The sequence below is a fragment of the Urocampus carinirostris genome, chromosome 13, assembly GCF_059441175.1.
Source record: "Urocampus carinirostris isolate Australia breed hairy pipefish chromosome 13, RoL_Ucar_1.0, whole genome shotgun sequence".
Lineage (NCBI taxonomy): Eukaryota > Metazoa > Chordata > Actinopteri > Syngnathiformes > Syngnathidae > Urocampus > Urocampus carinirostris.
Genome location: NC_142361.1, coordinates 22,312,532 through 22,456,710, shown reverse-complemented (window position 1 = coordinate 22,456,710; position 144,179 = coordinate 22,312,532). Strand labels below are relative to the sequence as shown.

Here is a 144,179-nt window from a genome sequence, read left to right as displayed (position 1 = left end):
AAACAAACTTTTTCCCGTTGTGTTCGCATCCAACAACATTTACAGAAATTATGGGTCAGTTTAGATGCACATATTTTGTTGTGTGTCATCAGTAGTGAAATGTAGGCAGTGCGTGAGGAGGGGAATGACAAAAACAGTAGGGGGGAAACTTGAGCACCAAATTTATGGTAATTTAGTAATTTAGTCCTCAGGAGGTAGAGCGCTCGTCTTGAGATCAAGGGATCCCAGTTCGAATCCCAGCTCCTCCGTGTTACATGTCGAAGTGTCCTTGGGTAAGACATTGAACCCCTACTACCCCCAATAAGCAGGTTAGCGCCTTACATGGCTGCAAGGCCACTATTGGGAAATGTGGAGCACATTGTAAAGCGCTTTGGGAAGTCATTGACTTGAAATGCGCTATATAAAATGCAGATCATTTCATTTCATTTCATTTCAATTTTGGTCATTTTATTTTGTATTTGTTTATTTTTTTGCAAAAAAAAAAAAAAACGTGCCTGAAGGAAATAAAAATCTTTAAGAATACCAATAAAAGGAGATTTTTTTTTTTTTAAACTTTTTATGTCTCACACACAATTTGACAGAGGCTTGGCTCACCCATCATACAGCAACACGGACAAAAAATATATACAATTCACATTCCCATAAATAACAGAAGAAACAACAAAAATGATAATAAAAGAAATGAAAGGTGAGTGTTTAGACATCAAGCAAAATTTGTGTGATAAGCTTCTATCTTTTCTCGGATGGTTTCAGTTGAAGTCGTGCCGTGGTATTTTTCATAATGTATATTTGCTTTAATTTGTCTCTCCATTGTTTAATGTCAGGATGTTGTGGTTTCAGCCAGGGAACTGTGATCATTTTTTGTTGCTACCAGAAGCATAACCCTTAGTACAGATTTATGTTGGCCAGTCAATAATTCTTCTGGCAAAATTCCTAATACATAGGTCACTGGGTCCAACCCAGCTCCCAACCAATAATTGTATCTCTGTCTGACTACTTCTCCAGAAATTTAATATCACAGGGCATTTCCAGAAAATATGCATGAAATCTCGGACCCTCCCACAGTTACGCCAACATAATTTGGAAGTTTTCTTATATTTTAAAGTGATAGAGGGTGTGTAGAAGGAACACAATTTTACTTTCCATTCAAACTCCCTCCATGTCGGACTGCTGGTTATTTTGTGTCCCTATTTCAAAGTTTTCTCCCAGTTGTCGTCTTTTATCACTACACCAGCTTCTTGTTCCCATTTTTCCTTAACCTCCATCTCATCATGACTGAGATCCATTTGCAGAGCTTTATACAATTTTGAGATAACCCCATTTATTAATTGTCCTTTTGAGTATGATATCAATAATTCCTCAACTTTAGTTGGCTCCTTACATATTTTCCCCCATTCATCATGTTTCTGAAGGTAATGCCTTAGTTGCAAATATTTATAAAAATCATTTCTAGGCAGGTCAAATTCTTGTTGAAGTTGTTCAAAAGATTTCAATACCTGTCCTTCTAACACTTTGGCAATCAACACCAATCCTTTTGGGGCCAAATCCTACATCCATAACCCCAGGTTTAAAATCTAAATAGGAAGATACTGAAACAGAAATAATAGTCTGGGTAATATGTTCATTCTAATTGTTTCTATGCTTCCGATAGGGCTTAATGGCAAAATTTCCCATCTTTCCAAATCCTTCCTTATTTCTTTAATCAACTTTCCATAATTTGCATCAAACAGCTGTGTAGAATGTGGTGTTATAGTCACCCCCAAATATTTAAATCCTTTATTTGTCCATTTTAAATCATATTTTTTCTATCACCTCTGTTGGATATTTTCCTGATATAATCATTGCTACTGATTTGCTCTCATTAGTCAAATACCCAGGTACTTGTCCATATAGTTTAAGGTTCTCCAACAGTGGTGACTCTTTCAGCATTACTAACAAGACATCTGCAAACAGTGATATTTTATGCTCTTCTCCTCCCTCATCTAATATTCCCCTAATTTGCTCATTTTTTCTTATTGATTCTGCGAGTGGTTCTATGCTTACTGCAAACAAGAGCGGACTTAAACAGTCCCCTTGCCGGACTCCTCTTTTAAGATCAAAGAAGTCTGAACAGTGACCATTGACTAAGCCTAGATTTAGGATTTTTAGAGATTATTTTCACCCACTCTACAAATTTTTGAGGGAAGCCAAAAGCTATAAGTGTTTGATGTAAAAAGCTCCATTTCACCCAATTGAAAGCTTTTTGGGCAACCAAACTTAGTAACATCAAGGGTTGGGCTCTATATTTTATGCTCGAAATTATGTTTAATATCCTCCTAATATTGTTTGCACCCTGTCTTCCCGGAATAAACCCTGTTTGATCTGTTTTAATTAATCCCGCTATGAATTTCTGCATTCTTTTTGCCATGATGCTTGTAAGAATTTTTAAATCATTACACAGTAAACTAACTGGTTTATAGCTTTCACACAGCATTGGATCTTTTCCTTCTTTATGCAGTACTGTGATGATGGCTTCTGACCACGATTTGGGGAGATCTCCTTTTGCTAGCGCATAGATAAATAATTTATTTAGTCTAATCTCATCTACAAATCATCTACCGAAGAAGCTTAAATCGAACACAAAACAATAATAAGAAAATAAAACTAAAACAGAAACTAGAAGTTGAGAACTTAATCTGGCACCATTTGGGTAGACAACAACATTGGCTTGATTGTTACGTAACTATTTTGATTGAGTTCCCCATTTAACGTCACACCAATACCTAGCAACCACGAGATGTTCTGCGAAGTTCTGCTTCGATGAAGATGACGGCCCAGTCTTTAGGTCCTTGGCTGTACAGCGATGAGGAATCCTGGTAGGCTCGAGAGCCGGTTGGGTTGAGGACCACAGGATGCAGACTGTTGAAAGAGAGGATGCCTGCTGGTGGCTTGAGGCTTCTCTGAGGTTGCTGGCTTTGTCCAACTGGTTTGGCTGCTAGCTTGATCAAGCTTGGCTGTCGACCTGGCAAGGCTCGCCAGCTGCCTGTTGAGCTGACATCTGGCCTGGACCGGCCAGGTTCTTGCCCCAGCTTTTTCTGTCAGGACATGCCGTGCTACCTGGCCAAATTCAGACTACCATTGCGAGGTGAGACGTGTACCAGCTTTCGGTTCCAGTCTCCTGGGAGGGGCAGACGGTCTGTGGTGAAGAGGTCACGAAAACCTTTGATGCGCAAATGAAGCCAACGCACACGTCCCCAACCTCACATTCCAGCAGTAACAGTCAGATAACATTTCTACGTGATTGACTTCAAACACAGTATTTACTAAGTTTTGACATTGTTTGATCATTTTCTGACGTTGCAAAACGAGATTCTGACCAAACGTTGAATACTCTCCAGGAGTGTCTCAAATGTTAGTTTTGCAAGCCCCAAAGATCGCACAGGCTAAGAAATTAGCTTTTACAGAGTCCCCTGCCCACTGCCCGATGATTGCTGGGATGGGCTCCAGCACCCCCGCGACCCTACTGAGGATAAGCTGGCTTGTGTACTAACAGACATTTTCAACACCTCGCTAGACCAAGCCAAAGTACCATCATGCTTCAAATTTGCCAACATCATCCCAGTGCCAAAGAAACCCCAGATCTTATCACTCAACGATTACCGGCCCGTTGCACTGACTCCTATCATAATGAAGTGCTTTGAGAGACTGGTTAAAGAGCACATCACCTCCAGTCTCCCCTCCTCATTCGACCCCTTTCAGTTTGCCTACAGGACAAACCGCTCCACCAGGGATGCCATCTCCTCTGCGCTTCACCTGAGCCTGACACATCTAGAGGAGAAGAACACCCATGTGCGGATGCTGTTCCTGGACTTCAGTTCAGCATTCAACACCATCATCCCACAACATCTGGTGGACAAAATGAGACTCCTGGGTTTCAACACCCCCCTGCGGAACTGGCTGCTGGACTTCCTCTGTGACAGACCCCAATCAGTGCGGATAGGTCAGAACAGTTCAGATGTCATCTACCTCAGCACGGGCTCCCCCCAAGGCTGCGTCCTAAGCCCCTTGCTGTTCACCTTGATGACACACGACTGCGTCCCTAGGTCCGCCACAAACCACATCGTGAAGTATGCTGACGACACAACAGTGGTGGGCCTCATCGGGGATGACAACGACCTGGCCTACAGAGAGGAGGTGGAGCAGTTGGTGGGCTGGTGCAGGGACAACAGCCTGGTCCTGAATGTCGACAAAACTAAAGAGATCATTGTCGACTTTAGGAAAAACCAGCCCAACCATGCCCCACTTTGCATCAACAACAAGGCTGTGGAGGTTGTCAGCAGTATCAAGTTCCTAGGGGTGCACATTACAAACAAACTCACCTGGTCCGTAAACACTGCATCACTGGTTAAGAGGGCACAGCAGCGCCTGTACTTCCTGCGGAGGATGAGGAGAGCCCACCTGCCCCCACCCTCCCTCATTACATTCTACAGGGGCACCATAGAGAGTATCCTGACCAGCTGTATCTCTGTGTGGTGTGGAGGCTGCAGCGCTACCGACTGGGGTAGTGTGAGGAGGGTAACGAGGACAGCAGAGAAAATAATCGGGACCACACTTCCCTCCATTCAGGACATTGGCCAGAAGCACTGCCTATCCCATGCTAAAAACATTACCGGGGACCCCTCTCACCCCCATCATGGACTGTTCACTCTGCTAGCCTCTGGGAAGAGGTACTGCAGTGTGCGGTGCAGGACCACCAGGCTCCGCAATAGTCTAGTCCCCCTGGCCATTAGACTGTTAAATGGTCAATCTAACATATAGTTAACTTAAATCTAAACGGCTGCTAATCTGACTTTTGCACTACTGGCAGTTTTTTTTATAGCTTGCCACTCCTTGCACATTGCTCTCTGCACTATTGTAATTACAGCGTTATTGTTACAGTGTTAATGTTACTGTGTACCTGACTTGTTAACCTGACTGCCCATTTTGCGCATCTGGTTAGCTACTCTTTTTGCACTATCGGCACTATGGTAAAATACTATACGTAGCCAAAATACAATACAACATTATTTATATCTGTACATTCAAGGAAACTGTGGGGGTCAGATGCATCGACATTTCGTTCTGTATACACGTGTACTAGAATGACAATAAAGTAGATCTGAATCTGAATCTGAATCTGAATCTGATAAGCGGTGCAGCTGATGAGATGAGATGAGATTTTATTATGTGGCCATTTTAAAACAGTTTTAGGAGGTCAACTTTAGATAGATAGATAGATAGATAGATAGATACTTTATTCAATGTGGTTACATACGGTAATTGGAACTAGACAATTACTTTCAAAGCAATGCACTATTTTTAGGTGTCAGTAATCTGGGGGTTAACACAAATACTTTTTAAAGGAAGTAACAGGTAACTAATGAATAACTTTTTTTGAGTAATGCGCTTAACACGAGCTGTGATTCTCTCTCTTTTCACGTGATTTTCACGCTTGGCTGAGCTGTAGCATATGCAAGCGAGCAAGCGCTGATGATAATGGTGGATGTACGGTGTTATGTGTTGACTTGATTTCACAGTTAGAAGCTGAAGTGACGGCAAGAAGGGGGGTTGAAGTGTTGCAGTCTCGCGGCTCAGCGGGTGAGAATTGGGCCTGCGAGCTGATTGCGTGGATGCGGAATGATTGGGTTTTAAGTGTCGCTGGGGTCGGTTAAAAACCGACTTGGCACGGTCAGGCGGGTTTAGGTTAACCTTGTGCCGCCGGGGCCAGGAGGTACATACAGGATATGGATGCTGGTTACATGTGTTACGGGGGAGTGAGAATGCTAGCGGCAGCTGTAGATTGGAAATAAATGTCGATCATAGGCAAAGAAAAAGTGAAAATGAAACAGTTTTTTTTTCCAGAAGAGGGCTAGCGAGGTCATGTTACTCATTCTAGAAAACAGAGGAAATAAGACATTTGCGTTGCCTCTCATAGTTTGAATAGTAACCATGCTAAAGGTTAGAATTACATGTTCTAAAATGTTTAGTTTTACAGACAACTCCATCTGTGGTCATTAAACAAACGACAAGAACGGTCTTCACAGTATATAGTAAGCCTTGCTATATTGTTGTCTACTTATCACGGTTTTGCAACTTGGCGTATTTTCATCGTGAATTGTGTTCGGCAATCTTATTCGCACAGTCGCCCCACGAACAGTACTTTGAAAAAAAATAAAATTGTAATCAAACCTTAGGGAAGCGTCACCAAATAGTTGTTTCCCTCGTTGTGCCTTTTGCGTTTATTAATATATTTTAGGAAGACATTATATTTTCTCATTCATTCATTTCTGGCAGCATGAGTAAAACTAACCTGATAATGATTTAAAATCGAATGCCTTTTTGGATGTCATTTGCATCACTAGTGGTCAAGTGTCAGCAGTCACACCACCGCGACCCGGGTCCAACGTTTTTCGAATGATCACTCATTGCACAAATACCAAGCGTGTCACAAAGATGACATATTCGTCCAAACGTATTTTGCCAAAAGTATTTTTCCGATTCTCACATCTGCGATTAGGTTTTTTTTTTTCACCTCCGTTTATTGTTTGCCAGTCTTTGTTTTCAAAGCCTGAGAAATTTAAGCAAAGAAAAGAAATTTGTCTGCTGCTGGTAGCTGCATTCACTTTAAATGTGTCGAAATCTTAAAACTTAAAGCGAAGCAGAGACATTTATCTGCTTGGCTGCTGAATTAATTTTAAGTGTGTTTGTTGAAATTATATATTTTTTTTCTCGTTTGTTCACCTCATTTTTGCACTTTTCAATTCTGCAGTTTATTACTAAAAAGTTGAGCCAAAGACCTTACCTCACCTTACCTGTGGATTGTTCCACAGAATGTTTTAACTTAACTGGCTGAAATCCTAGACTCTTGCGGTGTTTTGATAAAAGGAACAGATTGTTAGGTTAATAGTGATTTCTATATTATTTCTTGACCTGATTCCTTTACGATTAAATGATCTTTATTAAGGTGTACAGTATATGTAATATTAAGCTGATTTGATCATAGTAACATATAATGCAGAGGGGAAATAAATTGATGTGATTATTTCTGTGACAATTGTCTCCCGAAAGTCCTAATTGTTGAAAGCTCTAATAAATACAGTAGTATATTGTAAAACCACGTGCAGTTCTCATCCACTATATTTGTGGTATATAAGACTTATAAGTGTTATTGGGAGCACTTTCAAATTTGGGTTTTTCGGGTGCGACCCACAGTCCGGAAGATACAGTAGTTTTTCTTTTATGGGTAATTATAAATTCTTTTTTTTGTTTTGTTTTTAGTTCCGGCCGTATTAAAATGATACCAGGTATAGAGTTTTAGCCGGTTCTTCTAGATAACTAGCGTTCTAGATCAGTGCAATGAAGCTACACTCCTACTTCCCTCCTCGCCATTGGGGACAGACGGCATTTGTTGTATACGTCTGCTGAGTGGGGAGATGGAAATGGAGCCATCAATTAGGTTTTAAAAAATGACTCTGTGCATATTGCCCAGCAGCTGTTAAATCGGTCAACCTTAGCAACACGTCTCCCCCCTTCTGTGTCGAGTTGCACCATGGCAAACTGCAAAGAAAGTCGAATATGGCCCCAAGCTGAAGTTTGTTTTATTCAGAAAGCAGAAACAGAAGAACAGAGGATGGAGGAGGGTCAGCGGGACCCCAGGAGGGACTCAGGGTCATGAAATGGGTCTGCTACAAATGGAGGTTCGTCGTTTCCTCAGGCAAAGGTTGACCACTGTTTCACAACGAGTGTGCTGTAATACATTGTCAAGTCAAGTGTGTGTCTCAGAAAATTGTCCAAAAATACCTCCCAAACTGTTATTTTTTACCTTGTCAAAATGAGATGAGATTAAAATAAGGGTAATAATGTCATTTATCTTTCTTTATCTTACATTTTAAATTTGGGGCGCACAACATTTTATTAATAATTGAAATGTTAAAAATAGGTGAATTATTAAATTTTAAATTGTATGCATGGGAACTGCGTATTTTAATGATGGCATGCAAGCGATGACAGAGGGGGACGAACAAGTAACGAAACCATCTACATAGGTAGACTCAAAGAGCAATTGAAACCAATTTTCACCAGTGTCTGCTATAACTGAAACTACCCAAACATTTAAGGGATCCATGTTTAAATGAGGATAGCATGCAAAGAACGATAGAAGGGGGAAAAATAAGTAACTTAACCTTCTGCCTAAGAAGACTCAAAGAGCAATTGACAACTTTTCACCAGGATCTGCTTTAACCAAAACCACCCAACAGCTGTAGGATTCAATCTTTAAATGAGAATAGTATGCGAACAATGACAGAACGGGGGATGGGTGCAACATATGACTTAAATTTCTGTCTAAGGAGACTCAAAGAACTATCGGCACAACTCCTCACCAATTTCTCACCAATTTCTGCTCCAACTCAAAATTACCAAAAGGCTACAGGGTTTCATATATTATTGAGAATAACATGCAAACAATGAGGGCAGCACGGTGACGCAGTGAGCGGCACAGTTCTGAGGTTGTGGGAACCTCCTGCGTGGGTTCAAATCCAGCTACCGGCCTTACTGTGCGGAGTTTGTATGTTCTCCCCGTGCTTGCGTGGGTTTCCTCCGGGCACTCCGGTTTCCTCCCAAATTCCATTGACATTTCAGGTGAATTGGCCAGTCCAAATTGTCCCTAGGTGTGACTGAGCGAGTCAGTTGTCTGTCCCCCCGTGTGCCCTGCGATTGGCTGGCAACCAGCTCTGCGATGGGCTCCAGCCCCCCCGCGACCCTAATAAGGATCAGCGGTACAGCTGATGAGATGAGATTCAAACAATGAAGGAAGGGTATAAATAAGTAAATGTAATTATTTTGATTCAATGTATTTTAATAATTTAAATATTTAAAAAGTTTGAGAAACTCTGAGCTACACTTCTAGCACAAAATGTCTTCATGTATAATGTAATACCTCGTTTATTGCGATTTATGGGGACCGGAACCCCCCCATGATATTAAAAAAATCCCCCAAAGAGTTGACTGGGGATAATGGATTGTGTACAAAACAGCACAGTTTGTTTTAGGTGGGCCAAAATGGCACACTTCAGCAGCCTGAAATGAAAATAGTGAAGAATTTTGCTAGCACCTAAACCCGGCAAAAGTTGACCGTTGGTAACGAATCTTTGCCATAATTGTGCATTTTATTTCAGGCGGGCCAGAACAGTACATCTACCGTTATACGTGTCGTCTGCCAGATCCTGTTCGTAGCAATATGGAATTGGGGATATGGATCACGGCTGCACGAGTGCAGTTAACTTTACGGCTAAATAACAGCAAAAATAGCTGCCAGGCCAGACAAAATTTTGCTCTGCCGGCCTTAGTGCAGCAATATATGATCTGGGATAACCGATCACATCAATGAGTGAAATTCCCTTTTTTTGTGGACAGAACCGCAAAAAAAAAGAAAGATAGCAGGCCTGACAAAATGCGCTCGGCTGGCCCCTGCTCACAGCAATATGTGATCAGGGATAATGGATTGCGGAATATTTTCCAACTGGGGCCGCAAAGTTCAAAGTAGAAAGGGATTATATACGTATGTGCTGTGTATAATTGCACTCTATGTGTCTGATATACCATATCCAGAACTGAAACGTGATTATCGTTTTGCTTTTTTTGATTCCGAACCTGCATCCAAATGTATGCAAATCCAAATAACCCTGCACACTGAAAATAAAAATTATTGAAGCCTGGTTTTTACATTCCAGTCAGTGTGTAGTTTTACATATGCACAAGTGGTTGTGAATAAAAGATGAGGGGGGAAGAGTTTTTTTTTTTAAATTTTTATAATCGAATCAGATAATACGTACGCGTCACAGTCAATGTTATAACAAAGCAAATTGTTATTGTGACTCGTCGTGATAAAGGAAAGTCGTTTTGATGACACGTACCTTTATTCTCAGAATTCATTTTCACCGCAATTAATTCTGATGCGTTCAGTAGCAATGGGAAAAGCGATTAAAAGCAAAAAAATGTTTTATTGTCTTTATAATTGAGTTTTTATTCCCAGTACAGAGGACCGCGAGTACCATATGGCAGCTGACATTCATGTAAGCTTTCAGATATTAAATACATATCCCTTCTATTGCGCTTTTTAAAGGTGAGGCATACGGATTTCCTCTTGTGACTGAATTGTTTTTTTCCCCGATATTTAATTATATATCTATACATCAGTCACCAATCCCAAAGCTGCTAAAACCTCCTACTGGGAAGAGTTTCTTAATTAAAGCTTTATGTACGTATTTGATTCGTCCGCGAAGAGGTGAAGTCTCAGACGTAGCAATCTTATATAAAGCGCTTTGAACCCCGAGGTGTTTGTAATGTGAAAATTCAGCTGCACTGTTTGTCTAAATTAAAAGCTTACGCGGTATGAAAAAGAATGTAAACCTTTTGGAATTACATTGAAAAAAAAAATCATTAAGTATCCTATGCCCAATACTTAATGTAAAACCTTTAATGTTTTGTTGCTTTTAGTTAAAGCAGACATGTTTTATGTGTGTCATTTTGACGAAGATCAGATCACATGTGGTTACTTATTCCTCCCCCTTCTGTCATTGTTTGCATGCTATCCTGATTAAAATATGCAAACTTATAAATGTTTGAGGGTTTTTTGTCAAAACTTCCGCCATTTATTTTATCCCTTGGATTTTAACATGGATCAGATTACATTTGATGGGGATTTTGTACAGGAACGTGAGGAATTCCAATAGGTTCACATACTTTATTAGACCACTGTAATGAGAGTTTGCAAAAAAAAAAAGTATACCTAATGCATGCATGTGTTTATAAGTGAGCATTTGATAGCTCGTCTCAATTTACGTTCCATTACAGGACGTAAGGAGGACTTGTTGACCGGACTCACTCTTAATAAGACTCTCAAATGAGTGATGTAGGTTGGTCCCCCAGAGACGGTGTTGTGCATTAAAGCTGATAATAAATATGAAATTCTTTCTCATTAAACAATATCGCATATAGCTAGCAGCCTTCCTCCTAGTCACATACCTTTCCCCCCCTGCAGGGAACAACTTAGGTCATTACAGTCTGCTGTCAAAACCTGTGACCGCTCCGTGTTGGAGCTCCCGGATTAAAGGCTCTGAAAACAAGAACAAGGGGGAAGTCAGCTGAAAACTGACACAGAGAGCAAGGCCTTAAATAGTTTCTCTCTTTTTTTTTTCCTTTGCCACAGTTGACCGCATGCTGGGCTTCGCTGATTCTTTGCAGGGAGCTGCACTAATGTGAAGGATATGGAACAAAAAAAAGAAAAATGTACATATTTCTTTTAGTCTTTAGTCCACTGAAAAAGCAATTACATTCACTAAAAAAACAGAAAAGAAAAAAACCTTCATTGAAAACTCGTTTTGCTCTTTTTAAGGATTATTTTTCTAATGTATATATTTAAACTCGTTTTTTATTACCTTAAAAATAATAAATTATAAGTAATGCCAATAATTATGATATGTCAAATGTAAATATACTATATTGGTTTGACTAAAATGATCATGTAACTTTGCCCCTAAAAACATTTTAAATGTTTTTTTTTCTTGTAATTTTTTGACAAGCGTACAAATTTCAAACTTTATGGTGTTTGTACGTATGACGAGGTACATCTCTGAAATGCCTGATGTGCTATTGGTAGACGTCGTATAAAAATCTGGTCTGCTATTGATTTGCGTCACGGCATCATGAGGACGACGGCATGCTATTAAACTAATGCCTTGCTCTCGGTTTGTTTAAAATCTTGTGTGCTTCAAAAAAAACTACGGGTTGGTACTGAGGTTGACCGATTATCAAGAGGAATGATGGTCGGCACTGATATCGGTATTTTAATTTTTTCAACAGGCCTATTATTTCGTCTTAGATAAAGCCAAAGCCTTTCTCTCACCTCTCCTGCTGTTTGTCTCACATTCTACCTACCTTGCGCCTTGATTGGATAAGCAACTGGGGCAGAGCCAATAAGCCGGAAGAATAACATAAAAGCAAAAATAAAGAGCAGCAGATTTGATGACTCCTGAGTCTCAACATGCCTACGAATCAAGACTTAAAAAGTCCTTGATAGAAAAGCGTGTTTGTGGTTAAGAGATAGCGTAAAAAGTGTAGTAAACTTGTTTGAGGGAAGCATGTTCAGGTGGAGACTGATGTATTGTTTTTTATAATAACATTACTTTGTTGGAAGTGGATGCTGAATGATTAGTGGTTTTCATAACAATAAATTTGTTGGTCTGGCTCTAAAACAGGAGCGCCTACACTTTTCATCTAGCAACTCTGTTGAAATGTCAATGCACCTTTTGATTTAAGTTAGATTATACCATGTTGGTTGCATTGACATCGTTTAGTTATTCATTCATCGTAAACGCTTTTATGTACCTGTATACGAGTTGCTGCTAAACCTTATTTCATTTCCTTTTTGGTTTAAGCGAAAGATTAGTCATGTTAGCCGTGTCAAAATTCTAATTTATTTACTGTAAAAGGTTTCAGAGAGCTAACTAAATCTGTATTTGAATTTACAGAAAATATTTTTTTGTCTTACTTCATTATTTGGCTTTTACAGCAAACAAATATCTGCTCTAAATATTGGTTATTGGGCTTCTTTTAATACTAGTAATCGGTATCAGTATCAGCCCTGAAAAAAACATATCGGTAGATCTTTGGTTAGTATGATACATTCATGTATTTTTTGTTCTTTATCTATTAGCCAAGGGTCCCAAGACTTGGAATGAAGCAAAAAAACATAACCATGGAAACAAAGCTATAGATTGTTTCCATTGCCAAGGAATACAGCCCTTAGCAGTCAACTACTGACGGTCTACTGCACCTCTTATAGGGTTTGGGGTTTTGGTTTTTGCTTTGATGTTTTGATTGGCTTTTTTTCTGTATTCCGAATAGTTTTAAAAATGACATTCTTTCTCAAAAAGTACAGCAAAAAAGAAATCCGTAAAAATGATTTGTCCTTCGAGTCTTTAACAGTAGAGGATTGATGGTGTCCCAGCATCCACATGAAGGTCATGAGCGAGCCCCATGTTATGGCTGAGGTCACCCGCACCCTTGTTCTTCATCAAGCTCCTGAATGGTTCCCCTGATTATCTCATAGTTTCACTGGACATTCTCTTGTCTCGGCTTTAAAAAGGTCCCCATTACTTCCAGCTCGCCAAACTTGTCAAAACCAATTAGCTGTCCTATTATTCCCTCAACTGATTTCAGCGGCACCCTCCACCCTTTCGCATTCCCCCCCTCACCTCACAAATCCTTGACCCTGCGCTTTTCTCAATCAAAACTCCCAACGCGACCTGGGCAACCCCTAAACTCCACACCATCCCCGTCATGTGGATTTTCCTCCCCCCCTCTTTTTGCGCCCTATTTTTCCACCCAGTACACGTAGTTCTTTCTTTGAGGGTTAACATTGGGGAATCCGCTTCTCACATATACGAACACATTTTTTTCAGAGCTTGCAAATATTGAAAATCATATTTCAGTATGGAAAGAATTTTCAGACCAAAAAAAATGTTCCACACGCAGCCCAGTGGATGATTTTCTGAGTATGTCAAAAAAGGGATTCTCTAGGGTCATTTTTTAAAAGTTATGATTTTTTAAAATACCATAAATTCCAGACAATAGAGCGCACCTGATTATAAGCCGCACCCACTGCATTCTAAGAGGAAAACTGATTTTGTACTTACACAAGCCGCACCTGTATATAAGCCGCATGCGCCCACATTAAAAAAAAATGTAACACAAACACAAAATTAACCCAGACCCGACTTTAAGTCCCGCGATTGAAATCGAATGCCCTTCATTACAGTAGACAGTCCAAAAATCACAGCCGGCAAAATGAACGGAAAATTATACCGGTACTTAAGGTTTGATGCAGACCTGCAGAGTCCGGGTCCCGTTGAAAGTAATCCAAGGAAAAAAGTGTGTATTTCCAAAGGTAAGGGTGGGAATAATATATATCCACTATTGTCCGCCGTATCCACAAACACTCACCTTTACCGGTCCACACTTCCCGTCAGCCCTCGTTTTTTCGCCCCTTCTTTTTTATTCGCCCGTGCAAAACATATGAGAATAACTGTCTGAAATAAATACATTACAAAATATACAGTTGCAAATACATATTATACATGGTTACACATATTTACAAAGAAAGACGGTACACCGAGAGTTTTCAAAGCTTTAATAATAATATAACTTTCATCCTAAATGATGCCTGACAGGGCAGTTAATGGTAGCAACACGCTCGCAACACAATAAACGGGTCTGTCAAAAAAACATACCGTACTTGTAAAAATCACGGTAAACCGTCCTCATCTTCCTCCTTAGAACTGAAGCCATCAAACTCGTCTTCCTCTGTGTCAGGAAGAAACTTTGTCATATAGACGTCGTCCCACGCTCTCGCAGCCGGACTCGCGCTGTCACTATCGCTGGAACTTTCATCCACTCCTGATTCTGTGCCCTCCTTTCCGTCACGCAGCAGACCGGCTTTTCGGAAACCGTTGGTGATGGTGGATTTTTTGATGCTGTCCCACGCTGTCAGGATCCACTGGCAGACTTGCGAAAAAGTTGCCTTTCGCATGCGGCCAGTTTTAGTGAAAGATTTATCGCCGTTAGTCAAGCCAAGAAGTTGCAGTCTTCCTCGGCGCATATATTCCACCGGTCTAAATCTTACCTTTTGTACTCGAGCGCCGCTGGCGGCCGTTAGAAAAATTACATAAATTGGCCCTATCACTGAATAAGCCGCAAGGTTGAAAGTTCGGGGAAAAAGTAGCAGCTTATAGTCCGTAATTTACGGTAAATGTAAACATGTTGCTCCGTCTGGCCACTAGAGGGAAGTAATAAACATAATCACAGCTTTAGTGGGCCCAGCTTAGTAGTTTGATTTAAGGTAGTCAAAGGCTGCATTAACAAATTGATAAAGTGATTGTTTAAAACGTTGGCAAATAATTACATCATCGATGCGTCATGTTGCGTGATTCATACCAGCACATTTAATCAATGCAAAACAGATCATTGGAACTCGTTGTGAAGTTGTAAGGTTGTAGTACCACTTTGGCCCAGCAGAGGACGCCTTGGGGACGTTTTTTTGAAACGTTAGTTTACACTACTTTGAAATCCTTTATATTAAATATTGACGGTTTCATGACAATTTTATTTGTAATGATGCAAACACTTTAAATTTACTAATTTTCAATAAAACAAAGTGCTTCAGAAAGAGAAAAAAACAATGATGAGAACAGAAAGTCTGGATCCGGCCCAGAGCCAGACTACCTTTGACATCGCTGGCCTAGGTGCCATTTCCCTACGTATGTTATTAATAACATTTCTTTGTACCATCTTTCTTTGTAAATATATGCTGTTTCAACGTGGGCACAAGCAGCTAATAGTTGCGTGCAGGATATATTTATGTACAAGATATTTTTTCCCTTGGAAATGTATTGGATGCGGGTTGTAGTCAGGTGCGGCTTTTGGACCAGAAAAGACAGTACTGACAAAAACTCTAGGCTTGAACCTAACTGCAAAATGTGCATCTAGTAATTTTCTACAAGATGGCGTCATAACCTACAGAAAATTATACGTATTTCCTAGCTCTGCTTTTCTAGGAATGAAAGCAGTGAGTCACCAGCAAAAGAAAGATAAAATAGAAAGCAACCAGGCTGGAAAATAAGCGCCAGCATCACTTTGAACATCGTATACCGCAAAAGCGCCGCCCTTTTTAGCCCGTCAGCAGTGACAACACAGAAGATCTTCATTAGTGGAGAATGCTCAATTATATGGCTTGATATCGCTCTCCAAAAATTCATTATACTACTTACAGGCCACGGCTGACTGAGCCTGCCCTGGCCCAGAAAGAGTTAACGATGCCATTTGTTTTTGGCTCACAAGTTCACTTTCCTCTGTTAGTCTCGCTATTTATTCTGCACACTCAATAGCAATGATGAGAGAGCACTGGCAAAGATTATTTTTTTTAAAAAGCGCTCGAATTAAGTGACACGGCTGTATTAAACAGTGAAGGAATTAATCAAGATCGTGACCTCAGAAAAATTCAAAGATCGTTAGGTCGTTTCTGGGCCTTTTTCTTGTTCCTGCTGTCTTTGACCTGGATTATCGCAGGTTTACGCTAACACGACCGCTGGTTGCGTTAACAAATTGCATCGCTTTGGTGGCTAAATTTGCCTTTACTGCCAGCATCACTTTGGCAGACAATGCGAATGAAAATGGCAGTACTTGTTTTTTTGGTTTGCTTGCAAGCTGCTAATGCTAATTAATGCCCAATGTCATGCAAACTAATAAAAAATGGCCCTACTTCATTTAAAACCTGTTCAGAAAATGAACGTTTCTTAGGGTCAGAAATGTACCAATTAGTGTAAAAGAAATATAATATATATTTTTAATATAGATATTTTTGGGAAGAATTGTGATTAAATCAATGTGCATTAGCAACTCGCATTCCTATGTTGGCTAGCTTGGCTTTAGCCTCCAAGCAGATATATGGAATGGCATTACCAGCCAATGCTAGTGTCCAAAATGCTATCTACTAATGCTAATATTGTTGTATTAATGCTTAATGTTTAACAAATTGCCTTCTTAAAATCAAACTCTCTTCATAAAGTATATATTTCCTAAAATGTTACATGATGTTCTTTTCTTACAGATAAATTAAGCGGCATTAACAAATGGCGCCACTTGGTTGGCTAGCTTTGCTTAAGCAATAATGTTGATTCATTAGCTAATGTTACTGTCAAGTACTTATTTTAACCACCAATTCTAATATATTTGCATTCATGGCTAGCTTTGTTTCAGTTGCTAGCATCAGTTACCCATATAATGCTAATTATCAGTGAGAAAACGTGTCACAAATGCCAACTACTAATGCTTCGAACTTTGCATAAATCGCATGACTTGGATGGCTAGCTTTGCTTACGGTGATAGCTTCACATATGGAGACATTGCGAATGATTTTATCGGCAAATGTTAGTGTCACGAATGCCAACAAGAAATACTTGCTGACAACATCTTTGCATTCTTGGAAATCTTGGCTCTAGCCAGTAGCTTCCCTTAAGTAGATATTGCTAATAATTAGCAAGTGCCATAAATCTTAACTACTAATGTCTTAGCATTAATTTCTGAAGGTTATGCAAATTTTATAAAGATTGCCCTTTTAAATTAAACCATCTTCCTATAATAATTTACTCAAATGTTAGATATTTGTTTTGTTTTGGTAAAACAGAAAATAAAAATGGTAAAATACATTTTGGAAAAAATAATGATAAAAATCGCACTGCATTTACAAATCGCTTTGTTGGCTAGCTTCACTTTAGCTACCAAGGAGTCAATGCTAGCTAATTCATCTGTGTCACTAATGCCAACTAGTCATGTTAGGACCCAATTCCAATATGGTTGAATTAATAGGTAGTTTTGCTTTAGACGCTAGCATCACTTAAGCAGAAAATGATAATTATCAAAGAGTTCAAGTGTCGCAAAAAATAATTACTAATGCTAATGTCACAATTTGAATAAAACCCCATTCCGAAAGTAAATACATTTTGTAAAATATTCGATTTTGTTCTTTTTGTTTTAGTCAAGCATGATAAAAGGAAATGGACAGAAATTTGCTAATTAGTCACAAAAAATATTTTTAAAATTGTGATAAAATCAAGATTGTGATCCCCTTTTAAAAGAATGGCGATTCGGCGTTTTCTGTGCGCAACCTAAAAAAAATGGCCCAACATAGAGGGGCAGACTGCGAGGCAGATCAAATGAGCGAAGAGGAGGTAATTCCGGAAAGAGCTCATCAAAAGCGCGCTTTCTGTGTAATCCCGATCCTGTGGGGAAATGGCAAAAAATAGACAGCCGTTACTTTGGCGATAACTGAAAGTGCTGCAAACACCGTCATCTCCTGAGAGGGAAAATGTGAAGGAGGTGGAAAGCTCACAGAAGCCGAGGTGAAGTGCTGCTGCTTCAAAATAATGTTTACTTTTGCACTTGATACCCAAATGAGTTGCTCTCATATCGCAAATGTGTTTTCTTTGTGGGCATGCAAATCACCTGTGTTACTCTCAACACCTTTCTGACTTTAAATCCATCTCTGAAAGGGAGGAGAAAAATTGTTGTTTTCCTACCCGAGAACTTTGACCGGTAACAGGTTCAATGTTCCGGAATTGATTTTTTACGGGAAATACAGTAGACCCCCAGGATACGGCAGCCCCATCTCACAACATTTTGACTTTGCGGTATGAGAAAAGATTTTGGGGGTCCCTTGTGTGACAGTGTGTGACAGTTCTGCAATCAGATTTGGTTTCCTCTTTTTCTCCTTATTGCTTGTCGCCAACTTTTTTGGCCACTTACTTCCTGACCAACTTCCACCCCACACCTGGTGTTACTTGCCCTGATTACCCTCCAATCACACCTCTCCATATTTCACCTTTAAATAATTTGTTCCCTCGGCTCAGTGCTAGTTCATTGCCCATCTTGTCACGTCTTCTTGTTATCCCAGTGTAATGAAACCTAGCTTGCCAGTCTTGATTACGAATACCGCCTGCTAAGTTCTTGCACTGGCACCGCCTGCTGGAACACCCACCCCTTGCCTGCCCCTTGGCCCATGACTGCTGACTCTGGTGTTGTAGATACCGTTGCCTCAATACCAAAATCCCTCATATAAAATGCGGGTCTGTTATCAGTTTGCACCAAGGAAGCATGAATAGGTCGAAATGCTATTGGCTTAACTACCTCCCACAATGCCTTTCTCTCTTATAGAAAAAGCATATTTGCCATAAATTTGATTAGTGAACTACGTAAGAGTCTTAGTATTTGATAGCCCTGACTATGTACGTTTTTTTTCCTCCAATATTGTATTTGCACAGGGGTTGCGTTCCACAAAGAACCCATGATGGGTGAAATCGGTGAAGTACAATCCATTATTTCTTTAGAGTATATAATGGTATTATACACTGAAACTGAAGGACAACCCATTTTACAGGCTCCAGCATTTTTTTGGTCATCATTGACAAATAACTACTGTATTGTCAAATAACAATAAGCAGGAAGACCGTATAAAAAAACCACAATGCAGAACACGATGCAAATCCGTGAAGTAGCAAAACCATGAAAGGTAAAACGAATTATAGGGAGGAATTATTGTATTAGATGGATTTAACTACTGGTACGTTTTTTTTATTTGCATTATTTTCAAACTCTGTTGCCTTACGCATCCATATTATAACTATATTTTCAAGTGGCTTTTCTTTTGTTTTACTTGGTCTGAAACATCTATCATTGTTTAAAACTGTATTGACCATAGTTGGACACTTATGACAAAAACTTTAAAGATGTCTTGAATTTATATAAACATCATTTCTTTGAAACATCTGAAAACACAGCATTTTACAACAATAGTGCAAAAAAGGTGTTGCTAAGGACTACTAAATGATGCTAGCAACAGTTTTGTCTATACAAATTAAAACAAACATACATTTACACCCATTGAAATATTGAGAAAATGAAATCATTACCTGATCTAGCTTTAAATACATCCAGAAATGGTACTGATAAGTCTTATTTGCTGCAATAGTTGTGAAATATTCCTTCCTGTCCTGTGTTTCCCACTTCTTTCTAAGCTCTTTATCCAAACCTACGCAGTATGAGAAAAGTTAGTACAACTACATACAACAATCAGAGCGGTAGCTTCAGGGCAATTTAGTAAAATAGGAAATACTTCTTTGTTTAGAAACTGCTTTCACTACGGGAACTCACTGTTTTATGCGCATACTAGATTTTATTTTGCTGATGGAAAAAAATGTGAGCACCATGAAAAGAAGTCTTACTGGGCCACACTGCAGCCTGTTTTCGTTGTGGCATTTTTATTATATATATTTGTTTTAGTACTTAGTTGTGAAGAAGCACATACAAGCTAGCGTCGTGGTTATTGCCTGCATTAGGAGCCTATTAAAAACTGATCTGCACCAGCAGGAAGTTAGTTGAAGTTATTGCGACCAAAGGGGAAGCCACAAAATATCAAATGTGACGGTTAAGTTACTTATTCCTCCCCCTTTATGTCATTGTTTGCATGCTTTGTTGATTCAAATATGGAAACCTCAAATGTTTGGGTGGTTTTAGATAAAACAGTAATGAGTTTGGATGGCTCAGTTACTTATTCCTCTACCTTCTGTAATAAATTGCATGCTGTATTTTATCAAAATATGGAAACCTAGAAATATACGCTATGTGTGATTTTTGACAGTTGTTACTTAGTCCACGCCCCTCATGTCGTCTTTTGTTTTTAATTTATTGTCCTCAAAAAGGAGATATATTTGTTTTCCATTTTTCACGTACAGCAAATTTTAAGCAGCCCCAACCCCCCCAAAAAACAACAACTAAAAATAATTGCAAAACATGGAAAAAAAAGATCAGTCTGCAAATACAATGGATCAAGAACACAAATCAATGATACAGTTATTGCATTCAGCAAGTTTTCGACTTCCTACCAAAAGATATTAACTTTTTAGGACACATAAAAAAAACGTTTTAGTGAAAAGTTGTAATAAACTCATCAGCAATTCTTTATAGAAAATAATATCCACACAATAAGATACTCAGTGTTAAATTAGCACTCGCATATTACGACCACGTGCTTAGTGAAGGCATTAAAAGTTCATTCCTTAGGGTTAAATTAACAGTGCACTTAAATAACCAGTTCTAAGTCAACATTTAAAGATTAAACTTAAATAACACATGTAGATAAGGACTGTGGTAGTGTTAACACCGATAATTTTACTGTGTACCAATTTAAACTCGTCTGATATTTAACAGTGGGAGTCAGATCCATCGACATTTCGTTCTGTATACACGTGTACTAGAATGACAATAAAGTAGATCTGAATCTGAATCTGAATCTGAAATAACTATATAGCTTGCATTTTGGAAAGAGGGGTCATTGTTTGAGGCAGTTTAAGCAGGCTTATATTTCAAATTCTACACATTTATTTTTTTAAGTTTTAAGGGCTTGTGAGATGTTGAGGGGGCAAAAAAATATTGTTCACCCTCCAGACACTTGTCCAGTAAAGGTAAATAACAATCTATTGCTAATCTATGACATTTTATTTTTTTGTTCTATATCACCCAGTCCTATGCATAACTACTCTAAAAAGGTGGAATTGTAAATACATTCTTAAGTTTGTGGATTTTAATTTGATTTCATTCTAAAAGAAGCATCCTACATGGCACAAGAGGTTGAAGACAAAATGCAAATTCAAACAAGCAGCAGGATGAATCTTTCCAGAGCTCACTACACATATTTGCACGCGTTTGTGTCTTTAATCATAATTCCAAAGAGGAACGCACCGACAGAGTGAAACATTAAGCCAGAGACAGAAGTCGACACAACATTACGAGGACGACGCCGTCTGAATATAAAAGAGCAGCCCGAGCAATTAAATAGTTGCTTGTGCCTACAGCTCGCATTTAGCGCCAATGCAACACTGTTATTTTGTTTTTGCGTTGAAGAAAAATAAACCCACGCACGCAAATATCAGTCTCGGGCCAAATGCGTCCCTGCGTAACCATTTCATATTTGAGTCAGCGAACGCAATTATTCGGAGCACTTTTTGAACTTGCAATGGAACATTTTTAATTATAGTTGGTGTGGACTTGAAAAGACTGGACTCAATTCACTATATGATATCAAAAACAATGATTTCAGACACAGTCAAAGTTTGAATAGTGAAACACAGTAGACCCTGGGATAACGCATCCCTGTCTTATGGCCATTTCATTTTACGGTGTGGAATAAGAAAACGTTTTTTGACCCTTCTTCAGAACGGCAGAATTCATGTCAGTTTATAGCAGCCCATTAACACAAACAGATCGTAGATCAGGGGTGTCAAACTCATTTTAACTCTGGGGCTACGCGATAGAACAAACATTCTGTCGGGGGCCGGACTTGTAGATTAAAGAGAAAGAAAAAGAGAGATGAAGAAATAAGAGAAAGAGGGAGGAAAAAGAAGAGAGGGCGGGACAAAGAAAGAAAAAAAGGGAGAGAGGGAGAGAGCGTGAGACACAAAAGAGATAAAAAGAGAAGTCGTGAGAGAGGGGGAGAGAAAGGGAGAGGAGGAACAAAATCCAAAGAGAAATAGAAAGACAGAAGGTGAGAAAAGAGAAAAGAAAGCGCAAAGGGTAGGAAGAGAGAAAGAGAAAAGAGACAAAAGGAAAAAAGGAAGTTAGAGCAAAAGAAGTTAAAAAGACACGGAGAGAGAAAGAGACAACAAAGGAAGAGAAACAGAGACAGAGAGTGAAAGCGACAGAGAGAAACAGGGTGGAAAAGAGAGAGAGCGTGAGAGAGAGACAGAAATATTAGAACAGTGTCTTTGTTCGAGGCACCTGGCTTTGGCAACATCAAGTTGACATATTTCAACCTGCAGCTTGTTTTTCTCCTGCGCTTCTCTGAGTGTTGTCTCGCGGGCCGGATTCAATCCCTTAGCGGGCCGCCTGTTTGACACCTGTGTCGTAGATCAGAACTAGGAACAACGTAAAATAGCACAAAGTATGTGCTAGCCGCAAGATAGAAACTTTTGTTTAATCATCAAAGCCAACAAAAAAAATAATAAACATTATTTTGATCAACGCTGGATTTCTTAATTTAAAGAGACTGGAAAAATTGACCTTTAAAGTGCTTAAATTTGGCCATGAAAAGGTGTACAAACCTTGAATTTAGGGCATGCAAAATAATTGTTTGATATCATATAAAATACTGGTCTGCTATTGTTTTGCGTAACGGCATTATGACGATGTTGATACAGTGAAGAAAATAAGTATTTGAACACCCTGCTACTTTGCTATTTCTCCCTCTTAGAAATCATAGAGGGGTCTGAAATTTTAATCGTAGGTGAATGTACACTGTGAGAGATAGACTAAAAAGAAAAATCCAGAAGTCACAATGCATGATTTTTTAACAATTTATTTGTGTCATATAGCTGCAAATAAGTATTTGAACACCTGAGACAATTAATGTTAATATTTGGTACAGTAGTCTTTGTTTGCTATTACAGAGGTCAAACGTTTCCTGTAGTCTTTCACAGGGTTTGCACACACTGCAGGAGGGATCTTGGCCCATTCCTCCACACAGGTCTTCTCTAGATCAGTCAGGTTTCTAGGCTGTCGCTAATAAACATGGAGTTTGAGCTCCCTTCAAAGATTTTCGATTGGGTTCAGGTCTGGAGACTGGCTGGCCCATACTAGAACCTCGATATGCTTCTTATGAACCCACTCCTTGGATTTCTTGGCTGTGTGCTTTGGGTCGTTGTCTTGTTGGAAGACGCAGCCACTACCCATTTTCAATGGTCTGACTGAGGGAGGGAGGTTGTTCCCCAAAATCTCACAATACACTGCCTCGGTCATCCTCTCTTTAATGCAGTGCACATGTCCCATTTGCAGAAAAACACCCACAAAGCATAATGCTACCACCCCCAAGCTTGAGAGTAGGGATGGTGTTCTTTGGATTGTGCTCTTCATTCTTCTTCCTCCAAACACACTTAGTGGAATTATGACCAAAATGTTCAATTTTTGCCTCATCTGACCACAAAAGTTTCTCTCATGACTTCCTTGTATCATCCAAATGGTCATATGCAAACTTAAGACAGGCCTTGGCATGTGCTAGTTTAAGCAGGGGAACTTTTCGTGCCATGCATGATTTAAAATCATGACGTCTTAGTGTATTACCTACAGTAACCTTGGAAACAGTGCTCCCAGCTCTTTTCAGGTCTTTGACCAACTCCTGTCTTGTAGTTCCGGGCATATTCCTCACCTTTCCTAGAATCACTGAGACCCCACCAGGTGATATCTTGCATGGGGCTCCACTCCAATTGAAATTTAACGTCAAGTTTAGCTTCTTCCATTTTTTAATTATTGCTCCAACAGTGGACCTTTTTTCACCAAGCTGCTTGGCAATAGCTCCGTAGCACTTTCCAACCTTGTGGAGGTGTACAATTTTGTCTCTGGTGTCTTTAGACAGCACTTTGGTATTCGCCATGTTACAAGTCAAAGTCTTACCGATTGTATGGGGTGGACAGGTGTCTTTATGCATCTAATGACCTCAAACAGGTGCATCTGATTTAGGTGGACTTCTAAAGGGCGGTCTAACAGGTCTTTTAGGGTCATGATTCTAGATAATACACAGGTGTTCAAATACGTATTTGAACCTGTTTCACACAAATAAATTGTTAGAAAACCATCCATTGTCAAGTCAAGTCAAGTCATTTTTAATTGTATAGCCCTAAATCACGAAGAGTCTCAAAGGGCTTCACAGATTATTACACTATATTACACAGACTATTTTTCAGCCAACGAGAAGAGTAGGTTATTCATATGCTATGGAGTAGAAGTGAGTTTTAAGCTTAGATTTAAACATTTCCACTGAGGTTGCAGATCGGATCTCAGGGGGAAGAGCATTCCACAGCACCGGTGCCCGGATGGAGGATTTATCTTTTTAGTTTATCTCTCTCACAGTGGACGTGCACCTACGATGAACATTTCAGACCCCTCCATGATGTCTAATTGGCAACCAAGAAATTGCAAAATAGCAGGGTGTTCAAATGCTTATTTTCTTCACTGTATTCTATTGGCTGAACTACAGTGCATCCGGAATGTATTCACAGCGCTTCACTTTTTTCACATTTTGTTATGTTACAGCCTCATTCCAAATTGTATTAATTTAATCTCTTATCTCAAAATTCTACACAAAATACTCCATTATGACAATGTGAAAACGATTTTTTTTTTTAACTTTTTTTGAATTTATGAAAAATAGATAACTAAGAAATCACATTTACATAAGTATTCACAGCCTTTGCTTAATACTTTGTTGATCCACCTTTGGCAGCAAATACAGCCTCAAGTATTTTTGAAATGATCCCACAAGTTTAGCACACCTATCTTTAGGCCGTTTTGCCCATTCTTCTTTGCAATAAGTCTCAAGCTCATCAGGTTGGATGGGAGACGTTTGTGCACAGCCATTTTCAGATATCTCCAGAGATGTTTGATCGGATTCAAGTCTGGACTCTGGCTGGGCCACTCCAGGACATTCACGGAGTGGTTCTGAAGCCAATCTTTTGAGATGTTGGCTGTGTGCTTTGGGCCGTTGTCTTGCTGAAAAATGAACCTTCGCCCCAGCCTGAGGTCAAGAGCGCTCTGGAGCAGGTTTTCATCCAGGATATCTCTATATATTGCTGTATTCATTTTTCCTTCTATCCTGACTAGTCTGCCAATTCCTGCTGCTGAAAAACATCCCCACAGCATGATGCTGCCACCACAATGCTTCACTGTAGGGATGGTATTGGCCTGGTGATGAGCGGTGCCTGGTTTCCTCCAAACATGGCGCCTGGCATTCACACCAAAGAGTTCAATCTTTGTCTCATCAGACCAGAGAATTTTGTTTCTCATGGTCTGAGAGTCATTCAGGTGCTTTTTGGCAAATTCCAAACGGGCTTCCATGTTCCTTTTACTAAGGATTGGCTTTTGTCTGGCCACTCTACCATACAGGCCTGATTGGTGGATTGCTGCAGAGATGGTTGTCCTTCTGGAAGGCTCTCCTCTCTCCACAGAGGAACGCTGGAGCTCTGACAGAGTGACCATCGGGTTCTTGGTCACCTCCCTGACTAAGGCCCTTCTTCCCCGATCGCTCAGTTTAGAAGGCTGGCCAGCTCTAGGAAGAGTCCTGGTGGTTCCAAATGTCTTCCATTTACGAATAATGGAGGCCACTGTGCTCATTGGGACCTTCAATGCAGCAGAATTTTTTATGTATCCTTCCCCAGATTTGTGCCTCAAGACAATCCTGTCTCGCAGGTCTACAGACAGTTCTTTTGACTTCATGCTTGGTGTTTGTGCTCTGACATGCACACTCAACTGTGGGACCTTATATAGACAGGTGTGTGCCTTTCCAAATCATGTCCAATCAACTGAATTTACTGCAAGTGGACTCCAATTAATCTCAAGGATGATCAATGGAAAAAAGATGCACCTGAGCTCAATTTTGTGCTTCATGGCAAATGCTGTGAATACTTATGTAAATGTGATTTCTTAGTTTTCTATTTTTAATAAATTAAAAAAACGTAAAAAAAAAACTTTCACATTGTCATAATGGAGTGTTTTGTGTAGAATTTTGAGATAAGAGATTAAATTAATACAATTTGGAATGAGGCTGTAACGTAACAAAATGTGGAAAAAGTGAAGCGCTGTGAATACTTTCCGGATGCACTGTACCTCCTTACTAACATGAGACTATGCGAGTCCGAACAACACAATAATGTATATTTTGCATAGTATTTTTAGCAACAATTCCCAAGACTGGCACTGACGCCGAACAGAAAAGCAAACACATGATAACTATGGAAACAAAGTGCCCGACTATCAATCGACAATGAAGACCATTATTAATAGGGAGGATAGAAGCAAAAGAGGTGCAATAAGGGTTATCAAATCAGTTTCATTTGGAATCTGCGGTCTCAACCACCCTCCGGATCCACCCGCTATTCCATAAAATTAGCTCAAATCATGTCAAATCACCTGAAGTAAACAGCATGTCCTTTATCCTTTACATGTATATTTGTTTAGTATGTTTTAACATGCATAGACATTACACACAAGTAGTACTTACTATATATTTTTGGATTATTTTAAAGTTTCTATTCCCTTTGATACAACAATTTCACTTTGAAATCCCTACATCCGACCAGATTATTGTCATACGCTGCGGGTCTACTGTAATTTTCTTCTTTTCGAACTTCAACTTTTTAACCTTAAAAAGCACAAGTACATTCCGTCAACGCCTTTGCATCTCACAAGGCCTTGATTCAACTGCCATTATGCAGTACTTTGCACAAATTGAAGCCCTTTACCCCATTGTGCTCGCTAATTATAGCGCCGTCGTGATTCCTGGGTATTGAAAACGTTTAAAAAATGAGCGAGCGTTTTGTGATCATCGCACCGGTCAACAAAGCGGTCCGTCTTGAGGAAATTGACGGGTAGGGTTTGGAAATAACTTTCCTGATTGAGCGGCGTCGCACATATATGCCGTGTCAAAGGGGATGTGGAAAAGACCCCATGCAGGGTGGACCCTGTGTTACAAGTTGAAGGCGGGCCTGTAAATGAAATTACACGTTGCGGTTTCCTTCGCACGTCTGGTGCTGATGTGAGCTCATTAAAGTTTCTTTTTGTCACTTCTCACTCGCACTTCAATTTGTACGTGCTACTTTTTTAATCACTTCTTAATGTTCTGCTGAAGTAAAGGCTGTAATTAAAAATTAAGTTTATTTCGTGAAGATAGGATCCTGGTTGACCGTATGAAAGAAGTACAGTATTCCATTGCAGTATCAGGTATTTTTTTCTTGGTCTTCTTATCAGATTTTCATTGTACAATTGAGTTTTGCAACTCTACTCGACAAGGTCAAGTCACATTACGTCACACCATTGGTCAGGTTGAGTCAAGTCACGTTTATTTGTATAGCCCTTGTAGAGACCATGCCCCCAACAGACTCCACCAACTAAGAACGGCCATGCACAGGAAATGACCAGACTCCACCGGTAAAATACAGATTTGAAACCCCAGACTCTTCATGTGTAATCAAAAGATGAATTATACACGTCAGTGTGTCATGTTCATGCCACCGCGTGACAAAGTGAAATGTTGCCTATTGTCAGCAATTATTATTATTATCATATCATACCAGTTCGAGAACTTTATTTTGGAAAGCAGGAACTCACCAGTGACCAGGACTTCCCACACCTATAAAACCAACACGCAAGCTCCCTCCCGCTAATATGTCATTTCTGACACGCTATTAAAAAATACTTCCCAATCATTCAAATACGTTGAATATCTTAACCACTGGTTTATGGATCAGTCATTTCTTAATTGCTACAGAAATTCTTTCTCCATTCCCCTTTTCTAAGACTGAGGGCTTGTGTCAATAATGTTCTTTTACTTTTGTGTGATTTAAGTTTCTTGTCATGTAAATAAATGTAGTTAGTTAGTATCAAACACATGCATTATTTATTTGTGTGTCTCTTATATTTTCCTTTAGGACTTATTAATCATTATCCACACCAAAGAACTGAAAAAAACCCCCCGATAGTTTAAAGCTAGAAATACAAACTATTTAGCGTATTGCTTCCTTCATGATAAATGCTGGACACAATAACAGGCTAAGCCGAATTATTTAGGGTGGAAAACTGTAAGCAATACCTGCTGGCCAAATCAGTAACCATGAACATAGACTCTTAATTTAATATATATAATTAAGAGCAATTACTTTACACCCTTAATCACAAGAAATCTCGAAGGGCTGTACAGACAAAATTTTATTATTCCACCATCCCCTGATCCAAAAAATACACGAGGGCAAGGAAAAACTGGATGTTGAAATACAGACATGGTCAACATGAAACATAGGTCATTCAGAAGCTATATAATTTGAGTGTGTTTTCAGTCTAGATTTAAACAGTCCCACTAAGGTTGCAGATCGAATCTCATATGGCAGAGCATTCCACAGCACCATGGCCTGAATGGAGAACACTCTGGAACCTGCTGATTGGTAAATAAGATTATTTTTACTTTACATGTGTATTTAGAATGTTTTTCAATCGTATGCACATTCACACACAAATCTTTTTCAATTTCAAGTTTCTCTAAAAGCCATCGTGTCAACAAAACGCTTGAATAATAATAATAATAATAATGCATTTTATTCAAAAGCGCCTTTCAGGCCACCCAAGGACACTGTACAGACAATGAAAAAATACAATTTAAAAAAGTTGTAAGCGAAATAATACATAAAAACAAGACATAAAATCATAAAAACATACAGCTTTGGACCCACAAAAGTACCTGCTGCCAGGCCCAAAAGGCAGACAAAGATTGATTCGGTAGTCCACAAAGTTGGACTTTTCAACATGTGAAAGGAAGGTAAACGTATTAATACGCCACATTTTTGTTTTCCGAGAAAATCCACATGATGGTGACAAGATATTATCTGAAGCAAAAAAGTGACAGTGTCCTAGATAAACAGAAATTCTCATCTCATCTCATCTTATTAGCTGCACCGCTTATCCTCAGTAGAGTCGCGGGGGTGCTGGAGCCCATCCCAGCAATCGTCGGGCAATGGGCACCCTGAACTGGTTGCCAGCCAAATGGTGCCCCCAAGACACAAGTGGTTAAGGGATCCAACCAACCACCCGAAGAATAACTCAAATTTTAGGTACACGCGATACACAAAGTTTTATGGTAGTATATTAGGGGCCGGTCACACAGCCGTTTGCGGCTGAATCACGGCTAAAATTTTGCGGGTTTTTTTTGCCCGTGGTTGCCCGCTATGGAAAATGCGCAAAATTGGCCAACCCGCTGTTCATCGGTGGCATGCCCGCAAAACAGACGCCGGCGACTGTTCCGCTTCCTCATCGCGTCATTTTCTCGTGTGGACCACGGGTATAAAAGCTCCCGAGCCGGTGTTGTGCCCAAATCCGGACTCCTCCTATTTATTGTTTTAATAAGCGTTTTATATAGAATACGATCGCTTTTGTTGGAAGCGCAGCAGAATGCGCTTTCACGCGAGGGGGGGAGGATTTTATATACGGTGTGCATTACCGTTCGATGACGTTCACAACAAAAACAAAGACGGAATGGTTTAAGTTGTATTACATTACCAACAAATGCAAGACGAAGTGGTTTTGGTTATATGTTCGCCATTACATTCCCTAAAAGTGATATAAAAGTGAGATAAAACGAGGTAAAAGTGGTTGTAGTAGCGAAATCTCGGCAGGGATGTATTTCTCGGCATAACACCGGGCTGTAGAAATCATAACCGCTCAAGACACAGTCCCGTGAAGATCAAGATTTCAAGCTATGGCACCGAAGAAGCCAATATGTTATAATGGTAATAGTTTTTCATTTTTATTTTATTATCTTGTTATAAAATGAAAAGAAATGTCAAGAAATAAAAATGGATTAAGACGAGGTCACTACGGTGACGGGGATCCACGTCTACCCCTTGACGTCTCGAGCACAACTGACGTGTGCTCGACATATCGCGCTGTATATACGTGGAGAAAGGCGTTTGACCGTCACACGCGTAACACGCTAATTTCACGTAATAACACCGCGATACAGGCGCAGGACATGCTATTACCATGCTCCACCCACGATTACCCGCTGAAATTTCCCGTCCTACCCATGTGTAACCACGCCCTGGCCGCGGCCAGAGCACCTCGTTCCGCGTCATTTCCGCGTCATTACCTTGTGTGCCGCCTGCGGTTAACACGTGCTCAAAGTTTTGAGCAGCTCAAAACTTTTTCGCGCGACTAACCGCGTGTGAATTTCCGACCGCGAGTAAAGCACTGCTGTATCTTGTCTATATGGCGGTCTCAAAGCGTCCAACAGCGTCTGCTTCGCGGCCAGAAATTTCTGGCCGTATTTCAGCCTCGATACGCCCGTGAAAGGCTGTGTACCCGCGCTCTAAAGAATTGAGCAGCGCAAAACAGTTTCGCGCTGCCACCCGCGCGCGAATTTCCGACCGCGTGTTAAGCACTGCTGTATCTCGTCTGTATGGCGATCTCAAAGCGTCCAATAGCGTCCGTCTCACAGGCAGAAATTTCTGGCCGTGATTCAGCCGCAAACGGCTGTGTGACCGGCCCCTTACAGTATTTGTGTAATAATGAGCCAAAAAATATTGCTGACCACAATCACTTAACATTGGATGGAACAGGCGCCGAAGCCTAACCACAAGAGCACCAGTGATATATGCTAAAATTTGCATTAGACTATCTCATTATCACACTATTTTTATTCAGACATTTGTTAGAGAAACGAAAAAAAAAAACAGACAGTCATCCTGAATGATAAAAAATTAACGCAAAAAAGGGAAACAAATGTTTGGCGTATCTGGTGATAAATGTGACTTAAATTAATACAATGTAAATTTTAGGTTTACGTTGTCAAATTATTTTTATCATGGCCGCACGTAATTGAGAAATTTTGTTACTTACAATCCTCAGTTTGAGCTGAAAAAGGGAAACAACATTTTATACATTGATCCATCCATCCATTATCTGCACCGCCTATCCTCAGTAGGGTCGCGGGCGTGCTGGAGCCCATCCTAGCTATCTTCGGGCAGTAGGCAGGGGACACCCTGAACTGACTGCCAGCCAATCAGAGGGCACACAAAGACAGACAACTCACCCGCTCATTCACACCTAGGGACAATTTGGACCGGCCAACAAACCTGAAATGCATGTTTTTGGAATGTGGGAGGAAATCGGAGTGCCCGGAGGAAACCCACGCAAGGGGAGAACATGCAAATTCCGCACAGGAAGGCTAGTAGCTGGATTTGAACCCATGACCTCAGAACTGTGCACTCACGCACTAACCACTAATGCGCTGCCATGCCGCCCATTTTATACATTTTTAATCCAAAATTAGGTGTGAGCGTTATTCACAAGCATGCGTTATACAGTGTTGGGAAAAATGCCATTATAAATAATGCTGTTACGTAACGGCGTTAATTATTCAGTAACTATATAATGTAACTAATTATATTGTCTGCCGTCACAACATTGTTACCGTTAGTGGTGAAAAGCGGTGCGTTACTTATGTTCAAGTATGTTTTTGTGCATAATTACAAACAGGCTGTGCATGTTTACGTACCTACCTTTTTGTGGGTGTTCATGTAGATTCTGCCTTTTATCATATTGTTACCATTTATTTTTGTTACATTTCAGGTCTATGATAAATCTTTTGCTGGTGAGGTACGATAAATAATTCAAGCTTCTATAACACAACTACCTGTCTGTTCGTCTCAATTCAACTGACTCGAATACTGCTCAGAAAATTTCAAATGATTTGACATACAACTTTTTTTAAAGTAACGGAAATAGTCACTTTCCCTGGTAACTAGTTACTTTTACTAATTCAGTTACTTTTTGGAAGAAACAAAAAGTAGAGCTATGGGCACCCTCTGGCTGTGAGTGCCCAAGACACACCACAGGAAATGGTGCCCCTATGGCCCTAGTGTTTAAGGAAAAAGTGAGTAACTCAAATTCAATTACTTTTTTTAAAGTAGAGTGTGCAACCACGGTTATACATGGATAAATATGGTAAATTAAAGATTTGCAGAACTGAGGTCTTTATCTAGCATTTGTCGCTGCCTCACACCCGGCAGGCTTCACCGAAGGTGGGCCGATTAGTTACGTTTCAAAGTAGCTCAGACAAGGCAACACTCATTAAACTCAATTCATCCACTCCTCGCCACAATTACGCCCCCCTCCCCCTCCTTTCTTTCCTGTCTTCTTCATTTCACAGACTAAAAAGCCTTTTTGCGCTTTCGTCCGGTGTCCGGAGGTGGATCACTTTAATTCTGCTTCACGGATCTTCTTAAAAAGAACCCAAGACGGGGACCTCGGAACCGCTGACCGTTGAATGAACTTGGGGCGAGCGGCTGGGTTCCGAACGCTTGTAAACATGTCCATCATCTCACACGCTCTTGTTTCAGCCACAAACCATGTTGGGGAGGGGGCGCCCCACTTCCCCCCGAGCATCAAAACTTGAGTGTTTGTGAACACTTGTCACACCATCAGATCCTGTTGCTTGTCACTTTGCGGAGAGTGGCAGCTTAATGATTTAATGCTACATGGGCAGCAGAAAACTCATCAAGTCTTTTTTTTATGTCCATGAGGCGGAGTGCATGCTGATAAGTATAAATGTTTTCCATACATAGGTCGATTTTGGCAAGCTGCCAGGCTTTAATTGGTCCGCTAGAATCTAATACAAGTTTGTTATTAAAAAGATGTAATAATAAATATTTTATAAATATATATATATATTTTATTATCTGCACCGCTTATGCTCAGTCGGGTCACGGGAGTGCTGGAGCCCATCCCAGCTATCTTCGGGCAGTGGGCAAAGTACACCCTGAACTGGTTGCCAGACAGTCGCAGGGCACACAGGGACAGACAACTCGCTCGCTCATACACACCTAGGGACAATTTGGAACGGCCAATTAACCTGACATGCATTTTTTTGGAACGTGGGAGGAAAACCGGAGTGCCCGGAGGAAACCCACGCAAGCATGGGGGAGAACATGCAAACTCCACACAGGAAGGTTTGATCTCACGATCTCAGAACTGTGCCGCAAACGCGCTAACCATAGCCACGCCGTGGTGCCCATATTTTATAAATTATATAATATATTGATAATTTATTTATGATGTGTATATATATATATATATATATATATATATATATATATATATATATATAAATGCTAGGTCGATTTAAAAGAACTTTTGGATTTCTCATTATATGAATAATCGCAAACGCCACGGTGTGTATGTGTGCTATTTATCTCTGTCACTCAGAAGTCAGTCAAAAAAAGTAAAAAACAGGCAAATATTTTTTTCCTTTTCTAGAAAAAAAATCATTTACTGAGCTGCCAAAGAGTGAAAATTAATTTTTAGAATGATTATAGAGAATTTTCAGATTTTGAAAAAACAAAACAAAAACCCCTATAGGACTGTACATGTATTGAACTACTCTGTGTTTAACCAAGAGTACCACCTACAGGAAGAAAGAATATTGCATGATTTCTTATTTTCAATTTTCGATATTTTCCAAGAAATTGCCTATTCAGAAGATTCATTTGTTAGCTCTGTTAAAATCTTTTTATTGATCATTTTAAATCATCAAATAATATTGATAGAATCTATTTAAAACAGGGTGTCATTGTAATGAAATGTGTACTTCATATTATGTAAATCTATTTATTAATAATGGTATCATATTCAATATTTAAGAATTTTAAAATCCAGGACATCATACCCTTTTATTGGGGGGAAAGAAGTAGTTAAATATAATCCCATGCTTTTATTTCAAAAGGATTTTTAAAGGGACAGTGTGTTTTTTAGCACCTCCTAGTGGTAAAATCCCCTTCATTTATTGAAAAACAATACTGAATCAATAACCTAAAAACACGAACTATCATATAAACCTGCATTTTTTAAACACTGTAGGGTTGAGAAATAAATTTTATATAACATGAGCCCCACCAACAGGGAGCTGACATACTTGTCAGCCATCTTGCTGCTACAGATACCTGGGACGAAAAAAAAAAAAACTTTGCCAAAAAATGAGAAGAAAAAATGGTGTGTTTGGGTCGCTTTCAGGCTTCTTCGTTTGGATTCCTCCTTGTACTTTTTAACACACACTTTTGGTTACACTACAGCAGGGGTGTCAAAGTCAAATGGACGGAGGGCCAAATAAAACATTTGGCTACAAGCCGAGGGCCGGACTGTCCAATCTTTACTGAAACCAAGATTTAACCTACTGAAAACACAACAAATATATTACAATATGATTGGATAAATAAAGCAATATGTTCTTATGACTCTGTCAGTCATTTTTAATTTCAGCAGGCACAAAATACAAATGTCCTTTATATAAAAAACTCATAACATATCTCATAACAACAACTCATAACCATTTTCTATCATTTAATCATCTGAAATTATTAAAAATAAATATTGCCTCGAAATACAATAAAATAAAGTGCAAAAATCTCTTGTTACTTAAAACCAATAGCAATCAACACACTGGACCTCATCTGTCCTGCTCAAATGTACATTGACTTTCCTTTCTGTGCTTTCTCTGGGTTAGTGTGAAAAAAAGGAATTACTGATTAACAAATAATAACAATCAAAAGTCATTTTCTCTGCTAAATAGGAGACAATTTTATCAAAAGACTGTTGTCCACATCGAGATCTATTTTCCACGAAAAGCCGAAAAACAAGAAACACTCCCGGGACAGAGTCGGCAAACAAAAACAACATAGTCAACATAGACAAAAAAGCTTTAAAATTCCCGAGGGGAACAACAAAAAACAAGACCTTCTTTATGTGCATATTTAACTTTTAAACTTGAACGGAGTAAAAACTTCAAATGTGTAATTGCACAGGAAACATTACTGTATTATTACTGTATTTACATACATTTATATACAGTACTGTATTACTACAACTCTACATTACTTATTTGAGGCGTGTGTTTTGTTTCATGATGCCGTCTAATATTATACTCTTTCATCACCGCCACACTTTCTCCACATAGCAGACACACAGGTTTTCCAGCTACCTCCGTAAACATGTACTCCAACTCCCACCTTGTTTGAAAGCCCCGGTTTTCAGTGTCCACCTTCCGTTTAGCCATTGTTGATGGGTATATGTGGGCTAATTTTTGCTGTTATGCTAATGACTGCTGCTGATCGACTGCTGAATATATCAAACCGCCTCCCGCTTTGCTCCCGCTCGGCGCGTCCCCGTTGCATTGTGGGAAATGTAGTATTCATGATTACTGCGGGCTGCTGGCTTGCAGCGGCCTGCGGGCCGGATCTAATAATATATTGATATCGTCACGCGGGCCAGGTAAAACCCTCTCGCGGGCCTAATGTGGCCCGCGGGCCTTGACTCTGACATATGTGCACTACAGAGTAGAGCGACATTTAGTGGTCAAATAAAACATACAGCCCCTATAACAAAGTGAGTTTTTATTTCATAACCTCTTTCTCCACAATTATTATTTCAGAACACAATTTTGTGGAATGATGCCTCTTGCTGTCAATCAAACTATTGGAGGCGGGGCTACGAGAAAACAAATCAATCAAAATGATCAAGCACAGACTCCACCCACCAACTTTGATTGACAGCCAAGTCACTCTTCTGTGAAACGGCCATCTCAAATAAAAGGTCAATGAGGATTTTCATTGAATAATAATGTACTTTGTTAAAAAACAAAAAAAAAAAAAAAACATTGAATAAAGATCGTTAAAAGAGGATGAGGTCTATAAATAAGAAATATGCAATATTTAATCTTGAATTTGATTGTCTTTATATATTGTTGTTGATTTCAACGTTGATAAAAACAGTGTATGCAAAAAGATTAGACATGGCACTCCAGGGTAAGACTTGCAAGAAAGACTTCTAAAGAGAAAATAAAAAGAAAATGCTATTCAGTATGAAAGACAGAAAAAATATTTACAACATAGTGCTTAGAGAATTGTAAGAACATATTTCATATGTCCTATCCTATTTTAAAAATATCCATATTACATAATCGCCTGTTTTTCAGCAAATTATTTGTATTTATTGCATTTAGGCACTCTTGAGCTTCCATAGCCAAGACAGTCATCAAAAGAAAGCCCAGACGGGCCTAAATCATCTTTTAATAGGATTTCTCCAAACAGATTCAAGCATGCAAAGAAGCACCATCCATCTGTGTCATGGTTGTAATATTCTCTCAATTAGAAGTCACTAAAATCTGCATTATTCATTCTGGTTTATTGCCAGTGTTTACAATTTGACATGAGTCGAACTGCAGCTTATCACAAACTGGCCATGCATCCCAGAGTCTATAGAGTGCGGCTTTAAATGCATTTAGTTGTCCTTTCGTTTTATCTCTTATTCTTCCTGTTCTTTCTTTAAAGGGCAGCTGGATGGATTTGTGGTGATAATGTCTGCGGGTGCCGGAGATTTGGGGATAAAAAAATAAAAAACTAACCGATGGAAAAATCACAACTTCTATGGCGATGATCTTTGCTTAGAAGACGTACTGGACGCCGGCTGTTAATAACATGACGGGTTTCTGTCATTTATTATTGCAAATGAGGATCTTCCAGCTAACTTAAACTGTTAATTTCTTTCTAATACTGCATTTCTCTGTTGGACCACAAAGCAGATAAAAGTATTAAAAAAAAAAAAAGTAAAACTGACAGATATGTGGTAGAGAAGGAGACAACAATTCACTTGATTGACAACACACAATTTATGCAAGTAAACCTCAGTACAGTAGATCATCCGGGATACAACGAACCCGCCTTATGACAATTTAACTTGTGGTGTGGTACAACATGTTTTTTTCGGACCTTCTATAACATTTTCCCAATCATACAATGTCAACAACAAAAATTCCAAGTGAAATTGTTTTCTTCTGCTGTTTTTTTTTTTAATATTAAACCACCTTTTAGAAATATGTTTCAGAGGACCGTTGATATAACTTCTGTGAGGATTGGGGATTTTTGTTAAAGGTTAACAAAAGTTAAATGATGTCATAATCCTAACCATGAGAAACCTTTTGATACCTGGTACAGACGCTGCCCTACTTACGAACGAGATTCTGAGGTTCCGGACAATTGTCCGTAAGTTGCTTCAGTGGTATATTTTGTATGTTTAATGTTTATACAAGTATGTTTGAGGCTTGTATAAGTCACCTCTATTGTTTTTTACTAAAAATATTAACATTTCATAAAATAATATGCTCTATAAAAATAAATAATGTTAAACTTAACTTACTTTTGGAAGATGAGCTTCAAAAGTTAGGCGACTTCCTCCTCCGTGATATAAAGTGGCCGTAAAAAAGCGATCCAACCATTTTCTCAACCGCATCAAGCTTTCTTATTCCACTTTCATTTCAAAAGAATCGGCTCGCCTCTTCAATACACTTTATACCAACCATATTGAATGGATGTACGAGATATCAAAAAATAAAAACGTCAAAGTTCTTAGCGCGCTGGAGATACAGTAGCAGTATGTTTACTAACAAACTAGGAAAAGGAAGCCGGATTTCTCCTTCGGGGTGGAGGCTGGGTGACCTCTCACCGCTCAAATGTTCATAAGTAGGGGAGCGACTGTACAGCAGGTCACCCGGGATACGGCGACACCGCTTCAGGACAATTTCACTTATGGTGTGGTATAAAATTTATTTTCGGACCTTCTTTAACATTTTACCCACCATACAAAATGTTCCAAGTGATAACCATGGAAACAAAGCTTGCAATTGTCGACAAATACGAAGAAAGCACATGCATCGTAACCCTCGATAAGGAATATAATGGTAACCTATCTACGATTGAGACTATTATTAATGATAAGGAGGCGATAATAGCAAGGATATGTACTGTGCTACTACTACTGTACCTTCCATATCAGGAGACCTAATCATGATAAAAAAAAAACATCCCAGGAACTCATGTGTATCTAGTATTTGTATTAATTACTGTAAAATGTGTATTTTACGAATAAGGGTAGTCCTTAATCAATTGTTTTATACTTCATTGCAATGACAGAGATTAGATATTTTAACCAGACTAATGCAAGCTAACCAACTGGATGCTTATAAACAGTTTTGCTAATATAAAGACAACGTTTGAGGAGCATAAAATATCTTTATGTATCCTAATCATTCATAGAACAGAAAACAAAACGGATTTCTGAATTAAAGCTCTATTCTCATATATTTTTCCCACACAGAAGTAAATATTTGTGTGAAGTTTTGTTTTCGTCTACTGTTTTCTTATACTAACCCATATATGTTTCAAAGTACCGTTGATAACTTCTGTGAGGATTGGGTATTTTTGTAAAGTTAAATGAAGTTATAATCCTAACAATGAGAAACCTTTTGATACCTGATACTGGTTTTGGTTCAACACCAGGACTTATTTCAAGGTATAAGTACTCCCTCTTGTGGACGTTTTGTGGTCAGGAGGAGCTACACATTAAAGGTAAGATCGGGACAAAAAAAAGCACCCGAGCCCGACGCAGGCCCGAGGGGTATTAAACCCGACCCGGACCGAGCCCGACTAATTAACTGGATTTGCTGGCCCGGCCCAAAAGGGGCCCGAAATTACATATTTTATTTATAAGGAGGGGTGATTTATGATAACAAATTAAACTCTGCCTTTTGTTACAACATCTAGGCCTAAGTTAAATAAAACTGTATAAACATTTACATCTTTTATATTTCTGTGTCTGCACTGCAGATGTTACATTAAGCGACAATCTGTCAGACGGGTTTTTTTTTTTTGAGGTAGCGAAAACATTTAAGGGCGTCCGTCATTTTGACGACTTGATCATTGGGCCATAATCCACAGCAGCAGTAGTAGTACGTCCTTAAGATTTTAGCGCAGCACTTTCACTGAGGGGGTGTTGACGTGTTGTGCCCTTTTCCGACTCCTATGCAAATTCCCCCCCCCCTGATCAGATTCTATATAAAACGCTTATTAAAACAATAAAGCGAGCTAATTATAATAATTGGGAGATCCTAGTCTATATAACGCGTTTATTTAAACAATAAAGCGTGATTTTATTCTGCAAATTGCGTTTTTTAACGCGGATGAAAATGTCACCAACGTCAATGTACGCTTCCGACAAAAGCGATCGTATTCTATATAAAACGCTTATTAAAACAATAAAGCGAGCTAATTATAACAATTGGGAGATCCTAGTCTATATAACGCGTTTATTTAGTCACGTCACGTGCACAGAGCATGCTCTGGCTCCGTTAAAAGCAATTACAGCTCCTTCTCCGTTTTATCCAAATTATTTATTTTATAACAAGTATTCCTTGGTCTAGTATCCATACATAGTTTAAGTATATATTTTTAATGAACATATATTTATAATTATTAATTAATTTAAAAAAAAAAAAAAAAAAAAAAGCAGGACCGAACCCGACCCGACCGTATGACTGACATTTCAGGCCCGACCCGGCCCGAAATTGCCTCGGGTTCGGGTTCGGGCTCGGGCCATAAATCTTAGGTCTACTACACATTATAATTTAAATAGCTACAGTATTCATTAAAAGTGTATTGTAATAGTAAGTTGGGAATTAAGGGGATTCTCAAAAGTAAAAAAGTACATTAATTCATACAGTTCTACTGATAACTAGTTTTGATTTGAAGAAAATCAAACATTAACTTTTAGGGGAAAATGTGTACCTATATTTTTATTATTTATTTATTCATTTATTTTATATTTATATTTTATATTTATTTTATATTTACAGAGTTGATAAAGAGGAGTTGTGGCAAGTGATGGTGATGTATGGAGTGGGTGGAAAGTTGTTGGAAGCATGGAAGAGTTTTATATGAACAGCAGATCATGTGTAAGAGTAGGGAGGGAGACAAGTGAGTGGTTCCCTGTGTTGACTGGTGTGAGACAGGGGTGTGTGATGTCACCATGGCTGTTTAATGTGTACATAGATGGTGTGGTGAGAGAGGTGAATGCATGAGTATTTGGCAGAGGTGAAGAGATGATGGACAACAGTGGAACAGTGTGGCAGGTAAGTCAGTTGTTGTTTGCAGATGACACAGAGCTAATTCTGAGGAAACATTGAGAAGGTTGGTAACGGAGTTTGGAAGAGTATGTTAAAGGCGTAAGTTATGTGTGAATGTTGGGAAGAGTAAGGTGATGAAGTGTTAACGTGATGAAATGGGCATGACTTTAGAAATAAGGTTGCATGGACAGGTGCTGGAAGAAGTTGAATGCTTTAGGTACTTGGGTTGTGATGTGGCTGCAGTTGGTGGAATGGAGTGCGAGGTATTAAACAGAGTGAATCAAGGAAGCAAGGTTTTGGGTGCTCTGAGGAGAGTGATGAACAACAAGAGTATGAGTATGGAAGAGGGGACTGTATGAGAGTGTGATTGTGCTGACTGTGTTGTATGGTGCAGAGACTTGGAGCCTGAACGCAGATTTAAGAAGGAAAGTGCATGTTTTTGAGATGAAGTGTTTGAGGACTATGTTAGGAGTGACAAGATTGGATAGATTGAGAAATGAAATTGTGAGAGACAGAACTGGAGTAGTCATGGAACTGAGCAAGCGTGTTGAGAGGGTACTCGATTGGTTTGGACACATGGAGAGGATGGATGAGGAGCGAATGTTGAAGAGGATCTACAGAGCAGAAGTAAATGGAAGGAGACCAAGAGGAAGGCCACGATTGACGTGGATGGATGGTGTTATGAGTGCACTGCAGGAAAGAGGTCGAAATATAATGGAAGCTAGAGCTGTTGTTGGTGATAGAAAGGAGTGGAGAGGTGTTGTTAAAGGATAGTGGGATTGTGGACGCGTTCTTAAGGATGGGCTGGGCACCCGTATGATGCGGTAGGGGTAAACCAGTGAAAGCTGTCAGGCCCTGCTGTTGAACAAAAGAGTGTGTTGTGTCACCCTGACCCGAGTGACATGGCCGCTTTTCTGGTGTCCCAATTCATCCAGTGGGACGAAAGCATGACCAACTTAGGTGCCGAGGTGCCTAACTTGTTTGGGTGTTTGGGCAATTGGGTTGGCCATGGTCCAAACATTTTTGGGTGTGATTTTTGCTATTTTTTCCCCTTTTATTTTCTTTGTTATTTTATGTGTTTGTCTTGCTGTCGGTCACCCCTCTTGAGGGATATGACCAAGGTAGATAGATATATATAAAATAAATAAATATTTATCTATTTATCAGGTGTGTCAAACATGCGGTCATTGGGCTGGATCAGGCCCGCTACGGGTTTGAATCTGGCAGCGAGACTACGCCAAGAGAAACGCAAAAGAACAATGAGCTGCAGTTTTAAATTTGTCCACAAGATATCGCCAGAAACTGGCACCACTCTCAAAGGAACCCTAGATGCGTTTCTCTTTTTCACTCTGTCTTTCTTACACTTTCTATTTTTCTCTCTCTCCCTTCTACTTCTCTTTCTCTCACTACTTTTTTTCTCTCAGGTCTCTCTTAATCCCACAAGTTTCTCCAATTTTTCTTTTTTCCATCTCTTGGTCTCTTTCGCTCTCTTTTTTCTCTATCTCTCTATTCCTTTTATTTTTCTTTCTTAATCTATTTTTTACTCTTCCCAAATCTCTCTCCCTCTCTTTCTCCATTTATCATCCCGCTCCTTTCTTTCTCTCTTCTCTCATTTTCTCTGTCTTCTCTCTCTCTTTATATCTTCCTCTGATTTTTCTGTCTCGTTTTTCTCCCGTCTCATTTTCTTTCTCGATATCTCCTTTTTTCTTTCCATTTCTCTTTCTGTCTCTCTTTTATTACTCACTCTCTTCATCGCTTTATTTCTGTTTTCTTCTCTTTTGTTCTCGCCATTTTGTCTCTCTCTCTCCCCTTTTATCTCTCTTGCTTTTTTTATTTCTTTCTCTTTAATTCACTAGTCTGGCGCCTGCGAGTGGGCATTTTCTATGATGTGGCCCCCCAGCTAAAATGGGTTTGACACCCCTGATATATATACATATATATAATCTATATATTTGTATGTACATGTGTGTGTGTAATTTAAATGGAAATTAATGTGCATTTTACTACTCGCAGGTGTATGAAAACGTAAATGAACTAATACAGCTAACGTCTCATGCCGACAGGTGTTTGGCCGCCATCTTGTTGCTAAAGATAGCAAACTGAGATTCCAAAATATTTCTCTTAATACGTACATAACAACGACATACCATCTGCTTCTTGGTACAACAGGTAACAAACAGGTGGTCCTGTGAATCACTTTGAAAAGTCAGCATTTTTCTGGGTTTGGGGTTGAAACAGTATTTCTCTCACCGCAAATTACCTTCCCTGGTTGGCGGCAGGTGTTAGCTCCTTTAAGCGGCGTACTCTGCGGGAATGGGGAAACCAATTAGAAACAAATGCTTGGAGCTGGTAGAGCGGTGTACATTAGGAGCGTTTTGACCAATCACTGTATTGGAAGAATATTACGTCACTGACGCGAGACTCGAAATCCCCGGCTGACGTTGTTTCGTTGACAAATCAACATTGTAAACATGCTTTTCAGAATTTTTTTAGTGATTATTTTTTCATTGAATCTTTTGATGAACACTCGAAGTGTTCAAAGGATTTAGAATACATGTATAGTTAAGAATCCCCTCATAGTATTGATTTAAACACATCTTTATTTTTATTTTATTTATTTATTTTTATCCGTATTTCCAACAGCACCTTGTGTTCTCATAAAAAAATGTTTGACTTTTTTAAAATTTTCCATGTAATTTTTGTTCGTATTTGCAATGTTCAATTAAAATAGTTCAAAAGCAGAAAAAAATAAATATAAAACCCACCCACCCTTACTCTATTGAAAAAAAAAATTGGACGTGGAAGCAATTGTCTTCCCCCGGTCTATTATAAATAGTATTCATTTATTTGTTTTGCTTTAGTTCGAAATTCAATTAAGGTTTATCCGATTTGCTTGTTTGTCACATCCACTTCCCAAAACAAATTACGTTTTTCCTTTCCTGATTGCAGGGAGTCTGCTTGATTAGTCCAAATACAATTGTAAAAGAAAAATAACTGTAGAAAAAGACAACAATTTAGTGTTGAGAATAATTTCTTTTAACAATAAGAATTTTATCATCATGCAAAACTCTCAGCGTGATGCCAAATTTAGACTTTACGGAATAGGCGAGAAAACAGGGGGCGGGGGGGGGCTTGAAAAAATAAATATAAAAAAAGAGCAATTATTTAAATCGCAACTGTGCATAAAAAACAGGTGAGGTTAGACTGCCCCCTAGCAGCAATCATATTAACATACATGACAGGATATTTGTCAACGTGCACATGAAAATTCACCATCTAAACTACTTAAACACCTTTGGAGAGATTAAGATTACTTCTGTGTTTGAATTCTTGAAAACGCAACATAAATAATGGTGATGAATAAAAAGGCACAATGAATGTGTTCGTGAGACTTTGGTTTATTCGTTCTTACATTGAGAACAAGACAGCAGCACTTGTATTGCAGTAAATTACATTTGTCGTACATGATATTGATCAAGAATCATTCGGCAGGAACAATCCACTGCAGGAATGGATACATACTTTCCACTTTCTGCTATGGAATAAGATGTTTTTTCTGGACTTCTCTTTTACAGCTTTTCCCCATTGTATGACATTAACAACAAATCGTTTTGCGTGCCCAAAAACGTAGTTATGTCTCTAATATGCCTGTCTGCTATTGGTCGACGTCATAAAAAAATGCTGTTCTGATTTTGGTTTGCGACGCAGAATCAAAAAAATGCCGACATGCTGTTGGCTTAAACTGAACTACCTCCCAGAATGCCTTTCTTTAAGTTCAGAATCCCGTGTGCTTCGCAAAGACTTCATACAATGTGATACTGTACTTTGTACTGTATTTTTTTCTCCTATGGGTCCCAAGGCTTGCACCGATGATAAAAGCTGAAGCCAAAACATGGAAACGAAGCATCGTAACATTCGCTAAGGAGAGTGGCCACAACCAATCCACAAATGGGACCATTATTAAGTATAAGGAGGTGACTGAAGCAATGAAGTGTTGTAAGGGAATGGCAATCCTCGCAAGTGGACGCTTTACAATCAGTTCGAATTACAATATAACCTTCCCCCCTGCATCCACCCGGTACTCCACCCCACCAGCTCAAGCCAGGTGACAGCTAAGGTAATCAAATGTCATTATTACTTTACATGTATATTTCCTTATGATGTAACTTTATCATATCCATGTAAATAGCACACAAGTAGTACTTACTATATAATGTATATAATGAGGGTTTTGAATGCATTAGCTTAATTAGCATAGGTCCCGCGCTATACAGGAATTTCCTTTTGCAATTCTACGATCCCCACCTCAGAACAGATTAATGTCATATCCCGGGGCACTAGTGTATTTGTCATATATTGGGAGCAGTTGCACCTCTAGTTTTTTCCTTTCATGTTCCAAAACAAGGAATAAAGTATCAAGTCATTAAGAACTTCATAAACACATTCCTGGTGTTAAATCCCGGTCCGTGCAACACAACCTGGCGACACCTTAAAGGCTTATGTGGATTAGCACTTTGCGCTAATGACTTTCTCACCGTCTTCTGAATAGTCTACCTGAAGAAGAATCGGTAGAGAAGAGGTAAGATGGCCAAGAGGAATCGGTTGGGGTGGAGCGATTGGGCGGAACTGGTGTAGTTGCAGTCGCTGCTGTAGCAGCAGTGGACGTGGTAGCTGCGACTGCTAGCTTGGTTGCAGAAGGTCTTGTAGGAGCACGATTTCATGACACCGCCTGGAAAACACACGCTTGCCCTTAATTAATCCTGGAAAATTATGTAAAAGTCTCTACTTTAAGGGCTGAGTAGCGAATACAGGGGTGAGCAATTGGTAAACAAAAGTTAGCACACACATGCTAACATTTACAACAAGGTTCATACACCTTTTTTGTGCCCACATTTAAACACTATTCAAGCACTTTCAAGGCCATCTTTTTCTATTTTTCCAGTACCTTTAAAGGAAGAAATCCAGCAGTTCTTTTTACTTTGACACTAAAATAAAGTCAGTATTTTGCTGCTAGCACATACCTTGTCCTTTTTGATCTACCATCTTTTTGTGTCAATGGGCTGCTATAAACTGACATGAATTCTGCCTCAACAATGCACACGCAGCTTCAATACATAACACTTGTTCATAAACACGGAAAGGGCTCTATAGGTGTTGGGTAATAATGGAGGTCACTACAGAAGACAATTAAATATAAAAGTACTGTATGTATAAAAAGCATGAAGATGAACGAAATTTGGACTAATTTTAATTATATTGATTTATCCGATTGTTGAATGTTCAGGGTGATGGAACTGAGCCCAAAATTCAGGGTGTTGGAACGGAGCCCCCTTTCCAATAAACCGCTAACCACTTGTTGTGGAGACCCGGGTGCTAAATGACTTGTAAACAACCTGATTTTTTTATTCTTACACGTTCATGTTAGCGTAATCTTTCGTACGGAAGATTAGGATAACACGGACGTACGATTAGCCTGGGTTAGCTTTAAGTTTACGTTAAACATTCATGGTAAACATTCAGGGTGTTGGAACGGAGCCCAACATTGAAGGGGTTGGAACGGAGCCCCCTTTCCAATGAACCGCTCACCACTTGTTGTGGAGACCCGGGTGCTAAATGACTTGTAAACGACCTGATTTTTTTCATTTTACACGTTCATGTAGGCGTAATCTTTCGTACGGAAGATTACGATAACGCGAACGTAGGATTAGCCTGGGTTAGCTTTATGTTTACGTTAAACATTCAAGGTAAACGTTCAGGGTGTTGGAACGGATTAAAACGATTTACATTATTTTTAATGGGGAAAACGATTTCGGTGATCGAAAAAATCGGTTTTCGAACAGGGTTCTGGAACGGATTATGGTCGAGAACCGAGGTTCCATTGTAGGGTCCGAAATATACCAGACCAAAGCCTTTATGCATTAATAATGTCTTGGGTTTGCATGTGCGACCATTAGCACTTATAAGAATACACAAAATATTTGCACGACTTTTATTTGATCTCTGAGCCAAATATAGACATAAAAAAAGCCAATTATGGCTCACGAGCCAGAGATTCTGACTCCTGTACTAGAATGTGTAGACATTTTTGATGATTGACTATAATTAGAGCCACGGTGGCGATGGTAACAGCACATCACTTGTGTGTTCAAATCAATATCCCTCTACAAAAAGGGACATTTAAAGTAGAAAAAAAGGACATCACGCTCCAATTACAAATACCATACAAAAGGTAAATTGTTTAGATGTATTGAAAAAAAACGTTTTTCCCATCGATGTCAGACTCACTATTGCGTCCCACCACAACGGCGCAGGCATCAGCGTAAGTGGGACACGTTCTGGAGCCTTGTCGGTTGCAGTCTTCATTATTGGAGGCCATGCAGGTGTAACATTGGAGAGCTGCACCTGCCCAAGACAAAAAGCAAAATGACACACTTATTACATATATAACAGATTTTTTGCTTTAATATTACTGTAATCCCTCGCTACTCTGTGCATTCAAGTTGAAAGTATTCTGAGGTCGGAGCCACCAGAGCACACTTTAGGCGGTCCAAGCAGCTCATTTTGGCCGTTCTGTTCTCTAAAAGGCGAACTGCATTCGTGTGGCCGCAATCAGTTATATTACTGCAAGTGGGGACCGGCAGAACGCATTTTGGCTGGGCCTGGCAGCTCTTTTTACGTTACTACATTCCCGCCTGAAATGGACTGCACTCGTGAGGCTGTGATCAACGATTGCTGAGAGAAGGGGGCAGCATGTTTTTTTCGGGTTTGGGCCAGAGAAGCGTGGCATTGTGCCCTGCCTGAGATGGACTGCACCTTTTTGGCTCTGATCCATTATTCCCAGTGGACTATTTCTGAGAGAAAGGGCCAAGAGCAAATTTGTGTCACGCGCAGCAACTTTTTTTTTGCATGTCTGTCCAACAAAAGGGAACCTGAACTCATGCAAAGTGATGTTATTTTATACATTGTGACATATATCGATACTATGCAGAAAAACGCACGCACTATTTTCTTACATTTTGTGTGTTTTAGAAATTGAGTATCCTTTCAAGTAACTGCGGGAGGGAGTCGAATTTTAAGTGGTATATTGATATAGGACACAGGCTCTGGCATTTGTATTACTTCATAGATTTTATGAAACCATCAAATGTCACACAGGGAAATAAAATGCACTCAAAAATTGGGTTCTGTCTGAGGAGCTGGTTTGGGGGTTTTGTTGAATTTTGTCTATAAATATATGGCGTGGCACTCTCTCTCTCCCTCAAAAAATACTTCATCTTTGGGTTTAAAAGGTTCCCAACCCGTGCTGTATCTTTTCTCCCAAAATTTTGGTGCAAACCCACGTGCGGGTTGTTTTGAGGATTCGCGGCTCGTGTGTAGCGGGTGCTAAAGCCGGCACGCTAGGCCCCGTGCTGAGTCCCATCAATCCCCTAAACGGGCCGCTGGGGACGCATTAGTCCTATTAAAAGATTAGAAGCTGGGCTAGCATGCCAGATGATAGGTGGCAACTCAACACAAGGTAAAAATAACAACTCTTGTCTGCGTTTTTTTTTTTATATATTCAGTCAGGCATTACAATTTTATACTGCTAAATCGTGGAATTATTTAAAACACAATCGGTTCGAAGGATGGGCCTAACCAGCCTACATTCAACACAAGCACCCCCAAAAATTAAAAGTATTTTTACCATTTAAATCTATTTTTCTTAATAAAGGACACAATAGGCTTGGATATGGTGAAAAACACAATATATTTCTATAAACAAACATATGAAAAAAACGGTGTCGGAAATACTGCTTTCAAATGGTTCAGTCCATTTAATTCACCGCTCTTTTGGATTGCTCTAGTTGTATTGTTGTAGTATTTCTATAGCATTGCTGCACTTTTGTATTATTTTATAGTATTTCTACAGTAGTATTTTTGTAGTATTTCTATAGTATAATTTCTGTAGTATCTGTTGAAATAACAATGTAAAAGTGTTTGTCTTAAAATATTAATGTGGTGGTACTTTTTAAGTATTTCTGTAAAAGTATTTGAGTTTTTCCCGCACTGGTTTATTTGTAGTATTTCTTTAGTATTTTTGAACATTACTGTTGTTGTATTTTTGTAGTATTTCTGTGTCATATTTCTGCAATAGTATTTTTGTCACATACTATTATTGTAGTATTATTTCTATAGCGTCACAGTACTTTTATTTTGTAATATTTTACAGTATTTCCATAGTGTAACTTCTGTAGTATATCATAGTATTTTTACTCTAGTTGTATTTTGTAGTATTTCTGTGGTAATAATTCTTAATAGTATTTTTGTATCACACTATTACTGCAGTAGTATTTTATTTTTAATTGTATTGTTTGTTAATACAAACCATTGCAGACTGGTCATCCTAGAAGAGGATTACCTCATGTGCGGTCAAGGTATCTTAATTTTTATTCATGCTGAGGTTTTTGAGTTTTTCCTTCCCTATGTAGGTTTTAGATCCGAGGTATGGTGTCATCATAGTCTGTAGTTAGCAATAGTCTGTTGTCTGTGCAGCCCTTTGAGACTCCTTGTGATTAAGGGCTATACAAATAAACATGACTTGACAAAGTAATATTTTTAAGCACTAAATTTGATATTTACTTTTGTAGTATTTCTTTAGTAGTATTTTTGTTGCAGACACACTACAGTTGCGACAGTGGGGACAACGTTGGCACCCAAAAAAAAACATGTTTTTATTCGTACAGCCTAAGGGCAAGATAAATTCGAGACTTTTTAATGCCTTTTGAAATCAAATTTAAGATCAAGTCGACAAAAACACGATTGAAACCCACAAAACAAAAAAATAACACACCGCATAGTGTGAAGCACATTGTAAAGCGCTTTGGGCAGTCTTCATTGACTTGAAAAGCACTATATAAATGCAGACCATTTACCATTTTATAAATTTGAGGCAATTTTAAACAAATGCTTTTTTTTTTTTTACTCGTGTTTAGTCCAGTTGAAAACTTTCCATCTTAAAAACAACTGGCGGATGACTACTCATTCAAAAGAACTCTTCTGCTATATTCATAAATCATTTGTATCATGATGCATGAAAAATGATGTTTTGGTGCAGAGTAAAACGTATTTGAAGACCATAACCTTGCCATAGCCATGACCAATTTTGAGTGTAGCATCATAAAAACACATGCTTGGGGGAAAAAAAAACTTAGTAGGACCGGGATGTGGACAATTGATCCATATTTCTAAATCTTTTGTGCTCACATTTTAAAATTGGGTTTAAGACGTTTTAATGCAAATTAGGGCCTTATTTTTAGAACAATGAATTCAATGTCTTTAAAGACTCTTCAAGGATAAGCAGAAACCCTGTAGTAGTACCATATTTACTATTACAAACATTGTTGTTATATTGACCATTTTTGTTTGGTGGTCCAGGTGAAAAAGCCTGAGGGGCCGCATGTGACCCGTGAGCTGTAGTTTTCCCACCGCTGCTCAGCAGCCCCAAAGCTTTGAGACTAAAACGGTCCCTAGTCCAAAACACGTCGTGCACGACAAAACACACTGATAAGAAAAGGCCTTACCATCGGAAGCCAGGAGGACCACGATGAATGAGACCAAGAAACAGGACCTAGAAGTTCTCATGGTGTCGTTGTCAACGTGCTTTTCTAGATCTAGATGTAAGAAAAAAAAAAAGAAAAATACAGGTTGCCCCTCCCTTAAAAGACCACCCCAGAAATTTAAACTCAACCTAATCCAAGATAATGCATTCTCTCCATGACGGGATTAAAGACCCTCAATGTGTTCTGACTTTAACCAAAGTACAGTAAGTAAGGCGGCGTCCTGGGTGCTCCTATGTAGCCACGCCCATTCATAGTGGGCGTGGCCACAGCTTCCTGACTTGACTGTTATAAGGTTTATCCTCTTCTGAACTGTGACTGACCACACAAGTAATCATGCAACAGTCTAAAACAGTTGTGCCCAAAATAACCCAGGTTTGTGTTAATGGACTAACCCAGGCAAAGGAAATCTATGAAAAGTTGAGTTTTTTTCTACAAGAGAAACCTGCAAAAACAATATTTTGTTTAAAATAACATTTGCCCCCAAAAATGGGTCCATTTAATTTCAAACATTCTACAGCATGTGTCCCAACAGGGTTCCTCCAGACTTTTTCAATGCCTTTTGAAATCAAATTTAAGATCAAGTTGACAAAATACAATATTTCTTACACTACATCGTGCCTTGTATACAGTATAATACCTGGCATAGCTTTTAGCCACTGTAATTAAATGGACACTTTCTCATGGTCCAAAGTAGAGGTAGTAAGATCTTGGGCCCGGGTCCCAACCGAAATTTAGGCTAGATTTGGGGCTTCTCTCTGCTTTTTATCCCCTTGGTGGAGAATCTATAAAGCATGCACTTACTTCTACTCAAGTAATTATTTGGATGACTGCTTTTTTGAGTCATATTTTTCTCGAGTAACGCATGAAAATGCTGCAGTTGGTTGCCAAAGTTATATTGTTCACAGAATAGTAAACACTAGAGAGGGGGGGGATAAAGAAAGAAAAAGTAAGAATTCCAAATAGAAATAGAAGAGAGTATAGAAAGAGATGAGAGAAAAGAGGAGAGAAAGAGAGAAGGTGAGAAAGAGATAAGAGAGAGAAAAGGAAAGAGAGCAAAATAAGGTAAAAAGACACACAGAGAAAGAGACAAAGAGGAAAAAAGAAAGAGAAAAAGAGAGAGAGTGAAAGAGAGATATAGAAAGATGGAAAAGGGGATGGAGAGAGAAAGAAATACAAGTACAGCTTTTGTGAGAGGCCCCTGGCTTTGGTAACATCAAGTGGACGTATTTCAACCTGGAGCTTGTATTTCTCTTGCGCCTGATCTGGCCCCCGGGACGCCTGTTTGACACCCCTGGTCTAGATCATCTTGTTCAGAACATTTCAAACAGTTGAACAGTTTTGTGTAAAAAGGACCCAGAAAAATGGTTCGAATTGTATTAAAGTATTGGGTTGGTATCGGTTTTAGATTCAAGAGGAATCACGCTATCAATAAAAAAGAATCACAATATTGTCATTGCATTATAAACCCATTCACGAGCACCCCAAGACAAAAAAAAACCTTTAAAGCCTCTGTCAATGACATTGAATGACTTTAAAGTACCACGGCAGGTTTTATTTCACTGTGCTATTCTAGCACCTCCTAGTAAGTAGTTTATGAGTGCAATTCATTTGTATACAATATTAACTAATTCGTTCGCTGTGTAAAGCCCAAAAAATGAAGTTTATAGCTGTCCATGGCAGTGATCAGTTTAAACGACAATAGCTGTTAAATAAGGTGGATTTTATTCAGCCGTGCTATCTAAGCACCCTCTACAGGTTGGCTTACAAATTCACTTGGATCACAAAGCAGTATTCACTCACTCACTCACTCACTCACAACCCAAGAAATGACACTGAGTTTAGAGGCAAAATGTGAATAAAGGTTGATTTGATTCCGATGTGCTGTTCTACCACCCTCAGGTGGCTAATTGTGAACTCCCATTAAGCAAGCCAAGTCATGTTTATTTTTACAGTACTTTCACAAAAAGTTTCAAAGGTTTATACAGACTACCAATACACCGCCTCCTGATCTAAAACCTACAAGAGGGCAAGGACAAACTCAAATAGTTCAGAATGAGGTGATCCCCATTGAAGGATGACTCATGTGCAGTCCCTTCAAGGTTTCTTCATTTTCCTCATGTTGAAGTCTTTGAGAATTCCTTTGCCCTCATGTAGGTTTTAGATCAGGGGATGGTGTAATAATAGTCTGAGGTTTATAATCTGTGGTCTGTGCAGCCTTTTGAGACTCTTTGTGATTAAGGGCTATTCAAATAAACATGACTTGACATGACTTAACCAGGCTAAAATAGATGTTGCAGTAGTTCTTCATTTTTATCGAACTGTTTACGTCTCGATCCGAATGCCGATGAACGTATTAAGTTTCTAGAAATGTACTGTTATATTACATTTGCATCCTACATAATATTTTACCACACCCAAACAAAGAAAGACAAATCAGGTAAATGGCATTAAACACACATTTTTCAAAGTGATTCTCATCTATTTATTATACCATCCATTGCAAATAAATGGCTTTCAAAAATCATTTGTAAACTTAATATGTGTAACGACACATAAAATGTACAAACATCCATCATTCTTTTTTAGCATTGGAAAAAAGCTCCCGATGTATAAAAATCAAAAGCATTATTTGCAATTTGTATATACTCTATTGTACAACAGAAACAATAAATCCTTGCAAAATGTTCTGAGAAGATTCCCAAAACGTACACTTGTCACGTGTAAACAAATAATGTAGTCAATATTGCGCGGTATTTATTCCGTTTTGGGACTGCCGGCTCCCAACGTCTCGTTGTTCTTTGGCTGAAGCGCTGCCCAGGGATCTTCCAACATGGACGGACTAAAATATCTCTCGATTGAGTCAGAAGACTCGCGCTGAAAACCACAAACATTTTGTTGTCAAATTGCTGACTAAGAAAGCAAATGAGTCATGATTTCAGTGTTTTCCTTAGTAGTTTGTAAGACCCTGGTGGGTGGACAGTCTAGGAAACTATTTACTATTCAACTTCGAACCGATGTTGACAGAAAAAACACAGAACCCATTAAGAATATGCAAAAATATGAAATGTGTATAATAAAAATGCTGAATATTGGGACAGAGGAACACAAAGTGCGAAGCTCTAAAAACGGATACAGATTCTTCTGTCAGTGATAGACAATGTACAATGTTTTAGAGCCATTTATTTTTGTCAAATGAGTCCAAAAGGGATAATTTTCATGTTTAAACTATTTTTTTAAATTTCCTTTCTATCCTACATATTGCAATGACTCTTGAACCGTTCATTTTGCTCAATGTGCTGCTGCGACAGCCCCGTTAGACTTATTGATTTCAAATTAGTCATCTACAATCGTTTTGTAAAGAGACATTTAGCAACTAAAAGTCTCTAATGCGACTCAAAAAGACAACAAACATGGCGGAACCTGGGGCTCATAACAATGCTAAGATTTTGCTCCAACTTTTTTTCAATACTGTACTCCCCTTAAGTACTTTTGCTTACATGTTTTTTCTGCGCCCAATTATGACTTTGTACACAGTTATCTGGTGTTAAGATAGTTCAATAATCTACAAACCTTGTGTAATTTTTTTTTTAAAACTACTAGTGCGGTCTACAGAGAAGACTGATAAAACATGGCACAAGCTGGTGCTTAAAACAATCCTGATGTTTTGCCCGGCCCACCAATACCCCTTGATAACGATACACGATACCAATAGTTAATAGCCCCCACCCCCGCACACTTAAAAACTATATCACAATTTTAACCTCATATATACATTGTTAACCAGGTTGGGTAGGGTTACTTTAACTGGATTACTTTCAATTACTTTTGGATTACTCCAATACCAAACTAAATATAAATAAAATGACTCCATTTTGTGCAGGCTTGGGGAGTAACAGAATACATGGAACGGCAAAAATGATGTTGGATGGAAGCTGTTTGGATTTATTTTTATTTTGTTTCTGTCACATTGTATGTTAGTTTTGCCGGAGATCAAAGAGATCAGAGCCAGGAGAGAAAGCTTACCATGTTTTGGGAGTCATCATTTTATTCATATTTACTTTCTTTTGTACTTTATTAGCATATTTGGTATTGGAGTAATCCAAAAGTAATCCAGTTAAAGTAACCCTGCCCAACCCTGATTGTTCATTTAATTTGGATGATATAATGATAGCCCACTTTCTATAAGCCTCCCTTTTAATTCTATTTCACACACCTTGGGTTATTTTACTTGTAGTGTTTAACTCTGCCTATACCATAAATCAACGGTGTTAATTGAACTTAAGTAAGTCAAGTCACTTATAATTTATAAAATACCTTTTTTCAATCTACTAGTGGTTTCTTCAGTTGAGATTGATGAGAGAATGGCTAAACCTGATCCTCGTAACAATACCGATACTCGTCCCTCTTCTTTCGTCTATTATTTTATATCCCCTTGAATGTCTTTCCAAACATGGTTTTACTGTGCCTTGACATGACTGTTAAAAGTTGTCCGATGAGTTAAGTGCAATAATCTACAAACCGTTTGAGAAGAGACTTCTAATTTAAATTTTTAAGTATCTACAGTGGGGGGTTGATTAAGTAAACTACAAACACGGCGGCACTTGGTGTTCTCAATAGTGTTGATCGTTGCACGCCGTTTTTTTCCGTTACTCTCCTTGTGTGCTTTTTCAAGCATGGATTTACAGCAGCAACCCATAACCTTTTACACAGTTTACGGTGTTAGGTAAGTGCAAATAAGTTAAGTCATTTACAACCAGTTTGAAAAACCTTTTTGACTACTACCGCTCGATAAACTACAAACATGGCGGAAACGGATGCTCGTAACAATGCTAATACGTTCCCCGGCCTCTTTTATTTTGCTTTGAACCGCCCCAAAATAGAAATTCGTCCAAACTCCATAAACGATTTTAAATCTTACCGGGCTGAAATTATTCGGTCTGCCGAAACTGTTCCCCCTTCGCTTGTCTCCGTAATAGCGGCTGCCGTACATTCGAGGAGAGCCTCCGGAGCCCCGTCCTCCACCACCGGACCTTCCAGGCGAGCCTCCCCAGTGGCCGCGGTTAAAACCAGGGGAATATGACGGAGAAGGACCACCACGATACCCGGAACCCCTGTACGGTGAGCAGCCCCAACCTTGAGGCGGGGAAGTGAGTCTTTCGTTCCAAGTGGGTCTCATTGGAGTGTGGTCCATGTTGCTTCTGTTTCACACTCTGATTTGTAGCTCCACAACAATATGGAATTGAACCGGAAGCGGAAATCGGATGTTACAATGGAATTGAACCGAAAGCGGAAATCGGATGTTTGGTTTGGGCGAGTTTAGAACTGTAGCGTCATCTAGTGGTTGTTTTCCCACCTCCTCGGTATTTTAATTCAAAATAATTTGATTCTTTTTAAAAGGTCGTTTTGGCAAATGACGTTTTGAGATGAAATCTCAATTCGTTAAAGGATTATATTAAACAATATAAATACATTAAATATATTACTAGGAAAAGTTAAATTTATGACTCCTGGCAGCAAGAGCAGGTAGTGTGAGAGGGTGGGTCCTATGTAAGCAGGGTTGGGTAGGGTTACTTTAACTTGATTACTTTCAATCACTTTTGGATTACTCCAATACCAAATATGCTAATACAAGACAAAAGAAACTAAATATGAATACAATTACTAAATATTGTGCAGGCTTGGCGAGTAACGGAATACATGGAACGGCAAAAATGATGTTGGCAAACTGTTTGAATTTATTTTCATTTTGTTTCTGTCGCATTTTATGTTAGTTTTGCCAGAGATCAAAGCCAGCAGAGAAAGCTTACCACGTGTTGTGAGTCATAATTTTCTTCATATTTAGTTTATTTTGTCTTTTATTGGCATATTTGGTATTGGAGTAATCCAATACTAATTGAAAGTAATCAAGTTAAAGTAACCCTACCCAACCCTCTATGTAAGTCAGCTTGTTGTTTGCAGATGACACTGCTTTGGTGGCTGACGCTGCAGCAGGTTAGAGTAAGATGATGAGGTGTTTGAGAGGTGGTGAGATTAAGAGATTTTGTTGAATGGTGTAAAGTTGCAGGAGGTAGATGGTTTTCAGTTTTTGGGTTGGTATGTGATATCATGGGGTGGTTTTGGAGTAGGATGTAAAGAAGAGGGTTGGTGAAGGGTGCAAGGCAATGGCTGTTCTGAACGGATCATCTTGGGATCAAGAGATCACAAGTTCGAATCCCGGCTCCTCTGTGTTACATGTCGAAGTGTCCTTGGGTAAGATGCCCCCAATAAGCAGGTTGGCGCCTTACATGGCTGCACGGCCGCTATTGGTGTGTGAATGGGTAAAATGTGAAGCACGTTGTAAAGTGCTTTGGGAAGTCTTCATTGACTTGAAAAGTGCTATATAAATGCATAACATTTCATTTCATGTAGAGATCTGCAAATGGATGCAAAGCGAGGATGGTATGAAGGCGTGGTGATGTATGGCGAAAGTTTTGGGAGTCAATATGCATAATAGGGTGAAATGAGATGTTTGCATAGTATGTATGGAGTGGCGCGACTGGATAGATTAAGGAATGAGGAAATAAGGAGAACAGCTGGCGTGGTGAGAGAGCTTGTTGAGAGGATTATATAAATGTTCTGAGATGGTTCTGACCAGAAGTGCGACTAACGATTATTTAAACAATTGATTCATCGGTCTGTTATCTTTTGATTAATAGATTATTCTGTTTAAAAAAACAAACACATTTTAGACTTCTTTCGACTATGTTAGTTTCTGTGTACTGTGTTGCATTGACATTTTGGACGGATATAAAAATAGTGCACAAAATGACATAATATTTTATAATGTAAAACAGTGTTTGTCAAATAACTACATAAATACATACGAAATGTATGCTATACACCTGCAAATATGTATCATACCCTTTTCTACCATTTCATCTAAAAAATTAATTTAATTTAGACTTATAAGAAAACAAAAAAGAAAAAAACAATAAATAAGTTTCATGTGTAACAGAATTGTTGTTCGCCAAAAAATATCACAAATGTATACCCACGTTTCAAAATGTTGACTTTTGTTCGGTTAAATCTTTGAATAGGATAAACATTCTAGATATGCAAATATAATATCTGAGTGAGAATCTGCCTTTAGGTGGCGATAAAGATGTTATAGTTAATATTTTTCATTTTAATTTAGATGTGTTATGAATTTGTTGTCAGACTCCTTCCTCTATATTTATGCAGCACTTTCTGTTCCCTTGTTTACGTTGTACTGTTTGACTGTTTAATGCTAGTTTTGTTTTTTTGTAATGCAGCGTTAAATAAAAAACGATTAATACAATAAGGAAGATGCTTTTGTATAAACGGTCTAAAAGCGTTCTCTGTTGGATTTGAGTGGTACTACAACTTTTAACTTTCACAAGAAATTGCAATGCACTTATATGCATTGATTTAACGTATTTAGTGGCTCATAAATCCGGTGATACAATTAATCAATGATCTTATTAGTTGCCAAAACTTTTAATAATCAATTTAATCGATTCGTTGTCGCAGCACTAGTTTGAACATATGGAAGGAATGAAAAAATGCTGTTTGACTAAAAGACTGGATTGCAGAATTAGTTGGAAATAAAATGAAAGGAAGGCCTTAATATGCCTGGATGGATGGGGTGAAACATGTGTCCGTTCATTTAATGGATGCAAAAGTGTGTGCAAAGGATAGATGAGAATGGCGATAGTTAAGAATGACTGATATTGAACGCATTTGATGTGGAGGGGGTAAAAACCCGTCACCAGCAGAAACTCACCCCTTGTGCTGTGGGCTTAATGTTTAGTGTCAGGTTGGCAGGGTTGGGTAGGGTTACTTTAACTGGATTACTTTCAATTACTTTTGGATTACTCCAATACCAAATATGCTAATAAAAGACAAAATAAACTAAATATGAATACAATTACTAAATTTTGTGCAGGCTTGGGGAGTAACGGAATACATGGGACGGCAAAAATGATGTTGGCGAGCTGATTGGATTTATTTTCATCTTGTTTCTGTCGCATTTTATGTTAGTTTTGCCGGAGATCAATGCCAGGAGAGAAAGCTTACCACGTGTTGTGAGTCATAATTGTTTTCATATTTAGTTTTTGTCTTTTATTAGCATATTTGGTATTGGAGTAATCCAAAAGTAATTGAAAGTAATCCAGTTAAAGTAACCCTACCCAACACTGCAGATTGGGAAGAGCCAAGGGTATGACTATTTGGTCAGTGTGTTCTTGACTCTAGCCACCTCCCACTACGGGGTTAGGCTTCAGTAAATATAACAAAATTCATTCATTGGAAACGGCGGACTTTAGGACCCAGAAGGTGCTCTTTGTTCTTGCCATGCAATCTTTTTAATATATTTCTTACTTTACTTAATCCCTAATTAAATTATACATCAATCAAATCAGCAAGCACGGCAGCGCAGTGGTTGGCGCATGTGCGGCACAGTTCTGAGGTCATGAGATCGAAACTTCTAGTGTGGATACCTGGGATGGGCTCCAGCACCCCTGCGGCCCTATTGGAGATAAGCGGTGCAGATAATGGATGGATGGATGAATTAAATGATTGAAAAAGGGAAAAAAAAAAATAGAAATTGGGTTGCAAGTGGGGCAGCACAGTAGCACAGTGGTTAGAGCATGTGCGACACAGTTCTGAGGTCATGTGATCGAAACTTTCCATGTGGAGTTTGCATGTTCTCCCCGTGCCTGCGTGGGTGTACTCTTGGCACTCCGGTTTCCTCCCACATTCCACAAACATGCATGTCAGGTTAATTGTCCGATACAAATTGTCCTTAGGTGTGAGTGAGCCAGCGTGTTGTCTGGCAGGCAACCAGTTGAGGGTGTCCTCTGCCCACTGCCCGAAGATTGCTGGGATGGGCTCCAGCACCCCCGCAGCCCTACTGAATATAAGCGGTGCAGATAATGGATGGATGGATGAATTAAATGATTGAAAATGGGAAAAAAATAAAAATTGGGTTGCAAGTGTTCGCTAAAATATGGGGATGTGAGCTTTGTTTCAACACATACATTAACCATTAATTAAATATTACCGGTACATTAATAAAACAATCCACTGAAAAAGGAAATTAAATATGTATAATGAGGGATGCAAGTAATACTTGAATTCAACACCAAACAGACTAGTTATTTTTGGATCAAAACATTCTGAAAGTCCATATATTATTTTCTTTAAATGTAAATATATATACACTTAAATAATCCAATTGTTTATGTATTTCAGTGCATTTACACATAACCAAAAACATCAAAACCCCTATTTTTAGAGGCTAACATTTGAGCTATGAGTAAACAACCACCATCACATATTGCCATTTTCTTTATTGCACTTTGTAAGCAAATGCTGTGCAGAGCAAACATGTTGTGACACCACAAGCCACGCAAAACCGGGTCACATCTCCATTTTTATCAAAATAAAATCGTAAAAATAAATTCCCATGGTCTCCTCAAGACGACTATGAAATATCTACAAGCTTACGTGAAAGAAACACATCTGTACCGAAAGAAGTCAGACAAAATAATAATCCTCTTAATAAAACGTCTTTTCTATAATCAACACTTTCTACAATGTATACAAAACATTTTCTTTTCTGGCATGCGATGAGCTACAGAAATTACTCCTATATTGTTTTGAGGGATGAAATATTCCATGAAATCGACTGCAGCTCCTTAATTTTGTTTTTCTTTGAGTAAGCGTCCAAAAAAGTGGTTAAACAGTCTTCTTCCTCAGTGGCTGTCATGGCAACATAGACGACAAACAATATTTATAAAATAGAAATTAACAACATGGTACGGTTTGTCGTACTTTAAACTAGACCCCTGGCACGGTACGTTACAGTGTCACATCAAAAATATACAATATATTGTGTGCGTTTTTTATGAAGAAATTCAGTAGAAAATTGAAGCCAGCGTACAGTTAGGGTGTGTGTGCTAACATTTCCCCATCTTGGCAATTAGCTCGTCGCAAATCTTCGTTAGTTCTTCGATCTCTTTATTCTGGAAAAAGTAGTCAGAAGTTACAATACATAATCCTTGAAAATTTGCAATCAGATTGTGTAAATATATGAAAAATGTCACTATCGGACAATATTGAGCATCAAGGCCCTTCCCATTACTTCTCCTTTGTCTTGTTTATCCTCCTACCTCCCCCTTATTTGGTGAGGCCTATAAAATGATTCCTCTGGAAAATACCTGACTACTCTGCGCATCCCTTCTGAAAATAGCACACAAAAAGATGCACTATTGTTATTTCCTTAGAAATCCGATTTCTACCTGGCATGAGAAATCATTGACTTGATCAATTTCTTCAAATTTGTGACCAATAATTGTATTATTTTTAAAATAGACCTATAATTTATACGTAAATCCATCAGTGTCTTTTTAACCCTACTTAGAATTATAACCTGTTAATAGCATGATAGTAACATAGTAATAACAAGTTGATATTTTAGAAATGCATATCAAATAGGTAGTCTTTGGCGCTAATCAATGACACAATTACTTCTTGCTTAGCACTTTCAGCTGTGCCACTTGTGTCGTAACATACATGATAATTGTTATTTTCAATTTTTATTTTTTTAATAGCACTTAACTCAAAACAGTAATATAACTCTAAACAATAAAAAAATACTACCTACTCAAAATAAATTCGTATGCTGCCATACGAGTACTACCCTTAACTGTAATTTATTGCTACCCGCCTCCCACATGTCACTTCTGCCTGGTGAAGGGGGTGTGAATAGGAAGAAGCTAGGGCGCTTGCAATCTATTTTGGTGAAAGGAGGCTCACGTCTGACTTTTGCCCCTGCCGCTACGCTTTGCAAAGGAACAGGACTGTCCTTTTCTTGAACGCGTATAGCTAGAGTAAGGGGTAAAATGGAGGGAAAAGGAAAGTAATGGGATTGAGCTTTTATTTCCTCCCCCTTTTCTTGGAGAATACTCCAACTGACCAACCTTTTGTTCCAGTGTACGTTCCAAAGACTCCACTTTCATCTGCTCTTTCCTCAGACTGGCCTGGTGGGCCGCCTGCTCCTGCTTGGACTTGGCCCTCACCTGAGATATTTCCAAATTAGCCCTGGAATACAAAAAACAAACATTCAAAAAATGTTTGGGGATTTGTGAAAGCACAGGATTTACTTGTCTAGCTTCTCTTCGGCGTGAATCTTCAGAGCTTGATATCGCTGTTCCTCTTTTCTGACTCTGGACAGATACTCTTGGGCGCATTTCTTCAAAACGTCTTCATTCTGCAACAAAAAGTGGCCAGTCAAGCTTGTTTCACCTCAGAGATGCGTCATTCGCTTAAGTGACCTTGCGGAATCCTTCCAGAACGTCTTTCATCTTCTCGTAGCGTCGGAAGAGGTCAGCCAGGGATTTTTCCACTGAGTTGAGGTCTGCCAAAGCCTGGTCCTTTTCCAGGATCAGCTGTTGAATGGTATGGTGGGACAGAGACTTCTCTTTCTGGTCGTCTTCTATCAGACACACATAAACAAGAAGTAAATCTCGTGGAGGGACGTGAATCGGATTATATAAACACTAACAAACATTTGGAATACACATTGACATGGACATATGGGAACATCCTTTAACCATTTGCGCATAAATTCAAGCTCCAATAGCATATCATAAATATGCTGCAAGTAGATCGCATTAACGTCCATAGCCGTCTGTGGCATTGAATAAATCAAAGCCGATGACGTCTACGGCTGTCAACGGAGGTAAATGAGGCTATTTACATTGGTTCTGTGCCTATTGAAGTAAAGGTATACTGTTATTTTAATTCTGTTAAAAATATCAATTATTGTTACAGATTCAGATTTCTTTAAGTAATGTTGATTACTGTAATCCCTAATTTATTGGGGTTATTGGGGACCAGAACCACCCCCAAATTATGTGAAAATCTGTAAAGTAGCCCCCACACATTTTAACATGCCTCTGTCGCCCCCTCAGCAATTATCAACCGGGCATAATGGATTTCGGCCAGAACAGTGCTGCCCAGATACAGTAGAATGCTTCACTGTCCTAAACCGAAAAAAAGGCCTCCGTTCTCAGCAATAGACAACTGGGAATAATGAATAGCGAATACGTGGGTGCTGTTTATTTTAGGCGAAAAGAAAAGAGCTAACACGCATAAGAGAAATTTGTTTTCTCCGCCCCCGTTCTCAGTAATAGTCAACTGAGGATAATGTATCCCAACCAAAACAGTGTAGCTCATTTTAGGCGGGCAACAATTCCATTTTCAGCGTCCCAAGGTCATGAGATCGAACCTCCTGTGTGAAGTTTGCAAGTTCTCCCCGTGCTTGCGTGGGTTTCCTCCGGGCACTCCGGTTTCCTCCCACATTCCAAAAACATGCGTGTCAGGTTAATTGGTCGGTCCAAATTGTCCCGAGGTGTGAATGAGCGAGTGACTTGTCTGTCCCTTTGTGCCCTGCGATTGGCTGGCAACCAGTTCAGGGTGTCCCCTGCCCACTGCCTGAAGATAAGCCGTGCAGATAATGGATATATATCCATTACATCATGTATCCAATTATATCTACTGTACATTTATGAAAAGTATAGCATGGCAAAAGAAGTAATTCCATTGCTTATTCTGTAGTGCACCAAATTTTGTTTGTGTACAACGCATATTTAATACATGTTTTTAATCAAAAATTAGTTGCATTGTACACAAAGAAATACGGTATTTCACTTAATCTGATTTGTTCATCCAACATTGAAGTAAAACAAGTACAAAATGATAACGAAATGCAAACTGGCAAGCACGTGTGAGTTGGTGTGAAACATGCGGTGAGCAAACAGACGAAAACGGATGAGATGAAACCAGCGACCACGCAGAAACGTAAGCACAAATCTGCCGTACTCACCTGGCATGCCTGTCAAGATTATCAAATTGCAAGTGAAGCAGAACACAAACAAAAAAAGGGATCGTGTTAAATCAAACTGGGAGCTTCAGGCCAGTGAGGGGAGTTTTTTTAAGTGTATGGTCCCATTTTTTGAGTGTAGCAACAAAAAAAGAATAGTGTCAGGTTTGTGATTTAAAAAAAACATTCATATGCAAGACTTAGCTAACAAATATATCAATGACTCTCACTTACCGATCATCTGTGCAATAGTCTTCTCATATTCAGATACTATTCTCCTGTTAAGAAAAAAAGGACGTGTTTAGTACTTTAAGAATTATTTTTTAGCAACTAAATCAGAGATGAGTAAGCTTTTTGAGTCAAGAGCCACGTTGGGTTCAAAAAATTGTCAGAAAGACTCAGGCAGGAGGGAAAAAAATGGATTGATTTGATTTTTTTCGGGATCTGCCATACCTTGGCAGGGACCCAAAGGGACACTGGGGACAAGAAGAGTGGGGCCAAAACAACAACATCAGTTTTATTCGTAGTAGTTTTTAAACGTTTTTGTTTGGATTAAGAAGCCGGGTGGGCCGTATGCTGCCCACGGGCCGTACTTTGCCCACCACTAAAGAAAATCGTCAATCGATTCATTAAAGAGTTATTTAAAGGGCATCAAAATTAAATATGGAGGTGCTTTCATGTAAAGATAAGAGCTATATATAAAAGAGAGATGGATTCAGATACAAAGAAAGAGGGAGAGATACAGATAAAGATACACAGAGAGAAAGATACAGATAGCGATACAAATAGAAAGAGAGAGTGAGGGAGAGAGGGAGATGGAGGAAGAGATACAGATATATATATATAAGAGCGCGATAGCAATAGACAGAGAGAAAGAGATAAGTATAGAGATACAGAGAGAGGGAGGAAAATAGACAAAGAGAGATAGTAGACAGAAAGATAGATATAGAGACACAGAGAAAGTGATAGAGAGAGAGAGCGATAGAGGGCGAAAGAGAGAGGGAGAAAGAGCAGATGATAGAGAGAAAGAGAGAGGGATAGAGGGCGAGAAGAGCGTGAGAGTAATGGAGCGAGAGAGCTTCCAAACTATGTAGAATTTTGTGTTTGCATGACAGTGAATCTAGAAAAATATACACTATTCTCTTTTTGCATACTTTTTAAATCTACAGATTTTTACCTAAATGTGTTTTTGATGAGCTATAAAAAGCAGTAACCAATCCAGGTAGCCATTTCTTTGAATCAAAGTCACAAAAGCTAAAAACAAGAGTTCAAGTCAACTGTTGCAATGCTCCGCTTAGCAAAATATTTAAAAATGTGAATTTTTTTACCTCATCTCCTGCACCTCTTGACGGCTATCTTGGTATTTGCGCTGCCACTCCAGCGCCTCCCTCTCCTTTGTCACCATCTCAAAACAGAAAAACCCATTTCATTATGTCTGAAACATATCGAAGGAATCCAGCGATGATCACTAAAACCAAGTCACTCTCTGCTGCTCCCATCTATGATCTTTTTGTGCCAATGGGCTGCTATAAACTGACATAAGTTCTGTCATTGTACTTTAACAATGCACCCACAGCTTGGCTTCATTGCACAAAAGAGGGCTTTATAGGTGTTGGGTAATAATTGAGTTCAATACGAAATACAAAAAAGAAAGTAAATACTGTTTGTATATAGAGAGCAGAAAAATGAGCCAAATGTGGACTCATTTTGATGATACTGATTGCTCCAAAGCAGATAGAATTCCATCTTTGAGACGGCTGGTTTTTTGTTTTACTTATTTAGATTTACATTGTTTGTGTGCTTTTCATAGGATTGTAAACAGTTATGTTTTTGCATGTTTTCAATTATATATAGAACTGAAGAGTCAATATGTGTTTTTTATTGTTATGCATTTTCAGAGATTTGGTGTTGTTCGACTTTAAATAGGTTCAGTGAGTAAAAGGCAAAACTTGTTTTGTATTTTACACATTTCTTTTGTAGAGCCTTGAATGTTTTAATTTATATTTTTTATGTTTTGCAAAGATACCCTACAAAACTTATGAAATTACTTTGGTGCATAATGTCTAATTATTATTGATAATAAATCATTAAAAGACAAAAAAATCTGAGGAGCCGTTTGAGAGCTGAAGGAACCAGTAATTTTCAGTGAACTGAGCCAAATAGAGCTGGTTATCTAAATGGAGCGGTCCTCTTGGGTGTCACCAGTAGGGTCAGTGACGTTTTATATGAAAATGCCATAATGACAAGCCACCTGAGCAGGCATGCCTGTGTCATTTTCACACACTTTCTTATATTTTTTCTTAATTTATTGGGTGGTCTATAGTAACAGACTGCCAAGAAACATGGCAATTGCAACAATTTTAAGCATTTTCAAGCATTTCACACACATTTCAAGCATTTTCCTGACTTGGAAAAAAAACACACATAAAAATTAAACAATTTTTAAGGATTTCAAACAACCGTACGAACCCTGTGTAGAGTAGTGTCCCTTACTTAGACGCACAAGACAAGTGAGACTATGCTATATTTTCTGAAGTTTCTATGCTTATAACTGTTTGTCACCTCCTCTTTTGCGATCCCCAGCGAGTGTTCCAGATCTCTGGGCTGATCTCCATCGATGGCGCTCCGAGCGTACAGCGAGTTCTTGGAAAGCAAAGTCTCGGAGGCGGAAGTCGGCTCTCTGTGCTGCTTCCGGGTTTCGGTTGAAAACGGCGAAAGGAAAGGAAACATGACCAGGTCAATCCAAGAAAATGGAGAATTTCACAAAACACTTGCGGACAGGAAAGTTCTCTGCGAAACCGATATGCAAATGAGGCAGCCTTGCTATGTTCCTCAAGACTTGATCGGCTGCGGAATGAATTGGGACGGTCTTCATAGCCAAGTCTTTGGCTTGTTAAGGAGAGCTAGGGGATGGGCTTAAAGAGGCGGGGGCAGCAGACTACACAGCATGACAAAAGGATTAGTCTTATGTTATACAGCAGAGGTTGGCAACCTGCTCCTCGAGGGCAGCATGTCTTGAGAGGTTCCTCTTCTTCAATTCAGGTTTTTTCAATCACCAGGATCGTTAATAAGCTCCTGCCAGCTTGCTAACATTCTGATCATTTATATCACCTGAGTTGAAGAAGACAGGGTTCATACACCCTCTTCATGGCTAAATTCAAGCACTTTTTAAGCACTTCAAAGGTCAATTTTTCCAGTACCTCCAAAGGAAGAAATCCGGCGCTGATCACTTAACGTTTTGTTTTTGTTGGCTTAGATGACTAAAACAAAGTCACTATCTTGCTGCTAGCAGATACTTCGTGCTGCTCCTTTCTATGATCTTTTTATGTCAATGTGCTGCTATAAACTGACGTGAATTCAGCCAATGTTATTTAATACTTCACGTGCAGCTTGGTTATGTCACACTTGTTTACAAACACGGAAAGGGCTCTATGGGTGTTGGGTAATAAGTGAGTTCAGATAGTACTGTATTTATAAAAATCAGGAAAATGAGCCAAATTTGGATTCATTTTAATGATATTGATTGCTCCAAAGCAGATTGCTGATCTTTTGCTTTTTGTTTTACTTATTTTAATTGATATTTTTTGCGTGTTTGTTTTTAAGAGGATCTGTGTCTGAATTGGTAAAAATAGAATTGTAAATAGTTGTTTCTTTTCGTTTTATATTTTTTTTATAGCACTGAAGAGTTAATACTCTTAATTTATATTTTATCGTTTTGCATTTTTAGGGATTCTGTCTTGTTGTTCGACTTTACATCAGTTTAGTGCGTAAAAATCTAAAATTGTTTTGTATTTTACATTTTTGGGGTATTTTTTGTGAATATTTTAATTTACATTTCATGTGTTCTTCACGCATCCCATACAAAACATGAAATGACTTATTACTAAATAATTTGGTGCGTAATGTTTTATTATTATTAATAATATATTGTTAAAAAAACCCAAAAAATATGAAGAGCCGCTTGGGAGCCGAAAGAACTAGCTATTCTCGGTGAACCGAGCCAAAACAGCTGGAATTTTAGAGAGAGCCGTCCTCTTGGGTGTGACTAGTAGTGGGCGGTGATGCTTCACATGACAACGCTATCATAACAAGCCACCTTAGCAGGCGTGTCGCCATCATTTTCACGCACTTTTAAAAAAATATTTCTTCATTTATGGCATGGTTTATAGAGTCAGACTGCCAAGAAACATGGCAACAGCAAAAATTCCAAGCATCTACAAGCACTTCACCTAAAATTTTGAGAGAACAACATAAAAATTCAAGCAAGGATTTCAAGCTCCCGTACGAACTCTGAACACGAAGCTATATTTTGTGCAATCTGACCTAATTTTTAGGATTCTTACTTTTTCTTTTAAAATAAATTCAAGCAGTTTTTAAGTTATTTTAAACAAACCAAAATACATATAATATTTTGGAATATCTTTCTCTGTACTTAACAACCCCATTTTCGAGAGTCTTTGTTTTCTCTGTGGAAAACAACCCCATTTTGGAGTCTTTCTGTACAAATACAAACAAAATATATACAATAGTTGTGGGGTTGCTACAGCTACTACTACTACCACTGCAAAAATAGGTGTTACGAGGGCGGGTGACAAAGTAAATCTTCGTCTTACTTTGAGTAAGGGTGAACCGTTGATGTTCCACCGCCGTGTGCTGACTTTCTTTAGGCGGGACTGAAAAACGTGCGGGACAGAAATGTGGAGATTTACTCCGGTAACAAAGAATGTGGCTTTTTGTAAAATCGGATGTAAATGCTGCTGTACAAGGAAGAAGACTATTGAGAGGAAAAGGAGCAAGATTTTGGACGCTGAGGAAGTATTTGGCATTATTGATTAAAAACAAAACAAAAAAACAAAACAGAAACCGTACGACAGCAGTATTCAAAATGGCAGTTGTGTAAAAACAAGTAAAAACCAATACACGTAAAAAAAAAAAACCTTTATAAGCAAGCCAGGCTAAATCTTACTTGATTTTATTATTTTCTTTCTAAAAGCGTGAAATGTTTAGTTATGTCTGGTATAAACACATCTAATTTTAAAGGCCTTTTTGTGAGAGGGGATTTATTTACAGAGCATTTTTCCGATTTCATCAAATGTATCTTTTTGTTTGTAAAACAATCATGAAATTGGTATTCGACAAAAATAAACAAAAGTGTGAACCACATTGTATAGCACTTTGTAAAGCGATATATACCGGTAATGCAAATCATTTGACATGTAAAAGCATTAATTGATTATTTATGCCTTGTATGAGCACATCTCGTTCTAAAAGCTTTTTTTGTCTCTATTTAATTGCAGTTTACATGTTGTTGAAGTTATTACATTTTAAACATTTTCTCATTGTTTTGATGTTTTCTTTATTGAAATACAATTATGAATGAATGAATGAATTAATTAAACTTTATGTAGAACATGAGAAAATAAAACAAAAACAAAGTGAACGTAACATGTCCGAAAAGGAATAGGAAGAAGTATATGCTTATTTGATCCTACCCCACTTCCTTAATTATTTGTGTCTTATGATATGAGTGTTTAATAAAAATATTTAACAGATCATTTGATCTGTAAAAGCATTAATCGATTATTCATGTCTTTTCAGCACCCTAATTTTGAAGGCCTTTTAGGTAGTAACTACATTTTAAACAATATCTAAATGTATCAGTGGTAGCACAGCGGCGCAGTGGTTAGTGTGTGTGCGGCACAGTTCTGTGGTCATGAGATTGAACCTTCCTGTGTGGAGTTTGCAAGTTCTCCCTGTGCTTGCGTGGGATTTCCTCCGGGCACTCCGTTTTCCTCCCCCATTCCAAAAACCTGCATGTCAGGTTAATTGGCCCATCCGAATTGTCCCTAGGTATGAATGAGTGAGTGAGTTGTCCGTCTGTCTCTGTGTGCCCTGCGACTGGCTGGCAACCAGTTCAGGGTGTCGCCTGCCCACTGCCCGAAGATAGCTGGGATGGGCTCCAGCAACCCAGCGACCCTACTGAGGATAAGCGGTGCAGATAATGGATGGATGGATGTTGGTGTAAAAAGATTGGATATTGAAGATAGGTCGTTGCTGGGTCTTCCAACACGACAACGACCTGAAGCACACAGCTAGGAAAACCAAGGAGTGGCTCCGTAAGAAGCATATGAAGGTTCTAGCATGGCCCAGCCAGTCTCCAGACCTGAACCCAGTCCAAAATGTTTGGAGGGAGCTCAAAATCCGTGTTTCTCAGCGACAACCCAGAAACCTGACTGATTAAGAGAAGATGTGTGGACGGGTGGGCCAAGATACCTCCTGCAGTGTGTGCAAACTGGTGAAAGACTACAGGAAATGTGTTACCTCTGTAATAGCAAACAAAGGCTACTGTACCAAATATTAACATTCATTTTCTCAGGTGTTCAAATACTATATTTGGAGCTATATCACAAAAATAAATTGTTAAAAAAAATCATGCATTGTGATTTCAGGATTTTTCTTTTTAGTTTATCTCTCTCACAGTGGACATGCACCTACGATGAAAATTTCAGACCCCTCCATGATTTCTAGGTGTGAGAAATAGCAAAGTAGCAGGGTGTTCAAATACATATTTTCTTCACTGTAATAAGTTTTACATACTCATAATAACATTATTTGCATGTCTTTGATTTTGAACAAATGGAGTTTCCATAGATATTTTATATTCGATTAACGCAAAGGAATTCGAAGGGGGAAATGTGGATAATATCAATCAAATAATTTATAGCAACAAAAAACTTGATCACACAGCTTTTTTAAAACTGCTCTCGGTCACGTAGAAGCCAACAGAGCGACATGCAGGGATTTTCAACGACACGGCATCGTTCTGATTTAAGGGAGGGGGATGGAGGAGGGGTTTCAGCCTGGGAATGCTTGCTGCAAATTGAAAGCAACGTTAGATCCATGATAACGTAAACTGGTCACAAGGCCTTCAAAACGCTCACTGAAAACGGTGCGTTTAAGGGGAGGGACACTCATGCACCTATGAAGTCTGGCTGATGCATTTTTCAAGATGCATACTTGCAAAAAAAACACGAGTGCAGGTGCTGGCTACCTGGGGGGCTAGGGTGACGAGGGAAGGGCACTGAGAGATGTTTTTGGCTACTTGCAGGGCCTCTATCCGCAGGGCTGCAAGCAACAGCTCCTCCTGGGATGCATTTATTAAGGAAGGAGGGGCAGGGGGGTGGGGGGGGGGCATTTTTGTCCAATATAGAAAGGAAAGATGGGGGGGTTAAGGTGTTCAGGTGGTGGCCAAAGAATGAGAAGGAAAAGCATACACAATAATCGAATTGACCACACGGCACACTCGCTCCAATCGTTACATTTTAAAAACATTTGGGTCATAAATAAATAAACAATAATAAAAAAGTTGGTGGTGTGTATAAAAAAACAACCAGAAAATTGTTTACTTAAAATAATTGATTCATAAATTTAAAAAAAAAATGGCTGAAGTCATGGCTCGGTTTCTTTTGGGGTTAGTTTAAGCCCAAAGGATATTAGAGTGAAGAACCTAAAATGTATCTATGTCAAGTAGAACTGAGATAAAATTGTTATTTTATTTTTTTGGAGCCAATTAAAAAACGACATCAAATTATGGGGAAAAAATAAAACGAATATAATATAATTTCTTAAGAGGAGGTGGGTCATGTGTAAAAAACAACCAGAAAAATGTTTAATAATGAAATAAAAATGTATATTTTTAAAAACTGTATAAAAAAACACAAGAACTGTCTTTTTCTTTCCAAAAGAATAGCACCGTTTTCTTGATGTATTTACTTTTAGTTGCCTCCCTCCATTGTTTCAATTTATGTAGAAAAGTAAAATATAAAAAAGGTTGCATTAAAAAGTGTATAAAACAACATATACATTTTAAATGTGTTTTGCTTTTCCCGCCTTTTGCCTGGCATTGAAAAATTATGAAAAACTATTTTAAAAGCAATGATAATTTCTGTAACAAAAAATAACATAAAAATCACAAAAAAAGCTGAGCAAAAACTTAAAAAATAAAATATATTTCTCATGTGTAAAAATAAATAAATGAATTAGATTACATCAAAAATAAGTTGTTTCTTATAAAACCATCTAGCACATTGGATTCAATTGATCCAAGTCCTGGGTCATTCAGTGTTATTTTTGACCCAAGTGTTTTGAAAGTGAAACGAGAGGGTGGGATTTTTTTCGTAAAAACATATACAAGTCATCAGGTTCTTGACACACCTGCAGTTTTTGTGCGAAGGCATTTGGGTCGGTCTCAGCCAGGTCTGGTTCCAGGAACTGCGAGGTTTTGCCACACTCGGACAATCTTTCTAACAGGGACATGGTCAGGCCTGAAGAAGGGACCTCTTGGGTACTGGGCTATAGCAGGTGACCAAGGGGGTCAGGGAAAGGGGAAGAAGTGCTACTGAGGACTTTGAAGGCATTCTATCTTTTATTTTCCTTATATTACAGATTAAACATTTGGTCCTTCGAGCCAGAAATAACAATTATCTTTTTTTTCTTTCGAAGTTTTTCTTTCGAAGTAGAACAATTGATGCTTTTTATTCTTACAAATTGAACACAGATGCTGATTGCTTTCAGCCTAACTATTTAAAATTGAAGGTCGTGACACACATAAAAGGCAGAATGAAAATGAATTTTAAAAACTGTGAATTGACAATTTTTTTAACAAACACAAAAACCTCGTCGTAGTTTTTTGTTTGTTTTGTATTTAGTTACCTGCTCATCCCGCTCCGTGCTTTGGGTCCGGCTGAGCACTTCACTCTCTCTTTTTCTGCCCTTTTCTCCAGCGGAACCTTCGGGACCTGGTCTGGTACTTAGGACCGGCGACTTCATGCTGGCTGTTATCTGAGCCTCCATTTCCTCAAAACTCCTTCAGGTCCGAGAAGCCAAAATATTGAAAGAGCCAATAAGAATTTTTTAAAAAAGATTTGTATATTTTGTTTCTTTAATATGTCTGGGGCCACAAATAAAATTAAAACCTCATTTTTAAGTTGAAAGAAAAAAGGATTTATACATGCAATTTCTTCACAAGCTTTCCTACCACCACAGTTCTTCTCCCTACTTCCTCATTCCCTAGCCCATCCAGTCGTGTCACTCCTCACATTCTACGCAAACATCTTATTTCAAAGACATTACACCTCTTGTGCTTATGTACTCTCAAAACTCACTGAGCGATACACCACTTTTGGTACCACCACACCTTCATACAATCCTCGCTTTGCATCCATTCGCAGATCTAAACATTTGAACAATCCGATAGCATACCCATTGCCTTGCACCCTTCACCCACCCTCTTCTTCACATCCTCTTCCAGACCATCCTCTGCTGCCACTTACGAATCTGAATATTTAAAAACCATCTACTTTCTGCAACTTTACACCATTAAACAAAATCTCTAATCCTCACCACCTCTCGAACACCTCATTACCTCACTCTTGTCTGACCTTAGGCTTCCTTCTCTGACTCTTTCAAACTCCGCTCAAAACTGCTGCAGAGTCAGCCACCAAAGCAGTGTCATCTGCAAACAACAGCTGACTTACATGAATACCACCCTCCCACACTGCTCTTACAAGCACCTCATGCACCACTCTATCCATATACAAATTGAAAAGCCGAGGTGACATGACACACCCTTGCCTCAAACCTACACTTACCGGAAACCACTCGCTCACTTAAATCCCCACTCTTTCAAAAGCCCTACTATCCTTATATAAAAAATAAAAATAAAACATTTAAAAAAAAAATCCAAAACAAGAATTTTAAATAAAAAATCTAAATACTTTAAAAAGTAAAAAAAATACAAATTAAAAAAATCATCCAAAATAAAATAAATAGTTTTTATTAAAGTAAGACAAAACTTCCTTTTCCTTACTGTTATTTTCATTTCCTAACACAAAACTTGTGTTATTATCGCATCAATCAATATAGTTGTTTACATTTATTCATACTGAATTAACCAAAAGGGTTGAACAAACATCAACTATATGTGCATAAAAACTTTTTTTAACATTTTATTATTATTAGTATTTCATTCTAAGGTTCAAAACCCATCTGAACGTGACACTTTAGCACTGGTGCTAAGCTGGAAGAAAACAAAATATTTTTTTTATGTTTGAATAATCATGAAATTAACTTTGTCATGTTGTGGGTATAGTTTACAATCAACCCCAAATGACGCGTCCATTCAGACAGTGTGAAGGACACAAATTTTATTCCAAGCTTGCTATGAACGAATGGTGCATTCAGGGAAGTCCGAAACGTATAAACTGAATGACAAACAGACAAAATCAAGAGTTGTACCCTGTGCATGGAGAGTTTGGCTCAGATCCTTTCGTATCATTTGTCATGGTGTTCGAGTCCAACTTTAGATATAACGACGGCTTCTTCACAGACGGCGGCTAAAAGAAAAAGTTGATGGATTATTTCGGATTTTGCTTTGTAATTAGCGACTGAAATTGGAGACAAAAAAGGAGACACTCACAGGTGATGAAGAACAGAGTTTCTCCATGTACTCAATTTCATAGTCTTGTTCTAAGAGGTAAAATAAACACTGATTTAGAATATGCGATTGGCTGGTCTATACTGTCAGTCACCACCAAAACAAACTGCAAAGCAAGGCGGCAGGTAGTAGCTTTGGCGGCTCGTTACATCGAAAAGAAATTCATTAGATAAATCGGATTTGGAGAAGAGTCCGAAGAGCGCAAAGAAATGGTAATCACCAACAGGTGCTTTGCAGATTATTATCGGGTCAGAGAAGTGACTGAGCCTGGGTCGGGAGAAAAAGCAATAGCGGTGCTGCACGTCCAGCCTAGTGCTAACTGCTACGTAACAACTCTCACGAGGCACCCATGCCGAGCCTTTATCTCACCAACGCCAGATCCATTACCCATGAAACGAATGACCTGGAGATACAACTCATGGGAAACTGCTCCATTTGTGACTCTTTAAATCATCACAAAGACTTGGCTTAATCCGAGGATTCCCTATGCTAATGTGTAATCGCTTTCTGACACTGAAAGGAGAAGCCCTCCAATTTTGTTGTACTTTTGTAGAATAACAATTAAGACAATTTGTTCAACTGTGATTCTGTGTTTTTTTGTAGATCTATAGTTGTTACTGAAAGAAAGAAAGAAAGAAAGAGGCAGAGAAAGGAAAACAGGAGAAAGATAAAGAAAGAAATACAAAGTGAGAGAGAGAGAGAAAGGAAGATGAAGAAATACAGAGAAGGAAGAAAAAGAGAAAGGGAGAAAGGAGGGAAGAGAGGGAAAAGAAAGTGAGAAAGTAATAAGGAAGGGAGAAAAAATAAATACATAGAAGGTGAAATAGGGGAGAAAAAGAGAGAGTGTGAAAGATGGAAGGGAAAGAAAGAGAGAGATGGAGAGAAAAGAGTGAAAGAGAGAGAAAGAGAGAGAGGCATGGAGAAAGGGAGATAGAACTGAAGACAAAGAAGGAGAGAGAGAAAGAGAGTGACAAAGAGAGTGGGAGAAAGAAAAACAGATAGAGAGAAAAAATACAGCTACAGTTACTTTGGGGGTGGTGCCTGGCTTTATTCTCTCAGCCTCGTCTCGCGTTCCGGATTTAATCTGCCGTTGAGCCCGAACGAACCCGCGGGCCGCATGTTTCACACCCACGGATTAAAGTCTCGCTCCTCACCTGACGCTTTCCCGCCGCTCTCCGTGACAAACGATGTCCGATGGGACGCTTGAGGGAAATCACAGTTGGTATTGGTATCGGTATCGTCCGGTAAGCCTGCCCACATGTGATTGGTGGAGGATGCTAGCTTCTCCTCGTCGGTAGCGTGGCCGTCCTGTGGAGGAAGGGGGGCGGGATCAACGGCGTCCTGGTACCAAAACACCAAAGTCAGACACAAGCAATCGAGCCAACGATATGCCGATCGTACCTGAGAGTCGTCCGACATCTGCGATCTCTTCGGGGATCGCTTCACTCGGAAGGTGTTACTGCAGGAGACCATCGGCAATTTAGAATCACAAATGTTTTCATTTCTGCCATTAAATTGTTAGCCAATGTAGTATTATATTTGTTATATCGTAGACACAAAGTTAGTTTAGTTTAGGCTAAGTTAGTATGGAAGACCAGAACTGCCAACGTTAAATATAAATACATGAACAAATAAGGGACATTTCAGAAATTCAATACAGATAATTAAAGAAAAGATATACAAATAAATACATTTTAAAAGAAAAACAGGAATAAAATATCCATTCTGAAATGAAGTTCTAGCTAATCTAATAAAAAACAACTTATATAAATATATAAATGTAAACATAAAAATGGATATGCAATATACGTTTAAAAAATAATATATATCACATGTCAAAATAAATAACAGGAAATCAAATCAATTAAATTGAAACATTAATCAGTAAAACTAAACACTATGCTGTTACATTTATGTTTTTAAATTTCGTATCGTTTTTATTTTCACTTTTATGAATTAATTCATTTTGGATTTGGGCAGTTTTGCCCGCCTGAAAACGTACATTTTAAAAAAGTAGTCTTAGATAAAATAGTAAAACGAGAAATAGGACTTGGCTTGGAGGGGGATGGACGCCACCAGCCTGTACTTGCCTAAGACACACCTCAGGAAATGATGCCCCTATGACCCGTGTGGTTAAGGGATACTTAAAATTAGCAAAAGAAAATATTAAAGGAAAAAAAGCATTTTTTGAGGAGTACACAAAATATACCAAATCAATAAAATATAATTTTACCTCTCGTTTTGCTTATAACGTGTGTATTTTATGTTGTTAAAAATGTTTTATTAAAATAAACTATATTACCTTATCCAGCACGGGACAGATTCACCTTTATAATAATCTTCTTTTCCTTGGATTAGGAAAAAAATATTTAAAATAAGCAAATTAAAATCTACTAGCTGCTAGATAGGGTAATTAGATAGATAGATAGATAGATAGATAGATAGATAGATAGATAGATAGATAGATACTTTGTTCATCCCCGAAGGGAAATTCACATTTCCAGCAGCATCCCTGAGCTGAGAACAAACAATCGAGAACAATCGAAAATAACACGGGAGCTGCTGGAGTGGCTGCCATTTGTGACGGCGCCGGAAGAAACGATTCAATTATCCTTATTGTAAGTATAACTTTCTTATTTGACTAGAAAAATAAATGTTAAAATAAGAGGAAATATCCTCAACATTTGCATTTTTTCTGCCAATGGGATAAGAACTTCAAAGTAATTTTACAAAATTAAACCATTGGTCTGTTTTAGTGCTTAGATGGCGGATAAGATAATAAACCTAAACACACACCAAAAACAAACGATAATTAATAAAAAGGTGACGTCTCGATTATAAGGGGAAACGGTCAGTGAAATTTAGTGGATAGTTGTCCCTTTACTTACAAGAAACAACATAGAGATGTGGCATCTTTGGACTTCCTGTGACATGAAAATACAGTACAACACATAGAGTGGATATAAAAAGTCTACATACCCCTGGTTTTTATATGAAACGAATCATTTTTAAAAGAAAATCCTATAAACTAGATTTAAACGATTCACTATTTTTCATTGCAATATTATTGAAGAAGGAAATTGCGCTTACAACTAAGGCTCGTCTCCACCTTGTAAATATTTTTTCCTATCTCATCTTTCTCTTTTCAGTCTTTGTTTGGTGTTGATCTTGTTTATCCTGTGTACTAAATTGTCAATAAATAATATCCTATCCTATTCGAACCACTTGACCCAAAGAAACCATTATTCATTGCAGTTTCTTGAAAAAGAAGTAATGGGGAGACAGATAGGCTGAGAAAGGGTAGATTATCCTTACAGAGGGTGATCAACACAGCCCAGAAAATCATGGGCGGCTCTCTGCCAAGTCTGAGGGACATTTTTTTGGGGTCCCTCTCATCTCGAGCACAACCTTTGACCTGCTGCCCTTTGGAGACGCTACATGTCCCTTGAAACAAGGACTTACAGGCTCAGAGACAGTATCTTCCCCAGAGTCATCACAACCCTAAACAAGCGCACAAAACTACACGATATGGAGTGCGAATAGAAACAACTCACGATTTGATGGGAGTTTTCTTCTTTTTGACGAGCTTGTTCTGATTTCGATCCTCCAGCTCCTCCACGTTGTCATTTTCCATGTCCTCATTGGACGACAACTCGAAGGATGCAGACGCTTTTGGAGGCGAGTCGGTCATTTTGTTGGAGGATTTAAACGGGTCGACGGCGGTGTCGTCGAAATCGAAGCTGTAACCGGGACCGGACGCTTTTGGAGAGTTGGCAACGGCTGTTTTGCTCAAAAAAGGGTTGAAATTTGGATCATCCCATTTGTTGGGCTCAAAATCATAGAAATCTCTGGAGAGGGTTTTTTCTTCTTGGTTTCCATTGTGTTCTGCTGGGGTTTCATTGTCCAGCTGCTCAGGTTTCTTCAACCCTGACTTTGGTTTCCTGAGGGGCATCTTAGTCCCAGGCTTTTTCCCAAGTTTCTTAGGTGGGGGAAGAGCTTTCTGCTCACTGTTCTCTTCTGAGTAGTCAAACTCCAGCCTTACGGACTCCCGTTTGGGGAGGATGGGTTGCTCTTCGGGATTGGGAACTGCTGGCGACTCAGCAGGAATTGAATATGGAGGTTGCTTCACAGAAGTCTTTGGGAGACTATCTGGTGGGGTAACACATGAGGGAGATTTACAAGTTAGGACAGGAGAGTTGGCAATTTTACTCCCTCCGGTTTTGAACGGGTCTATGGTCTCGAAGTTCTCTGGATCCCATTTGTAGGAGACGGTTGGAGGAATAGGTATGTTTTCTTGGAAAGGAGGACTTGAAGAAGGGAGATGATTCTCCTGCCTTTCTTCTGATCTGGTCGGAGTCTTTTCTTCCGGTACCGGAGGTGGAGTGTCCACACGGGTTTTTGTAGTCTTTCGAAGTGTTTCGGAGGGACTTTCGTGGGTTCCTCTCTTCACAATCTCCGGGGTGCTACAAGTAGAACTCGGCTTCTCCGGGTTGGAGTTCTGCCTCAGGACCGGTTTCTTTTTCACAACTCCGGGGCGGACTTTCCTGGGTTTGCGGAGAGTCCCTGGATTGCTTTCCGTGAAAGATTCGGAATGCGGGCGAAAGTTTTGGGTCAAGGGTCCATCAAAGCCAGAAGAATCAAGTTCTCCACCTTGAAGGCTGAGGGACCGGGTCAATGGTTGACTTGAGCCAAAACGTTCAAGGTTGTAGGTGCCGCTTGCGGCGATCGGTCGGTCTTCGTCAAAAGTGACGGCGGGTGGCTCAATCGAGTCCTTCGGTAGAGCTTTCACTGAAGGTTCTTCTCCTAAGGAATACAAATAAAAGAACCGGAAGATTTATTTTTCTATTGTTCAATATAACCTCAACTGAAATGCTCAAGTGAATCTTTGCCTAATTCATATGGAACTATGTTGAGGTAAGTGAAAGATTTTCACTTATAATCTAATATGGCCTATTAACTTACAACCGACCTAATTTATGTCCGTTACGGCTATCCAATTGCAAAGTTTTTCCATTGGATACTCATTTTCTCTAGCGCAGACTCATTTATTAATTCAATATCTGGCACCGCAGCACGTAGCAGCCCGGCAACATGTTTGACTATATTGGCACTCAGCTGGCATAGCAATCTAACACCACATTCAGTAACTAAGCACCGTCTCGGCTGCAGATGGCACTGCTGTAACTAATTCAGGACGATTTTGTATCTTAAAAATGTTTGTGTGGCAAAATCACTCAAGGATTTTTAATATATGCTAGTTTAGGGTGTATTTTATCTAACGCAAAGAAGCTAGTTGACTCAAATATGAATTTGGAGTAGTATTGCCCTAATGGTGTGATTGAATCAAAAACGTCACTATGAATAGTTGTGTAAAACAATTTTTTTTAGAAAAAAAAATCACGTTTTAGCATAATGCTACATGTAATACATAAACTTTATATGTTTTACTTTATATTGTGAAGTTAGCCATATCATGCTTTAAGTCAAGTCAAGTCATTTTTATTTGTATAGCCATTAGAAAAATCATTTCTATTGAAGACACACAAAAACTTATCTAAAAAACAAATAAATAAAGTATGGAAATCAATATTTTATCACTCAACTGTGATGTGAATAAAAAAAATAAAAAAATACGGTTTAAGTTCACTAGGTAGTGCAAGGAAACACCCTTTTTCAGATAGATAGATAGAGATAGATAGATAGATAGATACTTTATTCATCCCCGAAGGGAAATTCACATTTCCAGCAGCATCCCTGAGCTGAGAACAGTACAATAATAAAGCCAAAAGAAAACAATATATACCCAGTGTGACGTGCAAATGCCCACTGTAGCGTGTTATATAGAGTAACTAAATAGTGCTACACAGAATACATATTGCAGTAAGATTCGGTAATATCCAATGTAGGTGGTGTGGTTTAATGTGGGCCTTGACTCTGCCGGGTGGAGTTAAAGAGCCTCATAGCATGAGGAAGAAAAGATCTCTTCGTCTTTTCATATTTATTGATGTGTCTTAAACTCACCTTTGTGAACATCAAGTTCTAGTCTGGTCTGTGCATCACTAGGATCACCGGGAGCCTTCACTGGCGTTGTCGATTCCGGAGTCTCGAATGCACCATCGGAATCGGAGCTCCTGCATCAGAAAAAAAAAACCAAGATAAACATTAATATTAAAAACTGAGACAATGCCTGGACTGCGGAGAAAAAGTGTTGGTGAGGTTGGGCTCAATTTCTTAACCCAATGTGTTTTTAAAAATGCATATTTATATCATAGGCCAATTATTTTTCCTTATCTTTTAGATAAATATTGAGGATTTTTAATGAACATTTTTTAACCTTTAGAAGGCAAGGGCCTCTAACTATCAACCTGTAAGCCACACTTTGCCCCTAGGTGGCAACTTTGAGACCCCTATTGTAAAACATTGCAATCCTGCAAAAAAAAATGACCCAAAACGTTTCCATAAGTCTTTTTACAATAGGAGGGATAATGCACGATGTAACTTTTTTAACACCAAGTCTATACATGACCTAATCCCTTAATACCTTCTTGAAAAACTTTCTTCTTGAAAAACCTTTTTTTGTCTGTTCCTATATCAAGGATTCATTAAACATGGAAATGTTTATGATAATAAACTAATCTAATCCTATCTTCTACTGCAGTAATCCGTTCCATAGCCGATAGTTGAAACCAGTAATGTAAAAACCTTGATTATCTTACACTTATTATACAATTAATCACTGAAACCATAGAACAAACCCTTTTTACAGGCTTATGCATTAATTTAACAAAATTCAAGTACTGTATAACAATTATTTAATTAATGTTTTACAAATAACTACTTCACAATCAAATGTTCAAAAGATAATAAACAGCTAGACTGTTGAGCCGTTCAGAAGGCAGAACAAAAGCAAATAAGTGAAATAGCGAAATTGTGAAAATAAAACTTAGGGATAACGCTAATAAACTAATCTAATTTACTATTACAGTACCTCTGCTTACAAATGTCTCTATATACAAATGTTTCAGGTTAGAAAGTACCTGAACGGGGAAATAATGCCTCCAGTTACAGAGGCATTTCAGGATGCAAAGTGACAAATGCAATGCAGTAAGAAGCGCTGCTATTTGCCACTCCCAGACTTCTACCTGGTAACTCGGTGCGTACGTATAATTCCTGGCATGCTCTTTATGTCTTTATGTCCCCTTTACCGCTCTGTAAACGGTCAACTGTATGTTACCGCTAGCAAGAGCTATAGTTCACAATGGACCCCACAAAAGACACACAGACGTGTTGGCAAAATTCCATGAAGTCTCGGAAATTGTGGAATAGAACTATCTAAGAAAAACTGTTGAACGGTCGGGCTATTGCTCATCATGATGACGTCTGCTTCGCGCATTTCCGACAGATTGGGCAAAAGCAGACGTCATTGGATCACTTTTTCGAGAAAGATGAAGCAAAAAACACTGGTGAGGACCAGTAAACAAAGAGGCCAGTTAAAAGGTACATAAATATTTTAATATTATTTCCTTTATTCTATGTTTTTTACATCATGTGCCTCTTGTTTTTATGTTTATGGTGCGATGATCTAATTTTATCATGTATTTATTTCATGTTCTGAAGCTCTTTTGTGATTTATTTTTTAAAAAAACATCATACTTTTGCGAGGCTTGGAGCGGATTACAGCATTTACATTAAAAAGGCGTCTATACTTAAAATGTTTCAGGTTACAAAGCTACGCCCAGAACAAATTAAATTCGTAAGTAGAGGTACCATTGCATTAGAAAGGATGTGTCTGCTGTTTCCTTTTAACCACCAGCAGAGAGAGCTATTGTTTTATTTTCTAATATCTAATGTTTTATTATCTAAATCCGGGAAGGTGAACACGTTTGACACAAAGAGCCGAAATTTTTAACTGTGAGAGTCAGAGCCACACCACGCACTAACCTGCCACATGACAGATAAACACACACAATTAAAAACATTATTTCCCATAACACACATAACATAACATATAACACTATTTCTGTTTCGTTTTGCATTTTGCCATTTTGATCATGAGGGTAACAGTCTGCACGGTCATGAAACGTTTACTTAATTTCCAGGCATTAGGCGTAACCTACGCATATGATTGGCAGTTATGTGTCCGCAGCAGCATAAAAACAACAAATCTGCCAAATTAATTTCAAAATATTATTTATCTTTTGTTATTAACTCTGATGCATTCAAGTGTGATTTAAGAGGGGGAAAAAACTAAACATGAAACGAGGCAATGAGCCACACTATATAGAAAATATGATGAGGCAAAGAGCCACATTCTGATTGGCCGCGTGTTCGCCACCCCTGATCTAAATGAATGTCCTTGTGAATTCAATGTGTATTCAATTAAACAGCTTTTTCGATCCATGTTTTTTTTCTTCTTGGCTCCATTTTTCAAGGTGAGACATCTTAAAGCAGCAGTTCCCCTCTCGAAAAAATATTCAAAACTTTATTCTAAATGTCTCCCCAGTAAGAACTCACCAAATCATCAAACTAAACTTTATAATGCAAGCAGCAAATATAAATCTTAAGACCATCCATATTCGGAAAAACACTCCCTAGTGCTAAATCATTCATCCCCTGCATTTGAAAACACACCTCCCCCATCTCAGAAGCCCCACCATAACAGAAACGTCTGCACTACAAATAAAGCAGTCCTGCCTTGTCTGTACTCTATTTCTGTCCTACTCAATCTTATGGGAGCCCAGGAGGGACAAAATACAATATATATATAAAAAGAAGACATTGAAATAAAAAGAGAACATTTTGCTTAATGTAAGATAATTTTATTTATTTTTAAAATAGGAGGAAGTTATTATGAAAAATGTACTTAAAAACCTTTAAAAGTTTTAATACTTATTTTAGTATACAAATGTCATGTCCTGCACGGTTTTCATGGCGCCCAGCTGGCCCCGCCCCTTGACACCGGCTGACCTGCATTTCCTGATTACTCCTATGGGTACTTAAACGCGCCTTTTGGAACTGCCCTTTGCCAGATCGTTGTTAACCTTTGTTGAAAACCTGTTCATGCCTGTTTGATACCTGTTTATTCTTGTGGTGCTTGTTGGACTTTCTGAGAGATTCCTGCAAGTTCTGTTTAATCCCGTTAAATGCCTAGTCTGTAGTTTTGCCTGCATTTGAGCCTGCTTTGTTTTGTTTTTGGTCCGTTTGTGTGTTGGACAACTTTTTTTCTCAATTAAAGTGACAGATCGTCTACGCAAATAAGTTCCAACTTCCTGCTTCCCGACCCGCTTTGTGACAACAAATAAACATGACAAGACATATTCAAGTATTGCCTGTTATTATTTTAAACAAAATTAGGATATTAAAAAGTTATAAATGGTTTAAAAAAATACAACTTTTTAAAATCATTTCAAAAGGCTTTTGTTTAAACAAAAACAGTAATACAATAGGTATAAATGAGTAAATAAATTAATACATTTTTAATGTTAATTTAAATATGTTGGCACTGTTATTTAGCAAAAATAAATAAATGAAAATTAATTCACGAATACATAAATACTTATATTTTTTTAAATGAAAAAAAGCGATAATTGATTTATAAAAAGGAAAGGTCGTGTTAATTTACTGCTTTTTGTACTGTTATTTATAAAAAATGATCATAAAATTAAAACAATAATAACATAATACAAAAAATAAAAATAAACAAATACATAAAAAAAAATATTTAAAACAAAATACATTAAAAAGAACATAAAAAGGTTAATTTTAAATGTAAAAATGGAAAAAATTAAAATAAAAAAATCATGTTTATTCATTTTATCTGGGACTCTTTAGCAAATTAGTTAAACATAAAATAAAAGATAAACATATAAAAACAATGAATTAAAACGTTAAAAAAACTGCAAAATACTTATTTCAAAAGTTTGTTTTTTATTTACTGCATTTTAACACTTAGCAAAATATGGTTTAAAGATGTGAAAAAATAACATATATTAATACATAAATAAATAAATAAATATTTAAAACATTGAAAAAATGGCAAAATGTTTTTGATTCATTGCATTTAGGTGCTCATTTATTTCCCTTTTTATAATACAATTAAACATAACAAATAAAATTTATTATTAAACAAATACAAAAATCAGAAAAAAGAAAAAAGGGAAAAAAATATTTTAATACATATGTTTTAATTGCATTTTGGCACTCTCGAGCTTCCATACCATCTGCCCTCCTTAATCCATACATAAATAAATCACGTGAGTCGCATGTGCGCTGATCCTTTTGTTGACATCACAAGAACACAACAAAGACATGCTCCGCATCCCAGAATAGGGAACAAAGACAGGAATATGACAATTTACACTCACATATGTTCCTGGTTAGGACCGAAGCTCCGTCCTTGCTCCATAGACTCGTTCGCTCCCATTTTCGGTTACCTCTGCACCCCCACCCCTACATCCACCTGCCTCCTCCAGTAAAAATGTCCTCCGTGGATGATTAAACACGTATCGCTTTGTTCATGGCGTCCTTCAACCTCACATGATGATTCTTATTCCGAATATAAAAATCCAAAACGATGCAAAAAGCAAATCCAGCTTCCTTCTGGTGCATCTGAGCTGTGATGCTGCACAGCAAAACGCCTCCTCCCTTTGTTTTTCTCTTTGACGCCCCCCACAGCAGCAGACGCGTATGCCTTTAAGGAGACAAGCTGGATTTTTTCTTGTGGGTAGGGGGAGGGATCAGACAATAGACCCACTGCCCCAACACCCCCCCCACACACACAAAAAAAAACACTTCCGACAGCATCCTGTTAGAAAGGAATTTGCATTGATCTACATAGAGGTTCTATTTTTATCCAGAAGAAATTACGCTTCTTTTCCCCCCCTCAATATATTTAGATTTGTTAAAAAAAATTCATAATTCATTTCTGTTCACTTATTTTTACACAATGTTGCTGCTATATGTCATTGCACTATTGTTCTCCCTCGTAATGTCTCGTTTATTGTGATCAATGAGAACCCATGTAACATGTACTCTGGCAGCCCCTATTCGCAGCGCTAGTCAACCGGTGGATAATGGATCGAGGCCACAATGGTATACTTCATTTTAGAAGGGCCAGGAAAGCACACCTCCCAACAAAGGTGCCCTTTCCCGGTCCGCACTCACAGCAATAAGAGATTGAAGGTAATGGATTGTGTCCGGACAGGGGCAATTTATTTTAGGCGGGAAGAATGGGAAAACAGAGACATCATGCATGACACAAATAAAATAGTTCACTGGGTATAATGGATGGCAACCAAAACACTGACATTTTATAAGGCATGCCATAATGGGACACTTTAGTACACTAAACCAAAAAAAGCACTTTGGAAGGCCTTTCTTGCAGCACTGGTAAACCTGGGGATAATGGATCGCAGCAAAAAAAAAGAAGAAGTTAATTTTAGGCGGGCCACAATGGCACAATGCCTAAAAAAAGGGATTTCTGCAGGTTCCCTCTAACAGCAATATGGGATTGGGGATAATGGGCGCACAAGTGCAGTTCATTTTAGGTGGAAATAACAGCAAAAAAAGACCTGCCAGACCCAACAGAAATGCACTCTGGGGGGATCCCCTGCAAAACATTTGAAATTACTAACTACTAAATAATTTGGTGCATAATGTTTTATCATTATTGATAAAATATCATTAAATAAAAAAACAATCTGAGGAGCGGTTTGACAGCCAAAATATTTCAGTGAACCAGGCCAAAAAAGGTTTTCTAAATAGAGCTGTCCTCTTGGGTGCGACAAATACGGGGCTGTGACAACAAGTCACTCGAGCAGGCGTGTCGGCGTCACTTTCACAAGGTTTTATTCTCTTATTTCATTTATGGTCTATAGAGTCAGACTGCCATGAAACATGGCAATGGAAACAATTTCAAGCCTTTTCAAGCACTTCACCCCAAATTCAAGCATTTTCAAGGATTTCAAGCACTCGTACGAACCGTGGTGACTGTACACAATCCTTCATATCTGGACATCTTCCACACAATAGGTCTCGTGGTACAAAAGAAGGGCAGAAAAACACGTTCCACAGACTTTGAAAAGATTGTCGGTGGATCAATAGGCAAAGGGGGCGGAGCCTGTGAAATTTGAGGCTGAATTAGTCGTGCATTCATGGGTGCTCATTGAATATTAACAATTGTGCTTTCAAACGGACCTAAAAGTCAATGTTTTAACAGCCGGGGGGACAAGAGAAAACGTGACCCCGATCGCGTCTGCCCACATGCTAAAGGAAAACGATTGATCGGCACAACCAGTTCCATGTTTAAAGTGTGCGACACAAACATGCCCTGCTTCGATGCACGCTTCATAATCCAGCTCTTTTTTTTGCACTTTGGAAAGGAATTAAATATTAAGCGCTCTTTGCGAGTCCTTCTGAAAGATTTAGAGACTCAAGTGAAGTCGAGTGGCACAAAAAAGGGTTTTTTCACTTGTGATTACGGTAAAAATAGTGAAAAGGTTGGCATTAGCGAAATGAAATTGTCATTACACAAGTATGCCAAGTAAGCCAAAGGAAAGTCTCTTGAATAAAAAAAGCAAAGTTAAAGCTAAGTAACGGAGTCAGTGGAGTGGAAAAGCTCATCAAAAATATACCAGAATAGCAGGAGCTTATATTGGGGTCAAAGCAAAACAGCAGAAATTCAAGTGAAATGTAAATCACTATGACAGCTAGACAATAAAGATGCATTCAATGAACATTGGATATCCTAAAACTGCCCGTAACACTCATTGAACTGGGAAAATAATGCGCTTCTATACAACGGGTGGGTCGGGGGCCAGACCTGGCCCGCCAAGGGTTTTTATCCGGTCCATGAGAATACGCCGAGGGAAGCGCCAGAGAGAAATGACTTGCAGTTTCACATATGTCCACTGGATGCTGCCAAAGCCAAGTACCACTCACAAACAATTTGAGCTGTATTTCTTTCTCTCTCATTCTCTATTTTCATCTTTCTCACACTCTCTCATTCTCTCTCTTTCTACATCTCTTTCCTCTCTTGCTCTTTCTCTTCTTCTCTCCATTTATTCTGTTTCTTACCATCAGTCTTTATTTTGTCTTTCTCGCCCTCTATTTTTTGACTTCACTCTTCCTTTCTCTCCCCTGTCTGACTCTCTATTTCTTCTCCTTTAATCTCCCTCCCTCTATCTCTCGATTCAGTCTTTTTTCCACTTTCTCTCTTTATTTTTCAATTATCTTTCTTTCTCTAGCAATCCTTTTCTTTGCTTGGTCATTCTCTGTCACCTTTTCTTTTTCTGTCACTCTCTATTATTTCTCCCTTTTATCTCTTCCTCTCTGTCTCTCCCTTTTCTCCAGTCCCTCTCCTCCTCTCTATTTTTCTTCTCCCTCTCCGTCTCTCTTTTTATTCTCCCTTTATCTCCCCTTATCTAGTCAAGTCAAGTCATGTTTATTTGTAAAGCCCTTCTTTCTCTTTCTCTGTATTTATTTTCTCTCTCTGTTTCTTTATCTTTTTTTCTCTCTTTCTTCTCCCCTATTCCACCTCTTCATCCATCATCCACTCTGTTTTGCTCTCCCTCTCTCTTTCTTTTTCTCCCTCTCTCTTTTAGTCTACTATTGAAATGAAATGAAATGATCTGCATTTATATAGCGCTTTTCAAGTCAATGACTTCCCAAAGCGCTTTACAATGTGCTCCACATTTCCCAATAGCGGCCTTGCAGCCATGTAAGGCGCTAACCTGCTTATTGGGGGTATTAGGGGTTCAGTGTCTTACCCAAGGACACTTCGACATGTAACACGGACGAGCCGGGATTCGAACTGGGATCCCTTGATCCCAAGACGAGTGCTCTACCTCCTGAGCTACTGCCGCCCCTATTCCGGCCCCGGTGAGAGTTTTTTTCTACCATGTGGCCCCTAACCTCAAATGAGTTTGACACCCCTGTTCCAGACTAAAGTGAGGAAATTAACACTAATATCATCTTAATGCTTAAAAATTGACACGTTATACGTGATGTTTTCTATGCTTTAATTTCAAGGTAAATAAAGATAACATTATTTTGTAGGAGGGGTCAATCCAATCACTATGCAGCAAATATCTTATCCCAAACATGTTGTAAAAGTTATAAATAAGAACAAAGATGTTACCAAAATAATCTGTTAACTGGTGAGGTATGTTTCTTATGTTTCTTTCCGCACTATTGCATGCGGCAATAATCCATCCATCCATTATCTGCACCACCTATCCTCAGTAGGGTTGCGGGGGTCTTAATATAATAATGTTTTAAAATATAAAAATCCTGACCAAAAAGTGTTGTGGGTTTTTGCAGCTTTAAAAAAAATATGAACGTGTTTATGTGTTATCCAGTACTAAAGTAGCACAGCAGTGGAATATAGGAGTAAAACAAACGAAATACACCCATCTAGTGGAGCAGAAAGATACTGCACAGCATATTGACAGTGATTCACAATTTTCTCAGTACAGTCCAGTACCTATTTTGGGATTGGATTGCAATTCGGAAATTCATCAATTTAAATACATACAGAAAAACATAAATTCAAAGATAAATAAATGAGAACATCGATAAAACATTTCTCGATAGAATATCAGAAAATATATCAAATAAATACATAAAATAGGAAAATGAATAAATACAAATATAGAAAAATAAATAAACTAGACATAAATTAAGTTGAAAAATACAGTATGTTAAGAGAAAATCTAACATTTTAAATAAAAAAATACCAGAAAAATGTATCATGAATATGCGAAAATAAAAAAATCATAAATACATAAAAATATATCAAAATAAATAATCAAATACAAAACCATTTAAAAAAATTATTTATTCAGGAAAAAAATAGGAAATATAAAATAAATAAATAAACAAGTAATAAATAGATGAAATTTCTTAACAAATCATAGGACGATTTGCATCATTTGCAGACTTGTGTGCCATGGGAAGTTTCAATTTTCACACATTATTAGTTTTATTATTTTACAAGACAAAGTTTGTGATTTAAAAAAGTGTGACTGAGGGATAATGTTGCTCATTTTAGAAATATATGAATTTACAAAGGAAAAGTAAAAGGTTAAAAATGCAATAAAACTTTATAAAAAAAAAAAACACGGAATTAATAAAAATTTCAAAAAAAATTAAACAAAATCAGTTATCCAAATTATTTCCTGAGCAATGATGGCCACACATAAAGCCAAAAAGTAATTAATGTAAAGTTTATTTACCCTGATTAGATTTACTAATTGTCAATTCCATCAAGCAGGCTAAAGAGACTGGTGTCAAACTGGGAGCACGCATGGGGCAACAAAAGGAGCTTAACCCACAAGCACGCAACACAAAACACATTCCAGGTTCATCTTCTCAAGAGGTTCTAATCCAACAGGCAATGCCGTGGACGCCCGTGCAGCTGTTATCACTTGGCCTTCTGTTTTGCTCTAAAAATATTCTGCAAAGTCTGCATGGTTAAAAACGTGTTGCATCGGCTACCTTTTCTGTAAATTTATTCTCTGAGACATATTTATGAAAGTTACACAATTAGCTTTTATTAGGAGAAGCTCATTCGACAAATTGTCAAGTTTATTAGCGTAGCTCAATGGTTCCCAAACTTTAGGAGGCTGGCGCCGCAGTGCATTCCGAAAGTGTTACCTCTCATCGATAATGCAGTTTTGAGGTTGGGCACTATTAGACATATTTAGCTAGAGTCACAGCATTGGTTATTTCTTTGTGCCTTTCCGAACTTTTTTCGTACGGTCGCAAATGCTACTTTGATGGAGGTTTGTTAACCTCTCAGTCCTTGTGTAGATACACCTTCTTCATCTTTCACTTGTAATCCTTTTTAAATCCTTAGTGGAAATCAACAAACACGAGATAAGGCGACAATTGTCATAGATCGGTTTCACACTGGAGCAGGAAATATGGAACTTGCATGTCTCAACAGAGCAGGAAAAATGAATCATTCATAAAACATAAAAACAGTGCAGAGCAGAAGTAGAAGATACTGTTGAGCAGAAAAGATGAAAACAACATGAGTGTGATTTGCAATCCCGCCTCAGCTGAAACAGAAAAATGAGAAAAACTGCTCTGTGTACGTCCACCAGTAGATAGGGATTTTATAACTGTCAGGGTCCGGCACGACCGGAGAAGCAGATCACATAAAACACAAAATAAGATTTTATGAAAGGATTTCTTTACAGAAAAGGAATCGGTATCGGATAGTGGGGAACAGAACAAGAAAATGTTCAAGGATCTCCAGAATTCAAAGACATCATAGCTACAACAACATAGGCTGCTACGTCATGGAGAAATGTGAACCTGATCTAAATGAACAAAACATGAAGTTAAGAAGATGCAGGATATGCTGCAATTTCAACTATCCACCAATCTATTATCTGCACCACTTATCCTCAGCAGGGTCGCAAGGGTGCTAGAGGCCATCCCAGCTATCTTCGGGCAGTGGGTTAGGGTTAGGAGAAACCAGAGTGCCCGGAGGAAACCCACGCAAGCTCGGGGAGAACATGCAAACTCCACACAGGGGGTTCGATCTCATGACCTCAGTACTGTAACTCACACGCACTAACCACTGCGCCGCCGTGCTCACCTGCAATTCCAACCAAATAAAACATGAAACGTAGACGTTTGCTAGGATTTTCAAGTCAAGTCATGTTTATTTTTATAGCCGTTAATCAAAAGGAGTCTCAAAGGGCTGTACAGAATACAGTCTGTCACAAAATACATACTATCAAGACAGCATCCCCTGATTTAAAACCTACAAGAGAGCAAGGAAAAAGTTAATAACCTCAAAATGAAGAAAAGATGATGTTGCAATAATTAACAATACACAGCTATTGTTAACATGAAATATAGGTCATTCATAAGCTCTAGAATATAAGTGTCTTTTTTTTCTTTATTTTTCTAACATAAGCAATGCTGGACTGATAGAAGATTGTTTTGAGCTGCTTGGAGTGGTGGGTAGACGGGAGCCGCGGTACCAAATGTGCCAGAGGGCATTAGAGACTCCACATAAGCAGAACATACGAAATCAAAAGTATATAGATTCTGTTGGTATTTATTATGGGTGCCATGACACGAAATCGAGCTTAAGACACTCGCGGAGGCCTAAAGTACAACTGTGTAAATTTGGATGGAAATTGGTTCTATACATACACACACACACATATATATATCCATACATATATATATATATATATATATATATATACACGCCAGCTAAGATAGCACAGCTGGCCCTTTTCTACTCCAGCTCAGATTAGCCTCACAACCATTGCAACAAAAGGGAAAACATGTGCACCTTCTCACTGACACACTTTCCACATAGTCCAACTCTTATTGGCGCCTCGAGACTATGGAGCTGTTAGAACATGTTTAGCAATTATGACTCCTGAAAATTGCATTAGGGAAAGAGCATTTCTTGACTTTGTGGGGAGAGGTGGAGCCATACTAATTAGAATTTACAGTCAACCTCCAGGATTAGGATTCAACTTTTTTTTTCGGCTCCTCTTTATGACATTTTCACTCACTATATGACATCGACAGCGAATTATTTCACATGTCTAAAAACAAAAAGGATTAGAACTTTTCCATGTGTGAACATAGGGCGAGTTATGTATCAAAGATACCTAAGATGCTATTGGTCGACTTCATAAAATGCTATCCTGCTATTGGTTTGTATATTTATGGTTTGCAATAATCTATGATGTGTGCAGCCCTTTGAGACTCTTTGTGATCAAGGGCTGTACAAATAAACATGACTTTGACTTTGATATTTTATAGGCTGAACTACCTCTACCAACCCCTTTCCCTTCATTCAGTTCAGAATCTCGTCTGTTCCTCAAAAGATTTATCCTTGCAAAGGAATATCGCTCAATCCGATTGACAAGCAGGACACTTAGTAAGAATAAGGAGGTGATTAAAGTCACAAGGTCTTGTAAGGGCATGAAAATCCATGTAATTGGGAGTTTTAAAATCAATTTAATTTTTAATCCGATGTCGTCGTCTCCCCCCCACCTCTGCATCCACCCACTAACTCCAATATACCAGGTCAAGTCACATCACACCAAAGGTATCAGTAAATAAAGTACCATTACTCTTTTACCCAAAGTTATAAAGTCATACTACACATAAGTGGGACCTCCTGTATACTATATCTTAATGTAATGCTTTTATTTGTGGTTCTGGTGATTCGGAGCTAATTACTATAGGTTTCTATCCCTCGCTATAATATGAGAATTTCAATTCGCAAATCCCACCCTAGAACGCATGTCATTTTCTGGGTCTATTGTTCTAGTGTATATGTATATAATGTTTTACCAATCAAGTTACTCAAGAGTAGTAAAACACAATCCAAACCCTTGTGAATAAAATAGACGGTTATGAGACCGTTCACTTTGCTTACTGCAATCACCATGGCAACCACTGTATTTACAGTCCAAAGTAAGATCATGTATGATACCAATTCCATGCATGTTTTGCACATAAAAACCATGTAGGGATGTTTCCTTACATTCTTTACACAACGAAGTAAAGGAAAGCAAGTTAGTGTATCCTTAACCAAGCACTAATCATATCGGGCAGGTGAATCACGTCGTAAATCTTTTTGCATGGCCCATCTGTTGAGGTCAGAAGAGTGTGATACTTCCCCGTATGTTGAGTCCACCTGTGTCACTTCAACAAGCACGCATACATAGAAAAAAAACTGGATTAACCTTAACTTCACTCACCCCTATTCTCTTCAAGGAGATCGCCTGGCTTTAAAGTTCTCAGAATTGACGGAAAAACTTTGTAAAAGAGTCCTGATGCCCCTTCAGTCATTAGACCGAGTCAGTCATGCGAGCTACTTCTACACAGCACACGCTCAAGTGTTTGTCTTGGGCTTTTGTTCGACCGTCTGGTCCTAGCGAATGACTTCAGAGGGCCCGAGTACAAGAGGGCGGCCGGGGGAGGGGCCACGTGCCTGCCGAGGGCGGGCAAACCACACGGAACCACAAATACACACATACATACACTTTTGCATTTTAATCTTAGTTGAGACATTCCATGTACAAAATGTGTTTCCTAGCTCCTTACATAAGCTTAAACACCAAACTGATCATCTAAACCCAAGCTCAATTCAAGGATAACTCGAACCTGAAACCTAAAACCCTGTTTTACCCTGAAAATGGGTCCATCAACATTAGAACCACGACATTAGTCCCCACAATGATGGTAAAAATCTTGAAAATGGTCCCTAAAAGATCTAGAACAGAAGTGCATACACTGTTTTTTCTGTCCTTGATCAAAAATTCTAACTCATACCTGAAGTCAAAAGTAATATCTAAACACTAAAAAGGGTCTAGCCACATTACTACCATCAAAATGTTCTTATAAAAACTTTTAGTCCTAACAATGATGGTAAAATTCCTGAAAATCGTCCTAAGAAAGTCAAATACTATTAAACACACACACACACACACACACACACACACACACACACACACACACACACACACACACACACACACACACACACACACACACACACACACACACACACACACACACACACACACACACACACACAGTTTTCTATCCCAGTTTAGATATTCTAACTCAAACCAGAACTCTCAAACCATGTTCTACCCTTAAATATTCTCAAAAAGTCGTGTTGTATTAAGACACAAAAATGTCCTAAGAGGGCTTATTGGTCCCGATGTTGATAGTAGAAATCCTTAAATAGGGCCTTTAGAAGCAATGAAATAAGAGTAAATACACACAGGTTTGTTTTCCATCCTTATTGAGACATTCCGTTGACCTAATGCGTATCATCAAAACCAACAAAACTGATGACTTAAACCTACCTCTTAATCGAACTTAAACTAACATGTAACTCAAACTAACCACTTTTTAACCTGAGAAAAAGTTGAAGCATACTATTAGGATCAATAGAAAGTCCCAAGAAGGACTATTAGTCTCCAGAATGATGGTAAAATCCTGATAATGGTGTCTAGAAGTTTTCAAATACGAGTATACACTTTGAGACTGGGAGGTCGCTGGTTCGCGCCTCGGCCGAGTCATACCTAAGACTTATAACATTGGTAAAATGGCGGCGCCCTCTGTTGGCTGCGGCTGCATCGGCTCGCTACAACGGGTCAGGTGTATCGACATTTCGTTCTGTGTACATTGTTACAAAGAATGACAATACAAAGGAAATTATATTATATATATTATATACACACAGACACAAACTGTAATCTATTTAAGCTTTGGGTCAAATAGAAACAAAAATTTATCACAAGTACTTGATTAAAACAGACCATCGAGGGAAAAAGCGAGGACCCTCTAAAATTACAATGACGTAAGTCTTCATTGGAATTAAATTTCACTTAGATATATTAACATCACTAATACATTTCTTTGTGTGTTATTCTTTAGAATTAGAACCAAATCACAACTTCTAGTTTGCTGATCAATTTAAGATCATCTGATAGTAGTAATGCACATTTTATTAAAAGGTCAAACTAAACGAATTACCTGGGCTAAATTTTAGCATTAGCAGCAAACTAAATTGATGAGCAATAAATCTTAATCTGCAACACTAGAGTTGACCCCAGGATTAGGTTCCCCGGCTTTATGATGTTCTCACTCTACAATGCAAAATATGTTTTTTCACCGTACTGAACTGCTGTATTTTTCTCTCTTTGTTCAGATTAGAGTCTCATGTCCATAGTCAAGACTTTGTGATACAATGCTGTATTTATTTGCGATGGGTCCCACGACTTGCAGTGAAGCTAAAGGGTGAAGCAAAAACATGGTAACCATAGTAACCATCGTAACAAAACATTATTATCTTCAAATACAAAATAGGCGCGCTACCCTAGCTAAGTTGCACGTCTAGAACAAATCAACGACCGGGGATAAAAATGAAATTTAAAAATTTAAAGCAAGGACATCTTTTGTGAGCACATCAATCCTCAGAACACATTAGCTATTCATTACCAGTGGTTTCTATACCTGCTATATGGTAATTTCACTTCAGAATGGATTCCAGTTTTAAATGGCTTTCCAATACATAGAAGTGCCTTTTTAGGGGTTGGATTACAATTTAATGTGACTTTACATTCCTTTCTGGAATGTAAAGGCCTTAGAATGAAGTATGATATTTCTTCTTGACATATATTGTTTGTTGAAACAGTCAAAAGAATAGAAAAGAGAACTTGATACAAAGGTACTTACCCACTTTTCTGTTGCACCCTGGCAGGTTTGATGACCGTTTCTGAGCTTTCCTCTGCCGCGTTTTCAGGTTTGACTTGTCCTTGTTCTGCGAGATCTTCTATACACTTCTCTTTTTTTCTAAGAATTTCTTTTCTGTCTGGTGTCTTCTCCTGGACCACTTCTCCCAGAACCTTTTTAGGATGTATCGCAATAACGTTCGGCTCCTCTTCAGGTGTCGGAGGAATAGCTCCTGGCTCACCGGTAGTGAAAAGCTCTGGTTCAGGAGTCTCCAATGATGGGAGAGGTCTGAGAAAACCAAATGAGGAAAAGGTTTTTTCGGTTTCCGATTTTATTGACACTTTTAACAGCAATTAAACACATTCACAATTTCACCATATCATATTCTAACAAGGTTTCTGGAGGTAAAGTGAAAGTGTGACATTCTACCTTTCCTCTTTATTTCCGCCAAAGCTTGAGCAAGATAATGGTTGATGACAATTGTATTTAAGTGCAAAAGTTTTTCATCATGTCTTTAATGAATTGTGCGTGAAAGAAGATGAAAAGGCCTCATTCTAGTCACAGAGCGATGTCGCAGCTGATGTCATCCTTTGAGTATAAAGGGTTGCATTACATTCTCTAGGCTCAAACATCTGACCTCTGATCCAGTCCAGACAAAGTGCAGCTATGTACTTACCTCATGCATATTCATTGCTGCACTATTTCCTTCAAAAGTATTGAACGGAGTTTTAAAAAATATAGACCTGTCAAAGTGCAGCCACAGAGAATTGAATAACAGATTTAATGGACTGAATGTTTTTAAAGACATGGTTCGTTGGGTGTGATTAAGATTGTGTGGGCTTCATTGGTGAAAACGTTGCAAGAATTCCAATCAGAAAAAAAATAAATATATAAATACAGTATATATATATATATATATATATATATATATATATATATATATATATATATATATATATATATATATATATATATATATATATATATATAAATATATAAATTGAATCAACCCCCCCAAAAAAAGATTTTTTAATGCAAAAATGTTTTATGACAACAAGACAAGCTTAGTTGATAAACTTTGCAAAGCTTCATCAACACACACATCCCAGAAAATCATGGGCTGCTCTCGGCCCAGTCTTGAGGACATTGCCGACATTATTGGAGAAGTTCCAAGAAACCCAATCGGGATAAGAAATACATCATAAAAATTAGATCTGAAAGCAGTTCAACTGTGGAATTACAGTATGTATAGATGGATGGATAGAACTTTATTTTTTTCATTTTGTGATTAATTTTATAGGAAACCAGAAAAAAGTTGTAGAATTCTTTATAGTATGGATCAAAAAAAGGGTTATTTTTATAGCTGAGCTTTTCTTTTGGAAAACCAGATATGGGCCGACATTAAAAAAACTGGTAATATCATTCCACTTTTCTCCCTCAATACAATACCAACTTATGAACCCCTCTCCAAACACCCTCATGCTCTTTTTGTTTACCTTAGTTGTTCTTTGCTTCTTTGTTCAGTCTGAGCATAGGAGGCCGATTCTTTGAGAGCTGTTATCCAGTTTAAATCTGGTTCTTGTGTGGTGAGCACAGCAGAACAGTCTTGGGACACCCTTAAGTCTCCAGACATGAGTTCGAAATCCGAGTCGGGAGTTACCACTTTATCGGTCGGTGGAGTTGGCAGGGAAATGCCATCTGGAGGTATTTCCATTTGGGAGAGAAGTGCCTGGTAGCCCATATTGTCATCATCTAGGCTTTTTGATGAAACAATGGTTGTATCTGAAGCAGGATTGCTGAAAAGACTGACGTTGGTATCAAACTGGCAAGCTTGGTTTGAAATAGCAGAGGATAAGCGGCCTACCGCTGCTTCTGTGGGTCCCTTTTCCCTAATTGCTTCAACGTCAAATACTACAGTTTCCTTAGCTTGCAAATTTGATTTTTCTTCATGTGAAGCTGCATTGTTTCCCGCTGCCGTCTTCTCTTCATGAGGTGCTTTTATGGGAGTTTGTGTTAATGAAGAATTTTGCCTGGCTGAATTTTTATTGGGCTGGAGAGACTCACATATTGTATCCGGGGTTCTACGACTTTCACTTTTGCTCATTTTGCTTTTCACAGCCTGAGCACCACTGTTATAATTTTCACCAGTGCTGAATAGTTTTCCCGGTGACACAGCATTGTTGTTTTCACTCAGAGAAACATCTGAATCACACTCAAGGCCAAGTATAGTTTCCTTTTCCAAAACAGAATCAGACAAACACAATCCAGAAAGGTTACCATCAGCCAAAAAATGAGAAACAGTATCACTTTTAGAGGTCACAATGTTTTTTTGTAGCTCCCCAAATGAATTTAATTGGTTGGCTTCTGTCTGATTTTGACTATCCAAAACGTGAGGTGTTAAATCTGTACTTGAGACTTCCTCTACCAGGTCACATTTACCAACTTCATCATCTTCGTCATCCATTTTTGTTTGTTCTGAAACTTTATGTGCAGTGGAGTTTTCTCTTTCGTCTAAATCACAGGCTATTTTTGGAGTTATTTGTGAAATCTTTCCTTCTACGTTCTTGACATCTACCACTTGTTTTGTGATATGGTTGTCTTTTTTAACTAAGTTCTGATCTTCTGATTTTTCAAAAGATAGACTGTCTCCTCCTTCTTCACCAGAAACCCCAGAAAACCCTTCTTGGATCAGTTCACATTGTAGGCTAGTCCTTCCTTCTTCAAATTCCTCTTTTAAACCAGTTTGCAATGCATCGGTGCTATGATTAGACACCAAATCTTGCTGATGTTGTTTTAGTTGGTTCAAGGAATTTTTCAGTTCAGGATTTGGACTTAAACCTGTTGATTTATCCCCGCCTTTGTCCAAAACATCCAATTCTCTTTGCATTTTTGCTTCTATATTTGGGATGTCATATTGATGCAACTGTCCCAGGTCTCCTGTTTCCAATCTAGCGTCTTTATCTGTCTTCTCGTTGGGATGTGTCATCACATTTCCCTTGCCACTATGTACTGTTTCCTTTTGATTATCGAGCTTGGTTTTGTCATCAAGTAGCACAGAACTCTTCTCTTCCAGGTTCTCGTTCTCCGTGACATCACATGGCCGAGAGCGATCACACGTCCCACTGGGGTTATTTGAGCTGAGTAGGGAGATGTCATTTATGAGGTCGGGTGTTGCTTGAGTCGTTGAATTTTTTGAGTCATTGTTTAGCAGTTCGCACGCTTTTTGTTGGTTTGCCTCTTGTGTTGCATTTTTCGAGTCATCGTTTAGCTGTTCGCACGCTTTGGCTTGGTTTGCCTCTTGCGATGTTGTCAATTTGTTATGTGAAAGGGAGATTATACACTCTGTATCGTTTCTAGCCTCTTGTTTTGAATATGGTTGTTCTTTTTCATGATCCTTACTAACTACTAAATACTTGGTACTATCACATCCACCTTTGTCAATTCCAAATACTCCATTAACTGTGTCTAAGTCACTTGACAAAAGGCCTCCAGGGTGCAGGTTTGAGGTAGAATGGCGAGCACAATCTTTACCAACAGAAAATGACTGCTCACTGCTTATCGCCTCTGAAATTATGGATCCAGTGGTACTCACCGACTTTGAGTCCTTCCTGAATTCAATCGGCTGTGTGCTAACTAGTGCGTGAGATGGTGGTTGATCAAACTCAGTGGGAGGTTGAAAGCTAACTTCAACAGAGAGTGGTCCTTTAGGAGAATCCGTCAAGACATCTTTAATTGGTGTATAGGTACTATTGATGCCAGAGTTTTCTCTTTCTACAATCAGACTTTTTGTCTTATCAGGATCGCTGTGTTCCAGAGCTTTCTTTGATTCTTTAGTTCCTTCATTATTGGTGAGTTCTAAGGGCTCTTCGGCAATCTTTGCTGGTACTTCAGCAGCGCATGAGGGAATTATGGCTTTTTCTAGCCCACCCCTGTGTTCTGTACTACCAAGAGTAATCTCAGGTAACATTTTGGGCTCTTTACCTGATGGATCACTGTTTGGAGTTTGTAGTGTATTTAAAAGAACGTCATTAAATCTGAGTTCTCTGTGTTTGTCTGAGTCAGGATAACCATCAGGGGACCCAGGCAAAACATTGCTAATTGGTATAGAGGTAGTATTGATTACAGAACTTGGACTTTCTCTTTCTTCAAGCACACTTTTTTCCTCTGGGAATTTAGTTCGCACTGGTTCTTTGAGATCAAGAGGGCGCAAATCTGCAACATTCATTTCTGTTACAACTTCTTGCTGCTTTGTTAACGTAAGATCTGTTTTTTCAGTGGTTGATTCCTTTCTTACAATTTGTTTTGTCTGATCAGGATCCCTTTGTCCTAAAGGCTTTTTTTCCCCTTCATTCTTGGTGAGTTCTAAAGGCTCTTTGGCGCTTATCGCTGGTTCTGCAGTAGCAGCCCTTTGTTCTGTAGTACCAAGATTAAGGCCAGTTAACTTTTTGGGGTCTTCACCTAATGGATTGTCTTCCGCTTTCTTGGCTGTCTGTTGTGTATCCAAAAGAATGCAATTCCCTGGCATTGGTGTGGCATTCTCTTTGGTAACAGATACATCACTGCTGCTTTCTGGTTTCTTAACGCTGAGGAAATCTGTATAAATGTAGCTGGCCTCAACAACAGGATGGTACAAACTCTCATGTACAGTCAATGGAGGCAGTGACGCAAAGCCCAAAGTCGGTAATGACATATTTCCTGCCTCTACAGTGTCACTACAGTCTTCTTTTACGCTATCGGCAAAGTGAACTCTGTGGCCGCCTTCAATTTTCTGGCATGTAGACTTACCCTCACAACTTGTCGAGTTCTGAGGAGGTTCTTGAGACTTGAGTTGTCCCTCAGCCGCCGTAAATTTGGGTGTGTTTCTTTTAAGCTGAACCTGTTGCTTGTTGCTGGAAGAAATAAGCGAGGTCTCCGAGCTGGCTGACGCTTCACAAGTGGGTCCTGAAAAGGGAGGTTCCTCAGGGATCAACTTGGCTCCACTATCCTTCTTGCTTTGTTCGCCGTGAATTGGCAAAGGTGAAAATGCAGCGATGAGCTCCTCCCTACCGCATGGGCTGTCTGTGATGGTAATGATCGTCTCAGCGCCGCTCTGTGACCTCACACATGACTCTGCAACATCATTGGGTAGACGCAGCTTTTTTTCAGCTTCCATCAAGCCTCTAGCAACCCCCTCTGGAAGGCTGAATAAACTGCATCCACCTTCTCCATCCTCTAGTCCTGCGGGGCTACTATCAACCAGATGATCAGCCCAAGCAACCATCCCAGGGGAAAAATTATTTAAATTGCTTTCAAACCCGAGTGGATCCTTTTCTGCTGGGGATATTGCCATCCCTTTGCTGGTCCTCTCTCTCGGTCTTTCTGAGCACCTCTCAGTAGAAGTATGTGGCATTTTCTTCTCACTAACAGGTATCTCGTTTGGGAAACTAAGCCAACAACCGACAGATGAGAGTTGGACGCTACTATCTAGGATTGTCTTCCCGTCTTCATTACCCTCCTGGCGTCTTTCTGCTTCTCCTTGCCCGATTCGTGCAATAGCTTGAGTAGCTACTCCCTCCCATGAATCACAGCTCACACTTTCTCCCTCTCTTTTTATCACTTCTCGCACCGTGGGTGTTGTTAGTGGCAACGGTGCAGCCTCCACAAAAGCCTCTTCAATGGCCCTCTTCGTACTACTTTCTCCCACACGAGTTGGGATACAACACGGGCTTTCCAGTTTACTTGTCGTTCCTTTTCCAGCAATATCTGAATCTGATTGATTAACCGAAGCACTATTGAGATTGTCAGCTGTGGTTTGGACGAGTGTCGTATTTTCGTTGGTTGTGTGCCTTGTCGTCTGAAGGATATCGTCTGAGTTTTTATTTTCGTCACACTGATCAGCCTTTGAAATTTTGTTATCTAGATTAGCACGTGAAGAAACGGGATTCGAAGCAGAACGGGCAATAAAATGAGCCTGCTGGCTATGAGGAGATGATTGGGAGGGGCTTGGCGTTCCCTTACTACAAAAGCCATCATTAGACTGTGCTCCAGACATCATCATCTCCATGCATGACATTGAAGAAATGGCTTGTTTTGAATGACAGTCATTCCCTGTATTTAGAATTGAGACAGCCTGTAATTGCTTTTTAGCCCGTTCCACCATCATTTCCTCCGCTTCAGTCTCTTTGTTTATCTCTGCCATTTTCTTCTTCTTGTGTTTTTTGTCTTTCTTTTTATTCCTCTTCTCAATCAAAGGCTCACACAGGTTAGCTGGAGTCATTTGTGCATTGTTTTTACTTTTTGAGCCTGCCTGCTTGTTCTGTGATTCATCCAATTCATCAGTATTTTCTGAAGGAATTTTGGAAATCGAAAATTCTTGAACAGAATACGAATCAGAGACAGATGGATTTAAAGCACTTGTAGGAATCTGAGTTCCATTTAAGTCTTTGTTTGGATTATTGTCATTCTCTATATTGGCATCTTGGAACATTTTAGTAAAAGTCACTGTTGACTCAGGATCTGTTTGATTCTCCCCATCCTCTTGTGCAGTTTTCTCTGGCTCTGGGTTTTCTTTTCCAAGTATGTAGTCCTTGAAACTAAACACAACTGGATCCATCTGGCTAGATTCCGTCTCACTGTTTCCATTTGTACTTTTGTTTATGCAGTTATCATGTCCAAACTGGTCTGCACCTTGAGGAGCTAGTATTGAGTCATCATAGATTTCAACCGTGCCATCTCCAGTTTTTCTTTCCTTTTCATAGACTATTTCATGCTTAGTGGCAATGGGCTCTTTGAGATCTAAACCGCTCAGTGAGGCCATTTGTTCCTCGCATTCCTGGAAGGCCGTCAGAAGCTCCTGGTCGAGGAGCGCATTTGGAGGAGGCGCCAAGTGTTGGCCAGCTGGGTTAGGTGTGGCAATGGGTGAGGGGAAGACATCTGCGTGGAATGGGTCAGTGACGAAGGGCCTGAGACGAGGGTAGTGGGACATAGTTAAAAGTTTTGACCTCCAGCTGCTAACTCCATGATGCCACACGATACTACTTGTGGTTGCCAAGGCTCATGCACAAAGCATATGCACACATGATGCAACGTTAGCCTCTAATATAGCAGTTGTTTCAAAGCAGCTTGTTACAAGCTAAAACTCCCCAGAACGTTTCATATTATGTATAGTAGACCCCTGGGATTGGGCGACCCTGTCTTATGACAATTTCACTTTACAGTGAGGAATAAAATGTTTTTTCTACCCCTCTTTACAGTGGTTTCACCACAATACAAAGTCACCATAAATTTATTTTGGGTGCCTAAAACATGTAAAATTCAAACCTTGCCGTGTTAATGCGTATGTATAGTTACGTCTTTAAGATGCCAGTCTTCTATTGGTCAACGTCAAGAAATGCTGGTTGGCTATTGGTTTGCGTTAAGACATTATAAACGTCTTGATATGCTATTGGCTGAACTCCTTCCTACAATGCCTCTCTCTCATTCAGTTGGACTATGCGTAAACACTATCTGAGTTGGCGATACATACTGTATTTTTTTAGTCTTTCAGTGATGCTAAAAAGAAACAAAGCTTAACATTATCAAGAAAAACGATTCACTACCATTGCTAAATTACACAGCCATTACCAATCGATGATGCGGACAATTATAAAAAATAGGGAGGTGGTTAAAGCAAGGAAATTCAAAGGGGCGGGCCAATCCTCATAAGGGAAAGTTTCAAAATAAGTTTCATTATTAATCTGCCGTCTAAACCCACCTCTGCATCCATCCGTTTCTCCAATGTACCAGCTACGTCAAAGATAGATAAAAATGCATTTTTCCTTTGCTTATTGTCATTAAGTCCTACAGATGTATAATACACACAAGTAGTAATTCCTGTATACTAATTTGTTATTTTAATGTTTCTATCTGCGGTACCGTGGATATGGAACACATTAATTACGATAGGTTTCTACCCCACTATACGGCAATTTCCCTTTGCGATTTCTACCTCACTTGGAATCATGTTGCATCCCGGGGTCTACTGTACATGACCTGTTAATCATAAGATGAGAACGGCACACCAATTAATCAGTTAGCCAAGCACTGGCTAAGGACAAAAACACCTTGCTTAATAAAGCAACAGTTTCACCACAGCTAAGCTCTATTTCGCCATATCACACAATCCTCACGGATCACCCCAACTTCTTTGATATGACAGCGATCCGTCGTCTAGTCAAGGAAAAACCACCAGGGTAGCCTTGCTTTGTTACGGCGAAGTTAGACACAATACCCAACAACTCTCTTTGTTATTAGTTCAACCGAGCATTCAAGCAAGTCATTTCTCAATCCGACACAAACTATACTGTGTTGGCTGTATAATATCACACCATGCGGTCTGATTGTATTACTTATCCAGTACCTGCTATCTAAAACTACCGGAGGATGCCTGACATCCATGTGATGCTGTGAGCTAGCCACCAGGGGGTTCCACTGCTCACATTCCTTTTCTCCTGAGTTAGTATTAAGTCTGTCAACACAACCCAGACATAACAGAATGTCTTGGGAAACCTTCCTCCAGACAACATGTTTTATATTTCCACTCACCCTAACGAGGACTCCCAAATGTTAAGGTCACTGCTGAAGTCGAGACTGGGCAGCAGGTCGTGAGGAAACTCCAGTTCCTCTTTGTCCTCAGTGGTGTCTTCAGTACTTCTGTTGTCTTCCACACTGGTAATGACAGGGACATCGAGGAGCAGTGGCTGGGACGATAAACTGTCCTGGTCAGTGGACTTCTCCCTCAAAAGAACACCAGCGTCTTTCGGGGCTTCAGGCTGTAGAAGGGAAAAATATATCATTAATTGAAAGATACAAGTGTATTAAACTTTAACTATGTGGTATTTCTTGGGATTCTGATTGTTCACCAATTCATTTTTCCATTCTTGCCTAGTCGGGGAAAAACTAAACAAGTTGCATGTTCTGCGCCTGTATCGCGGTGTTATTACGTGAAATTAGCGTGTTACACGTGTGACGGTCAAACGCCTTTCTCCGCGTATATACAGCGCGATTTGCCGAGCACACGTCAGTTGTGCTCGAGACGTCAAGGGGTGGACATGGATCCCCGTCACCGTAGTGAGGACCTCGTCTTAATCCATTTTTATTTCTTGACATTTCTTTTCATTTCATAACAAGATAATAAAATCAAAATGAAAAACTATTACAATAATAACATATTGGCTTCTTCGGTGCCATAGCTTGAAATCTTGATCTTCACGGGACTGTGTCTTGAGCGGTTATGATTTCTACAGCCTGGTGTTATGCCAAGAAATGCATCCCTGCCGAGATTTGCATCCCCTCGCTACTACAACCACTTTTACCTCGTTTTATCTCACTTTTAGGGAATGTAATGGCGAACATATAACCAAATCCACTTCGTCTTGCATTTGTTGGGAATGTAATACAACATAAACCATTCCGTCTTTGTTTTTGTTGTGAACGTCATCGAACGGTAATGCACACCGTATATAAGTCACTTTTGAGAACTGTTATGCACTCTACCGTAAAGCTTATTATGCAGAAATAAGCTTTATGGTAGAGTGCATAACAGTTTCAATACGAGCGATTTGAATAGAAAAAGGCAAAATAAACATGTTACCTGCTCAAAAGTGATTTGTATACGGCGTGCATTACCGTTCGATTACATTCACAACAAATACAAAGACGGAATGGTTTAAGTTGTATTACATTCCCAACAAATGCAAGACGAAGTGGTTTTGGTTATATGTTCGCCATTAAATTCCCTAAAAGTGATATAAAAGTGAGATAAAACGAGGTAAAAGTGGTTGTAGTAGCGAGGGGATGCAAATCTCGGCAAGGATGCATTTCTCGGCATTACGCCGGCTCGGCAGCTTTTATACCTGTGGTCCACACGAGAAAATGATGCGGAAATGACGCGATGAGGAAGCGGAACAGTCGCCGGCGTCTGTTTTGCGGACATACCACCGATGAACAGCGGGTTGGCCAATTTTGCGCATTTTCCATCGCGGGCAACGACGGGCAAAAAAAAAAACGCAAAATTTTACCCGCGATACAGAAGCAAACGGCTGTGTGACCGGGCCCATACTCTGAGACAATAACAGAGATTGCGTGCTTATAAAAAAACCCAGACATCTCATTCTAAATGCCCGTTTGTCCTATTTAACAGAGGTTCTCGATGGCTTCATGTTTACATTTGTTAAAAAATAAACACCAGCAGAACTACCGCTTCAATGCAAACAATGACGAGCAAACAACTCCACCCAGGTGTCTAACAACATAATAAAGGTTTGTGTTTATAGCCTGCAACCATTCCCAGGTATTTTTTACTGATAACTACCGACAATACTCTTCCGTTGACTTCTCAGTTTTCTTTTTACAAAATTGCACCACCTTCCTGTAAAACAGTAATTTTGGAATAATAGCAGTTTGTTTTTCTTCTACTGGAACATCACAGGATTAATACCCAGTGCACGTTTTAGTCAAATTTGAGGTATTTTGGAATGAATAGGAACATATAAAATAAAGACCATTACTTCGTATGAGTGTTCAAACACCGATCCAAACAGGTATCACTGTGCATTTATTGTTGGTAGTAGAAAATGTCATCATAGTTATTGAAGACAAACCAACCGGGTGAGTAAAACCCCAAAACATATTTTATCAGTGATGGTTTATATCGAAGCTAATGGTGTTCATTTAAACCTCTAGCACTGGCAACCTCAGAACACTTGGCCATGAGTGGTGGAAACAGAGGCTTTCAGAAACACTGCAAGACTTTTTTATTAGTATAAACAATGTGTGTGAAAAATAACTAAAGTAGTAGTAGTATAGATTTGTAGAGAGGGTACGGATGGGTGTTTAAATTGAGGTAAATCATAGACACAAGACGATCTACTTTTAATGGTTAAGTTTTTGATTGTTTTTGTTCGGTAATTATTTTGAAATCTTATTGGCACTTGTAAAAGTTGTGTGATAAAAACAGCGTAATTATGTGATTCAGTTTAAGGTGGAGTGAGGTTAGGTGAGGTAACTCGTGTCACCTGTATAGCCAGTGCTATTAATATTCTATGTGAGAAGTTATAACTAATACCAACTGCAAAACAACACACATTATTAGTTATTTGTTTATCTATGCAGCTTTTGTCTGTTCGCAATAATGTGTTTGGTAAGCTTCAGAACAATTACACATCAACACAGCCCAGGAAATAATGGTCTGCTCTCTGCTCAGTCTCGAGGACATTGCTAGCTTGCATTTTTTTCTGTATATCTGCATTTGCACCAAGTATTACTTTTTGGTTGTGTTTTTGGCCTCTGAAAATACATTTTTAATTATCAAGTGTTCTAGAATACTAACTAATACAGCTAAAGACAATTATGCTGTTCTTAGTATTTTTGCCCTCTAAGCAATCAGTGAGGACATTTGCACACTTTTACCTAGGTATTACTTTCATGTATACTTTTTGAGCTCTGAAAAGAAAATAATCATCACATATGCGTATTTCTACTTGAGAATGCTAGCTAAATTTAGCTAGTACCTCAGAACACAACACAGATTACATAGCAGAGATGACGACATCATTAAGGACTCCTTTCACCCCGCACACCAACTCTTTAACCTGATGACCTCTGGCAGACACTACAGGTCCCTTAAAACAATTACTAACAGGGTCAGGAACAGATTTTCCCCAAGGCCATCACCACCCTAAACGAGCACACAAAACTGTAAAAAAAAGCATGAAGATAAGGTAAAAAAAAATCGCATTATAGCTGTTTGTTTCAATCCAGCAAAGCAGGGAATCAAAACCATATACAGTGGCACCTCTACTTACAAAAGTTTTAGGTTACAAAGTACCTGAACGGAAAAATATTACCTCTTGTTATTAGGGCGTTTCAGGATACAAGGTAAAAAATACAGTACAGCACGGGCTGCCACTGATCACTCCCAGAGTTCTACCTGGCAGGCCGGGGCGTATGCGTAAATCCCGGCATGCTCTTAATGTGCCCTTTCCACTCTGTGAACCGTTTATTGCATGGTAACGCAATGAAGAGCGGGTACAATTCACAATGGATCCCACGAAAGACATGCAGAAGGAGAAAAGAAGAGGAAGAGACTTTTCCTGGTCATCGAACACAGCAAGAAATAATCGGCAGGTATGAAAACACACACCGTCGTGCAGGAAAAGTTAAGAGACAACAAGGAGGATGCAGCCATCATTCTATCAGCCCAAATTAAAGATATTTTTGCCAAAATCCATAAAGTTTCAGAATGTGTGTATAGGAATCACCCAGGAAAAGTGTTGACAGGTCAGGCTATCGTTCATTCTAATGATGTCTGCCTCGCACATTTCCGATGGATTGTCAAAAGAAGGCAAAAGCAGACGTCATTGGATCGTTTTTTTTTTTCAAAAAACTTGATGCAAAAAAAACTGCTGAGGACCAGTAAAGAAAGAGGCCAGTTAAAATGTAAATTAATATTTAGATTATTTACTTTATTCTTTATTTTACTCGGTTGGTTTGGACACATGGAGAGGATGGATGAGGGGTGAATGTTGAAGAGGATCTCCAGAGCAGAAGTAAATGGAAGGAGACCAAGAGGAAGGCCGCGATTGACGTGGATAGATGTTGTTATAAGTGCTCTGCAGGAAAGAGGTCTAAATATAGTGGAAGCTAGAGCTCTTGTTGGTGATAGGAACGAGTGGAGAGGTGTTGTAAAATGATAGTGGGATGTTTAGACGTGTTATAAGGGATGGGCAGGGCACCTGTATGATGTGGCAGGGGTAAACCAGTGAAGATTGTCGGGCCCTGCTGAACAGAAGAATGTGTTTGTGTGTGTTTCATCTGGAGGGACAAAAGCATGACCAACTTGGGTGCCGAGGTGCTTAACTTGTTTGGGTGTTTGGCCATTTGCGTTGGCCATGGTCCCAAATTTTTTGCGTGTTTATTTGCTACTTTTTCCCTTTTATTATTTTCTTTGTTTTTGTATGTGTTTGTCTTGCTGTCGGTCACCCCACTTGAGGGATATGACCAGGGTAGGCAGGTAGGCAGGCAGGCAGGCAGGCAGGCAGGCAGGCAGGCAGGCAGGCAGACAGGCAGGCAGGCAGGCAGGCAGACAGACAGACAGACAGACAGACAGACAGACAGACAGACAGACAGACAGACAGACAGATAGATAGATAGATAGATAGATATATTCTTTCTTTTTTTCATTATTTGCCTCTCGTTTTATATTCATTGTATGGCAATCTATTTTTATTATGTATAAGTTTCATGTTCCGATGGTCTTTAATGATTTATTTAAAAAATAAATACATTTGCAGGGCTTGAAACGTTCAAAAGGCTTCTCTACATACAAATGTTTCAGCTTCCAAAGCAACCAAAACAAATTAAATTCATAAGAATAGATACTACTGTATACACTTTAAAATATTTTAAAACACATTTTCCAGTATCTAAATAGATTTTCTTTTTGCAGCAAAATATTATGGTTTATACAATGTTGCTGATGCCACTTGAACCCTCATCAGCTTTACTCAAGTCACATGGCAACTGGCCAGTCAGCAATTTGACAGACTAAAGCAAGGTCATTACATGCATGTAGACCTTTCATTAAAGGAACAGCGTAAGAAACCATTGAGCTTTTATAGACAGAGAAGGACAACAACCATTACAAAAGTCAACTGCAAGAATCGGACCATGCGTTTACTATTGCTCACACGAATCCTTGACTTGCAAAAGCATTAAAAGTTGCATCGTGTACTTACTGAATAAGTTGAAGGATATTCTATAAGGTTTGCTTCCTCGCCTGTGTACTATTTTGGAAGGTTTCTTTCCTTCCTGCTGCTCTCTGACGCCTCCCTTCTAAATTTCCATTCGCCTCCTTGGAGTCTTTACTAGTACAAACAGTGCTGCTGAATCACTGGGCTGGCAACTAGGAAGTTCTCCTCCCCCTTTCCTTCTTAGGATTGTTGCTACCCCCTCCTTTTCATCCTTTGCTCCTCCCTCCATCCGTTCCCCCTCTGTGTTTTCTTCTGGGTGGATGCACAGTTTGACAGACAGTTATCCTTGCAGGTGAATGCTGGGAATGAGGCCAAGGGGCGAGGGTTCGAATGAAACCCCCCTCTCCTGAAGAGGATCAGTTTGCAATACCACACACAAGCACTCTGATTTCATGTCTTTGTGTTGCTATGATGTGACACCATCATTGGAAAAAAAATGACAAGGAGTGATCTAACAGCCAAACAGAATGAAACATTCTTTTAAATATGACTGTACAGTAATTGCTATTTTTGTTGGCAGTAGCAAGTTTGATAGACTGGCAAAAATGACTTTACACTGCAGTGGTCGCCAACCTTTATGAACCCGAGAGCTATTTTTTGTTACTGGTTAGTGCGAAGTGCTAGCAGTTTGACATACATTTCTAAAATATTTTATTATTTTGTTAAAATGTTATTATTATTTTATTACCGGGTCGTAATTATCAGAAGTAAGGTTAAAATAAGCACAGTCAACCACAAAGACATTGTTTTTAAAGACAATGGTCATGACAATGATTTCTCATTCAGATTAGAAATTCAATTTCCTAGAAAATCACTATGACTCATTACCGGTGAGCTTTTTTCAGAAACAGTCTGCGGGCTTCTCAGGTACTCTTTCAAAAGTCCTATGCTGTATTAGAACTCATGTGAGTCAAAATATACATATAAACAAATAAGTAAATAAATCAATATATACATAAATAAATATATAAAAAGAGGAGCAATGATGCAATGTCAAAGGATGGTAATGGTAAATGGTCTGCATTTATATAGCACTTTTCAAGTCAATGAATACCTCCCAAAGCGCTTTACAATGTGCTTAAGACTTACCCATTCACACACACACTCACACACCAATAGGGAGTCAGCCACGCAAGGCGCCTACCTGCTTATTGGGGGCATTCGTGATTCAGTGTCTTCGACATATAATATGGAGGAGCCGGGAATCGGGAATCAGCCAAAAAATATCACAAATGTAAACCCACGTTTTAAAATGTTGACTTTTGTTTGGTTGAATCTTCGAATAGGATAAACATTCTAGATATGCAAATATATGAGTAAGAATCTGCCCTAGGTGGAGATAAACCTGATGAATATTTTTCCTTTTCAGGTGAGCTTCTTTAAAAACACAATACAGTAAATATATATAAAAAATATTTTTCTATTATCATAATATTACACTGCAATATAATTATTGCTTGTACAGGAACAGTTGATTTAATAAATAAGGCATATATTCAAGGTCACTATTGTGTTTTATAAGTATTATTATTATTAAGATAGTAGGCAAAGGTTTAATATTATTTGTGCCATTACTGCTAATTATATCAATCTCCAATTATTAATAATATTAAAATAACTGCTAGTATTACTGCTATTACTCTTAAATGTTAAGTATAAAAAACCAATGATTATTTTTTTATGATCAATATGATGTATTTATTATGATATATTCTTTGAAATGCGTTGTTATTACATTTCATTATTTTTACTATTATCATGAATTGGCCTGGAGAGGGATGGGTGCCACCAGGCTGTGCTTGCCCAAGACACATTGCAGGAAATGGCGCCCCCACGACCCGTGTGGTTAAGGGATCCAACCATTGTTAATAATACTATTATCATAATTATTAACATTATTACTGCTAACACTATTAAATATCAAGTATTATGATAGTGATTAGTAGTTAATATTGTTAATACTATTATTTTGTATTCTTCATTGTTAGTATTGATTTAATTATTTATTATTTTTTCGTATCTTTATCTATTCTTTAATATTTATACATTATTAATGATTAGTAAAACTACCTCTTCTTTTTGTTCGTTATGATATTTCCAAAATAATAAGGTTTGATCACGCAACACAAAATATTGAGACTTTTTATCCGAGTACCTGCTGTTCGTTTGGACTCCCCTGGGGTGGAAACAGAAAAACCTGTTCAGCAGCGCCCTCTTCCGGCTGAAATAACAAATGTCAGGGTTGAAGAAAATGAAGAAGGAGCAGTAACAATAGTCGTATTATTAGGTGGTTAAATTAAGATATTTAAAAGCGGTAATAATACATTTTTTGCTATCCAATACGTAATAATGAAATGAGTTATTGAGCTTTATGAGATCAGTACCGGCCGTATAATTTAGGGAAGTATTTAACAAGGCTGGGGGGGGTTCTTTTAAAATGTATTCTGATATAGTTACTAGTCAAGTCCAATCAAGTCATATTTATTTGTATAGCCCTTAACCACAAGATGTCTCAAAGGACTGCACAGGTTACAATCAGACCCTCCCCTGATCTTCAACCTACATCTTAGCAAGGAAAAAGACAAAACCTTAGCACGAGGAAAATAAGAAACCTGTTGAAAAAATGTAATCAGTAGCGAAATCCGAATACCTTAATATTGCAGTTATGTAAATTGATTACGTTTGATTACTTTTATATTACTCCAATACAACATATGCGGCAAATAGATACATAAATACATACCGTATTTTCCGCACTATAAGGCGCACCTAAAAGCCTTTATTTTTTTCAAAAGCTGACCATGCGCCTTATAATACAGTGCGCCTTATTTATGGATCAACATTAAGTCACAAAGTCTTCCAACTAACTTGCAGCCGCTGACTAGATTTCCCCCCGAACGCCAAGTAGTCCACGGTGTATGCAGGGATTTATTTACCGGCGTTTCATTGGCTAACCAATGTGTCAATCATCATTTGAATCGATCACTATTGGCTAAAGTTATTCGGAGGTCAAGCGGTGGATCCTTTTTATCATTTACAGGCTGGAATAGGCTTAAACGGCAAAACAAAGCCTGCAATTGGTCGAAAAAGATGTGTCAATCATCAGTTGAATCGATCACTATTGGCTAAAGTTATTCGGAGGTCAAGGGGCGGATCCTTTTTATCATTTAAAGGCTGGCATAGGCTTAAACGGCAAAACAAAGCCTGCAATTGGCCGAAAAAGATATATAGCACGTGGTTGACGGCATACAGAAAGCATTTTTTACTATTCTGCAGACATGGGGACTTGAGACTTAGTGACTTGGACTCGAGTCGACTCGAGTCGCTGTTTTTATGACTTGTGACTTGACTTGGACTTGGCAATCTAAGACTCGGGACTTGACTTGACTTGAGCCACGATGACTTGAATGACTTGCGTGTTCATATATATATATATATTTCATTATTTAAATAATGTTGACAATTACAGTACGGGATGCGGGCTGAGAAACGCTCTCATGTCACGCCCACTCTGCCCATGCGCCACACACCTCCACGGCAACCACCTGAAGTCAGCATGTCTGCTCCGAGGGTAGTAACTTTTGGCTTCAAAAACTTCTGTGAAGAAGGTAAACGGCGAACAGCGCAGTGCAAATTTTGCAACGGGAAAATTTCGGACAGCCAGACCACCACCTCAAATTTCATCCGACATTTGAAGAGCCATTCTGCCCAGTAAGTGTTTGTCAGTGTTAATATCTGTTTGTCAATGTGTTAATATCTGGTGAGTTGGATGTTGGCTAATGTCTGTGAATATTGTCATTCACCCAGGTCATTTTATCCATACAGTTTAGTTGTAGGCAACTGGACTTCTAATTTGAGCTTGAGGAACTTCCATGAGGAACATCTACAGCTCAATCTCTAAAAAGTCCAGTTGCTTACTCTTTGGTTGTTAGCTAAGAGTGAGCGGCAGGGCGATTTAGCCGCTGCACAGGGGGGTTTCAGTTTATCATTGTGACATTCTTATGCAGAGACGAGAGGTTATCGTAACCTGCGTCAATGATGCTTCATTCATTTACTTTTATAAACATTGCAGTATGTTTGAGTAAAACGAATGCATTTGTGCTCATAGTGCCTCGTCTATCCTACAACGGGTAACGCAAAAGACAAGCCAGGCATATTGAGCTAGGAGCTACGGATAAACGGGCTGTCTAATTGAGAAAATAGGGTAGGCTAAGCGGTGAAGTTGAGAAGGACACGTGCACTGTACATGATCAAAAATCAGGGATGTGATTTGACCAAAGTGAAATTATCTGAAAATTAGGCGGGGGTCTGGGGGCCGCGGGCACCCAGCTAGGTCCAGGGCAGTGCCCTGGTGGGGGGAGAAGTGGGGCGAAGCCCCCCGGAGGTCATGGGTTTTCCGTGTTTTTAAGTACTTTCAATGCACTCAGATGACAAAGAAATAGACAAAACAACAGCATACATTTTCAATGTATTTTGAACTATCCCATATAAAATTACAGTTTAAGTCAACTCAAAATCAGTCACATTAAAAAACATTGGACTGCCTTTGCTATTAAAAACTATCACTGAGAATATCATCATATCTAACTCATGTGATTACTAAGTTAACACATAAATCATGTTGAAGAGTTCAAATTTCATGAACAAATAATTGTATCATGACCAAATGAAAAGTAACTCATATTAGAACATACCATAAATGTCTTTGTTATAGAAGAAGATGTTATCTATAAATGAAAGTACTGTAGTGGGTTGTACATAATTCACCCACGGAACCATTGTTTAGTTAGCGAGTTGCTAGGGGGACTCTTAATTCGGCCGGTTCTAGCCACTCTCGTGTTTGTTTTGTTATCGCCAGTTTAAATGTCATTAAAGCAGCTTTCGTTGGCACCTTTGTTTGACACTCCGCTTACGACTCCCGTCTCTGCTCGCTACATTGGATCACGTCGGGGTCACCAACATTTGTAGATAATTCCTTCTCTAACCAGTCCGATCGAAACTTGTTTTTTTACGATCTTAGCAATTTCTTTAACTCGCGGAGCATCTTTGCGTTCGATCTCGGACATCTTTCTTTAAACACTCGGCAAAAACGTGTGAGAAATGAACAATGGCATACTCCTACGCCTTTATAAGGAGCGCGTTTATTGGTCAACACGGAGACTTCAACCAATCGCAAGTACGTTTCATTTCAGTTACGGAAACACTAAAATGGAACGCTGTCGAGACGAAATCGTTTTTTTTACCATTTAAAAGAATCGGAAATTTTAAAATTTTATTTTTGGAGCGAAAGCGGAATTCCGCGAATTAGCGGAAAAATCACATCCCTGAAAAATGTGTCTTTGCCTTAATGTTATAGTCTCAATCTGCATATAATTTGGAAGTGTTGGCAAAAGGGCACCTTCCACGATTGGGGAGAGTGTGGGGTTGGCGGCAGCTGCAGGGGGATCCGCTCTTTTTCACAGGCATGCTGATCGTACATAGTCAAGTCAAAGTCAGTTTTATTTGCCAGTTCCTTCAAATGTACTTGACATAAAACGGAATCGAAATTACGTTCCACACTGTCCTATGCGTAGACATTGACAACAATAAAGTGCAATAAAAGTGCAACAATAAAGCCTGGCTATCGCGACTATTAATAAACTGTGATAAACGTGTGATAAACTCATCACACGAGTTTAGTCTGGCCAACCATCCGAGAGGCTGCGTTGATCAAATGCCTCTGTGTACTACTGGACTATGCTACAACCAATCAGACTACAACGTCATCACGCTAAAACCGCCTCAATCGTGCAGGCTAGATCAAAAGTTATGCCAGTAGTCTCCAAATCAAATAGTGACAATAATGTTAATCCAATCTTATAATTAAGACCACTAAGTCGACAATTATGGAAGTTTTTTTTGTAGTTTTTTTTTAGTATAAAAATAAATATTAGCTCATTATTTTCTTTAAAAATTTTGATTTCATGGTTGGAAATGTTAAATAAATTGTTTTATTTATTAACTATCACATGGTTAAGATATACCAGCTTTATGAGCATAAAAAAGTAAAAAAATGTGGTAAAAGCTTCAGTTACAGTTGATTTGATATTAAGTAATATCATCCAGAAGATAGATAAAAAAAAATACAGAAAGTTTCAAACAACTGTTTTTTTAACCATATGTCATGATTTCATGTCTGCCCAACCATACAGGACATCTCATTCTTGTTTTTGCATCTGCTTCACAGATATGCAGAGTATGAAAAGACAAGAAACGCCTGCACTGATACTACACAGCCTGCAATATCACAGTTCATCCAGTCTCGTCCTCTGGAAGCATATTCAGCAAATCATCCCAAACAGAAGTCCATAACCAATGCTATTGTTACAGATCTTGTGATTGGATGTAGCATGCCCCTTTCAATGACGGAAAATAAACATTTCAGGCACTTCATGTCTGTGGTCGACTCCAAATACCAGCCTATCTGCCGCAGAACAATAACTTCAACAATAGAATCACTTGTTGCAGACATGCAAGAAAAGATCAAAGTGATTCTTGCTGGTGTAGACCATGTGTCGGTTACCATAGACATTTGGTCAGATAGGAGGATGCGCGGCTTTTTGGGAGTCACTGGCCATGTCTTAACAACCTCAGAAGGAGTCATGCTGAAGTCATACCTGCTGGCATGCAGCAGATTCAAGGGATCTCACACAGGAGAGCGCATTGCTGAAGCCTTTGATTCCCTGTGTGAGGATTATGGCATTCGGAAAAAACTCGACTTCATAATCTGTGATAATGCTGCGAATATGAAGCGAGCATTTTCAGTCTGTTTTCCGAAGGATCAAGATGACGAAGTAACCGATGATGACAATCTGGATGATGAAGAATTGTGGGAAGACCTCTCCAGAGGTGACTGGGAGACTGTGGACCGCACAATCAACAGAGGAAGCCCTAAACGTCAGCAATGCTTTGCGCATACTCTGCAGTTAGCTGTTGGTGATGGTCTCAAGGATGCACGGATCATGAACAGTTCCTTTGCAAAATGCTCCAAGCTTAGCTCTCTCTTGCATACATCCAGCACCTTTAAAGATGCGTTTGAGGAGAAGTTTGATCAGCGAGGGATACCCGCTGCTGTAAACACACGGTGGAATTCAACTTTCCGACAAGTCAAGGCAGTGCTCTCATTCAGTCACCAGGACTTGTGCAGTGTTGTTCAGAACACGGGACACAGTGAGCTGGTCTTCTCAATTAGGGAGTGGAACTTGATGAAGGAACTTTGTGATGTGCTACAGCCATTTGCAGAGGCCACTGATCTTACTCAGGGAGAGAAGATTGTGACGATTAGCTCTGTCCTCCCCTGTGTATTGTCTCTTAACCACCACTTGGAAAGACTCAAGCCGCAAGTGCGCTTCCTGGGAAGCATGATCCATAGCCTGCAATTCTCTTTGAAGAAACGGTTCCGGGGAATCTTCGTTAATGTGAAGATGTTGTCAGCTGCATCAGGGGAAGAGCTGCCATTTGCAGACCCAGTCTACATCAGGTCAGCTGTCCTGGACCCGGCTTTCTCCATGATGTGGCTTCAGCATGATGTGCTTGTCACCGATGATGTCAAGAATAACATTGTTGACATGGTAAAAGGTCAGTGGATTTTTTTTTTTTTAACGTGATGTACACTTAGGCGTGTCACCATTATCAAATTATGGAAATGTAATTCAAAACAGTTATATGAGTATTATAATCCATTTTAGAGATGATTTTGCAAGCGTATCAAACTGTGGATGTTCAATTTTGAATAATGCTCATGAGATCTTACGCTTGCCCTTTTTTTTCTTTGTTTTAATTAGATCTGATTCTACGTGAGGTGCAACCTCACACAACATCCCAGAGTCCTGAATTCCTAGAGGAGGAAAGCGAAAGCCAGCAAGAAGACAGCACTGGCCTATTCTCAGGCTACAAAAAACGCCGCAAGCAGGACCCAACCACCAACCCAGAGACACAACTAAATAACTATTTTTCTCTTTGTTGTGGGCAGCCTTGTCTGTCCTTCTGGGACGCAAACAGGGCTGTCCTCCCTGCCCTTTTTCCTGTTGCAATGAAAGCTTTGTCAGTGCCAGCCTCAAGTTCCCCAGTGGAAAGAGTCTTCAGCCATGGTGGAATCATTATGAGACCCCATCGAGCTCGGCTTGCAGATAAGACCCTGTCTAATCTTCTATTTTGCAAATGCAATACCTTGTAAAAAGGGAATGACTGATGGATATACAGTGACTGAGTGAGTGAGTTAATTTGTGTCATTGTGAGTGAGTGAGTGAGTGAGTGAGTGAGTGAGTGAGTGAGTGAGTGAGTGAGTGAGTGAGTGAGTGAGTGAGTGAGTGAGTGAGTGAGTGAGTGAGAGTGTGTGAGTGTGTGTGAGTGTGTGAGTGAGAGAGAGAGGAGAAATGTAACAAAGTTTAATAATAATAAGCTATTTGTTTTAGCTGTTATTTGTTTCCTCATAAAAAGGGATTGACTTATGGATATACTGTTTGAGTGAGTGACAGAAAGCGTGTGAGAGAGAAATCTGCAAAGAAAAGAGCAAGAGAAATGTGACAGTTTAATCCTCTGTAAGTTAGTATTTGTTTTAGCTGTTATTGTTACTTTGTAAAAGTAAAAAAAAAGTAAAAGTTTGGGTTTCGATCTACAGATCACTTTTTCTGTCAATAAATACCAAATACTGACGATATCACTGTTTGTTTGAGTCTATGATGTATTTTACTGAACATGAGTATTTAGGATACAAATATTTTATTACAGGTTAGGCACATTAGCCAAGGATGATTACTTGATTTCTTATATATTGCCTTTCACTTTATTAAGATCAGATTCTGAAGCTAAAATTACAACAGTACGCCAAAGGTGACTTGACTTGGACTTGACTTGACCTATTACAGGACTTGACTTGACTTGACTTGACACAGCCTGTGACTTGACTTGACTTGACTTGCCCAAGAAAAAAATACTTGGGACTTACTTGAGACTTGCACATGTGTGACTTGGTCCCATGTCTGCTATTCTGTATTTGTAAATATTTTTTTCTCCTGGATTTACTACACTCACGGATATAAGAGGACATTGACTGCTCATTATTATGAACACAACGACTTCGGTGAGCTACTCCGGCTATATATTATCCCTGTATCTTGTTTCAGACTGAACTCGATGTTTCTGTGATAAGCGGTGCAGATAATGGATGGAATGGAGTGTCTATTTTTAAATTAAACTCAATTCCAAGTGTTTATTGTCATATGCACAGTAAAGTTGCAAGCGAAAAAGAAAATAGAAACTAAGGAATGGTTGGCATTTCTTGAATCCCAAGACTTTAACCTTCCGAATGTTGGAACAATGCATTTAAGTGACATCGTACGGACACGTATTTGCGTCTTTGCAAGATTTCGGAATGTTAAGGGGGTAATAAGTTTGACTGAACTATCTGACTGTTTTGTCGACGTTCCCATTGTAGTGCCTTATAATCCGGTGCTTCTTATGTATGTCAAAAATAGGACCAAATTTAATTTTTTTCGGGGTGCGCCCTATAACCCGGTGCGCCTTATAGTGCGGAAAATACGGTACATATAATCTAAATAAAAATACTAAAATTTGCTTAAAATAAATGAAAATGGTAACCCAGAAAAATAATTGGAGGAAGCCTGTAGAAAAATGTAACCAATAGTGTAATCTGAATACACTAATATTGCAGTAATATTACTTAATTACTTTCAAATGTGGGGTACAGCACCCCCAAATCTCTTCACATAGATGTTATTTGACTGATACTGGTGAAATGTGAGGTTGGGGAGAGGACGTTATCTTGCATTTGCGCATCAAAGTTTGCTATGACCACTCCACCACAGGAGGTCCACCCCTCCCAGGAGACTGGAACAGAGAGCTGGTACACGTCTGACCTCGCAAGGGCAGTCTGAATTTTGCCAGCAAGAAGACATATCCTAACAAGAAGAACTGGATCAAAACCCTGGCCAGTCTTGACCAAGTCTCAGTTCAACAAGCAGCCAGAGAACCTTGCCAAGTCAGCAGCCGAGCTTGATCAAGCTAGCGGCCAAAGCAGTGGGTCAAAGCCAGTGACCTCAGAGAACCCTCAAGCCACCAGCAGTCAACCTCTGCCTCAACACCCTGCATCCTGTGGTCATCTTCCGAACTGGGTCTCAAGCCTACCATGATTCTTCATCGCTCTACAGCCGAGAACTTAAAGACTGGGTGGTCATCGTCATCGAAGCAGAACTTTGCTGAACATCTCGGTGTTGCAAGGTATTGGTATTGGTGTGACGTTAAATGGGGAACTCGATCTAAATACAATAACGTAATAATCAAGCCAACCTTGTTGTCTATCCAAATGGTGCCAGTTTAAGTTCTCAACTGTTTTGTTTTATTTTCTTTTTATTGTTTTGTGTTCTATTCAAGCTTCTTCACTAAATGATTAGTAAACAAAATCCAAGAGTTAGTGTGTCTCGATTAAGGTATATTGAACTCTCAAAACGGTCAAAAAGAATTCACCTAATGTGTGTGTAGCCACCCTTCAGAATAACTAAGCAAGGTTTTTCATCCGTTTTCCTGACATAATGATCTAAAAACGTATGTGGTGCTCCAAAAAGGCGAGACGGGTTTTGAAAAGAATAAAATCGTCTCTTTTATTAAATTGGTCATAAATTGTTAAAATAATTTATTTCCCACCCATATTCGCTACACCGTGTTGTTAAGGGGTCCAACCAACCAAGAGTAGATTTAAAAGTAGTTGCATTTATTATTAGTGATATTTGTTTTTGTATTTTTACAAATCGTACCAATTTTTTTTTATGATCATGTAATCGTCGTCGTTAGTAGTGGTAATAGTACTAGTGTCGCAACGGTAAGTCTTTAGCTCAGGAGTTAATCTTTTTGATATTACAGAATATATGTATACGTATAAGCATTTTTTGCATACGTTTTAGTATTAGTTATTAAGCAGTATTTGACTTGGTAGTGACAAAGGTAGAAGTAAGTGGTAAAATTCAACTTACCAAATCCTCAGTGGTGCTGCCCTCGTTGCCCATGTCTCATCAGGCTGAGCGGCACCAGGACCCTGCAGGCCTTCCCGGGCTCTCACTCTCAGTTAAAGCTTTCTCCACAGAATGGTAAGTATGTCTGCAGGAATGTACACTTTATGTCCTTATAGGGATTAGAAAAATGGTGTGACACGCCGCCTACAGTACCACTCGCTTGGGTCAAAGTGCAACTTTAAGAAGGAGTATGTAAGATTATATCGAAATATTAAGAGGATTAGTGTTGGGTATGTTACTGTGGCCAGGTAGTAGGGCTACACAGACCACAGATTATTGCAATCATAACCTTTGTATGCGCACAGAATAAACCATCCCCTGATATAAAACCTACATGAGGGCTAGGGAAAACTCAAAATCCTCAACATGAGGATAATGAAGAAACATTGAGAAACAGCCATCCCCTTTCCAGTGTGACCAGGCTGCAACAGATGTTGCAATAACAAATACAAACACTCCACGACTTACGACCATTCGACTTAAAACTGTAGAAATGAAAGTTTTTTTCGGGATGTGGAAAAATATCCAGACATTACTGTAAGTTAGGTTTTGTATTGTGTGCACCTTTTTCCGAGTACAGGACAGTACTGTAGTGCTTCTTTCCGCCGCTACCGGCTTGTGGTGGTGCTGTGAGAGGTCAAGCAGAATCCACCCGGATAAAAGAAATCAGCTTACTCTTACGCTAAGAACTTTTTTATTGTTTAATATCTCGTGCATCCATTCAATATGGTTGGTGTAAAGTGTAAAGAAGAGGCGAGCCGTTTTATTTGAAATGAAAGTGGAATATGGAAGCTTGATGCGGTTGAGAAAATGGTTGGAATGTTTTTTATTTTGGCCAAATTTTACCACACAGGAGGAAGTAGTCTAACTCTTGAAGCCCATCTTCCAAAAGTAAGTTAAACTTAACTTTATTATCTTTATAGAGCATATTATTTTATGAAATTTGTATTTTCAGTACAAAACAATACAGGTTACTTATACAAGCCTTAAACATACTTATATAAAAGATGTAAAAAAAACAAACAAAAAAAACTGTTCTCGTAGTATGTAATTTTGGCTCTGACCAAATTGTTGTGAGTGTGTTCTATTGCAATGTCATCCGAAGTTGACTTCGTATGAAGTGTCACTGTGTTTAAATTGGGTTTCACTTCAAGATAGGTGAATGTAGGGCAGTTATAGAAGAGTGTCCCTAGGGGGCGGGCTTCTACTCTCGATTGCTTTAGCATTGTAAGCAGGTGGTTTTATTTGCTCCGTTTGGAGAGCCCTTATTATACCCACGTCTTCCTGTGGCGCCATTCTCGTGTCAGTTTTTCTTTTGGATTGATAAATTGAGGACGTCTTCATTTTTTGTCAATTTAAAATATGATTTGAACACGCTGTGTATGAGATTTATGTGTATAACTTAGTGTTGTTAAGGCACTTTCACGCGTTTTGCTGTGTAAATTCATTTCGAACATTAAGTGTTTCATTATTGTTAACGATTATTATTTAAAAAATACATACAGTAAGCAGTGTTACTTTTGGATTGATAAGGAATTAAAAGTGAAGGTCTCAGTCGAATCTCGACCTCTGCGCTGGTTCCCTCCACACCGACATCAACGACCCAAAACACAACGCAGACTGTCCAAGTGTGCGGGTGGACGGTACAGCGAACAAGGGTTACATGACTTTAAAATGAATCAGCTATATTTACTCACCACTTGTTCCAAAAAGTAATCTTTTCAGCAAGTACGAAACACCGCGTTTACTTGTATTGGTGGGAATTCCGACATTTTTATAGAGTTGGCTCTTTTGGCTCAGCTCACTAGAAGAGCCAGTCCCGAATGGCTCACTAAAAGAGCCGGTCCCAAACGACTGTTATGGTTGTCTTGTTGCTTTAATCCCTACATTATGATGTAACATTACGCACAGAATGACTTAAAAAGTGGGAAACATAAAGAAAAAGACAAAAATGAAAAAATAAACAAAATGAAAAGTACAATAATGCAAGGATGGGCAGCACGGCAGCGCAGTGGTTAGCGCTTGTGCGGCACAGTTCATGTCATGGGAACCTGTCGTGGGTTCAAATCCAGCTCCAGACTTCCTGTGCGGAGTTTGTATGTTCTCCCCGTGCTTGCGTGGGTTTCCTCCGGGCACTCCGGTTTCCTCCCACATTCCAAAGACATGCATTTCAGGTGGATTGGCCGGTCCAAATTGTCCCTAGGTGTGAATGAGCGAATGCGTTGTCTGTCCCTGTGTGCCCTGCGATTGGCTGGCAACCAGTTCAGGGTGTCCCCTGCCCACTGCCCGGAGATGGCTGGGATGGGCTCCAGCCCCCCCGCGACCCTAATGAGGATAAGCATTACGGCTGATGAGATGAGATGAGATGAATAATGCAAGGAAAACGGAGGGATAAAAGAAGAAAAGACAATACACTTTACAGTTTTATATGAACACAAAAACACAAAAAAATATTAAAACATTAAAAACCGGCAAAAAAGATGAAATACTAAACAATCATTACCTTTTTATGAGCAACAATTTTGAACTCAACAGCAAAGATCCCCACCCAAAATGCATATCAACCAATTACAGTGAAGAAAACAAGTATTTGAACACCCTGCTATTTTGCTATTTCTCCCCCTTAGAAATTATGGAGGGGTATGAAATTTATTGATTAATTTATTTCGTTGTAGGTGCATGTCCACTGTGAGAGAGATAAACTAAAAACAAAAATCCTGAAATCACAATGATTCCAAGTGAGGTGAGAAATCAGCCTAAAACAACACTACTGGAGTTGGTCAATGACCTGAAAAGAGCTGGGACCACCGTTTCCAAGTTCACTGTTGGTAATACACTAAAACGTCATGGTTTGAAATCATGCATGTCACAAAAGGTTCTGCTGCTTAAAAATGCTCATATCACGGCCAATCTTAATTTTGCATTTGACCATTTGGATGATACAGAAGAGTCATGGAAGAAAGTTTTGTGGTCAAATGAGACCAAAATAGAATATTTTGGTCATAATTCCACTAAGTGTGTTTAGAGGAAAAAGAATGAAGAGTACAATCCGAAGAACACCATCCCTACTGTGAAGCATAGGGGGGATAGCATCATGATTTGTTTTTTTTTATCTGCACTTGAGACAGAGAGGATGACTGGGGCAGTGCATTTTGAGATTTTGGGGAACAACCTCCTTCCCTCAGTCAGAGCATTGAAGATGGGTCACGGCTGGGTCTTCCAACACGACCCGAAGCACAGAGCCAGGAAAACCAAGGAGTGGCGCCGTAAAAAAAGCATATTGGGGTTCTAAGATGGCCCAGCCAGTCTCCAGAACTGAACCCAATCGAAGATCTTTGGAGGGAGCTCAAACTCCATGTTTCTCAGCGACAGCCCAGAAACCTGACTGTTCTAGAGAAGATCTGTGTGGAGGAGTGGGCCAAGATCCCTCCTGCAGTGTGTGCAAACCTGATGAAAAACTACAGGAAACGTTTGGCCTCAGTAATCGCAAACAAAGTGTACTGTACCAAATATCAACATTAATTTTCTCAGGTGTTCAAATACTTATTCGCAGCTATAACACACAAATAAATCGTTGAAAAAATCATGCACGGTGATTTATGAGCCATCTCATACGACTCAAGTCGGGTGCTGTCCAAACTTAACCCTCATTCACCTATTCTTTTGGTGCATTAGTGAATCCTGTATTTGTAAAAACTAACTACATGGTTGTCGCGATTTTGAATGGGGACATGATCCAAAAATACATGATGTAAACAACTCGGGGCAGAGTGGTAAACTGAGCCGCTGAGCACGACGTCAGGTTTGCAAGGGGGCTTGCCACGGTTGGCGTTCTGCAGCCAAAGTAACCCACCACCTTTGACCGCCAGTACAAATGACGTACAGTGGAACCTCGGTTTTCGAACGCCTCTCAGTTCGAACAAATCGGAGTCCGACCAAAAATTTTGAGAAATTCTTGCTTCTTTGTTCGGTCAAAAAATCAGAGTTTGAACGCCGGTAATGCGTGAATGCGTACGCTAGGGTGCGACGCTGAGCGGCGTACGGGTGTTGATCGCTCTTTTCGTGACCAACTGTTACCGTGTGCGGACGTGCTTCGTTTTTCTTTCGCTTTTAATATAGGTGTACGAAGTGTTTTAACCCCTAATTATGCCTCCGAAGAAAGTCAGTGCAAGCAGCAAAGTTGCTACAGGTGAAAAAAAAAACTAGTGCGTACAACTATTGCATTTAAGAAAGAAATTATAGCTCCACCATCCACCTGCACCTTCTGCTGACCACCACAAAGGTAAGAAATCCTATTCATAATTCTTTTCTTTATCCTTTTTTTAAATTTTTACACGTTCAGGTTAGCGTAATTTTTCGTACAGAAGATTGCGATAACGCGAACGTACGATTAGCCTGGGTTAGCTTCATGTTTACGTTAAACATTCAGGGTGTTGGAACGGAGCCCAACATTCAGGGTGTTGGAACGGAGCCCCCTTTCCAATGAACCCCTCACCACTTGTTGTGGAGACCTGGGTGCTAAATAATAATAATAATAATAATAATAATTTCCTTGTATTGTCATTCTGTGTAACAATGTACACAGAACGAAATGTCGATTGCATCTGACCCGATGCAGCCGCAGCCAAGAGAGGGCGCCGCCGACCACTTTTTAAGTCTTAGGAATGACTCGGCCGGGGCGCGAACCCGAACCTCCCAGTCTCAAAGCGGGCGCCTTACCATCTAGGCTACTGAGTTGTAAACGACCGGATTTTTTAATTTTTACACGTTCATGTTAGCATAATTTTTCGTACGGAAGATTACGATAACGCGAACGTACGATTAGCCTGGGTTAGCTTCATGTTTACGTTAAACATTCAAGGTAAACATTCAGGGTGTTGGAACAGATTAAAACGATTTACATTATTTTTAATGGGAAAAATGATTTCGGTGATCGAACAAATCGGTTTTCGAACAGGGTTCTGGAACAGATTATGGTCGAGAACCGAGGTTCCACTGTAGTTGTAACGGAGGAACATATAATTAGTTACATTACTCCGTTACGTAACTCTTCCGAGGACTGAGCACAACTCATATTTGACTCATACATGTCCAGCTTCACTCCGCCTGCAGGGAAATTTGTTTGTGCATCAGTGCCGTTTATAAGTGCGTATGCACAATTAGAAAGCAGTGACCTGAATATGTTCCATTTTATTAATAGATACATCTGCCTTGTTTCTCTTTTATATGACTGTTTTACCCCTGTTTATCCCTTCTCTTGTCCTCGGGTCAAAATGACCCGCCACTGTGTTGTGAAAAACCCCAGAAGAAATTCTCTATATTATATTTTACTTAACTTTAAATGTTATGACTTATCCTAGATCAGCCCCAACAGTAAATTTCCATTTAAGCTGTATAAAAAAGTACAAAATGGTCATTTAAATGACGACAATATAAGGGTTAAGTTCATAAATTGTTTACATTACATATATATTTTTTATGCAAACACGTCTTAAGTTCTATCTTAACTGACTATATGAACTGATATGTTTCATTTACGAGATTTATGATTTATTTGTGTATATACATAGATTATGTACACACAAGCACCTTATTTTCCTGAAAATAAACCGCACCTAAAAAGCAAAAAAATTCAGAAATTCATAAACGTAAATTCGTAAATGCAGTTACAATGAAATACTACAGGATTCTGTAATTATATGAGTGGTAATTCTAGATTTCATAATGGTAGTTTCTGGCTCTGTGATTTTTTTTTCTGACTTTTCTTCTGTCAGTAAGTTTAAATTTTATTAAACTAATGATTGAGTGCCCCTATAGACTGGAAAATACAGTGAATAAAACTGGAAATGCACGGTTACAATGAAATGTTACAATATATGGTGACCGTCTAGGAAAAATAATCAATTTATTTGAGTGGTGGAACTAGATTTAACAATTTTAGCTTTGCTGTATGAAAGAGGTTTTTCAGATTTTCCGATTGTTTTTGTTTCTTGTTGATTTCCTACAGGAGTTTAAATTTCATGAGCCTTGTACATGAGAACAATATCACAGATTAAATTTGAAGGTGTGCTTCATAAACCAAAAAATACGGTGTTCATATATGTACTATATAAAGCAAAATTTGTATATAATTTTACTTTATTAATATTATTTTTGCGCAATGTGGGTGTTAATGTCAATGCATTATTTTCAGATATACTGTACATACAATTAAGGCCAGTCTACATTCATTACCGTGTATGAATTACTTATCTATCCTATTATTATTTATCGTAATCTTAGTTTTTTTCTTCTTTCGTCTTTTATTGCATGTTTGTCTAATGTCATTGTAAACAATGTACACTGCTTAATGAAATAGAGACTATTCTATTCTATTTAACTAAAGCTAAAATGGTATATTCAGATACTCTATTGCGTTCCATAAATTGCCTACATAAAGTGAAGTAAAAAGGTATTTGAAAACCCTGCCATTTTTCTATTTCTGCCTCTCTGAATTTTTCATCGTAGGTGCATGTCCACTGTGAGAGAGATAAACTAAAAAGAAAAATCCAACACGACAACGACCCGAAGCACACAGGCAGGAAAACCAAGGAGTGGCTCTGTAAGAGGCATATCAAGGTTCTAGCATGACCAAGCCAGTCTCCAGACCTGAACCCAATCGAAAGTATTTGGAGGGAGCTCAAACTCAGCGTTTGTCTGTAACAACCCAGAAACCTGACGGATCTAGAGAAGATCTGTGTGGAGGGGTTGGCCAAAATCGCTCCTGCAGTGTGCGCAAACCTGATGAAAGACTACAGGACACCTTTGACCTCTATAATAGCAAACAAAGTCTACTGTACAAAATATTAACATTCATTTCCTCAGGTGTTCGAATACGTATTTGCAGGTATACCACACACATAAATCGTTAAGAAAAATCATGCATTGTGATTTCTGGATTTGTCTTTTTAGTGAGGACATATTGTTATTAATAGTAACATGACACAGTTAATGTTTGTTTTACACTGTTGCTCCTGCTGTGTGCCAACACTTCTCCACAGCAGCCCGCTCGCTGCAAGGATGTAATTTCAGCCTCCATGCTGCAATTGTGTCAACTAGTGGTCGTGTTTCAGAGCTTTTCTTTTATGCGCGACAGAAAAGCACAACAGTTAGAAAATGTGATGAAGGACTCTTTGACACCAGATATGGAGACTGCAACTTACTGCTTTTTATATCAAGTAGTCTGCAGAATAAAGCTGTTTAAAAAGCCAAACAGATTCAATGAAAGGTTTATCATTTGCAAAGAATCAAATATTATCAAATTGGTGGAAAATGGTGCAAATTTTGAGTACCGGTAAACTACAATAGTCTTTTTTGTTATTGATAACCTCATTGTGTACATTGTTTACAACGCGATTAGATGTGTCACTTCAGGATAAACAAATGATAAAAGATTTATTTCTTGGAAGAAATAAATAATATAAAAAGGTATATTAGGATAGTGGGGCAAAATTTCACAAGGTAACGTCTCTTATTTACACATATTTTAACCCATTTTTTAGTTAAATACAAACATTTATACTATAATTTAAAAAATGCATTGAGTGAATCAATGTATTACTTTAAAGTATTTTTTTCCAATCTGGGTAGAAAATATGAATTAAAATGGGAAAAATAATCTGCTAGACAAGATCACTTTATTTATCTTAAGAATGATTTTTATTCTAAAATGGAGTCAGATGAAATAAATAATACAAAGACTGAAACTATTAATCATACACCTTCATAAGTATCTTATTTTAAGATTTCTTTTGTAAAATAGCTAAATTAGATACTTAATTTAAGAAAACTTTTCTCATGTAGCATTGGTTTAATCAATTAGCTCATATTAAGTACCGGTACTGTTATTTTTAAAAGCGGATGAAAAGTATTTTAAAAAATGAACAAAATGGTCCGCTTAATAAGAAGATTTTGTTTATGTGAGGAAGGATTTTTCTTATTTTGAACAATAAATGAGATGAAATGTCTCAAAATAAGAAATGAGCAGGATTTTCAGCAAACTGTATTTAAGAACGTATTTTTTTGTATGCATTGGTATTGTGTCTTTTAAACAATATTTATGGATAAAATAATATGTAACAGGGGTCACCAACATTATTAAGCTCAGAGCTACTATTTCTTGCCAATTAGCGCAAAGGACAACCTCACTTGTTATTATTACGTTAATTTCAAGTTGTAATTATTAGAAGTACGGTTAAAAATGTCTCAGTCTGGCACTAACATATCATTCTTCATCACTGAGTGACTTACATATCTAAATTATAGGCTAATTTGAAGACAAACTTTAGAAGTGATCATGAATTTAAAGACATATATTTTCTCAAGGGAGTTAAAAATCATATTTCCCAGAGAATCACAATGACACATCACTGGTGAGCTATTTTCATAACTGGTCCGTTGGTTATTCAGGTGTTCTTATGAGCAACCTGACCTCTGATATATAGGGAAAATACGCTTAAAATAAACTAAATTTCCGTCTCACATTTCCTGAAGTAAATATCAAAGAGTATCAGTTTTCCAACTCACCACCGCCACAAGGAAGAGAAAACGTCCTCTCAAAGTTCTCAAAAGGTTCTCCGACCTGCCGTGTTTACTGGTGTGTCCTGCACGGAGCCTCAATTTCTCGCCTGCTATTTTTGCAACGCACGTGGGGTAAGCAGGTGGGGGGAGGCACTCAAGGCGGGGGTTAGGGTAGCCGGAGGTGAACAACCACCCCGAGGAGAAGTGAAGTGAGGAGATTCGATCAGGGGCTGGGTAGGTTAGGACAAGAGGGAGGAGACAGGACAAAACTGGAGCTGAAGAGGCCATAATTGCTCACAAATTCAAGTCAAGTCAAATCATGTTTATTTGTATAGCCCCGAATCACAAGGTGTCTCAAAGGGCTGCATGATTGGAGGAGGAAAGAGAAAAAAAGAGCAAGAGAGACCCAAAGAAAGACAGGACTGAAGGAAGAGAGAAAAAAGACAGGATGAGAGGAAGAGAGAAAATAGACAGGACGAAAGGAAGAGAGAAAATAGAAAGGATGGAAGGAAGAAAGAAAGAAAGAAAGCACGAAAGGAAGAGAGAAAGAATGAAGGAAGGAAGGAGAAAAGAAGGGAAAAAAGGACGTGAGAAAGATCAAAAGAAGAGAGAAATGCTGAAAGAAGGAAGAGAAAAAGAAATAAGGAAGGATTGAATAGGAAAAAAGAAGAGAGAAAACTAAAACAAAAAGAGCAATCGAGAAAGAGAGGAATAAAGGAAAAAATGGACAAGGAAGGAAACATAAGAAGGATGAAGGGAGAGAGAAAAGAGAAAAAAGAGGAGAGAGAAAGAAAAAAGCAAGAGAGAAAGAACAAGAGCCGGAAATAACAGAGTAAGTAGGTGCAAAGCATTGAAAGGGCAAACGTAACTGCCGCTTTTCGCAATTTTGGGTCCATAACCACATGTTCATGTTTAATAGGAAAATAATATTGAGCAACTTGACTTATCCTGAATCGAAATTTTCAAATCGGAAGGAAATAAATAAAGCTGCAACAACATTCAAAGTGAGTGTGTGTGTCCAGCAGGAAGTGAGTTTTGGCGATGGATCGGGGAACACTAAGTCTTTAGGACCGAGTGGTGAGTTACAGCCACAATCATTGTGTAAAATAGTCCAAAACCAACAGCTAAAGGGCCTGGTTTTGTTTATCTACCCATCGAAACCATAATGACTATTTTGCTTTACAGTATTCACAATCAAACTCAATGTTTGGGTACCAGAATCCTCCTCCAAACCAGGATTGCATTTGCAGAAAAAGAATCAGTATCGGATAGTGTAAGGAAACAAAACAAGAAAGTTTACCAGGATCTTCAGAATATAAAAACATCAACGCTACTCCTACACAGGCTTGACTACAAATCCATGTTAACATAATGTTGAAACACTAACTAGATCTAAGTGAAGACTCAGTATATGGCAGGATACCAACTGGTTGCAACTGAATAAAACATAAAAAATAAAAGGACACAGGGAATATACTGACGCGAAACAAACAACTCCATAATGTTCCAAACAGCAACCACCTCTTAGAGAACAAAAACATGAAAGGAAGACAGCACCTGACATTTTGTAACACCAAGTAAATGTAACTGAACAAAACATGAAAAAAAGATGTTTCAGGATATGTTGGAAAACAAAATAGCTCTAGCTGAAAAACAATATGTTGGCAGCTAACTCTTACAAAACAAAACGTACAAGCCGACAAATCAGGAAATATACCAACACGTAGAATAATAAAAGTGCCCTTATATACTCCCAAGGACTCTTTGTGACATCATGACAGAAAGTACAGAACATGACAAAACCACTTTCAGATGAACGGAACAGAAATGGGTTGCCAGAAATGTTTTTAGTCCAACAAAACTTCTTTCAAAAGTACTTCGCAGTCTAACACATTTTACTATGAAAAAAAACACACACATCAAGTAATATATTGTTATTTTCCTATCTATGTCAGAGCCATATAGTGACAAGCATAACAAGTGATGCAAAAGTCTGACCATATTGGATGGAAAATTTTGCTTATTTTAATAGTATTTTTCTCTTCTTACCACTTTTAAACTCATACCATGAATAAACAATGTCTACTAAGGCAGATGGAAGAGAGTCTTGCTAAATACAATTTACAATATTATGCTAGTCATGATAACATGACATTTTGTGGTTTCTCAATATTTCCCTGTTTTTATCTCTTGGGCGACCATTTTCAGAGTTAATGTCGAGGGATGATGACATCATAAAAAGCAGTGTTGTCATTATCCACACTAACTCTCAAAATTGCTGTCCCTAGGGACAGATAAAAACCTGATGATTTAGCTTTTTCCTCTCGCCCTGACTTCCCCGATCCCTTAATAAAGCATTGAGTGAAACGTTACGCATTTGGGTCCCCTGCTTGTATTGGTCGTGACAGAAACAATATACCCGAAAACTATAAACCCAGCATTACTCAACATTGCGCACCCTGGCTGGTCTTCAACTTCGTTGAATGTCTGCCAAAATGGCTTCGTTACATCGGGGGCAATCCAGAGAATCCAACCATTTTTCAAAACACACAAAAATTCCGACAGATAAATAAAAATCCGCCTAAAAGCATGTTTGCTTCGTTGGTCTTTGCTTATTGTAATCCGTTCATTTCACCATGTTATTTTCGTTTACTCGTAAAATGATTCCTTTATGGAATGTTTATTTTTTTAGTACCATGATGCGGGTCTGTTAATGATATTTTATCATGCACAAGGCGCAAAGTTACATTCAACTTGCTTCTCCCCCGACACATCTATTCCACCTGTCTCGCTCTCAGTTTTACATCGTTGCATAAGCCGCAGTGTTCAAAGCTTATGACAAAAGTCGCGGCTTATAGTCTGATTTTCACAGTACTTGTGGCTCATACAACTTTTGGATTGACTCCCGCTTTAAAATTTGTTTTTTTTCTAATTTTCTCAACAATCATTGTCGACTTCACTGCATTGTGAAATACGTTCGTAAACAAAAACTGTGAAGAACATGTGTTCTTCCTCCTCCATAGCAACCAGCATCTCCCCAAGGCTTAGCGCTTTGATGTCACGCATCCCCAATCAAAGCAAGGCTTCAACTCCCCTTCTTAACCACAACCTCTCAAAGACACGGCAGCATTCCCTGCGCTTTACCTCTCTCGTTGAAATTCCGATGCAGCCCCCCATCCTGTATTCCATATCCTCATCCGGCGAAGTGACTCGGGCGCTACAAGGCTCGCAGAACACCTTCCTGCAGAACTGCATCCTTTTCCCTCAGCCACGGCATCACCTTAGAAAAACAGCGCATCTAAGACACAAATGGACCCATTTGAGGCATTTTTTCAAGCCATCGCTCGATAAAAATCCACATTATACATCGGAGGGACATAGACAAGGATTCTTCTTATGTCAAATCTTATGCGAGTGTGGCACATGAATGCACAGCATCGGAGGAAACTGCTCGGGGAGGAGGGGGGATAATAAGAGTGCCTGGCCCTTTAAATGGCACAGGAGGCTGCAAGAATGAAGACGTAGTAGGGAGCTTTGAGGTGAGCCAAAATCATGGAGGAACTCTGGTGTTTAACCTATTGTTGTTGGTTATATTACGCCAAAATGTTCAGATATTGTTCATTTTGCGATTGTCGGATAGCTTAATGGACAAAGTGTATTGTTTTACTTCACATGGAAAGTCAAGGAAAAAGGTTTTCTACCCGTGAATGTGTGATTGTGAATGTAAAATATGGCTAGAATGATAGTAAAGATGGACAATAAAGGTTTCTTTTGGTTATAATTGATGTCTGAGAGTCATATATTATAAAACAGACTATGTGTAAATGCACACAATTATCCGTTTAAGGCCTTAGTCTGACTACAAGTACAGCCGCTCTCCTACTTACGACCATTCGACTTACGGAAAACGGTCCAGACGCTGCCCTACTTATGAATGGACGATCGTTCGTAAGTTGAATTTGTTTGTAAGTTTCTTCAGTGCTATATTTTGTATGTTTAAGGTTTATTTAAGTTGCCTGTCTTGTGTTGTACTAAAAAATAAACATTTCATAAAATAATATGATCTATAAAGATAAATAAAGTTGAGTTGAACTTACTTTTGGAAGATGGGTTTCAAAAGTTAGGCGACTTCCTCCTCCTGGGTAAAAAGTGGCAGAAAAAAAGCAATCCAACCATTTTCTCAACCGCATCAAGTTTTCTTATTCCACTTTCATTTTAAAAGAAACGGCTCACCGTTTTTTTTTACACTTTACACCAACATTATTGAATGGATGCACAAGATATTAAACAATAAAAATGTCAAACTTCTTAGGGCACTGGAGATACAGTATAAAATGTTTACACAAGAACTAGGAAGAGGAAGCGGATTTCTTCTTCGGGAAATTAGAGCAATAGGTATCGCGCCAGTATTAAAATCTGAAGGTCTTGCGTTCAATTCTCGCATTAAGTTCTTAATTTAAGCCGTGTGAAAGTATCTGAAAAAATATGAGGAAATAGAAATAGAAATTTTGCAATTTTATTAGGAAAAACAGCTTCATTGGCACAGTCTGTGGAATGTCACTCTCGTAACCTGAAGATTATGATTTCGACCTTGACATGAAGCATTGAGTTCTCATTTTAAGCTTTTGGGACGATATCCCCAAAAATGTGAGAAAAAGAAATTTTTGGTTTGCAATTTTTTAGAAAACATTTGCCTTATTTCATTGGTGCACTTGGTAGTGCGTCTGTCTAGTAATCTGAAGGCTAAGAGTTCAACCCTGAAATGAATCATTGAAAATATATCTTAAACTCTTGCAAAGTAATCGTAAAAATATTGAGAAAGAAATTAATTTTTTTTTTTGTGCAATTTTATCAGAATAAAAACCTTCATTGGCGCTGTTGGTTGAGCACGAGTCTCACAATATGAAAGTCATGAGTTAAACCCTGACATAAAGCATCGAGTTTTCATGTGAGGCTTTTGGGAAGTATTTGAAAAAAAAGAGAAAATATGAATTTTGTTTTTCGCAATTTCTGCCAGAATAACATCTTCTGCCAGTCTCATAATCTGTAGGTCATGAGTTTAACCCTGACATGAAGCATTTAGTTCATGTTTTAAGATTTTGGGAAGTATTCCGAAAAGAATAGTTGAGAGAAGAGATTTCCTTTTTTGCGATTTTGACACAAACAAAAGCTTCATTGGCGCAGTCGGTGGTGCACCAGTCTTTTAATCGCTGTCATGAGTTCATTCCTGATATTAGCTTCAGTTCTTATTTTAGGTTTAAGGAAAATTATACGCCCCCCACCCCCACCGCCAAAATTGAGAAAAAATTTAAAGCATATTAGCTTCATCAGCGCAGTAGGTAGTGCTTTAGTCTCTTAGATTGAAGGTTTTGAGTTCAAACATGACATGGAGTATTGAACTCTCGTTTTAAACTTTTGGGAAGTTATCCCAAAATAATTGAGAAAAAATGAATTTTGTTTATTGCCAGTATGATTGAAACAACAGCTTCGTTGGCGCAGGCTGTACTGCGTCAGTTGTAGAGGGTTAAGGTCGCAAGTTCAACCATGACATGAATCACAGAGTATTTTAAGATTTTGCGAAGTAATCAAAAAAAAGAAAAGAATTGAGAAAAAAAGGAATTTATTTTTTGGGTGATTTTAGCAGGAATAACTGCTTCAGTGGCGCTGTCAGTGGTGCGCTAGCCTCATAATCCGAATGTCGCGAGTTCAACCCTGACATTAATGATTTAGTTCATGTTTTAAGCTTTTGGGAAGTAATCCCCCCCCAAAAAAGAGAAAAAAATTGTTTTGTTTTTTGCAATTCTGTGAACAAAAACAGCTTAATTAGCACAGCGCCAGTTTCATAATCTAAGGTCGTGAGTCCACCCTGACATAAAGCATTGCGTTTCAATTTAAGCTTTTCCGTAGTTATCCCCCCCCAAAAATGAGAAAAAAAATAATTTTGTTTTTTGCAATTTGTTTTCGACCTGACAGCTTCATTGACACAGTAGGTAGCGTGTCAGTCTCATAATCCAAAGGTCTTAAATTCATAAACTTTTGGAAAGTAATCCGAAAAACAAAACATTGAGAAAAAGAAATTTAGTTTTTTGCAATTTAAACAGGAATAAAAGCTTTATTGGTGCAATAGGAAGCGCGGCAGTCTCATAATCTGAAAGTCGTCTGGAAGGGAGCTGGAGGCTCCCTTTTGTTTAAAAAAAAAGCTGTTGCTGGATGTGCTGTCGGTTATGTTTAACGTGCATCCATGCTATACAAAAATGTTTGGGGTTTAATAAAAGTTGTGCCCCTCCTCACATTTGACATGCCCCCCCGAGACTGATGTCTGATGACGCCACTGTTACTCAGCATATTAAGTCTACAGAATAGCAGAATAGCATAGCCGACTGTTCAATAGAAATAGAGTAAAAAGGCTGACGATTAAAATCAGATACACATTCGATTTTCTTTTTTTTGGGGTTCTATCAACTGTGCCAATTTCTGATTCAGCGATTCAACAAAATTGGTCTTAAGGAAAAACACAGTTTGATTTAATCTGAAGAAAAGCAACTAAAAGATCAGATACAGGGTGTTTTGTCAGTTAACAAAGAAGAGGAGGGATATGCCTATGTCATGAATTGCTCAGGTTGCTACAGAGACATTTTCCTATTATCTCAACATGCCACGACAAGCAGTGAACAAATATTTTACAAGTGCCATCAGAACCAGACAAACCATGACCCACCAAGACACCACCAATTCAAACAGAGGTTTTCCTTGGGGGTTTAAGTCCAGCTATCGCAGCGCCCCCGTGTGGAATGTGCATGTTCTCCCCGTACCTGCGTGGGCTTCCTCCAGGCCCTCTGGTTTCCTCCCACATTCCAAAAAATATGCATGCCAGGTTAATTGGCCCGTCCAAATTGTCCCTAGGGTTGAATGAGTGAGTGAACAACCAGTTTAAGGTTGACCAGAGACCAGAGATTTCCGAGCGAAAGCTCCAAGCAGGAACATAGGGGGAATAAAATCATAAATATATGAGGGGGCGAGTCCATGCAAAAATTGTGTAATACAAATGAAACCTTAAAAATTACATCTTACACGGGCAGTTGTAAGTTGTAAGTGCTACAGAACAGTGACATTTAGCAGCAGTTTAATTTCAAGTCATTGTCATTTGTAGTAATAGTAGTAGTTTTTATGTTTTTTTTTAAGCCAAAGTGTGTAATATTTACCACTAGGTGGCACTGAGTTGTCAGGTGCGAGTGAGGGCCAGTGCTTCAGTGCTTCAGTGCACATCGTGGCGGCTTTCTCGGACTAACATAGCAGCGACCTAAGTGGGGATTCTAAAAGGTACACATTTCTCGATCTTTTGTATTTGGAAAAAAATAAGTTTCATTTGATAGTTAAAGTGTTTTTGGCTAGTATTCAAATCGTTTTTCTTTTTTTTTTAACTGAATGAAACTTTTCTGTACCACGAAGAGGCTCGAAATATTACACACTGTCCCTTTAAAGCAGTAGATTTGTGAAGAGCTAATTGCGACCAGAGCAACCAAAAAACAAGGGTATATCACTCTTATGATTGTCACGTTTTTCCATGAAAAAAGTTAATATTTTAAAATAGCTAAAAATTACATAAAATATGTCAACTACGGGCAGCACGGCGTGGGCACAGTTCTGAGGTCATGAGATCAAACCCCCTGTGTGATGTTTGCATGTTCTCCCTGTGCTTGCGTGGGTTTCCTCCGGGCACTCCGGTTTCCTCCCATATTCCAAAAACATGCTTGTCAGGTTAATTGGCCGGTCCAAATTGTCCCTAGGTGTGAATGAGGGAGTGAGTTGTCTGTTCCTGTTTGCCCTGCCACTGGCTGGCAACCAGTTCAGGGGGTACCCTGCCCACTGCCAGAAGATAGCTGGGATGGGCTCCAGCACTCCTGCGACCCTACCGAGGATAAGCGGTGCAGATAATGGATGGATGGATGTCAACTACGATCAGTGGAATAATGTCATGTAAGAAATACAATATATCTCAGTATGGATATAAGATATACATTTGGTAAATAGTTGGAAAAAAAATCATATATATATATATATATATATATATATATATATATATATATATATATATATATATATATATATATATATATATATATACAGGGTTGGGTAGGGTTACTTTAACTTGATTACTTTCAATTACTTTTGGATTACTCCAATACCAAAAATGCTAATAAAAGACAAAAGAAACTAAATATGAATAAAATTATGACTCACAACACGTGGTAAGCTTTCTCTCCTGGCTTTGATCTCCGGCAAAACTAACATAAAATGCGACAGAAACAGAATGAAAATAAATCCAAACAGCTTGCCAACATCATTTTTGCAGTTCCATGTACTCCGTTACTCCCCAAGCCTGCACAAAATTTTGTAATTTTTATTCGTATTTAGTTTCTTTTGTCTTTTATTAGCATATTTGGTATTGGAGTAATCCAAAAGTAATTGAAAGTAATCAAGTTAAAGTAACCCTACCCAACATATTTGGAACCGCTGCGTAAGCGTTCTGTTTTTGACTGCAGTGTGTGCGCAACGCAATGCGTGCGCATCACTGAATAGCCCCCCCTCCAACTCTCAGCGGGGGATTTGGGATTTTGGACCTTGGCGGCCACCATCGCCAGCAGCTTCTGTAGTCCGTTTGTGAAGCAAGCCGGCCCCGGAACTCGGTGATTCTGCCTCGCCGGGGGCGTACCGGGCATGACTGCAGCCACCGATATTTGTGTCAGGAGTTCCCCAGTCGAATGAAATACATTTGCGGCTATGGAGAGCTGGTGGAGGGACACACATTATGAAATGGACCATCTGCCTCCGGTGCTTGAAGACGAGGTACGTAACTCGAACCGGAACCTTGAAAAACGCAGGCTGAGGGATTCCAGTACACAGGTGGTTTCGCTTGTTGTATTTAGATTATTATGAAAATTAATTACAACTAGTCTAGGGATGGCAATTCTGGCTCTATCGGCATGGCTCACTGAAAAGAGCCGGCTGATTTAATATAATACCGATGATTATTAAGTATTATTAATTCAAGTAATTAATTTGGAAAATGTATTATGCTTCTATATTGTAATACAGTACCCTGATTGTTTTTAAAACACAGCGAGTTTCCCTAATTTAAACTTCCAAATGGTTTATACTAGGCAAACACCACAGATATGACGTTGCCCACATTGACCAGTCACGAGCGTCGTCAAGAAAAAAGAGAGAAAGAAGGAAAAATATCAAGAGAAAGAGAGGAAAAGAAAAACAGAGACATACAAACACTCAGAGACAGAGAAAGAGAAATTATCTGCACCACTTATCCTCAGTAGGGTCGCGTGGGTGATGTATATGTGTATGTTGGTATAGAGAAAAAAGAGAATAGAGAGAAAAAAACTGAAAGAGAAATAAAGAGAATAAAAGTAAAGAAATTGGGAGAGAAAGAGAGGAACAAAGAGAGAGAGAGAAAGAAAGAGAGACAGAAAGATAGGGAGTAAGAAAGGGAATGAGAGTAAAAGAGAGACAAAGAGAAACAGAAAGAAAGGGAATAAGAGAGACAGAGAGGAAAAAAGGATAGAGAAAAACTGAAAGAGAAAGAGACAAAAAAGACAATACAGAGAAAAAAACAAAGAGAAATAAAGGGCAGATGAAAGATGAAGAGAAAGAAGGGGGACGAGAGGAACAGAGCAGTGTTCTCGTTCGCTTGCGTCCTAGACGCATCATTTTTGCTGGGGACGGATAGTGTCAAATCAACGTGCGTCCCCGGGATGCAACTTTTTTGACACAAAATTGTCATTATCAACCGATTTTTTTTTTTTTTTTTTAAACAAAGATTTACCGCACTCCAAACATTTCGTCAGGCAGATCCGCCATTGTTGTTTTGGTCTCGCTGTTCGAGTTTTTGTCTGCACGCCGATCTCGGCCAACGAGATCTCGTTGCTTCAAATAATGTCATTGTTGTGGTGCTTGTCGTCGAGGGAAGGTGAAAATCAACACAAAATTGGTAATTTCTTCGGTCTCAGTAATAAGTCGAAACATAATGCAGAAAGTGATAACAACGGCAATAATTCCGGCACCAAAAAACGGCGGAGAAATTCTTCGGAAGATCGCGGAGGCCAGGAAAACAAGTGTGTTGAAGCGAAAGATTCGACGAAAGAAAACAAACAAAAGAACACTCCTAGCAAGAAAAGGACTTTTCTGCCAAAATGGACTAAATTATATTCCTGGTTACGCTATGAGGAGGGTGATAATGGATTGGACCTTGAGAAGGCATTACAACTCTGGCGGGACAGCAAGCCACAAAGAATATATGAACTGAAAAATCTGAAGTGATAACCTGCTTTGTATTACCAATTACCTGTGATGATTAAAACTGCATGGATATATAGACTAATATTTCAGCAATATTATTTTGTATAATGTACGATATTTTTGTGAACTGAACCTGAAGTGATAACTTCTTCGTAGTACCAATTAACTGTGATGATTAAAACTGAATGAAAATATAGATTAATATGTCAGCAATATTATTATGTATAATGTACATTATTGTGAACTGAAAATCTGAAGTGATAACTGCTTTGTATTACCAATTAACTGTGATCATTAAAATGGAATGAAAATATAGATTAATATAATTATTTCAGCAATATTATTTTATATAATGTACAATATTGTTGTGAACTGAAAAATCTTGAAGTGATAACTGATTTGTATTACCAATAAACTGTGATGATTAAAATTGAATAAATATATAGATTTATATTATGTATTTGTCGCCGATTTACAATTTCAACCTCGATAACACTAAATTTTGGGGACCCATAGATCTCTGTTAGGACTCATAGAATTTTGAGCATGCGAGTCCCCGGGACCCATCACTTTTCAGAGGTAAAATGAACACAGACAGACAGACAGACAGACAGAGAGAGGGGGAATGAGAGAGAGAGAGAGGGGGAATGAGAGAGAGAGAGAGAGAGGGTGAATGAGAGAGAGAGAGGGGGAATGAGAGAGAGAGAGAGGGAGAATGAGAGAGAGAGAGAGAGAGAGGGGGAATGAGAGAGAGAGAGGGGGAATGAGAGAGAGAGAGAGGGGGAATGAGAGAGAGAGAGAGACAAAGATTAAGAGAGAGAGGGGGAATGAGAGAGAGAGACAAAGATTAAGAGAGAGAGGGGGAATGAGAGAGAGAGAGACAAAGATCAAGAGAGAGAGGGGGAATGAGAGAGAGACAAAGATTAAGAGAGAGGGGGGGAATGAGAGAGAGAGAGAGAGACAAAGATTAAGAGAGAGAGGGGGAATGAGAGAGAGAGAGAGAGACAAAGATTAAGAGAGAGAGGGGGAATGAGAGAGAGAGAGAGACAAAGATTAAGAGAGAGAGGGGGAATGAGAGAGAGAGAGACAAAGATTAAGAGAGAGAGGGGGAATGAGAGAGAGAGAGAGGCAAAGATTAAGAGAGAGAGGGGGAATGAGAGAGAGAGAGAGACAAAGATTAAGAGAGAGAGGGGGAATGAGAGAGAGAGAGACAAAGATTAAGAGAGAGAGAGGGAATGAGAGACAAAGAGAGAGAGAGGCAATGAGAGAAAAAGATTAAGAGAGAGAGAGGGAATGAGAGAAAAAGATTAAGAGAGAGAGAGGGAATGAGAGAAAAAGATTAAGAGAGAGAGAGGGAATGAGAGAAAAAGAGAGACAATGATTATGAGAGAAAGAAACGGAATGAGAGAAAATGAAACAGAAAGACATAAAGAAAAGTAAGGGAAAATGAGAAAGATGGAGAAAATTAAGATATTTATATAGAGAAGTATAAAGATAGAGTGATGGGAAAAAGAGAGAATGAGAGAGAGAGAGAGCAAGTAAAAGAAAGACAGAGAAAGAGAGAGATAGTAAAAGAGAGTTTTAAAGTGAGCCATTTTTTTCCACTCAAAGAGCCAGCCCATAGAGCCATCTCATTTGCGACCGGACCATACTTAGCAAGTGGAGTGGTTTGGGTTGTCATATTGACATTAGCATGCAAACTACCAATAATTACAATTAGGCTGCGGTCGCCTTCAACACAGGCTACTGTTTTAACAATATCTCATCTCCGGAGAGGATGATGATCGTGACCAATATCACCCAATAAGAATTGATCACAAACTCGATTTATCACATTTTGATTATGATGGAAAGTGGTCGTGTCACTCCGTTGATTGTTTGCAGCCCACTCTCCAAAGAGAACCTTCACCCTCCCACCAAACCTCTCAGTTGCACAGCAACATCTAACACCATCTGTGAGTTGTGCGGTTCCTCTCACTGCTCATCTTAGTTCTCATGCAAAAGCGTGAGTGCACTCCTCACCAATGTTCCTTGTAATCTACGGGTATGGGCGTTCACACAAAGTCTGTGAGGGTCCCTTGGAATAACAGTGAGCAATATCAATTCCAAGTGTGGCAACCAAATCCTGAGTAAAAGTCCAATACCTGACATCAACTTACATTTTGCCGGCAATGCTAAGTTATTTTTCACATTTGAATAAATTGACTGGTGTACTATTGGATAGGTTGCACGGCCCAAAACCGTCACTTATTTTTACAACAACTTTTACATGAGATTTCCTTTTTTTAAGTAGCTTTTGTTACATAATACTAAAATTTGGGGGGATTTATTTAGTCGGTTGCACAAAACACAGCTGTATTTAATCACCCTTTTCAGTGATGACAACGAGATTGACTTGACATATTTGGAAATTATTTGAATGCAACGTAAGACTAATCAAAGAGATGCCTAATGAACACTCTTTTTCTCTCTTTTTTTCCTGGACTTTTTCTTTTTTTACTGCTTTTTTTCTACATCTTATTATCTTTTTATTTATTTATTTGTTCTAATTTGTGTATTTTTCCTATGTTTCTAGTCCTTTTTTTCTAGTTTTTGTCTTTTTTTGCTTCAGTTCCTTTTTTTCTGGTATTTATTTCTTACTTTTTTTCTTTTCACTTATTTTCTTGATTTTTCCTCTATATATGTCCTGCTTTTTCTGTCTTTTCGCTGTGTAAGTGGGAGGTCTTCATTGACTTGAAAAGCGCTATATAAATGCAGACCATTTACCGTTTTTCTTTTTGTTTCTTAACTTTTTACTTCTTTTTTATCTGGGTACTTTTTTATTTTTTGCCTTATCCCCCCTACCCCTTTTCAAGTGATTTTGTGCATAATATTCCACAATAACCATTGATATATGTATGAAAGCAACAAAAACAATCTGAAGAGCCGTTTGGGAGCCGAAAGATGCGGCTCTTTTTAGTGAGCCGAGCCGAAAAAGCTGGTTCTCGAAAAACTTTCATGACTTAACTCAACTTTGCAACTTTGACATAGACTTTAAAATTGCTCTCATAAACACAACACCAAAGGAATCCGTGTTGTTTTGTCTAAATTTGCCTCTGAACTCTCAATTTCGAGCCCTGATTTTTATTAGCCATATAGATTTTTTTGTGGTCTAGCCAATGCGCAATTTAGGATCTTAAACGGAACATTGCTCCCCACCATCCTCCAAACGTATGTAGGCCAGTGCAAAGGACTTGGGGCTTTCTTTCTATTGTTCTCAAGGGACGTTTTCTATTTTAGGGGTTGCTGCTGCTTTTGTGGTGCAACATTATGCTTGCAATTTTTTTCAGAGATTTCCCAAATGTGAAATGGTTTTCTTCATGCCATTGAAAGTCCCTTTACATTCACAGCCAGATGTATTGACCTGCATGCAATGTCGCTATGATTGAGTGCCACGTCCAATTTCGTTGTCACAATATATTCAACCCATGTTGTAACAATGACAATAAAGGTATATTCTATTCTATTGTATTGTATTCTATTCTATTCTATTCTATATAACATTATGGGAGTCGCAGGCATTATTACATACTAGTGTGTCCCAACCTTTTTTTTACCGATATATCGCCGGTGAAATATATACAGTGGTACCTCGACTTTAATTTGTTCCGGGAGGAGCTCTGTAACCTGAAATATTTGTAAGTAGGGATGCCTTTTGAATGTAAACGCACTAATCCGTTCCAAGCCAAGTATGATTTTTTAATACATCATAAAAGAGCATCAGAACATGAAACAAATACCGGTACATATTAAATTTAGACTACTGCACAATAAAGATCAAACAAGAGGCACACAATGTTAAAAAACAAAGACCAAAGGAAATAATAAAGATTTTAATTTACCATTTAACTGGCCTTTTTGTTTACTGGTCCTCAGCAGTAAACAAAAAGGCCTGGCCTTGCCTGGCGTTTCTTAACGATCCAATGATGTCTACTTTTTCCGGCTTTTGACTTTTTGTCGATGAAAATGCGAAAGAAAGACGTCATCATAATGAGGGAGAGTCTGACCTGTCAACACTTTTTCTGGGCTATATATAAAAGGGGATGAACTAGCTAAGCATGTCTCCAGATCTAAATCCAATAGCAAATCTTTGGGGCATCCTCAAGGGGAAGGTAGAGAAGCACAAGATCACGAAAATCCCCAGCTCAGTTAAAGGTGTACTCACTTTTGTTACCCAGGGGGTTAGCCACAGATGGCTATAGTTTGAGTTTTTTTGAAGGAAATAAATGTACAGACGCTGCCCTACTTATGAACGATGTTCTGTACGGTCGTTTCTAAGTTGAATTTGTTCGTAAGTTGCTTCAGTGTTATATTTTGTAGGTTTAAGGTTTATTTAAGTATGTTTAAGGCTTGTATAAGTAACCTGTATTGTTTTGTACTAAAAAATAAACATTTCATAAAATAATATGCTCTACAAAGATAAAGTTGAGTTTAACTTACTTTTGTGAGATGATCAACGAAAAAACTCATTCAGGAAAAAAACATTGATTTGCTCTGAAAATTCTGGTCTACTTGTGATCACAAGAGCCAAGAAGAGAACCGCAGGTTCGAGAGTGTTCTCCATTCGGGCTCCGGTGTTGTGGAAGGCTCTGATTTTTGCTCTCCAACCTCAGCGAAAGTGTTTAAATCTAGGCTTAAAACACACTTCTATACTATAGGTTATGAATGACCTATTTTTTATGTTGACAATCTCTGTGTATCATTTGTTATTGCAACATCCATTGCAGCCTGGTCATCCTGGTAGGGGGATTACTTCATGTGCAGTCCCTCCTCAAGGTTTCTTCATTTTCCTGGAGGTTTTTGAGTTTTTCCTTGCCCTCATGTAGGTTTTGGATTGGGGGATGGTGTCATAATGGTCTGTGGTTTGCAATCATCTTTGGTCTGTGCAGCCCTTTGAGACTCTTTGTGATTAAGGGCGTCACAAATAAACTTGACTTGACTTAAGAGTTAGGCGACTTCCTCCTCCGTGGTCAAAAGTGGCCAAAAAAAGCGATTCAACCATTTTCTCAACAGCATCAAGCATCCATATTCCACTTTAATTTCAAATTAAACGGCTCACCTCTTTCTTTACCCTTTACACCAACCATATTTAATGGATGCACGAGATATTAAACAATAAAAATGTCAAAGTTCTTAGCGCGCTGGAGATACAGTATAGAATGTTTACACACGAACTAGGAAGAGGAAGCGAATTTCTCCCCAGGGTGGATACTGTGTGACCTCTCACAGCGTCACATGCCCGTAGCGGTAAAAAAGGAGCACTACTGTACACTGCTATATAAGCTTAACACAGACTACCTTTTATTGTGTCAAAGGGATGTTTCTTCAGTGTTGTTCAATTAAACATTTTAATGAAATCTCTGGAGAAATGTGAGGGGTGTACTCACTTTTGTGACCCTGTATTTGAGAACTACTGACAAAGACCATTCAATGTTGGTGACAGAATCGTGCAAGACATGCTTCCATTCCCTTCACCTGTCACCCACACACTATAAACAAGGCTTTGTATTCAGAAAACACCAAAGGTGTATTATAAAAGAAAAAAAGACCACATTAGTCTTGTAGATTTTATATTGAACACAGTAGCAATGAAATAAAAGCTTATTTGTGGAAATGTTCTCACAGATGACTCATTTTTCCGTGTGGGTGTGCAGAATTGGTTCATGGTTTAGAGGGTGTAGTGAACATTGTGCCAACTGGACTTGCTAATGAAAAAAATGAACATTTTCTTCTTGTAACACAATATAATTCAGAGTACTATTCTAGTTTTAGCAGTGGCGTGGCTGCATCCAACAACTGTTTCTTCCTAGTGTTTTATATGCCCACACCTTATCAATAACAGTAATATTGTAATACTTTACACAGTTTGACAATTCCACCCTCTTTTTTCAACCCTAAATGGACTTATAAGCCATCCATAGAGTGACAAATATGATTCTGTATATGCCTTTCATAACCTGGCTACAGTAAACTTCTAGTTATCGATTTTTGCTGAAGTCAAGTCATGTTTATTTATATAGCCCTTAATTACAAGGAGTCTCAGACCCCAAACCATT

The 144,179-nt window shown here is 38.7% G+C and overlaps 5 protein-coding genes and 1 long non-coding RNA gene across 14 annotated transcripts in view; 3 read left to right on the top strand and 3 right to left on the bottom strand.

The window, feature by feature from the left end:
- Window positions 1-9,988: 9,988 nt before the first annotated feature.
- On the top strand, window positions 9,989-11,407 carry LOC148354096 (uncharacterized). Its single transcript, XR_015852587.1, has 3 exons — window positions 9,989-10,091; window positions 10,873-10,930; window positions 11,060-11,407. It is a non-coding gene; the product is annotated as an uncharacterized LOC148354096 (long non-coding RNA).
- Window positions 11,408-43,545: 32,138 nt separating this feature from the next.
- On the bottom strand, window positions 43,546-50,160 carry ly6pge (lymphocyte antigen 6 family member pge). The gene is made up of 3 exons (XM_088351383.1): window positions 49,726-50,160; window positions 46,451-46,567; window positions 43,546-44,894 (listed from the first exon to the last, which is right to left on the bottom strand). Exons 1-3 carry the CDS (start codon window positions 49,784-49,786, stop codon window positions 44,716-44,718), a joined length of 357 nt encoding a protein of 118 aa, XP_088207509.1. The 5' UTR covers window positions 49,787-50,160; the 3' UTR covers window positions 43,546-44,715.
- A 1,789-nt stretch (window positions 50,161-51,949) lies between these two features.
- Window positions 51,950-55,021, bottom strand: mplkip (M-phase specific PLK1 interacting protein). The gene is made up of 2 exons (XM_088351412.1): window positions 54,683-55,021; window positions 51,950-52,638 (listed from the first exon to the last, which is right to left on the bottom strand). The coding sequence occupies exons 1-2, from the start codon at window positions 54,953-54,955 to the stop codon at window positions 52,519-52,521; spliced, it is 393 nt and encodes a 130-aa protein (XP_088207538.1). The 5' UTR covers window positions 54,956-55,021; the 3' UTR covers window positions 51,950-52,518.
- Window positions 55,022-59,099: 4,078 nt separating this feature from the next.
- tacc2 (transforming, acidic coiled-coil containing protein 2) lies at window positions 59,100-131,191 on the bottom strand. 9 transcript variants are annotated; one of them, XM_088352102.1, is made up of 22 exons: window positions 130,918-131,191; window positions 110,304-110,369; window positions 102,942-103,168; window positions 94,383-94,667; window positions 79,167-79,276; window positions 76,700-77,945; window positions 76,034-76,069; window positions 74,547-74,604; window positions 74,300-74,486; window positions 73,128-73,177; window positions 72,947-73,044; window positions 71,363-71,516; window positions 70,865-71,002; window positions 69,702-69,794; window positions 67,264-67,323; window positions 65,213-65,335; window positions 63,979-64,055; window positions 62,885-62,928; window positions 61,101-61,261; window positions 60,930-61,036; window positions 60,747-60,867; window positions 59,100-59,789 (listed from the first exon to the last, which is right to left on the bottom strand). In XM_088352102.1, the coding sequence occupies exons 1-22, from the start codon at window positions 131,026-131,028 to the stop codon at window positions 59,724-59,726; spliced, it is 3,618 nt and encodes a 1,205-aa protein (XP_088208228.1). In that variant the 5' UTR covers window positions 131,029-131,191; the 3' UTR covers window positions 59,100-59,723. The 9 variants fall into 9 exon arrangements, with proteins under 9 accessions (XP_088208228.1, XP_088208222.1, XP_088208220.1 ...); XM_088352096.1 differs by lacking the exons at window positions 67,264-67,323; window positions 69,702-69,794; window positions 76,034-76,069; ... (1 more) ...; window positions 110,304-110,369; window positions 130,918-131,191 and adding an exon at window positions 95,876-99,095 and having other exon boundaries at window positions 65,213-65,338; window positions 74,300-74,453; window positions 76,700-77,948; XM_088352094.1 differs by lacking the exons at window positions 67,264-67,323; window positions 69,702-69,794; window positions 76,034-76,069; ... (1 more) ...; window positions 110,304-110,369; window positions 130,918-131,191 and adding an exon at window positions 95,876-99,091 and having other exon boundaries at window positions 65,213-65,338; window positions 76,700-77,948.
- Window positions 114,764-116,775, top strand: LOC148354093 (zinc finger BED domain-containing protein 4-like). Its single transcript, XM_088352103.1, has 2 exons — window positions 114,764-115,765; window positions 115,972-116,775. The coding sequence occupies exons 1-2, from the start codon at window positions 114,790-114,792 to the stop codon at window positions 116,361-116,363; spliced, it is 1,368 nt and encodes a 455-aa protein (XP_088208229.1). The 5' UTR covers window positions 114,764-114,789; the 3' UTR covers window positions 116,364-116,775.
- A 5,266-nt stretch (window positions 131,192-136,457) lies between the features above and the next one.
- LOC148354091 (kinase non-catalytic C-lobe domain-containing protein 1-like) overlaps window positions 136,458-144,179 on the top strand; it is an 11,711-nt gene continuing 3,989 nt past the window's right edge. Inside the window, exon 1 of the mRNA XM_088351938.1 lies at window positions 136,458-136,620. Coding sequence (XP_088208064.1) covers window positions 136,555-136,620 — 66 coding nt within the window. The 5' untranslated portion in view covers window positions 136,458-136,554. The remainder of the gene's footprint in view (window positions 136,621-144,179) is intronic.

Coding starts and splice junctions, on each gene's coding strand:
- ly6pge (XM_088351383.1), bottom strand. CDS start 49,786: ATGAGAACTTCTAGGTCCTGTTTCTTGGTCTCATTCATCGTGGTCCTC. Junction 46,568..49,725: donor GGTCCTCCTGGCTTCCGATG/GTAAGGCCTTTT, acceptor TGTCTTGGGCAG/GTGCAGCTCTCCAATGTTAC. Junction 44,895..46,450: donor CGTTGTGGTGGGACGCAATA/GTGAGTCTGACA, acceptor TGTGTTTTCCAG/GCGGTGTCATGAAATCGTGC.
- mplkip (XM_088351412.1), bottom strand. CDS start 54,955: ATGGACCACACTCCAATGAGACCCACTTGGAACGAAAGACTCACTTCC. Junction 52,639..54,682: donor GACCGAATAATTTCAGCCCG/GTAAGATTTAAA, acceptor TGTGGTTTTCAG/CGCGAGTCTTCTGACTCAAT.
- tacc2 (XM_088352094.1), bottom strand. CDS start 99,069: ATGTCATTACCGACTTTGGGCTTTGCGTCACTGCCTCCATTGACTGTA. Junction 74,605..76,699: donor AAGAAAACTCCCATCAAATC/GTGAGTTGTTTC, acceptor GGTCTCCTGCAG/TAACACCTTCCGAGTGAAGC. Junction 71,003..71,362: donor GCACGGAGCGGGATGAGCAG/GTAACTAAATAC, acceptor CACCTGCTATAG/CCCAGTACCCAAGAGGTCCC.
- LOC148354093 (XM_088352103.1), top strand. CDS start 114,790: ATGCTGAAGTCATACCTGCTGGCATGCAGCAGATTCAAGGGATCTCAC. Junction 115,766..115,971: donor CATTGTTGACATGGTAAAAG/GTCAGTGGATTT, acceptor TGTTTTAATTAG/ATCTGATTCTACGTGAGGTG.